The sequence below is a fragment of the Chenopodium album genome, chromosome 3, assembly GCF_948465745.1.
Source record: "Chenopodium album chromosome 3, dcCheAlbu1.1, whole genome shotgun sequence".
Taxonomy (NCBI): Eukaryota; Viridiplantae; Streptophyta; class Magnoliopsida; order Caryophyllales; family Amaranthaceae; genus Chenopodium; species Chenopodium album.
Genome location: NC_137836.1, coordinates 72659619 through 72790549, shown reverse-complemented (window position 1 = coordinate 72790549; position 130931 = coordinate 72659619). Strand labels below are relative to the sequence as shown.

The 130931-nt window shown below is 33.6% G+C and overlaps 15 protein-coding genes across 21 annotated transcripts; 7 read left to right on the top strand and 8 right to left on the bottom strand.

Annotated features, from left to right (window-relative positions):
* Positions 1 to 870: 870 nt before the first annotated feature.
* Positions 871 to 12492, bottom strand: LOC145624162 (receptor-like serine/threonine-protein kinase ALE2). Its single transcript, XM_081677132.1, has 9 exons — positions 11837 to 12492; positions 7751 to 7834; positions 6400 to 6513; positions 6189 to 6290; positions 4640 to 5008; positions 4311 to 4562; positions 3048 to 3437; positions 2638 to 2878; positions 871 to 1822 (listed from the first exon to the last, which is right to left on the bottom strand). The coding sequence occupies exons 1-9, from the start codon at positions 11898 to 11900 to the stop codon at positions 1111 to 1113; spliced, it is 2328 nt and encodes a 775-aa protein (XP_081533258.1). The 5' UTR covers positions 11901 to 12492; the 3' UTR covers positions 871 to 1110.
* A 3736-nt stretch (positions 12493 to 16228) lies between these two features.
* LOC145616373 (WD repeat-containing protein WDS homolog) lies at positions 16229 to 24658 on the top strand. Of its 3 annotated transcripts, none has more exons than XM_081671098.1 (5): positions 16229 to 16379; positions 16590 to 17563; positions 22549 to 22650; positions 22969 to 23562; positions 24182 to 24658. In XM_081671098.1, the coding sequence occupies exons 2-5, from the start codon at positions 16841 to 16843 to the stop codon at positions 24371 to 24373; spliced, it is 1611 nt and encodes a 536-aa protein (XP_081527224.1). In that variant the 5' UTR covers positions 16229 to 16379; positions 16590 to 16840; the 3' UTR covers positions 24374 to 24658. The 3 variants fall into 3 exon arrangements, with proteins under 3 accessions (XP_081527224.1, XP_081527210.1, XP_081527215.1); XM_081671084.1 differs by having other exon boundaries at positions 22927 to 23562; XM_081671089.1 differs by having other exon boundaries at positions 16345 to 16490; positions 22927 to 23562.
* A 12370-nt stretch (positions 24659 to 37028) lies between these two features.
* On the bottom strand, positions 37029 to 37597 carry LOC145625337 (uncharacterized). Its single transcript, XM_081678396.1, has 2 exons — positions 37485 to 37597; positions 37029 to 37245 (listed from the first exon to the last, which is right to left on the bottom strand). Exons 1-2 carry the CDS (start codon positions 37595 to 37597, stop codon positions 37029 to 37031), a joined length of 330 nt encoding a protein of 109 aa, XP_081534522.1.
* Positions 37598 to 39461: 1864 nt separating this feature from the next.
* On the top strand, positions 39462 to 45239 carry LOC145616362 (histone acetyltransferase type B catalytic subunit-like). The gene is made up of 10 exons (XM_081671076.1): positions 39462 to 39612; positions 39712 to 39753; positions 42498 to 42607; positions 42697 to 42765; positions 42880 to 42918; positions 42996 to 43072; positions 43182 to 43266; positions 43762 to 43843; positions 43942 to 44099; positions 44187 to 45239. The coding sequence occupies exons 1-10, from the start codon at positions 39534 to 39536 to the stop codon at positions 44835 to 44837; spliced, it is 1392 nt and encodes a 463-aa protein (XP_081527202.1). The 5' UTR covers positions 39462 to 39533; the 3' UTR covers positions 44838 to 45239.
* A 539-nt stretch (positions 45240 to 45778) lies between these two features.
* Positions 45779 to 46426, bottom strand: LOC145616354 (DNA-directed RNA polymerase II subunit 4-like). Its single transcript, XM_081671065.1, has one exon. The coding sequence runs from the start codon at positions 46363 to 46365 to the stop codon at positions 45949 to 45951; it is 417 nt and encodes a 138-aa protein (XP_081527191.1). The 5' UTR covers positions 46366 to 46426; the 3' UTR covers positions 45779 to 45948.
* Positions 46427 to 48752: 2326 nt separating this feature from the next.
* On the top strand, positions 48753 to 56022 carry LOC145616344 (uncharacterized). The gene is made up of 6 exons (XM_081671054.1): positions 48753 to 48962; positions 49096 to 49188; positions 52346 to 52595; positions 52699 to 52795; positions 55342 to 55407; positions 55522 to 56022. Exons 1-6 carry the CDS (start codon positions 48800 to 48802, stop codon positions 55717 to 55719), a joined length of 867 nt encoding a protein of 288 aa, XP_081527180.1. The 5' UTR covers positions 48753 to 48799; the 3' UTR covers positions 55720 to 56022.
* Positions 56023 to 57038: 1016 nt separating this feature from the next.
* Positions 57039 to 61770, top strand: LOC145624161 (alcohol dehydrogenase class-3-like). Its single transcript, XM_081677131.1, has 9 exons — positions 57039 to 57198; positions 57293 to 57429; positions 58285 to 58331; positions 58427 to 58752; positions 59534 to 59616; positions 59712 to 59787; positions 60901 to 61058; positions 61163 to 61324; positions 61433 to 61770. Exons 1-9 carry the CDS (start codon positions 57162 to 57164, stop codon positions 61547 to 61549), a joined length of 1143 nt encoding a protein of 380 aa, XP_081533257.1. The 5' UTR covers positions 57039 to 57161; the 3' UTR covers positions 61550 to 61770.
* Positions 61771 to 62908: 1138 nt separating this feature from the next.
* On the top strand, positions 62909 to 65604 carry LOC145624160 (cystinosin homolog). The gene is made up of 8 exons (XM_081677129.1): positions 62909 to 63162; positions 63273 to 63405; positions 64127 to 64216; positions 64303 to 64427; positions 64544 to 64586; positions 64767 to 64884; positions 65000 to 65049; positions 65182 to 65604. Exons 1-8 carry the CDS (start codon positions 63044 to 63046, stop codon positions 65290 to 65292), a joined length of 789 nt encoding a protein of 262 aa, XP_081533255.1. The 5' UTR covers positions 62909 to 63043; the 3' UTR covers positions 65293 to 65604.
* A 3386-nt stretch (positions 65605 to 68990) lies between these two features.
* LOC145624159 (ammonium transporter 1 member 1-like) lies at positions 68991 to 71513 on the bottom strand. The gene is made up of 2 exons (XM_081677128.1): positions 70585 to 71513; positions 68991 to 69633 (listed from the first exon to the last, which is right to left on the bottom strand). The coding sequence occupies exons 1-2, from the start codon at positions 71511 to 71513 to the stop codon at positions 69063 to 69065; spliced, it is 1500 nt and encodes a 499-aa protein (XP_081533254.1). The 3' UTR covers positions 68991 to 69062.
* A 2779-nt stretch (positions 71514 to 74292) lies between these two features.
* LOC145616330 (mitochondrial pyruvate carrier 1) lies at positions 74293 to 77568 on the top strand. 2 transcript variants are annotated; one of them, XM_081671042.1, is made up of 6 exons: positions 74318 to 74421; positions 75278 to 75349; positions 75493 to 75595; positions 75722 to 75776; positions 75866 to 76001; positions 77261 to 77568. In XM_081671042.1, exons 3-6 carry the CDS (start codon positions 75500 to 75502, stop codon positions 77298 to 77300), a joined length of 327 nt encoding a protein of 108 aa, XP_081527168.1. In that variant the 5' UTR covers positions 74318 to 74421; positions 75278 to 75349; positions 75493 to 75499; the 3' UTR covers positions 77301 to 77568. The 2 variants fall into 2 exon arrangements, with proteins under 2 accessions (XP_081527161.1, XP_081527168.1); XM_081671035.1 differs by lacking the exon at positions 75278 to 75349 and having other exon boundaries at positions 74293 to 74421; positions 77261 to 77554.
* A 630-nt stretch (positions 77569 to 78198) lies between these two features.
* Positions 78199 to 81968, bottom strand: LOC145616322 (uncharacterized). 2 transcript variants are annotated; one of them, XM_081671021.1, is made up of 8 exons: positions 81797 to 81966; positions 81125 to 81337; positions 80843 to 81034; positions 80564 to 80764; positions 80132 to 80212; positions 79460 to 79583; positions 78872 to 78964; positions 78199 to 78666 (listed from the first exon to the last, which is right to left on the bottom strand). In XM_081671021.1, exons 1-8 carry the CDS (start codon positions 81899 to 81901, stop codon positions 78572 to 78574), a joined length of 1104 nt encoding a protein of 367 aa, XP_081527147.1. In that variant the 5' UTR covers positions 81902 to 81966; the 3' UTR covers positions 78199 to 78571. The 2 variants fall into 2 exon arrangements, with proteins under 2 accessions (XP_081527147.1, XP_081527149.1); XM_081671023.1 differs by lacking the exon at positions 81125 to 81337 and having other exon boundaries at positions 81797 to 81968.
* Positions 81969 to 88474: 6506 nt separating this feature from the next.
* Positions 88475 to 91972, top strand: LOC145625336 (protein neprosin-like). The gene is made up of 6 exons (XM_081678395.1): positions 88475 to 88630; positions 89479 to 89571; positions 89675 to 89863; positions 90244 to 90402; positions 91342 to 91476; positions 91601 to 91972. The coding sequence occupies exons 1-6, from the start codon at positions 88475 to 88477 to the stop codon at positions 91970 to 91972; spliced, it is 1104 nt and encodes a 367-aa protein (XP_081534521.1).
* A 591-nt stretch (positions 91973 to 92563) lies between these two features.
* On the bottom strand, positions 92564 to 93729 carry LOC145625334 (putative nucleoredoxin 1). Its single transcript, XM_081678393.1, has 2 exons — positions 93034 to 93729; positions 92564 to 92905 (listed from the first exon to the last, which is right to left on the bottom strand). The coding sequence occupies exons 1-2, from the start codon at positions 93727 to 93729 to the stop codon at positions 92564 to 92566; spliced, it is 1038 nt and encodes a 345-aa protein (XP_081534519.1).
* Positions 93730 to 96554: 2825 nt separating this feature from the next.
* Positions 96555 to 98357, bottom strand: LOC145625333 (putative nucleoredoxin 1). Its single transcript, XM_081678392.1, has 3 exons — positions 98259 to 98357; positions 96838 to 98175; positions 96555 to 96782 (listed from the first exon to the last, which is right to left on the bottom strand). Exons 1-3 carry the CDS (start codon positions 98355 to 98357, stop codon positions 96555 to 96557), a joined length of 1665 nt encoding a protein of 554 aa, XP_081534518.1.
* Positions 98358 to 118023: 19666 nt separating this feature from the next.
* On the bottom strand, positions 118024 to 122360 carry LOC145624157 (uncharacterized). 3 transcript variants are annotated; one of them, XM_081677126.1, is made up of 4 exons: positions 121718 to 121963; positions 120077 to 120164; positions 119635 to 119721; positions 118024 to 119542 (listed from the first exon to the last, which is right to left on the bottom strand). In XM_081677126.1, the coding sequence occupies exons 1-4, from the start codon at positions 121831 to 121833 to the stop codon at positions 118274 to 118276; spliced, it is 1560 nt and encodes a 519-aa protein (XP_081533252.1). In that variant the 5' UTR covers positions 121834 to 121963; the 3' UTR covers positions 118024 to 118273. The 3 variants fall into 3 exon arrangements, with proteins under 3 accessions (XP_081533252.1, XP_081533253.1, XP_081533251.1); XM_081677127.1 differs by having other exon boundaries at positions 120077 to 120147; positions 121718 to 121856; XM_081677125.1 differs by lacking the exon at positions 120077 to 120164 and having other exon boundaries at positions 121718 to 122360.
* Positions 122361 to 130931: the final 8571 nt, after the last annotated feature.

Here is a 130931-nt window from a genome sequence, read left to right as displayed (position 1 = left end):
ATATTTTGATATACATAGGAGAAAAAAGTGTCAACTATACCTAGAAAAGCAATTAAGATTACGACTAATTTGATATTAACTCATTTTCAATTCATTTGCTGTTTTTTTTTTCCTTTTTTATAAATGTCCTATAAATCATGTGCGAGGACATGAAAGAAACAAGTCTCCATTATCGAATAGCATTGGAGTAGAGGAGAACCGGAGAAGGATTTATGTGTGCAACTCCTTGGCATGACACCTTGGTTCATATAGTCATCTTTAACGTATTGTGATTCATTAGTGATCGGTAGAGAACAATTGAGAGAAAAATATGCTAACAGAGGTAAACTTTCGAGTTTACAGGGGTTGGTGCTTTCTCGTGCAGGCAGTACTGGAGAAATAAGGGGACAGTATTGGAGCTTTGAGAGCAGAGAATGAAGATACTAAAAAAAGTAAGGCTGGACTCTGAAGTGAGAGATTATAGAAATTTTAATTTTTTAGTTGCTACTTCACGTTTTAAAACAAAACAACACAACTATACAAAGTCCGAAGGTAGCCGCCAGAGCGGCCAAGAGTTACAGAGTATAGCAGAAATAATAATATGAATCTATGCATGGCAAAATGATCAGATTTTGCTGCAATCACCTAATTAAGCAGGGTCCAAAACATTGTTGCATCACAGGATTGATTATTCATAATAAAGCCAAAAAATTCCTACTAAAGTTATGCCCTGTTGATGCTGGTAAATACTTGTCAAATTGCTGCAGAAATTTCTACACCTAGGCTAAACGACTCAACAATAAAGCAAATAAAACAAAGCAATTCAGACTTTCTTGCAAAAATCCAAACATACAAACAACCACCAAGCACTGATTAGGGACAACAACATCATCAAGAACTTAAGATGGAAATTTATATACTTCAAAGAGGGTCCAATCGACTTACAAATGCCAGCTCTGTATGGTAATGAATTGATTTCCAAGTTGAAAACCATGGTTTTCCTCAAAATATGGTTTACACAATAACACCAGATTCCTATCCTAGCTAAACCTGAAATACCATTTTCTGCGACAATCAGGTCCTCCAAACTGTACATTTAGGAAAAACCTTTTCTTTTGCATTATAAAACCCTCAAACCCAAAAGCCATCACTCCGGCCTCGTCTAGAGAGGAAACCTGCATGTTCACTCATACTACCTTTCAATCGGTAGAATGATGGCTTGCTTCTAATTGTTCTTAAAGGACCAGATCTATTACCATGAGTTATGGGCAAAGATACCCGTTCTCCGCCCAAACTTGAAGTTGATAATGGTCTGTTATCTATCTCATCAAGGGGACCAGAACTATAGTCCATGGTTATAAATGATGAAGCCTGTCCATAAATCAAACGTGGTGTACCACCACCTGCATTCCACCAGCCGCTGTCTGACGGTCCAATATCACTCTTGGAATCCAAATCTGGAACAGACGAATCCTTTAGACTACCACAATCTTCACAGGTCTCATCATTGTCATTGTAGATCAGTTTAAGAGCCTGTACGACTTCACCCATGAAGGGCCTGTGAGTAACTTCAGGATGGACACACATGGAAGCTATCGCTGCAACCTTGGCCATATCGTCAAAATTATAGTTTCCAGCCAAGGCAGGGTCCACCAACTGCTCCACGCCTTCTCTGCTTGTCAAAAGAGGCCGTGCCCACGTCACTAGATTCTCTTGTCCCTGAGGCTGGGACATATCCACAGGCATTCTTCCAGTAAGAAGCTCCAACAGAACAACCCCATAACTGTAAACATCACTCTTCACAAGCAAATGCCCAGTCATTGCATATTCAGGAGCAACATACCTGCAAATATACAGTCAAAATAAAATATCAAACCTCATGAGCGTCAGGAAGAAAATCAGAATATACAACAAATTCATGAAATGAGGGACCTAGCAGTATTCGATACAACACCAACAGGGCCAGGTATTAGAGTACTTTCATAATGTGTATGAGAGCATCCAAATATGAAACATAATGATTCAAGTGCAGAATTATGGCATTTCAGAATCATAGATTCACTTTATTTTGGCTTTCTGAAGCAGAAAGATAACTAAGTCACTCATGCCTATGCTTTTTATATATTGTGAAGCACGGAGTAGTAGATAGTTCATGCATACAAGATCAAGCGTTAATTGCAACAATCTTTTCTGGTAATGCAGTGGTAAAGCACCATACATCCCATTGGTTGTTATACATCATGGATTTTGGAGAAGGAATGAAACATATGCACCCAGTCTCAGTTAGCAAGGAAACGTTTACTTATGACACCAAGTTATATTGAATGCATAGACTTCTCTTTGTTGAAATATACGATGCAACTCAGATGTCAAAAAAAAAAACAATTCAGGCTGGGTGATTGATAAGAAGTCTATGCAAAATTCCAACATATGGACTCAAGTTACATGGACTAAGAATGACAGTCAGAAGTGACAATCAATTTTCACACAGAGAGATGTCAGAGTAGTGGCTTTACATAAGCGGTAAGACTACGACATCAAATCTTTCTTTTTCTTTTTTTTGGTTGAATAATCTTATCCTCAAAAATGCGGCTCAGGAATAAGGAAAGCTGATCCAGAGTTTTAGAACACTAATTACACAAGGAAAATAGTGCATACCCAAAAGTTCCCATAACACGGGTAGATACATGCTGACTTCCTTCTGTTGCTTCTCTTGCTAATCCAAAATCTGACACCTTTGGAGTGTAGTCATCTTCAAGCAGAACATTGCTAGCCTTAAAATCCCGGTGAATAACTCGAGGATTAGAATCCTCGTGCAGATATGCCAATCCTCTTGCAGCACCCAAAGCAATTTTCAACCTCGCATCCCAATCTAGAGGCCCCTTTAACTTATCAACACCTGCAAATTTTTTGTTTAAAAATAGGAATCACAACCTAAACACATATAGCTCAGGAAGCAATCCAACACAAGGGTTGGGTTGGTCATTTCCTCTATAAGAGACAGAAACCTTAACCCTTAGTAGGAAGAGATTAGACATAAACTTGAATGCTGATAAAAGAAACCGTACCATGCAAGTGAGACTCAACACTGCCATTATGAACAACCTCATACACCAAACAGCGTCTGTGTCCTTCAATGCAAATACCAATAAGTTTCACAAGATTTCTGTGATGCAATCGGCTCAGCATCTCAACTTCTGCAATAAATTCACGATCTCCATTCTGATTATCCCTAGTAAGCAACTTAACTGCAACCTCAGTGCCATCTTCTAGGATGCCATGATAGACACGTCCAAAACCTCCTTCACCCAGAATTCTCCTTGAACTAAATTTATCTGTAGCCTTCTCAAGTTCAATAAGTGAAAAAGCTTTTACAGAGAGTGCACAAGTAGGAATTGATGCAAACAGTGACATGGACGTCGAGCTTGCAATGCTGCTCGATAAAGTTGAGCCAACACCTGCATATAAACAAGCAGAGAAGCTAAAAATATTGGGAAGCAATAGCAATTAAGTTATAATGACTCCAGGTAAACAATAGCATTTGCCACAATCAGTTCTAAATTGTTGAAAAACATTCCTATATAATTTGTTCACTGTATAATGGGCATTCAAGGTGATGATTAAGCTAAAACAGATTGACCATCTACAATCTCAATATCAATTGCTAAAGCCTCACAAACTCAGTATATTGAATATGCATGTACTCCTCTGTTCGAGTCAAAAACTTCAGCTGTTAACTCCTCTCAAATATTGATAAATACTACATCTTTCTAAAAAAGTTCTTAAGTTCCACTTTTTTTTTCTCTTTTGGGAAATTTCTTACCACTTGACCCTCATCTCCCACAATATTTACACCTTTCCATCTCTCTCAATCTCTCTTTACTCTATCTGCCTTTTTTTATTATACCTACCTACCTTTATACACTCTCTTTATCCACTTTTTTTCGTACATCAAGTCACCACATCAACATTCTCTCTCCAATCACATTAATTTACGTGCAAATAGTAAATGTTAAGAGCTTTCAGAAACAGAGGAAGTAAATGTAAGAAAATAAACCCTCTGTGTGAACAATAACGATAAACCAGTACTCCAGTAGGAGAAAGAGGCTAGTCAATAAGCATGTAGCAATAAGCCCTTCATGAAAATTACACAGGTAGCAGTGATTGCCAGTGGAAATTATACTACGGTATATATTATTAGTCTCACTAGAGTAGATAGATTAATCACTTGTAAACATAAAGGTTGTAAACAGCTGTGAAACCATGAAAAGAAAAAGAATAGAGATACAAGTAGAACTATATACATTGAAAAATCATTCTACAAAAATTACCAGATTTCTTATTGATAGAAGGTGTGAATACAGGTCCAATTGCATTGGATGACTTAGCTTTTCTCCATTTGATGAACACAGCAATTGCTGCGAAGCAAGCCACCAACAGAACCAATGCAGAAAAAACAATAACAAACACAACTCTGGAACTTAAATTCCGCCTTTTCTTCATAACTTCAGCAGTAATTGGATATTGTGGAGGTCCATCCCCAAGAATTTCACTTGGACTTCCCATCGGAGGAGAAGGAATCCCTGTTAAAACAGTTTCCTCAGACACCATCACTGCTGAATATATAACACTAATATGGCTCTTAGTAAGGGAAAAGTACCTGGATAGTTCACATATACCACGTCATAGGTACCAAAAAGAGTTCTATTTATATGAACCTTCTTATGCTTAAATCTATCAGAAGTCAATACAGCGGTGGTGTTATCAAATTTTTCGCCCAATGGAACCAAGTTAATATCAACTACTGTCCTTTCCTGATTCTGTGAATCAGCAGTTGCACCTACTATAATGACTTGACAGTTATTGAGATATGTGCCAGATGCAATCTCATTTGCTAGCTCATTTACTTCCGAAAAGAGAGCATAAACAGCTACACTCAGCAAAAGCCTGACTTTCATTGGCACCACACACCCACAAGGAGTTCCAATGGGAGTAGTTGTATATGGATCAGAGCATGTTTGTCCACAATCTGCAACATAACATGTGGTAGAAACACTTAACCGGTATTCAATCCAACAACGAAGGAGAAAGCAACCACAATGACATTTAACTAGAAATAAAGTGTACGGCCTGTCATGAACCATAGTTCCATCATCATGTCCTTATTATCTAATAACGAAGTATTTCATTATAGCAAGTCCAAACAGCAACAACAGTTCGTCACTTACTAAAAGGCGGAAAAATAACTAAAAAGAATGCAGACTTGCAGAGGGACAAAATTGATGTTCAACAAACATGCAGTGACTACACAGCTTACACATTGACAAGGTAAAACAGTCAACATACTTCATTCTTTTTTACTTAACGTACTTTGACTTTTACATTATTCACATTCCCTCCTTTTAAAATCTTTTGTGTGTTTTATGCAAGGAAAAATATATTCATGTGGGATCTTATTAGAATTGTCTCAAAAAAATACTATTATAATATCTAATTTTTTAGAATTTTTACTTATCAAGATTTGAGGTTATTGAAGATTAAAGTTATGCATTGGCATACGTGATAAATGAAACGGGTCAAGTACAATGAACGGAAGAAGTATAGTACGGAGTATAAACCAAAAGAATTGAGAATTTATACGTCTCCAGTTCATGTAGCCAGTCATGAAATCACTTTTATGACACCTTGACAGTCTAGGATAGAGTCGACAAACATTTACTCTCTAAAGTCAATAAAAGTTCTTACTTTTTCTAAATTCCAAATTTTGTCAAAGAGTGACCAGAAAGTACCCACTTGCAATAGTTCAATCATTTTCCTTGGTATGGGGATCTATAGGAAAAGGGAAGCAGTTTGTGGAAACGTAGAGAGTGTAAAAATTAGAATTGTCCCAAAAAATCTAAACATATCAGCTCTTTTCCCCTGGAAGCAAACATAACCGCCATATATGGTTTCATTGTGGCTGAGATCTTTATATCTTTACTAGAACATATAAATTAAACATCTGCCTTATACATATAGCAGATGCAACATGACGATGGTGGCATGTGGCAGTTATAAGTTAAAAATCACTAATCTTCTGATCCATAGCAGCACTTTGCTAAATGCTTTTGACTGGTCATATAGGAACAAATTTATCTACTGAAGAAAACTTAAATACAGATTACTCCATTAGCTTACAGCCTTACAATACTTGATGGCTAATAAATTACCTGGTGCAGCCGCAGGGGGTGGAGAGGGGAGGTAGGGCCTAGGTTTATGATGATGCCCACGACGTCTTGGGGTGGGTCTATGATGAGGAGCGGCAAAAGGTCCTGGAAAAGGAGTAAGGGTCACAAATTCACAATAGCATAGTAATAACTCACTCCCGAGTCACTTTGATATAGCATAAGTATGTTTAAGTATAAGAATCAGTATTAAGACCTTGATATGCTGGAGATGGCGAGGGTGACGGTGAAGCTGAAGGGCCTTCAGGCGGCTTAGTCTTCCGTATTGATCTCTTCGCTCTTGGAGATGATAATATATCACCAGAATAGGCTGCAATCAATATTAGATAGCAGAAATTATTTCAAAGAAACTTCTGTACAAGAAATATTTGTATAATCAAAAGCTAAATCATCTACCACAGTCTATAGTAAATATCTATTAAAAAAAGATGTTTGAGTTTTTATGACAAAAACAAACACCCCTAACGATATCAAGTTATTGAAACATAACAAACGCAGATACCAGAAGCTAACATATTCTTCCCTTCTTATCCTCCTTAACAAATTGGAAATAACACTTTAGCCACCATGCAGCAAATTAAGTAACAGGAACAACCTCCCTCTGCTAGAAAGGTAAGGTTGTGTGTGTGTGTGTGTGTGTGTGTGTGTGTGTGTGTGTGCGTGTGCGAGTGTGAGAGCATGTGTGTTGCATATTCACTGCTTTATTTCTCCTTTATGTGTGTGTGTGTGCATGTGTGTATAGCATATTCTCTTTTTCTTACTAATTTCTCCCTAACATATTGAAAATAACACAATAACCACCAGGAAACAAATTACGGACAGGAAGAACCTCATTCCTCTCTATATTAGAAGGGTGCTTGTAAAATTTTAAAAACTTATAAAAAAAAAAAAAAAAAAAAAAAAAAACATGTTTCGATAATACATATTCAGACAAATCTAACAAGATCCCACATGACTAACTTATAAATTTTACAAATGATGATCAAAGTAGAGTTTCTTAATATAGTCAAAACAAAAAACAAAATGTTAACATTAAGAAACTAAGCTAGTATGCATTTAATAATTATAGGAAGTTTTAAGAAAGGCTTTAATCAAATAAAAAAATTACCAAACAAGACAAATTTAAAATAGCCATTTATATTATTAGTTGCGGTTTGTAATAGTGTAATTTACAGAATTTAAACACTTTCATTTAATTATTCTCAACTTGTGATTTCTAGTGGATTAGGAACTATTCTAGAAAACAAAGTATATCATATTGAAACATTTAGCTCAAAATTATTCTTCGGAAATGTGATATGAGTCAAAGCCAACCCAAATTTAACCTTAATCAACTCTGACTTGTGGCTTTTTATAGTAAGATAAATTATTTCCATAAACATAATAGAAACTAGGAAACTCATAAAAACTATCAAGGGAGGCATTAAAGAGTAGCAACAACTTCGATTGCAAAACTCGGCGGTGAATGCAGATGAAATTTTTCATAACAAATATCAAAGACAGCAATGTTTAAACATGATAATGACATATATAGCTAAAGGGATCACCTTCAGACAGTGAGACTTCTCGGTTAAATAAAAATTGGCTAGGCAGCGCAAGAGGAGATAAGTATATGTGTGCGAACTTGAATCCTGTATGAAGGCAAGAGAGAGAAAGTGACAAACAACATTAATACACTGGATATAAGTAACACAAATCTGAAAACGTTAATTTAATTAATGAGTCCAACTATCTATGGAAGTAAGACAACCAAACAAAACTCATAGTCTCATACATACAATGAAATATTTTACCGCAAGTAAGCCCCCAACTACAGGCCATAAAATTAGCTCAAATATACAAATTAATATAAATAAATATAATTTTAAGAAAAACAAATAAAACTACTTTCGTGGTGAAAACTAAGGGAACAATAGCTTAAATTTGAATAAAATAACTCATATCAGGACTGATCTTGCTTACAAGTTGCAATTAATGTATTAAGAAAAGGTATGTTAATAATTTTAGTCCAAAAGCAAAGTTAAGGTTTGCCCAACAAATGTATTATATTCAATTTAAGCCAGTTGTATGGTGGGACAAACTAATACCTCAAACTCTGTGTAAGTAGAGAATTGAAACATAAAAATTATCTAAGTTAGGTATGTGAACTTGTGAAGTTCTTTTATAACAGGATGACATTATAAACAAAACAATATTCCCTATGTTTTCCTATGATGTACCCATCTGCATTTCCAAACTTTCCAATGGGCTTTTTTAATGGTGAATATCTTTAACTCCGTATCATCAAAAAATTTAGGAAAAAATATACTTCTTGGAAACTACGAACTGATATGATTTTGAAAAGGCCCTACATGAAATATGAAGGTGATTTTTCTTGTATATTAGTGCGAATTCACGACCAGAGCTCTTTAATCGAGACTATAGTATTTGGGTACATTTCTAAGAATTTAAGAAATGGAGGGAGTGCTACTTTTTTAGAATTGATGCCTTGTTTAAAATTTGACTGTCCTAGATAATAACTTTTAGATGAAGTTAAAATTTGTAGAGCATAACAAGGATATAACTTACATGGAGATACATAACAAGTTATTATGAAAGGGTCATGTTTGGATACTAGTTTTTACTTGTTAGGTAGGGCAGATTATATAAATTGATTTGACTAGCTTTTTGTAAAGTTGATTGCCTGATTGCAATAGTGGTTACATAAAGCTTGTTTTGTAAAATTATCCAGTAGCAATTAGCAGTTGTCTTATAATAGGTACAAAATTACATAAAGCTTTTAATTTTTAGAATTTGAAATGTTGTGTTAGCAAACTCATTATCAGTCCCCTCTACCAAAATTATAGGGTAAAAAGCTTTTCCAAAATCAATGTGTTACCAAGTAGGGAAAAATAACAGCTTGGTTGGACAATCGTCAATATGCTTTGATCACTAAGAGAACAACACTTCATAGAGTTTGGACAGCCTAAGTTGCCAAACAATGTGACTTTCGTTTCTTTGATGGAATTCAAAAAATCTAGGGCTACTTGCAATCAACCAAACAAGGACAAAGTTAAGCAAAAAGTAAGAACATTAGGATAACTAATAAATATAAAGATCAAGAAAAGAAGTTGGTGTCAGATGATATAGAATTTTCTCACTATCAAACCCTTACTTCACCGCATAAACATTTCTAGTTAATTTGATGAAGAACGATGTAGATAGGTTTAACAAATCTCCTACCAAATACTAAAATGTGTATAGATAAACCACGGATAGATCATTAAAGGGGAGAAGAAAAAAAAAAAAGAAAAAAAAGGCATTATGGTAACAGATATCTAATGGAACCGTAACTAAAATAAAGATCTCATTCAGATTTCAGATATAAACATGTTACATAATTAGAGCTTCCTTTTTGGGCATTATAAGGACAATTGATAGCACAATAAGTTTAAATGACATCCTAATTCGTTATCTATCGTATACTCTCCTATATTTAGTCATTTAAATGTGGTTTCTTTTATTTTTGGTTGAGCCTTATCATGAATTAATATATAATTATTCCTCTTAAATCCCTAATTAAATTATATCATATATTCTTGCATAAACGAATCATTAATTGTGCTATTTAATCGGCACTAGTTTAGACATATTTGTTGACTTGAACCTAAGATCAATTTATAAAAGCAAACTAGACTTAGATGGTTGTAATTGATCTGTAAGGACATGAAATTCCTAATGAAAATAAGTAGAACAAATTATTAGGAATTTACAATAACGTGCTTAATGTCTATAATATACATGAATGATGAACCCATGAAAAAAGGTACAATTGCATTATTATAGAATTCATTAATTGATCGAAATCAAATCATGATATTATATAGGGCGCTTGTGCATTCTTCTTGTTTTTCTTTTTCTTATTTTTTTTTATATAATAGCATGTTTATGTGGGGTAGAGATTTATCTTGTGTTAATTCCTACTAATGGGAATACTTAACTTTAGAGTTTTAACTCTTTATTATAGATTTATTAATTTGCTCATATTTATTTGACCCAATTATTGATTAACTAAACTAATTGTAAAATTTCTGATTCAAAGAACTCCAATATATAGTCCAGCCTTTTTTTGTGAAATCAGCCCTAAACGTACCCTACTACATAATTAGGGGGGTTAGTTAAGCTCTTATTTTTGTTAGGTGTGCGACTGTCTATTAATAATCCAATCCTCAAAGATTATCATTGAAAATTAATTGGTTCACTCTAAGAAAGAGGGTAGACAACTTGAATTGAGAATAGCTGAATATAAGAAATAGTGAGGCCAAACTTTCAATGTGTTCGTAAATGATGAAACTTAAAGATCAACATATTATTAGGACAGAAAATAATTACTTTTATAACTAGAGTATATCCATGCAATGCACCGTATAACATTTAAAATCATAAGAAATATAAATACATTTTAAGAAATACTCATAAGAGAATTAAAAGTTATCAAGATTTTTTTATTTTTTATTTTTTTGGTAAGGAAAGAACAGGTCTTTTGCAATATTTAGAAAAATGTAGTTAATTATTGGCATAAAAAAGTATAATTGGGTTGGCTAGAAAGAGATTCGGTGGATTTAGGCTTTCTATTTTCGTTAACATCCATAATTCTATATTAAGATTCTAAAATAAAATGCATGCAAATAGAGTAGTTTCAGGGAAACTACATACATATGCTCCATTGGGTTTTTTTTTAGTATTTTAGAGAATGTGTGTGTTTAATGTTTCCCTGAATTGGTTTTTAACAAGGGCAGTCAAGATCTGCATAAGATCGGTGAAGAAAATTTTGTTACACTATACCTTCCCCATGTCAATTGGGTAAGAAATTAATCATTTCTCTGTTTGCTAATCGGATATAACTTCAACCTTTAACCACCTATTTCAAGTAGAGACATTACAAATGTTGAAGCTCACCCTTAAAACCAAACTCATACCAATTTACATCGCAAAAATTATGTGGTTAAATAATAAAATAAATTAAATTAAATTAAATTTAAAAAATAAAATAAAATAACCATCCTAGCCAATGATCTAGTTAATTTTGTACTTTGGTTCATTTCCCCTACTCAAATGGGCCATCTATTTGCTACAAATTGCATTCTACACACAATCCAAGATTCCTAAAATCGGAAGAACAAAAAGCCTACAACACTTTTTTACAAGAGCAATTCTCACAAAATGGAAGCTTACTACAGCAGCAAATCTACCTACTTACTTTATTGACAAGTAGTTTAGTCATCAAATAGCCCTCATAAGTGAATTAGCATTCCCTCCATAATGGAATTACAAATTACATCCTTTCGCGGGACACTCATCACAATTCCACTTCAATACTTACATACAATCGCCGTCTTTATCAAATTAACCATCAAAATCCAAAAGAAAATAATTTAGCATCACCAAATTAATAATACAAACAACCTACTATTACTTCTAATAGAGCACAATTAGTACAAAACAACAAAATTCAGCACAAATGACAAATCCTAAGATTAAGTCAACATCCATAATCCATCCAATCCAACAAACAAACAAAAGATAACACCAAATTCAAACAAATTCCAAATCAAAAGTCATAAAAGTAACTCAAAAAAATCAAAACAAATTACCTTGAGAAAAATCAGCAAGGTAGAACATCGAAACAATGAGGAACAACATCACTGAAAGTTGCATCTTCCACCACCAGAAGTAACACTCAATTCCAGTCCAAAATTCAAAACAACAGTCATCTCAAAAATTCCAGCAATGTCTGAACTAAACATCCAAAATTCCAACACCGACAACGACGAAAACTCAACAACGCCATTGAAATTAGGGTTTATCTCACCACATTTTACCCAAATCCAAATTCAAAAAAACCCTAACTTCTATTTCGGCGCAATTGAATAAAACCCAAAACCAAAACGAAAACGAAAACTCCTCCAGCAGATCCACAAAATGCGCCTGAAAATCCGCAAATGAAGAACACCAAATAGCAGCAATGGCGGAAGAGAGAGAAAGTTGAGGAGAGAGAAAGTGGAGGATCTGGTAATGGAGTAGAGTAAAAAGGAGAGAAGAAGAAGTGAAGGAGTGAGGTGAGTGAAGGTATTTATTGCTGATGGGTGGCTGCTGCAAGGTCACTCACTCTGTCAGTTAGTCTCACAGTAGTCTACTTCATTTTTTAGCCACGCGCTGTTATGGATTGTGTGTGCTTCACCGCTTTTGTTTTTATTTTAAGGGGTTTGTTTTTAAGATTTTGAATAGGGTTTTGCTTAGTTTTGTGATGGTGTTAGTATTAGATTAGATTGAGAGGTGATTGATGGATAGGTATAGGTTAGCTCATGCTTTAGTGGATTTCGATATATGTTAGGATTAGTTTTGTGGATTGCTAAACACCGCCAACAAAAATGATTATCGCCGCCAACATTTGGTGTAAATGGACAATCGTACCCTTACTAATTCACCACCCTTATCCTCTCGGCAACCCACAACCCCTTCCGATCAGCGATGACCATCGCCACCTTGATCGGCGACTCATCACACCCTCATCTATGACGACCCACCACCTCCCCTTGCTGCGCGAGAAGGTGGTGGTTTAATTTTTTTTTTATTTCAAGCAATCGTTGTGACCGAAGCACAAAACCAGTTATCATGCGCGGTAACCGAAGCCCAAAATCGTTTGGGCTCCGGTTACCGCGCACGGTTGCCCGAAAAACCCACCACCTTTCCGCCAAAAAGGGAAGGAGGTGGGTTGTCTTTGAGGGGGATGTGGTGAGTCGCCGGTCAGGGTAGTGGTGGTGGCCGTCGTCGCCGGTCAATGTGGTGGCGGTGGTGTTAGTCGTCAACTGGGGTAGTGGTGTCAAGGTATTAGTGATTGGTGGCAAGAGGGAATATAGTGGTGAAGTACTAGGGGTATGGTTGTCCATTCACACTAAATATTGGCGGTTTTGATCATTTTAGATGGCGGTATTTACCCCTCTTAGTTTTAGTTCCTTGTAAGAATATTACGACGTATTTGGATAGTGGAAAATTTTGTGTTTAGAATTGATGGATTTTGCTATATGTTAAGTTTAGTTTTGATTCCTTCTAAGAATATTACAGGCTTATGGCCCTTGTCTAATATAAATGATGCATTTGGTAATGACTCTTTAAGGAGAATTATTTCCATTTTTTTTTTTTTTTTTTCATGATTACAATTTAAGATCTTTCTTCATTCTTTGGAAATTCCTTATAAATGTGCATTTTAAGAAATTATAGCCCCTCAAAATTAAAAATCTACAAACATGGCAATTTTGTTTTACTTTCACAATTGTTTTTTTTAATTATTACCTTTTACATTGTCTAATAAAAATCCATTTTAAATTATTAAAGATTTTATTTTCTATATGGCAATAATACTTTTTAAATTATGATTTATATCGTTCTCTTTTAAAAAAACACTAAACTCTAAAAATTACTCCGTTATACTTGTAGAACTATTTGGGAGATACCAACATTCCTTTTTGGAGTTATATTCCAAATTTGTCTAACCGAAGAATATCATAATAATTTGTGAATGTCGCAAAAACACTTACTTCGACATACACATATGCAAAATTTAGCAAAGTGTCACTTTCAAAGTATGAAGATGACGCATGATTGTAGCAATTGATATAGAGATGTTTTTTTATATCTTGGAAGTTAAAGCTCATGTATGTTTTTACGATTGTTAGGAGATATCATGTAGTGAATAAAAGGTTGGGTGTTTGTCATGTTAGTCACCACATACAAGGTATACATGCTATATATATTTGTGAGAAGTAGAAAAGACATCCATCATGTTGGTTTATGGGATACTAGACCAATTATATTGTGGTTTGTCTTTTAAGCCCTATTAATTTTAATGAACATTTTGAGTAAGTTAGTGGTTGTTGTTTCATCCCTCTGATAATGGCCAAACAATCATGTTGCTAGATCGCATTTGGAAAATTTTAAGTGGTTAAACAAAAAAGGCTATCAATCATAGAGACCTGAATACTCTAGCATAGTGCGTTGGAGAAATCGCATATTGGTTTTAGATTGTTGTTCCAAACTTTCAATGTTTTTTCCGTCAATTCTATCGTAGAAATAAGAAGATACTGATATTGCATTAAATGCGAGTCATTGAGTTCTCGATAAATGTGTAATAAAACTCATCATACAAACACATCTATGACAAGGATGTCTTATTTTTTAGGTTGTTTCGGATCTTCTCGTAGTTTCATCCAATGTAAGCTTCATCCTGGTCATGGATAAATCACCCAGGTTCCCACGAGTGACAGTCAAACGATAGCTCGCGTGAATGCGTGACATCCCTAATCTAACTCAAATTGTTTGAATGACCATTGTTATTGTGACTTACGTACCAAGCTATTTGAAACATTTATTTTTTTCATACTTTCTTATGGTGCATGCTAAATATAAATCACATTCAACAACATATACAAAAGAAAGTCTTGATTATCATTAACTCATTATGCCAATCTAATGCCATGTTTAGGTCATCTTATTTCAAGACCTTAATTTTTCAAATAATGAAAAAATTTAGACCATATCACATAAGAAAAAATAAGTTTCGATCTCTGCTTTTTAACATAATTTATCATTTTATATGTTATTTTTCTCTCTAAGTATATATCATAATAATAAAATATGAAAGCTACAAATATTAATAAAATATACATTATTACGAATCAAATAAAACCATATCATTAAAGGTCAAAGTTTGATCAAATAATCAAATAATCAAATCTAGCTAATCAGAAAAATAAGTTCATATCATAGAGATAAATAAAAAAAAAAAAGGTGAACAAAACAGTTGGGTCTAAATGTGTTACATATGCATAAAATTTGAACAAGAAAAGTTGGATGCTATCTATGCAACATATTTTAATTTTTGTAATAGCTTGAATCCAAATTTTCCAATGGAAACTTATCTATTTGGTTGGTTTACCATAGCTTAGCTTGGTAATCATCATGAAACTAACTATGGATAACAATAAGCAATGGCTCACAAACTTCAAATAATAACCCATATACCAAGCCAAGACAATTAGACGAGTTCTAATCTGTATATATTACAAAGTACATTATTACAAACAAACTTCAATGTGATTCTTGCATCTTAATTATTTCCATACTTGTAATATTATACTTAAACTTTTTTTTTTCACTTGTATATCCATCAATCATTTCATAATTATTTGGCTTTTTTTTCCCTTCTTTTTTACTACACGGTATTTTAAAGGTTAAAATATGAAAGCACCTTCATTTTAACTTCTTATTAAATTTTTACAACTTCTTTCATAATCACTTCCTATTATTTTTTCCCACCAACCATTGTAACCAATTAATTAAGACCTTTAAATGTACATTGTTTACATATAGCTCATCATGCATTCCATAATCCAATATTCCAATGCACAGTTTACATTATTTTAGTATATCTTTTTTAAAAACATGTATAGTACGTAATAACAACTTACCTCGTTAACCAATTGTATTATTGATTGTTTTGTAAATGAACAATAATGCATAAGAATAGTAATTAATCTAATAATGTGCAACTAACAATTCCAATTGAATAACACAACCATCATATAACTAAAAAACAAAAAATGCATCAAATAATTTGACAAAATATGCTTGAACATAGGAGACAAACAATAATAAAATGAGATTAGTGGTACTTGAATTTTGTTTTATACTATATATTGAAAATATATTTGGCAATATTATGTAATATATCCACCAAATTATTCCAGTACAATCAAATTAGATACGCGTTGGTGAATCACGTGGGCCCCACCTTCCTATAAGTTTGACCTTCTTTCTTGACTCCTTTACACGGTAAGAAAGGTCTCTTATCTTCACGCGATTCTAGGAAAGTGAAGGTCACGCGACTTTAAAACGACGCCGTTTTAATGTCTAGATTCTACATCCACGTGGCACCCTAAAACACAGCTGTCATTTAATAATGGTCACCCACAGGTAACGATCTCATTATCTTTCTCTCTCCTGATTTCTGTGTTGTGGGCTAGAATCAGAAAAAAATGTCTTTTTCTTTCTTCTTCTTTTTTTTTTTTTTTTTTTTTTTTAATTTGAAAATCTAATTTACAAAACCTAATTTCTGTAACTGCCCAATTAACTTTCAAGGTTAGTTTTTTTTTTCGAATATGAATTACTTTAACTTTTTTGTATTAATGTAGTCTCATACAAGAATTTGCCGGGTCGAAGTTTCATCATGTAATTATGATTATGATTATGGTATATAATTGAAGTATTGAATTATTGATTATGATTATGGTATATAATTGGAGTATTGAATTAGGTTTATGTTTAATTCTGTTTTTGTTTGTGTTTCAGGATTGAAAGCTGTAATCTTTCCGGGTTGATTTTATCTGGGTATTTGAGATTTTTGGTAATTGTTATGAATTTTGTTGATTAATTGTTGGTTTGATAGTTGGGCATTCCTTGATGAGTTTTTATTGTTTGGGCATTTGGATTTGTTAATTTTATGGTAGGAGTAGCCGAGTAGTTTCTTTGATATCTAAGAGTATGAGCAATTGGGTAGAAGTGATTTTGGAGAATTAGGAAACTGATGGCCAGGTGTGGAAATGGGTATCTTTGAGTGTAGGACAAGGGAAAGTTCGCCGAAAAGACGAAAGATTTGCAAGAATTCAATGAAAACGGAAATTGATACATCTTCTAGGGTGCTTGGTTCGAAAGGTCTGATAAGGAAGCATGAGTTTGTGAGGATTATTATTCAGTGTTTGCTGTCATTGGGGTTTGCCAAGTCTGCTTCTTGTTTAGAGTCGGAATCTGGTATTTCGTGTAAATCAAAAGAGTTTGAAGTTATAGAGTCGGAGATTTTGAATTCTAAGTGGGATGAATGTATAAAGTTTCTTAATGGGATTAAGGAATTGAGTGATGAGACGCGATCTTCTGCCTTGTTTCTTGTAATTAGACAGTATATCATGGAATGTTTAAGTCATGGGGATGACTCAACAGCATTGGCTTTTCTACAAAAACGAGTTTCTGCCTTAAAATTGGGCACAGAAAAGGTTCATAACCTTGCTCTTGATATGCTTATTTATAAAGACACAAGTGTCATTGAGACGAATGGTGATGTTTATGAGTTGCGGAAAAAATTATTGGTTGAGTTGGAGAATTTGTTACCCCCTCCAATTACACTGCCTGAAAAAAGATTGGAGCATCTGGTTGAAACTACTGTTTCTTCCCAGATAGACTCTTGCTTGTACCACAATGTCTCAGGTGCAGTTTCCATCTACGAGGACCATTGCTGTGGTAGAGATCAAATACCAAACGAGACTCTCCAGGTGTGGCTCTAGCTGCTGTTTTGATTAGTTATTCTTACTTTGAAAATTTCAGATTATTTCTTAAGGTGAAAAATGAAAGATTTTTAAATTCTTTTTGTTTACTTTTCAAGCTTGAGCATAGCTGGTTGTATACTTGAAGGTATAATTTTTATTGTCGTGTGGCTATGTAATGCTTCTGAATTGGATTGGGCAATATAATGGAACTGTTATTAGGTGTATAGTGGATTAGTTTGCTCCTTGGACAATCAGTGCCTGAATGTCTCATGCGTCTGGAAGTCATTTGTGTTTGTTTATTTGATAAAGGAATTGGGCATAAACAATTTTGAAGCTTATGAGCAACCTTTCACTTGTACGTAGTGGTCACCTTCATTTATGCTCAATTGTTCTTATCAATTAGCTGGATGACGAGCTGGTCCATAATCATTAAAAAGATTTTTTGATATTACTATGTGGTTCATTTTTGTGGTCTTACTTAAGACCTCCTAAAAAATTTTGTCCAATTGTTGGGCTGTTGTCAATCAAATGTATATAAACCTTTTGATCTGATAATACAGGGACATGTATGAGGTAAGAAAAAAGTTCAAAGTTGTTGTCTTAGATAGACTTATAATCATCTCAGTTGATTCAATGCTAATATAGATGACCTTGACTAGTATGAGTGAAATTTATTTGTGTATGAGCTCTGATGAATAACAATTCTAGTCATACATCCATCTCACGCTGAGCTTGAGAAATCTCTTGAGCTCAGAGGCTTGATTTTGACCTAGCTCAAGGTTGATTATGAGATCAAGCTGCAAGCTAGGCTGAGCTAAATGATTTTGGACATGAGCAATCTAATAATCAACTATGTATACACAGTATACATCTCTTTTCTTGAATTTTAGTTTATATTCAGCTTTATGGGTAAGGTGTGGCTTACCTTTTTTTTTTTTTTTTTTTTTTTTTTTTTTTGGTTATTGAGAAATGTTAAAAGGAAACAATACAACAAATACATGAGTTTCAACCCTTGCTTTTGACATAATTTATGTATCTCAGTAGGGACAAGGAAGATGGAGGAAGAATCATGGGAGCTATAGAAGGTTCACTACTAGAATCCATTTATATGGGGTGTGAGAAATTACAGTTAATCCTTTAAATGAATGCCATAAACTTCCTTATATTTATTTATACATTTAATTTTTAATCAACTAACTTTTATATATATTTTTTTTTTACTTAATTAGCTTCCTCTTTAGTCCAAAACAACAAGAAATTGCTGCTTCGTACAAGATTTGTCAAAAGCTTCGTGATGTGGCCACATATCCTATTTTCACTGGCTGACTTTCTAGAATTTTCCTTTCCCATCTTTTGACCTCCCCCCTAGTGCCTTTGCTGCAGTAGTCGTCCCCAATCTTAATGCCATAAACATTTTTGCAATCCAATTGAATAAGACCCAAGTTCATAGCATTTCTAATCTAGATATGCAAGACTTTGACTCACTGTCTACCCCATAAGTTCTTTTTATATTTATATATTTATTTGCCTTTTTCATACAATCATACCAAAAGTTGTCTTTTTTGTAGCTTTACATGCAACTGTATCTTCAATCTCAAGTTATCATTAATCCAATTCAAATAAATGTAACTAGATCATCCTAATTATTAGGGAAAAAAAACTGAAATCATTGCAAGATTTTATCCTTTTTTTTTTCTTTCCTTTTCTCCCTTCCATCAAGTGGGTTTGTTGATTCAATTTTAATGGCTAAAGAAGTAAAAACCAAATTAAAGAACCGAGAAGAACTTGGAAAGAGGCAGATGAGGTCACTAGAGAAAGGGATAACACAAATGATGTTGTGATTTGGGAGTAGTTAGGTTAAATTGGGAGTAAAAAGAAATGGGCGTTATGGGATGATTAATTAATTGGTTAAGTGGAAGCAGTCTCTCTTATTTTAGACTATAAAGGTAGTCGTGTCTTTAATTTAGTTATCAGCACTATTAAGTGTATAAAAGGTAGTTTTCGGCGGTTTTTGGCCTATTTTATTCCAGTCTCTCTCTCTCTCTCTCTCTCTCTCTCTCTCTCTCTCTCCGTATTGATAGTTTCCAAGTAGGGGAATTTTGATAGTGCCTACTTCCCAATGGTCAAGTGGTGCATTTAATGTTGAGCTGCATATATGTTTTCATTGGAGTTGCATTTTAGCTTGGTGTATCTTGTTTGTGAGCTATATAATAGGCAATTAGTTAAAGCATTTTGTAAATTGACTATTGATTTTCTTTCTGTGTGATGTTGCTAAATTGTATTTTTGTGCAATATTACAATATATGATCAGTTACTACTTACTAGTTTTAGTTTATGCTTTTTTTTTTCTTTTAATAAAGATTTTGGTATTTCTTTAATTCTTTTGGACTAACAGTGATTCAGTGAACCTTTGTTGGAGTGTACTTAGTGAAGTAATATGGAGACTGGAGTCATTTATGAATGTCTGATTCCTCATATTGGTCGTTGATATTTTGATTGAACAAATTTTAGATGACTTTTGTATTAGATAATCTTTTTTTTTTTTTTTTTTTTTAAACCGATTAACATGTCAGATATAATATTCGTACTGTAGATACAGTGAGCATGTGGTAATATCATGATCTTGCTATTAGACGTGACATCATAAGGATAGACGTGATCTCTTTGATAATTCCATGCAGGCCCCATTTTCTTGTTAGTAAATTGGGAGGAAGAAGGGTTTTAAGTTATGACTGTCTGTCATAGCTGAAGTATACCTTTGATGGTTTGGCTCTCTCTTATGAAAAAACTTTAAATTCTACCCATGGATCCTCAAATGCTTTTCATTTATAACTATAAGTTAATTATTTTCAGTTTGAAGGTGGATGAAACCCTACCTTTCCTTTTTTAAGTTGTAAAAGAGAACATAAGAATGCTTTTATAGTCGTACATTTGAAATATGTTTTAAAACAATTCTTTTGATTGTATGCATAATCATACAGCTTCAGATTGTTTACTTTTTATCTATATTTTATGAGACCTGGTATTGGTGTTCTTACTTGAAAAACTATTGCTGATTACTTGGTTATAATTATTTAAAGTGATGCTGTTGATTGTTCTTAGTTTGGTTATTCTCTGGGAAAGGCAAAGATAAAGTTTGACCATTACATATGGACCAAATTTCCGACCAATTGACCATTGTCAATATACAAAGTGCTCTTGCTGCCTTATCTTTGTCATAAATCATCAGTCACTGGTGCTTTTTGAATTTTCATTTGTTCTGCTGTGGAAGAGATCAATTAAAATACGTTTTTTAGGAACTGATTGTGTAACTGGTAAATATTTGAGCAAATGATCTTTATATTGAACTAGTGACAGTTATTTTGACAGAGAGGTCCAATGGCTTATTATTCTAGATGGTATGTTGTTTTGAATGCTAGTGGGAATAACTTAAGCTGATGCATATAAATTGCCAATTTCTGCCCCCTAATGAGATCAAAATTTGCCTTTACCCTTTTTCTAGTATCTTTTATGACCAAGTCTTGCTCTATTTTCTCTCGTTCATTGTCTCTTTATGCAATCCTTCAGTGAGTCATTTGTCTTTGTATAATGACAGGAGCAATCCTTCAGGGGTCTTCTTTCTTTACTGTTTGATTCCCATTGTGTTACTTTTGCTTGTTTATTTTCTGAAGCTCTACTTCCTCTGTGTAGGTGGGTTATAGGAGGATATTATTTTTTATGCATGTCAATATGTGATGCTATTTCTGTGTATTGTTGACTTTGGACTTGATCATATTAATTGAGGGATGAATCCATATTCAATTTCAAGTGATAATTTTTGTTTAATGCACTTGCGCATGGTATCTAGTTTCTTTGTATATGGAAATTGATGATAACCAGTTGAACTTCCTGTTGCATTGCTGTGAAATTGTTGCCAAATGCCGATGACAACTTGGTTTGTATAAAAGACACAGCTGAATTTCTATTTACAGATTGTAGCTCTGGATTGAAATCTTGGAAACTGCTTGAATTGGATCTTTCTGGGTCATTTAATCTATTGTGAAATTACTATATAGGATAGATTTACATCTTATCTGGAAATTATATTTCTGTAAGTCTGAACTTGTCTAGATACATTTGGTGCAGATTTAAGTACTGCTTTCTTCTAATATTATTACTTTTCCACCCACCTTATAAGGATGTATTTCTCAGTCTTTTTACCTGATTTATTCCGAATTGTTTCCGCTGACCAGAGTGACTACTACGAAAGTACAAATAGCTGTAAAAAAAAGATTGTAAACTCCAAGAGGTTGTCCTTGATTAATTGATGTGTTTGCTCTGTAGGAAAGCATTTGATGCTATACTATAATTAATGGGAGTCCATGTGCTATTCTATATGACATTAAAATAATTCAATAGGATAATAGAAGTTAAAACTTTCAATTAGGCTATTCTCTTAAATTTTTTCCTTGAAGGTCTTTAGGAATTTGACCTTTCTGCTTGGAACAGGCCGAAAGGTATGGTAATTCATTTTCTTAGTTAACTTTATATAAAATCTTATTAATTTCTTGAGCCGGGTAAAAGAAAGAATTTGTATCTCTCCAAGCTTCTGAATTTTCTTAAATAGATATCTTAATGAATCTGTTTTTCATCCTTAAATAAGTGAATTGGCAATATTGGCATTCCCTTACTGTTAAGCGTAAGAGCTGTTGACTTCCTTTTTCATGTTGAATCTAACCATTAGAAGTGCATGATGGAGTTAATGCTCTTAGTGGATCATTAACATAGAGACAAAGACATTGGTGATCATTAAACCCATGCTTGGCTTCTTTCTGACAAGTGCTGCCAGTCAGCTACTAGCTTTCTAAATCTATGACACGTGCGCATTAAGTGCCTTGTGTGACCCTACAAGCCTTTTCATATATGAAAAATATGCAAGTATAATCATCTATTGTTAGTTTATTATCACATAATTACTAACAAGCAGTGAATCTTTTAAAATGATTTTGCAGATTCTTACCGCCCACGAGAATGAAGTATGGTTTGTGCAATTTTCTTATAGTGGGGAGTACTTGGCTTCATCATCAAGGGACTGTACTGCTATTATATGGAAGGTATCTTGCTTTCATTTGTAACTTCATTACATCTAATATATGGTTAGATGGTAACTTGAAGTTCCATTTATTTTGATTTCTTTTCGTGCATAGATCTGAGACTTTCCAAGTGAATCCGATGACCAATTATCAGTTGATGCTAGGGCATGCCTCTTCTAACTATAAGTGGGAGGAAGATGCAATGCTGCCTCACCTGAAATGAAAAACTTTTCTTTTCTGCTTGTAAGGGATCTTTATTTTCTAAGTAGTTTATAGATGATTATCCAACTTTTGTAGGTGGTTGATGATGGTAAATTCACAGTAAAACATGCATTGCAGAGCCACCAAAAGGCAATATCTTTTGTAGCATGGAGCCCAGATGACACTATGTTACTTACATGTGGCAATGTAGAAGTTGTTAAGCTATGGGATGTAGAAACTGGTGTGTGTAAGCGCACATTTGGCGATCATGGTTTCATAGTAAGCTCATGTGCATGGTTTCCTGACTCGAAAAAGCTTGTGTGCGGAAGTTCTGATCCTGAAAAGGGAATCTGCATGTGGGACTGTGAGGGGAATGAGTTAAGGGCATGGCGAGGAGCGAGGATGCCCAAGGTGCTAGATCTTGCAGTAACCTCAGATGGAAACCATCTCATCACTGTTTTCTCGGACAAGGATATTCGGGTACTGAATGTGGTAACAAATGCTGAGCATGTGATATCAGAAGAGCATCCAATTACATCACTTTCAGTTTCAGCAGATGGCAAGTTTTTCATTGTTAACCTTAATAGTCAAGAGATCCATTTATGGGATGTAGAAGGAAAATGGAGGAAACCATTGAAATACACAGGTCACAAGCAAAACCAGTATGTGATAAGGTCCTGTTTTGGTGGTTTCAACAGTTCATTTATTGCCAGTGGTAGTGAGAATTCCGAGGTATTGCATTCTTTTCCTGGCCCTTAAGTTCCTTTTCCGTCTTCCTTACCCTATCTTTGAAGTAGGTGATATTACCCCTATATGTTTTGTTTTTCTTGAATGGATTTTCTAGAATTTAGCAATTTATTAGGAAAATTGAACCCTTGTACTACCCAAGATTAGTAATTGTTCGAGTTATATTAGTGGATAAAGGACATTATATAGTATTTGACCTAGTGTTACTCTATATGTCAGGTAATAAATTTGAAGACTCCAACAAGTATTGTGAAAATGCAAATACTTGGGGAAATAAAAGTATAGTTGTGTTCTAAAGATAATTTAGAAAGAAAAGGTTTTTGTGTTTATAAAATATAACTATACTGAAGGGTTGAACTTACTGAGCTTTTTAAAGAGGGTTTCCTTCTGAGTTTTCAAGGTTACTGAAACCGGAAACGTGTCCTTCGTGAGAACTTCCATACATCATATATCAGTAGAACAGCACATCCAGATTTTTCCTCCTTTTACTTTGTGCGCTCAACAGAGTTTGGGTTCTACTTGCCATTTAGAATGGTCTAATCCTAATTTTCCTTTCTGTGAAAGAACCAGACATGAAATCTTAGGTTTATTTTCTGATTTGCAGGTCTACATATGGAATCGCCGGGAGCCTGAACCAATTGCAATTTTATCTGGGCATTTAATGACTGTAAACAGTGTAAGCTGGAACCCTAAAAATCCTCATATGTTGGCTTCGGCAAGTGATGATCACACCGTTCGTGTATGGGGACCTGCCAAATCTAAAACAGACAAAGTTTTGGTAAATGAAAGTTTTTGAATAAGAGATCCTGCAGCGGCATCCCTGCCCAATGTATATAACCACATGGTAGTTTTTACTTTCTTTCAATCGGATATTATTTCTATTCATTTGTGTATGTAGGAATTACCCTCAATTTTTGCTGTTACTGTTTTGTATATATATTATTACAAGTCTTCCATCAGGGTTCCTGTTACACCCTAGCAGTTTTTGAAGGGAATGACAGTTAGAGACGATTCAGATTTGCTCCGAGTCCTATTTGGTTTTCTATTGATAATATGAAGATATTGTTTAGACGTTTATGAATTTTTGAGTTTGTCTTCAATGTGTGTGCACAAGCTAATTCAAGCTGTATACCCTACTCTTGCTTCTGTACTCTTATAGTCTTATTGTTCAGTAGTTACTTTCTCAGGCTGTTTTTGTCTCCCTGACGCTTATGTTGTTCAGTGTCCATGTTCTGAATGTGAGTGTAAATAATCAAAGTTTTACATACTATTTTGATGTGAATTAGGGTATTACAAAATAGTGAACTCGAAATGAAAACAAAAGAGGGAAAGTAAAATTTTAAATCTACAGCCTAAGGGCCTGTTCACTTTAGCTCCATTTCAGTTTAGTTCAGCTCCAACCAGTTCAGTTCAGTTTAGCTCATAATTTCCTTCTCTCATAAAATATTCATTTCAGCTTCATTTAGTTTAGTAAATGTGAATAGCCTTAAATTACGGCCTAAGGGCATGTTCACTTTAGCTCCATTTCAGTTTAGTTCAGCTCCAACCAGTTCAGCTCAGTTTAGCTCATAATTTCCTTCTCTCATAAAATATTCATTATAGCTTCATTCAGTTCAGTTCAATAAATGTGAATAGCCTTAAATTACGGCCTAAGAGCCTGTTCACTTTAGCTCCATTTCAGTTTAGTTCGGCTCGAACCAGCTCAGTTCAGTTTAGCTCATAATTTCCTTCTCCATAAAATATTCATTTCAGCTTCATTCAGTTCAGTAAATGTGAATAGCCTTAAATCTTCACAATAATTCCTTTAAACAAACTTCTAAATTAAATAAATGGTTTTTTTTAGGGAAAAAAAAATCAAGGATTTATTATACTCCTAGTGTACTATAATATGTATTTTTATAAATTTTACTAATGTACTATATACTACTTCTAAAAATTGTATACAATATAAATTATTTTATACTCCATTTTTAAAAAATTATAAATACATTGGTGAAAAATAAATCTTCTAAAAATACATTGGTGAAAAATAAATCAAATGCAATGAAATTGTATTGATAATTTACAAATTAGGTGGACGATTATTAACAAATTTTTTTGCTGTGCTATTCTTCTAACAAACTTTTGTTGAATATTTTGTTGGTTGTTTGTCGGTACTACTTTGTCCTACTTTGGTTTGAGTGCTGAGAGTATAAACCAACACCCCCTCAAACTAGGAGTGGGAATAGAATTGACCATTCCTAGTTTGGTAAGAAGAGTTTGTTACTGAGAAACATGAAATAATTTGGTGAAAACATCTGCAAATGTCTATTGTAAGATGTATTTTGGCTACACAGTTATTAGAATTAAACAAATATTCAATCTTAGAAATCTACCATCTAACAATGAATGCTACTATATATGATTTCATATATACTTCCAAATTTTATATAGAGTAAAGCTTGTTTTTTTTTATCAATATCAGGAACCTTATATGGGTGAGTAGATATGGGTATATTCCACCAGCTATGTAGGTCCTTCTGACATATTTTGTGTACTATTAGAAACATACAAAGTATATAGTAGCATTGGAGTTTTAATGATACTATTATATACCGTTTTAATACATTGAAATTTACCTACTCCATAAATTCACCAAAAAAAAGATGTAAGGGTAATACACTATCTAATGGTAATTCACTTAATGATATCTTTACTATCTCATGAAAAAATCATATTATTTATAGAATTTACCACTATGTAAGGTTACATATATACAACATGAGTATGTACAACTTATTAGCGCATTTAGTCTAGAGCCTAATATATCTCATTTGTTGTGGGTGAATATTTTTGTCAACACTTTCGAATGTGTTGACCCGATGTCACGTGATGACTTATTACCCTTGTCTTTTGCACGAGTGTCCACTAACTTCCTATAAGATGCTAGTCAAGGCTAACTCCGATGATTATTTTAAGCAAATTATGCAACGAAAGCTAGGTATGAAGGTAAAAATGTATGCACAAGTGTTTAAGGTTAATAAGTGAATATTATATTACTTGAGAGGGTGTGTTTACATTTTACAAAATGCTTGGATGGTTTGCAAATGAGGGAGGTTCACTATTATAAGCCTCCCAAATACTTTCACATTTTAAAGAGTTCTTAACCTTTTCAAATGGAGGGGCCTACACCCTCTTAGAAACTTCTATACAATTCTTATGTACAAGACTCATATATATACAATATTTTGAAAAGTGCTACACAATCTAGCACTTAAGCTATGTACAAGAGTAGCCACTTGGTTTTTTGGAAAAAGATTTTCTCTCTCTAAGATTTTCTCTCTGTCAAAATCTTCGTTTAATTTCTGTCAAGATGGTGGATGTTTCTCATCCTCCAGACCCTCCTCCTCTGTTAGATCAGGAGATGTCTGAAAATGATAATAAGGTTTCTGCTGCAGTGAGCTTTCGTGAGGTAGTTGCTAATTCCTCTCAATGGTTTGAGGAGGCAAGAAAAATTGTAGCGACTTCAGTTGAATGGTCTCAAGAGGATGACATCGGGCCAGATTCAAGTTTGGCGGTTAAGTTTGATAAGATGACTTTGGATAGATTAAGGAAGCCATGGGGTTTAACCTTGATGGGGAAATGTTTAGGTGCTTCAATTAGGCCGGCTTTTATGCTTAATAGAGCAAGACTTATGTGGAAAATTAAAGGGGGTTTGGAAACAATTGATTTGGGCCATAATGTTTTCTTATTTCGCTTTACCATGGAAGATGACTACGAAAGAGCTTTGTTTGGAGGTCCATGGTTTGTTTTCGACCATTATCTAATGATGGCGAAATGGAGGCCTAATTTCAGAGCCTCTAAGGATCCTTTTGATAAGATGACGGTTTGGATTAGATTTATAGAGTTGCCAGTCGAGTATTATGATAAATCTGCCTTATTCGCTATTGCTAAGTTGGCTGGTACTCTCATCAGAGTTGATTATGCGACGGATAGGCTAACTAGAGGAAGGTACGCGCGAGTGTGCATTGAAATTGATCTCAGTAAGCCGTTGGTGACTAAGGTTTGGATTGGTGGCGCGTGGCAGTCAATTACTTATGAAAATATCACTACCTTGTGCTTTACATGTGGCAAGGTGGGCCATGTTCAAACTCAATGCGTGTTAAATAAGAAGCAGGAGGTGATGACTAAGTCTTCAGATTTAGGACAACAAGTTTCTGGGGAGGAGAAGTCGAAATTGGATACTAGCTTGTCTACAGGGACTGGACATAATCAGAATGGGTCTGATACATCCAAGCCCAATAGAGTGGTTGGGTCTTCATCCAGATCTAATCAGTTTCAAGTGATGGCTGAAAATGAGTCTCATGGGGATTTTGGCCCATGAACCTTGGTGGCTAATAAGAAAAAGCAATTCAGATTTCCTGATAATAATAACAAAAAACAAAGTATTAAGTCTTTTTCTAATAATAGGGCTGATGTTAACAATCGCAAGTTTTTTAATTCAACTGTTGTTGATAATATTAATAATAAAAAGGATTTTAATAATACTAAAAATATTTATTCTTATAAGAAGAAGGAAGCAATTAGTTTAAGTAGTGGCACTAATATTAATTTAAATAAGGAGAGTCCTATTGGAAATGCTAATTGTCCTATTAGTAAGTCTAATACTAGTAAAGGGGAAATTAGTGATGTTCAGGCTGGAAGTAAGGAGGCTGAGGTTGGATTGATTTCGGCCCAGCCCAATTGTTCTAATCATGATTCTGAATCAATGATGTTGGATGATATAGCTATTAAACCTTTGGAAATGACATTTGGCATTGATAACCAGCTGTTGGGTTCCAAAGGACACATGGAAGGAATGCAAGTAGATGATGATCCTCTACCGTTGGATTCTAGTCCTCATAGAGTCAATAGTGGGGATGCTTTAGAGTCCTCTGTTTCACCTTTAAAAATACTACATAATAATTCCTGCCTTGAGTCTCAAATAGAAAACCTTTCACCTTCTAGTCATGCAAAACCAGTCCAATCCTCCATCCTCTCATCCTCTTCCGATAATAACTTACCAGAGACGGAAATTGTCAGAGCAAGAGATGAGTTCTCAATCTCATGGGAAAGAGCCAATTCTCCAGGGAATTCTAGTCCACGAGCTTCATCAAGGGTCGGGATCGACAATGAATACTCTTCAACTGTTTCCATCATCGCCAATGATAAAAACTCTGTTGATCAAGAGAAGGTCGGGTTCCCCGACGGAATTAACAGGAGCGGTGAGATTGTTGGATGCGCTGAAAAGGAAGCAAGAAGCCTTGTCTATTCTAAGAGCGGAGGAAAGGGATCGCACCTTCCCCTTTCAAGTTCTAAGAAGAATCCCGGTGTTTCATTTGCGATTAGAAACCAGAAGACAAAACATGGCAAATCACCTTATCGCAACATTCATCTCGCAGAATGCGGTGGTGGGAATGCAATTGCAGGTTCTATATCTCAGGTTTCTGCAGGGTCCAAGGGAAATTGTGGTGCAAATGACTCCATTGTCATTGGAAGATGTGATTCCGATAGGGATGTCGGAGTTTTGGAGGGATTGGGAAATGTACTACCTTCCCTTGAATCCAAGACCAACTGACCATCCTTCAGTCACTATTCAGCGTGCTTTACCTAATTTAAAGATGAAATTCATTTTATGGAATGTAAGGGGAGCTTGTAGAGATGAGTTTATCCCTCATGCTCGTCACTTGGTTAATTTACATCATCCTGCAGTTTTTGTGTTTTTGGAAACTAAATCAGATGATCTGCGCGCTAGGCAAGTAATGCTTCAATTGGGGTTTCACGATTTCAAGGCCATTGAAGCAAATGATAAAAGGGGTGGAATATGGTTATTTTGGAAGAACACTGTGGATATTGTGGATTTTAAGGAGGATTTTTCCTTCTTTCATGCTCTTTTTCACTTTAAAAATACAAACACTGAAGCTTTGGTTACGGGTATGCATGCTCCGTCTACTCCAAAAGAGAGGCATGAAATGTGGCGTGACATGCAATCTGATTTGCCTCCTCCAAATACCCCGTGGTTATTATTTGGTGATCTTAATGAAGTCACTTCTCAAAATGAGAAGAGTGGGGGTCGAGGATTTAGGCATGCGCAGTGTAGGGATATGAATAATTTTACTAATGCAGCTGGTCTTTTTTACATGGGATACAATGGCAATCCGTTTACATGGAGTAATGCGAGGGAAGGAGCCTCTCTTATCAAGCAACGTCTCGATCGGGCTCTTGGAAATGCAGCTTGGGTAGATCAATTTCCTCACACAAAGGTTTTTCATCTCCCTTTCACTTATTCGGATCATTCTCCTATATTAATTGATAGTACTAATCCTACAATGAAAGGCCCCTTTCCATTACGGTGTAAAGGGGTTTGGCTTTCTCATCCTGATTTCAATAATTTTTTTGTTCGAAATTGGATGGAACCGTGTGTTGATTATGTCATAGGTATGAGGAAATTTCAGACTAATATTAAAAATTGGAATCATAATATTTTTGGGAACCTCAAGTATAAAAAGGATAGACTTTTAGCAAGAATAGGTGGAATTCAAACTTTCCTAGCTAATAAACATTCGGCTTTTTTAATTAATTTAGAAAAGGAGTTATTAAAGGAATTAAAGGATATTTATGCTAAGGAGCGTATAATATGGGCTCTGGAATCAATTGGCGTAAATATGGAGATTTAAATACAAAATATTTCCATATTTTAGCCAAAATAAAAAAGAGTAGGGGAAAGATTCTTTGCCTCAAGGATTCCTCTGATAATTGGATCAATGATGATTATACTCTGAAAAATATGGCAACCGAGTTTTACAGAGATATTTTTCAATCGAAAATAAGTAATAGAGGTGGCTCTGGAAGTTTTAATCCCCTTAATAAACTGTCTCATAATGATAATTGGTTGTTATCTAATTATATCCCTAATATTGAGGAGGTTAGAAGTTGTCTTTTTAACATGGAACCAATGAAATGTCCGGGTCCAGATGGTGTACAACCCAGATTTTTTCAAGTTAATTGGGATGCTTTGAGTCAAACTCTACATTCTTTGTGTTCGGATAGTTTTTCAAATTGTTCTTTTAATCCGGATATCAATAAGTCTTATATATCCTTAATTCCTAAAGTGGATAATCCAATTAAGTTGACTCGGTTTAAACCAATAGGATTATGCAATACAGTTTATAAGTTGATCACCAAGTTAATTTCTTCTAAGCTTCGACCTTTCTTAAATAAGTTGATTAGCCCCTTACAATCAAGCTTTATTCAAGGGAGGGGGATAGAAGATAATGTGATCATCATCAAGGAAATGTCTCATATTTTTCATAAGGCTAGAATAGGAAAGAACATAATGGCTCTTAAGCTTGATCTTACCAAAGCATATGATAGCTTAGAGTGGAATTTTATTGAAGAAACCCTTATTGGTTTTAATTTTCCTATGAATTTTGTTAAATTGATCATGTACTGTATTACCACTCCTAAAATATCTGTTTTATGGAATGGAGAAATTACATCTGAGTTTAGTCCCTCACGAGGTATTAGAGAAGGTGATCCCATGTCATCTTATATTTTTGTGTTGTGTTTGGAAAGATTATCTCTTATGATAGAAGAAAAAGTGAATAAAAAACTTTGGAAGCCGATTAAGGTAACCAAATTTGTTTCTTTGTCTCATATTTTTTATGCGGATGATGTTTTTCTTTTTGGCCTTGCTTCTAAGGGTAATATCCAGATTATTATGCAAGTTTTGCAAGATTTTGGTGATATTTCAGGCTTAAGGGTTAATCAAAGCAAATCAACAGTGATTTTTCCAAGAAAAATGAGTCATAATATTCGTAAAGATTTAATCACAGAATTTAATTTCACCTCTACTATCTCCTTTGGGAAATATTTGGGAGTTGAAATTCATCCTAACAAATTAAAAAAAAAAATGTGATTATTTTGGTTTGCTTGATAAAACTTTTAACCGAATTAAGGGTTGGCAATCTAAGTTATTAAATATGGCAGGAAGATGTACGTTAGTTAAATCAGTGCTCTCTTCTTTTCCTGTGTATTTAATGCAAACTAGCATCTTGCCTAATTCTGTTTGTGATGACATAGAAAGAAATTGTCGAAAGTTCTTATGGAACAAGGTTGATAAGACTAGATATTATACTAGGTTAGGATGGAATCATATCACCAAGCCTATGGAAATTGGGGGATTAGGAATTAGAAGGTTAAAGCTGTGGAATATAGCATTTATGGCAAAACTAGGCTGGAATATTCTAACTAATCCAACTAAATTATGGGTTCGGATTTTCAATGAGAAATATCTTAAGAATAAGGGTCTTTTTGATTGTCATATCAGTCCCTCCCATTCACAAATTTGGAAAGATATCTTAAAGGGAAGGGAATTATTGGCCTCGGGGTTAAGAATTGGTATAGGCAATGGAGTTCTTACTTCTTTATGGCATCATCATTGGATTGGAACTTCTCCTTTAAAGGATATAGTGATTTGTCCTATTCCATCCTTAATGACTCATTGGAAGGTTTCTAATATAATTAGAGATAGGAAATGGTATCTTAATGACATTGAACATCTCCTTCCTACTCATGTTATAAATATGATTAAGGCCACTCCTTTGTCAAAATGGACTGATTTGAAGGATTTTATTACTTGGGATTTAAGCAAGGATGGTATTTTTAATATCAAATCAGCTTATCATTATCTCTTGAAAGGGAAGTGCTTAATCTCTGACAATATCAGGTCTTGGAAAAATCTATGGAAAATACAAGTTCCTTTCAAATATAGGATGTTCTTTTGGAACTGTGTTCACACTATTTTGCCAGTGGCCGAAATGTTGGCTACTTATATGCCTTTAATATCTCCAATTTGTTCTAGATGTAATCTTTATCCGGAATTGCATCTTCATATCTTTAGGGATTGCTTCTCATCTTCAATATTGTGGAATGATATATTTGCAAAAATTTATCTTCCTAACAATTTCGATTTTTCTATTTTTAAAAATTCGTCTTGGAAGGATTGGATAAACTATAACATTGGTTTGGATAAGAAGTGGAGAATGATATTTGTTATTGCTCTGTGGCATTTATGGTTACATAGAAATAACACAATCTTTGATAATAAACAGATCAATTCAATTTCTCTCTTTACCAAATTTCGTTTGGATTATCAATCTTCTAATTCTGTTGTACAGGATACTAGAAAAATCAAGGGTAAAGAAAAAGCCTCCTCGAGTTCTGGTTGGGAAGCTCCTAAAGAGGGGTACTACAAAGTTAATACAGATGGAGCTTGGATGAACTCTGCAATGTCTTCAGGAGGAGGAGTTATCAGAAGGTCTGATGGCTCTTGGTATGTTGGTTTTTCTTGCAAATATGATGTTGTTTCTCCCTTCCTAGCTGAACTTTATGCTATGAATGATGGGTTGTCAATTGCAAGTGACTTGGATGTCAAGAAGGTTATAGTAGAAACTGATGCAAAGCTGCTTCGAGATATGCTCCTTACAACAGGACCTAATCCTCACCATGAGTTAGCAGCAGCTATTTGTGATGTTGCGGCTGTTCTGTCCAAGTTCGAGGTGGCTGTTGTTACTCACATTCCCAGGGAAAAAAATGAATTGGCTCATAGATTGGCTATCTTTGGCAGAAATATGGTTGTGGGTTACAAAACACATTACCTTGTTCCAGATTGTGTTTCTGATTTATATGAAGAGGAGAAGGCACGAGTTGCAGCTACTGCTACTTAATAGTGTTGCTATCACAGGTTTCTCAGTCATGGATGAAGTCATATTTTGGGGTTTTAATGATTGTAAATGTTGTATATATTAATCTCCTTAGAAGATCTCTAACGGCTATTATTGTTTCCTTGTACTTAGGCTTCTTTTGTATATGCATCGATTTTCAGTGTACAAATTATAGGATGTATCATGTAAATACTAAGGCTTTAGCCTATTAATATAATATATCTTACCTTTGTGTTAAAAAAATAGGCTATGTACAAGAGTTTCCTAGAAAGCCTAGAACTTTAAGGACATTTCCTGATCTTTGATGTACAATTTGGACATTTTTGGGCCCCTTATTGGAAATTCGAATTCACCCTATTGTTCATAGAACGAAAACAGTGGACCTCAAGCTTGGACTTCATTTGGGCCCAAACAACCCATCTATTATTATGTTATTGTCAATGGAGTGTTCACTATATACTAAATAAAGTTTTATAGGGGGGAAGAACTCCACTGGCATCTCCCTAGCCACAAATGTGACTTTGCCCAGTCGACCACATGACGCAAAACCCGGACACCTGGATATTAGGTAGGGTAGCCCGACGATAATAGGAACGGGGCCAAGCTTAAAGGACCCTTAATGGAGATAGCCTTTAATGGAGAAGACCTGGGTAGGGTTGATATAAGGCCAAAGTTTTTATCCAATTTAATACATAAAGGAAATAGAAAATATATATGAAAAAAAAAAACTACATAGATATTTTCGTATTCATATAGCTTTAACAATGGTTTTGTCCAATATATATATTAACTAGTTTAGGTCCTGTGTGATATGTGCACGGTTATTTTTAAAGCTATTTTAATTAGTATTATCATTTTGTGATTATTATTAGAGGAAGGTGTCAACTAAAAAAAAAGGAAAATTTTATTCTAATAATCCAACCTTTCACCGGTCTTATTCTATTAATCCCACCTTTTGATTATACATGATTACTCTCACCTTTACACCCCATTCTATTTCATTAGGCCAAATCGGCCTCCAATAGTAAGTTACCTTGCCACATGTCATGCTATGATTCGTCCAAATATTAAATTTTAATTTTTTTTCAAATTATTTTTAATTAATAACTTTTTTTTTTTTATTTTTTAGTTTTCCCCTTCCTTCCACTTCATCAATGGCTGCCCGCCTTCTTCCCTCTTCCCCACCCCCGTCCCCAACTTTTTTCGATCACCCTTAGATCGATTTTCGACCACCCCTCCCCCTTGTTATCCCTCTCCAGCCACCTTCCATTTTCTTGAATCCACAACCTAAAAACCACATAATCCCATAAACCCCAACCCGAAAACCCCAATTAACCCAAAAACCCCAACTCGAAAATCCCAATCAATCTGAAAACCCCAATTAACCCGAAATCCCAACCCATAAGCCAGAGAAACCCCCAAACCGATCCCAAACCAAGAATCCCTCACCCCCTCTCGAAGAAAACCAAGAAAATAGGAGTGTAGGTGTGAAAGTAGATGCTACCATAGAAGGGGGAAGGGCGCAGGAAGAAGAAGGAGTGGTCGGAAACTGAATAGGGACGGAGAAGGACGGCAGAGGGCGAGGGTGGTCGAGGAAGGGGGTGGCACTGTAGCAGGGGATGTTTTTATTTATTTATTTATTTTTAATCCATTATATTTGTTAAAAATTGTTAAAGAAAAAAAAAAAAAAAAACCTCGAAGAAAAGGTTACTTGTCACGTTGGCCTAATGAAATAGTATGGGGTGTAAAGGTGGGAGGTAATCATATATAATCAAAAGGTGGGATTAATAGAATAAGGGTCTGTTCACATTTACTTAATTTCAGTTCAATTCGGCTTCAATCAGTTCAGTTCAGTTCAATTCCAATCAGTTAGTTCAGTTCAGTTCAATTCTGCTCCTAATTTCCCTCTCTCATAAAATATTCATTTCAGCTTAGTTCAGTTCAGATTCAATCAGTTCAGTTCAGTTCAGCTCCAATCAGTTCAGTTTAGTTCAGCTCAGTTTAGTAAATATGAACAGACCCTTATCAGTGAAAGGTTGAATTATTAGAATCAAATTTTCCAAAAAAAATAAATAAAATGTGCACGGTTATTTTTAAAGTTAATAATAGAAAGATGTCAACTAAAAAAATAGAGGAAGTATTAAAAAGATTGAAATCTATTTACCGGTTTAGTTTAAAGCCACTAATTGAAATAATACTTTTACTTTGGACCAAATTGCTAGTTTGCTAGCTCATCACTTGGTGGTTTGTCCAAGATAAAACGGACAATTGAGGGCTTGTTTGACATAATAATAATAAAAAAAGAAAAAAAAGAAAAAAAGAAAAGAAAGTAGTTTTTCCACTTTTTTATATCAATTTTCAAAATTATCATGATTTAATACAGTGTGAGTTTGTAAAAAAAAAAAAAACTACGAGTAAAAACAAGAAACCACAGTGATGTTAAACGAACCCTAAGGGTTCGTTTGGCACCACTGTGGTTTTCTGTTTTTTAGTTTTTTGTGTTTTAAAACCATATAAAATATGTCACTAACGAGTCAAAAATTATTCAAATTTATTAAAATCATGATAATTTTGAAAACTGGCAACAGAAAAGTGGAAATACCTTTTTCTTGTTTTCTGAAACGATGCCAAATAAGCCCTTAGTTAGTAATTTTGTCCAAGATAAAACCAACCATTCAACCAAAAATTGGCATTGGACTTTTTACTAACCCGCTACTTAAAATTAGCAGTTACCTTAATTAGAACCGCTAGACGTGATAATATATCTAGATGACGTGATATGTTAATTTATTTTAATGACGTGTACAATAAATCAAGAATTATATCAATATCAATCAATATATATATATATATATATATATATATATATATATATATATATATATATATATATATATATATATATATATATATATATATATATTAAAACTCATGGCAAGACATGATGTTTTGCCATGTGTCAACAATTTTGCCATTTGGCAAATGATGTGTCGTCGCCAAATCATACCATAACATTAATACTCTATGCATTAACTTTCATGTATTAATGTTAAGTTTAATTGATAAACTCTTCCTATGCATGACAATTTCCCTTGTACTGTAACTTCTTAACAATTACATAATAATAAAGTTAGTAAGAAATTAAACATTTACTCCATTTTTATTTTGTGCATTAACATAACTCATAAAATTGTAATCATAGTGTAAAAGATTTTTGTGCATTATGGAGAAGTATATATTTTGACATTAAATTTATAAAGATTTGATTTATAATATTTTTATGATTTTAATGTAAAAAAATGATTCTTATAATCAAACCAACTCATACAAGCAACAAACTACTTAAGCTATCATATTAAATAAATTAATAAATAAAACCACCACTTAAGCTCTCAATGAAAAACAAGCCAAAATATATATAGTTCGATTAAAGTAATAAATTTATAATGACCCGGGGCATTGCCCGGGCCAATAACTAGTTAATAGTCTAAAAGGGGTATAATTATTGAAATTTGAGAGAGCAAGCATTAAAATCAAACATTTTAACCATAATATTAATAATAGATTAATAGACAATTTAAGGAAATCAAGTATGACTTGACAATGGATTCTCATTATCAGCACGTTTATGTGCTTATATATATAACAATTGGTCTAACCTTTACAGGATACAATATAACTAATTCTAAGAACAAATTAAATGACTAATTAAGAAGAATCAAATTTGTAATATTTATCGACAGAAAGAAGTACATCCCAAGTGCAACTAAGTCCTTTAGGAATAGTAACAAGATCTCCTGCTCCAAATTCAACATAATCTTCTGTTGTTGACCCTTTTTTGTATACTCTAACTTTGCCTTTCACCACATAACATGTCTCTTCTGCATCAAATTTCAGCTGATACTTCCCCGGTGAACATGCCCATCTTGTATAAACAATGAACAAAAATAATTAGATATGCCGAAAGTTAGGACAATTTTCTCTCGAGACTGAAACCTAACTTAGGTAAATAAATAAAATAAACAATATCTATCTTAGTGCGTTTAAATGTAGTGACTGGTAACTACATGCAGAATGACGCGTGATTTTGTCATGAGAATATATACAAGTACAAAACTTATTTAAAAGAGATGAGATCAAAGGATTAAAGAGACATCAACTTACTTGGGCCAAGATTTAATGCCTAACTCAGATAATTTTGATTCTGAGGGATTTTTTTCAACAATAATTCCAAAGTTTTCTAGGGAATCATCTGATTTGGACTGATTAGCAGCCATAATAAATCCAACTTAGATTAAAGTTTTGATTTTTGTTTGAGAAGAAAGCTTATTTGGTTGAGATAAGATTGAAGAAGAAAGAAGAGGAGTGATGGTGTAAGTGGGTGTAAAAGAGGTGTAATAGTCACACCATTAATATATGCTTGACTTGGTAGTTGTTACATCCTACTTTTGTCCTTTTTCACATGGAGGATTATTAATCTTTGACCATGAATAATAATTTGCACCTAGTTTTTGAACATTGATGAATGATATAGACACGTAAATGAAATTCTAGAATATATTATTGCCCATTTTATAAATATCTATGCCATTTATATTTGGTCAAATGTTGACTATTTAGTGTGTTATTATATAAAAATTAAAAAATTATATAGGAAAAAGGTTTATTATTTCTTTGAATATCAAATCAAATTAGATATCACATGATTCTGACCCCATAATTAAGGGTGACATTATTTCACAATTATGTAATTAATGATAAAGCGTTATAATATTTTCTTTGACCATTCTTATAGTGGAATTGATACTCTACCAAATTTACAAAATGGAATAATTTAAAGGTAATATTTTATGCAGTCTTAAGAGTTGCATATAAGCATTTTTTTTTTTTTTTTTTTTTGTATTAAGCTGAGAATTTATAGATAATTCACTAGTAAATCAGGCGAGTAAATAAGTGTAATAAATTTTTATTTATTGGCAATTATTTCCATTTTTAGTTTTTTATATACAGCTCTAAGAGTTGCATATATATTTTTCCATAATTTAATCATGATAAACAATTTCTAGGCCATGAATCCATTTTAAAAAATTGTATTTTAGCTTTAAAGACATGAAGGACAAATAATGTAAACGAGATTCAATCTTATGTCTTGAAGACCAACACCTTAAGCAAATAAGTTTGATGATATCCATATATGCCCTCAATAACAATTATATATGCATGGCATTTATGAAAAATTTGGCATTTACTACCATTAAAAAACATCACTTTAATTTTGCTACCTATCTAAAATTTATTTTATTTTACTACCACCAAGGCACAAAAAAAAAGGGAAAAAAAAGAAAGAAAAGATTTTGCTATCACTTAACGGATTCAGTTAGGGTTTTGTTAGTGACTTAGGCATGTTCTGATTAACTAAACTGAGCTGAACTGAACTATTAATAAGAGAAGGAAATTAAGAACTGAATTGAAATTAAATTGAAGAGAACATGCCCTTAGTGGTCATCCAATAATTTTTTTTTACCTCGATTTGTGTGTCGAAATTAATTTGTTAAGGTTTTAGGAGGTCGTTTTAGCCCTAAGTTTTCAAATTGAGCTTAGCTAGAATTGACAAAAAAATAACATAAGTGTCTCGTTTTGTGTATAAAAAAAATGTATCGATTTACGTACAACTATTTTTTTGCCATGAGATTTGCTCAGGTAAGGTTTTATGAGTCATTTTAATTATTATGAGTCTAAATTGAGATTGGAATTGAAACAAATAAAGCCAATGTCTCATTTTGCGTGTCCATTTAGGTCAGTTTTGAAATTCAACAATGTTGATCTAAACATTCATAACGAGGTATTTACATTGAATATTTTTATTATTATTATTTAAACACGCAAATGCCTCGTTGCTTTAATCAACTAAAGCTAGTGATTGACACATAGTTATCAATTTTATTTCTCAAAGTAATATACGTAGTAGGTTGCTTTTATAAAACACACTTAATTCAACAACTAAAAATTTTCTACCATTATTGGATTTTTTGTTAAAAAAAAAAATTTGGAATTTAGAAGGAAAAATAAAAAAAATGTATTTGAAGTCACGTGCAACGCACACACAATATAAGTAAGCTGATCCCAGTGTCTGCTCTATAATTTCCCGCCTACCTAAAGATTATCACTTCCATTTTTCCCGCTATTCCCCAAAAACCTCAGAAACCCTAAAAAATGGGGCAAAAACACCAACAATCCACCGATTCAACTTCCGATTCCAAGAAGAAACGCCGAGTTGCAATCGCTCCAATCGGTAAGCTTAATCGCATTTCTGTCTCCTTAATTTCCCCTCTTTTTTCCGATACCATTTTTTGTAATTTTCACTAATTTTTTCTCTATTTTTTTATTCAAGATACTGGCGTTGAAGCAAATGAGTGCATTCAAATCTTCATGGGTATGTTTAATTTGTCTCCTTTTTGATAAATTTAGCTCCTTTTTAATTTGTATGAACTGGGTTTTTCAGTCAATTTTATGGAAATAAATTGTGCGAGGAGTTGAGTGGAACTGTAATACGGCTGCTACAGTGGCTTGAAATTGAGTTATTTTGACGAATTTTAAGGAATTAGTTGTGTTATTTTGGCCCTAAGTGGTTTTTTCATTCAAATCTTGGAATTGTGTTTTTGCTTATGAGTAATTTTAGGCTTTGAAGGTTTTTTTAGGGTTTTAGAGAACAGTGTCTGTTAGTTACGGGTAATCTTCCTGATATCTTTACGCCATTGTGATGTGTTAGTCACTTTTAAGGAGTGTTGGAGTGAAATGAGAAGTTATCGTCTAATTTGTGGGCGTACCCCTTAGGTCGGAACTTTTGACTGAGAAAGAGGGTTGGATATGCACTCTGATCTTCATTGTTGGGCTTTCGTATCTACAGTTGATGATAAGGGAGACTCTATGATGTGTGCTCTACAATTGCCTATTATTTGGGACTAGTTGGTGGACCTAAGCCTCGTGGTTATAGCCTCGAGAAACTTGAACTATTTACTTTGCTTTTAGGCTAGGTATTTTAAATCTCCATCTCCGTATATGTACTTGGTTTCATATTAGAGATAAGTCTTGGTTAAAACACTTATTGAGCCCGAGGACACAATTTTTACCAATAGTGGGAGTGAAATCAGCACTTTTATGGCCTATGGCTATTGTACCAAAATAATTGTATTGACAATTGCGTGATCATGCTACTAATAAGAACTTATTTAAATAACTCAAAAGGATATTTCAGCCTCGAGAAACCAAAAGCACATTTGATTGTGTAGGTTGCTACCAAAATGACATGAGGCTAAAAAAAAGAATGCCAACTCTATTTAAGTATTTAGAAGAATGTTGAGTGTTTTTAGGTTTGAATTAGCTTGTATTGTATTTGTATGGTTATCTCAGTTTTTTTTTTTCTTCTTCTTTGTATTTGTATGGGCTGAAATGTTGTCTGGAGAATGCGTATTTTAAAACTTCTTGAATGGATTTTGGCTCATATGCGTACTTATTAAAGAAGTCAAAAGGTTGACCAAATCTTTCTTTCTAATTTTTACAAACTATTCTGTCACTCTAAGTGTTAATGATATGAACAGATTGATCGTGTCTTCTTGTTCCATTATGCCCTTTGCTCAAGATTCCCTATTTTTGCTCTCAAGATTACAAAATTTAAAAATGTCAGACATGGGTGCTGGTTTCCTATGCCTTTCACCTAGATGGGTAAATTGTAATTGTCTTTCTCCTTTTTTTGAGTAGGGAACATCCACATATCTTAAATCTAACTAGATCCAAACTCCTTTAGTAAGAAGAGCGTGCCATATCTCTTTATTTATGCTAATTAACTTATTTAAAAATTAGATTTGGAAGGCATGACTTTTAGAAGATGCTATTTTTGATTTATAGTGATTTTCCTCTTCTCTTGTATATGCCCTTAATCTATTGAAGTTTTTATCTGCAAATAAAGTACATTGGAATCAATCTGTAGACTGCTTTTACCCTGATGAAAAGTGTTTGGAAAAGGAGTTCATCCTTCTTCCTTTCCCCCTTCTACTTAGGCTCTCTGTGCCTCATTTGTCCTTTTTAAATGAATGATATTTTCACCAACTGTTTACTAGTATGCTTTAATAACTGTTGTATAATTGGTTGACCTTTCTTATGCTTCTTCATTTAGGTGCCCGTGCCAATCTCTCTTATGCCCTTTAGTTAGCTTCACATACTATGTCTTCCTAAGTGAATTAGATTCTTTTGATACTTTTGTCTTACATATAGGCATATAGCACAACTAGGTGTAAAGTAGTCAACTTGAGGCCTCTTTTCTGGTTTTGCAGAAAGGGTCACATGTAATTTAGTTGTAGAGTGAAAGAGGAGTGTAGAAAGAATGATTGGAAGACTTTTGTTAATGATATTCACTGGAATTTTGTACAGAGTTTAACTTGATCTCTTTCTTTCTGTGATAAAGAAGAATCTATTGATAAATTTCAGAAGCACTTTAGCTTATTTTTTATTTGGAAGAATGCCTTAGTTACATTACATGTTCAACCCTAAATTTAAAACCAGATTCACTGGATATGTATGTACTGACTATTATCTTTTAAAGATTGGAGATTTGGAGCATGATAGGTCATTATTCAAAAAGCAAATCATATACCCTTTATATTTTTTACTATAGCTGTATCTTAGTTTTGATTAGGAAATGGAAGCAATTAGAGAACAAACTTCTGGAATGTTAGGCCAGAAATAAGTCTGCAAATGACGAATCCTCAGACGTAAAAATTGCCAAGTATTTCAATTGTCTAACTAAAAAAATATTGTCAACAACCGTCTTTGCCTGCAGTTTCTTTGGAAAACTTTGATGAAATCACAGCTGTGATTACTTACATTTATTGCATCTTCATTATCACTCACTGAAAGAATGAGATTTTGAAAAACTAATGAGAAGCTGGGCTACTGTAATTTAACAAAGCTTTGGAACTTTTCATCATATTTAACTGGATATTTTGATGTACTATGTTGGACTATAAAAAGTTTAAAACACCAATTAGTTATTAATGGTGAGATTGGTGACATTTTTAGAATTTGGGACTTTTTATTATGAATACGTACTCTTATTCAGGATTGTGAGTCTATGACATGCTTTGATTGAACTGGCTGTTTCCTTTGTTTTGTGAAATCTAGTTGGCAGCAAAGACGAGGCAGAAGCTGGGACTGGCTATCAGATTGATCCGCTTGATCTGAATCACTTTTTTGATGATGATGGGAAAATTTATGGCTACCAAGGTTTAAAGGTGAGAACTTTTAACCTTCACTTGGTTTAGCATTATTTGCAATGTTTTGCATTTTTTCTGATAGATTTTTGTACAACCTTTTATTGCAGATTACAATTTGGGTTAGCAGTGTGTCATTTCATGTGTATACAGATATCACTTTTGAGAGCTCATCTGATGTAAGTCCTGTAAAATCTTTTTAGTTAAACTAGGCTTTGAAACTCTTTTGTTGTAGCACATGTGAAATTTTATACTCTCTTATGTATCTTGGTCTGCTGTTTCTTTGCTCATAGAGAGGGAAAGGCATCACAGACCTAAAAGCTGCTCTTCAGGTATTATTCACTGTATTTATTGAGAAGCAATGGCACTTTGTAACTATTTGGTTTAATAAGTTGATTTTTTTTCACAGGATATGTTTGCTGAAAATATTGTTGAGAAAAAGGATTACTTTTTTCAAACTTTCACAACAGAAAAGCATTACATCAGGTATCTATTAAGCAGCACTATTCATTTCATGTCCAAGACTGTTTTCTATTATTTGATTGGCAAATACAGTCCTATAATGGTCTATCATCTCATGTTGTTATGATCTCAGTTCAGTTGTCACCAAGGGAGAAGTACTGGTTCAAAATACCGCTGATGGCAATGGTCATTCCCATGCAGATACTACTGATACACAGGTTCTTGATCAAATTTCCCTATGTTTGCATAAAGGATTGGTTTGGTATACTTTTTGCATTTAGCGATTCTCAGCAGAATGTTTTGAACATATAACCATAAATAAGGGCTAGAGTAGTCTCAATGCTGTAATGTGACTTTTTTTCTTTTTTTTTCTTTTTTTTTTTTTCGAAAGGCAATGTATGTGACTAATAAATGGTAAAAGCACAGGGGAGTTGGTAATGTATACTGAGTTTTCAAACCAGGCCTTGGTAGGTAGGACTTAATTTTTACAATGTAACTAGGGTAATTTATCTTAGTATCTTCTTAAAGTTTTTTGGTTTTTTCGTGTAGCTCTCTGTCAATCCCATGTTTTTTTAACACCTATTGGATTCCCCCACTTGTCTCCAGTCAGATCCTATGTCTCATTGTAGTTGACGTGCATTTCCTTTATCCTGCACTAACAGGCTAACAGCCTTCTCAATGTTATATTAATATAATAATTTACCTTCTCTTAGGTTGTTCGCTTTGTCATGGGTGACATGTCTGCTGGGCTTCTTTATAGCCGATTAGTGCCTCTTGTTCTTCTACTTGTCGATGGTAATTTCATCTTTCGTCTTGTTTTGCTGTCTTTGTGAATTTTATTGATTCGTTTTCTTTTGTTGGAGTATAATCTGTTATGTTTGTATGGGCAACAGGTAGCAATCCTATTGATGTTACGGATTCATGTTGGGAGATGTATGTCATTGTTCAGAAGATAGCTGACCCAGAGGGAGACCAGAGTAGATTGCTAGGTTTTGCAGCTGCTTATCGTTTTTACCATTATCCTGATACTTTACGGCTTCGACTTAGTCAGGTTTCCCTTTAATTTTGTACATCATTAACTGGCTAGACTAACTCAAATCTGCCAATACTGACTCAACGTGTTATATTATTGTCCCAGATACTTGTATTGCCTCCTTATCAACAGAAAGGGTATGGACGTCGCCTCTTGGAGATACTCAACAATGCTGCTATGTCTGAGAGTGTCTATGACTTGACAGTTGAAGAACCAGTGGATTCTTTACAACGTATTCGGTACTACATCGATGTACCACGCCTGCTCACTTGCAGTGCTGTGCAGTCTGCAGTTGATACTGCTGCTACACATCTTAAAGAAGCCAATTTGTCAAAGAGAACAGAGTCTTCTCAGCTCTTTCCACCATTAACAGCTGTTAATGAAGTGAGGAAGAGCTTAAAAATCAATAAGAAGCAATTTTTGAAATGCTGGGAGATTCTTCTGTATATTGCCCTTAATCCAGTTGACAAATACATGGAGAACTACAGGATCTTCATCACAGATCAAGTGAAAGCTAGTGTGATTGGTAAGGATACAGGGACTAAAGGGAAGCAGGTAATCGATACCCCAAATGACTTTGGAGAAGATGCATTTGTTATGTACAAGCCTCAAGATTGTGAAGATGGTCATGTTGACGTTGATGTCCTTGATGAGGATCAAAAGAAACAGCAAGAGCAGCAGCTGCTTCAAATAGTTGATGAGAGGGTAAAAGAGATCCAATTGGTTGCTCAAAAGGTATCAACTACTCAAGCATGAAGGTCTTATGTTCCTAGGTACTAAGTGAGTTTAAGGTGTTTGCTTTCCTCTGATTTAGCGAGACTGGCAGAGACATTTCTTCTTTTGTTCTCTCCTTTCAGTTAGCTGTATGATTGTACTAGATAGTCATTTTCAGTGATGTAGGATAATCGAGTTGTTTTACTTATTTATACTAACATGAGAAGGGAGCATTTGTCTTCCTGCTGAGTCCATTGAGGGGAATTCAGACTTTTAGTGCATGAAAATTACATATAAAGTTGAGTATTTTAAAAATTGAGAAAAATTTTGGGCTCACACTTTGTTCACTTCATTTAACTGGTTCAAATGTTATGCTCTATACACTTTGAGGGGGTTATTTGCCCATCAGTGAGATAAGTTTTGGGAAGTAGCATACATCTTGCAGCCCTTGTTATTATTACAGGTAGACCAACTCGTGTAGTAGTTAAGATAATTGTAAATATGATCATCTATGGGTAGTTCAATAGTCCAATTTGATACAGGGATGCAAAATAATGCCGTGCTTGTAGAAGACATCGGTACATTACTCGCTAGATGTCAGCTAGAGTTTCCAGACGGATTCAAGCAAAGGCAGAAAACTAACTCAATTAACCGGAGTAGTAATAAATTGAGGGATTTATACCATCAAGTAAAAATTTGCTCCATAGATCTTTTACAAATTCAGAAGTGAATTTTTTGAGGCACATTCAGAAGTGAATTTTCCCATCCAAAATAATGATAATCGAAGTATGAAAACAGATTAATAGATGTTGAGCGATGATTCAGATATTTAAGTTTGCAAGAAAATGGAAGCCTCGTAGCAAAAGTATATGGATTAGTGATGGATTCTAACACCATTCTTTCAAATATAACCATTCTTTCCAATAATTTCAGTTCAATATCATAAAAAGACTATCATCAAACACTTGATATGCACATAACAAAACATTCCAATTACCAATTTACTACCATCAAATTCTCATCAAATTGAACCATACATAGCATTAGAATTCTCAATTAACAATCCTAACAACACCAAATTCTAAAAACTGATGACAAATTCGCGGTACCCAGAAACCCTAACCCTAAAATCCAAACAACCCAGAAACCAAAATCACTCAAACTTCTTAACCATAGCAAGATCAGTAAGCATCTTCTCAATAGCTTCATCATCAAGATCCCTTCCTTTATCTTTAAGCGAAGGTACCATAGCAATGGCTTCTTCAACAGTTTCTGGGCAAAGATTACCAAGAACAGCGAGCTCGAATTCGGCTAATTGATGACGACTAAGAATCTCTCTAACCTGTCGAACAGCATCTGGGTTTTTGTATCGACTGAATCGCTTAACATATTGTAGAGATTTCTCGAAAACTTGAGGCATCTGATTCAAGGGATCATCTGAAACTTGCTGTAATTGTTCTAATCTGTGTTCTAGAATCATGGCTACTTCTCCATTCATCAAACACTTTGCTTTGACGAAATCTTCGCCCAGTTTTAGCTCTGATGCATTCTCTTCTTCTTCTCCTGACATTGTAGATTTGTGGAAAAAGAGGGAGATTTTCTGGGGTTTGAGAGAGGGAAGAAGATGTTAGATGGGTTTTGCACTTTCTTAATCTCAACCTTTGTATTTATAAGGGTAGTGGAGCGCTAATTCCAAGTTGCTCTACAAGAGAAACAACTAATGTTTCTCTATGGGCTTATGAGTCATTTTCGACATTAAGTATGGGGTACATTGGTAATTTTGAAACGCTTACTAAGTTAGACCGTGTTATGAGGTGGAATGGGTAATTGTACATTAAGGTGAGGAAACTGCCAGGTGGATCAGCCAAACTTTAACGCCGTTATATCCATTCATAGTAAAAATAAATTATAATTTTAATATAATAAAAACAAAAAATAAAATAATTTTAATCTTTATCAACAACAACAGAATTAACATAATTTTAATCTTTATCAACAACAACGGTATTAACATAATTTAAAGACAAACAAAAAATATTTTATTTTCTATCAACAACAAAAGAAATCCGTGGAAATTTACCAGCAACACATGATGAAAAATTAACAACAGCTATTTTGTAAGGCAAATCGGTAACTTAACAAATACAATATGCAGTTATTTCATGGAAATTAATTACAATAAAAAAGATACACAACATTAACAACAACAATAATTAACTCATGGAAAAAAATAATTACAATAAAAAATAGACACAAAATAAAAAACAACATCAATTAACTCAAGGAAAAAAATCACAATAACAAGAATAGAAAACATACCATCCATGAATCGAAGCTAACACGAACTGAAACGGATGAGAAATGCTTTCGAAAAATGCTACCTGTTTCCTGCTGGTGGGTGACTTACACAGAAAGCTTCGATATGATCGAGGTTAAGTTGTTGATATATTAAAGCGAAAAAGAAACTCTACCCACAGTAACACGGTAACTCAAACGGACAGATTTTTCCAATGTTAACGTCAATAACGGCTACCAATCCAAGTCACCAAGTACAGTCACCTAAATAGCCAACTAAGCAGAACCTACTCAGCAAATGCACATGTAAGTCAGCTTAATTACTGCCCATGATTCAACAATTATTCACCAAAATGCCATTAGAGAAACGGCTGATGTTTCTCTTGTAGAGCAACTGGGAAGCGCTTGTAGTGGAGGCTTTTTCTTTTTTATTTTATTTTATTTTTATTTACAGTATTTTTTGGTAATTTTTTTTTGTAGTATTACCTAATTGATAGTTTTTTTTTATTGTATTTTATTTTTATTTTTAGGGGCCCAATTGGTAATTTGGTTTTAAGATATTCTTAAGTTTTCGAACAAAAAAAAAAAAAAAAAAAAAAAAAAATAGAATTTGAGATGAAAAGTTAGTATATTCTTTCCGTGTATTTTTTAAGTGTTCCACTTTAATTTTTGCACTATTTACGTATTATATTTCACATGTTTGGATAATATACAAAGTCAGATATTTTGGTTGTATCAATAAAACGATTCTACTCCTTAAATCCTTATTATGCAGTTTAGAGAGTGTATAAGTTGGGGTTTTATCATGGGAATGACACGCCGTTAACTCCTTATCATTTGTATTGGAGGGCGTAAATCATTTTAAGATGAGTGGAAGGTTATATGTGACTCACCCACCTAAGTTTCCAAATTATTTTTCCAATTTATTTCCAACAAACCCTTCCTCTTGGGTTTCACCATGCTCCTATTTTGTCATTTTTTTTAATATGTTTATTAATAGAGGAGGAAAGTAAAAGTGTAAAACCCTTGAAAACAAAAACAATAGAACACAAATAACTAAAGGCGTGTTTGACATCGTTTTTTGTTTTATGTTTTTTTGAAAACTAAAAACTAAAAACAGGAAACAAGAAAAAGGTGTTTTCATTTTTCTGTTGTCAGTTTTCAAAATTATCATGATTTTAATAAGTTTGACTAATTTTTAATTCATTATATGACATATATAATATGATTTTAAAAATCAAAAAACCAAAAAACAGAAAACCACAGTGATGCCAAACGAACCCTAAACAATATTGACAAAGCTATCATATGATAAACAAATCTTGTTTATCAAAAAGATTAATCAAGGCTTTCCATAACTCCCCCCAAAAAAAAACAAGGCAGCCCTTGGAGGCTTTGAGACTCGAGTTTTGACTAATTGGATACCAATTTAGGGCAAGACAACCCTAAATTTATCATCTACTCATATGTGTGATGTGTCTATGTGAATAATGTGATCAACGTAATATGTGTGTCAAATGACATTATGACAAGCCACAATGGAGTATCAAACTATCAACACAATTTTGATGATCTACAAATTACAAATTTACCCCAATTCATAGAATAAAAAGACAAATATAACCTCTCCTTAAACATCAACGGTTTTGGGAGAAAGAAAGGTCATTTCACTATTTCACTGAGAAGAACTGAAAACTGGCAAACCAACCATGGATGCTCTTTTAGCATCTTACGGCGATTCAGACTCAGACTCGGACTCGTCAACACCAGTCTCAATTCCGCCTCAGAATCCGCCGCCGTCGCAATCTCCGTCGCCGTCGCCGCTTCCTCCGCCTCCACTATCTCTCCTCACCCCACCAAATTCTCTCCTTGGTAAGCAAAACCCCTCTTTTCTCCCACTCTCTAAACCATTCTATTCTTTCATGTATGCTGCTAATTCAAATTGGGTCGAAAATAAAAGTATGCCCACCAACTGTTTGATGTTTTGTTTGCTGTTCTTTTTAAGGTACAATTGATAACTTGCAAACGGGTCAACCCGCAAGGGTTCGGAGCTTTCCCCATGTAGAAGGCAACTATGCTGTACATGTTTACATCCCAGGTACACTCGGTACCTTGCGTATGATTCACATTTGTTAATTTTGTGTGTTATATGTATTGATTGATTGGTTGTGAAGTGGGATGTTAAATATTTGATACTACATTGAAACTACTGCTTGAGATTACATGTTTTTATAATTGTGTTGTTGTTGTTGTTGTTTTTTTTTTTATTTATTTTTTATTTTTTTATAATTTTATTTATTTATTTATTTATTTTTATGTGGGGTTGAAATTTGCTGCATAATTGCTGCAGAAGAATGCAAATGTATCCCATAGAATGGTTACCCTGGTTAGGTAATCCAGACCATTTTGGGGGATAAACTTTTACTTTTTATTTTTTATTTTTAATCATGATAATTATTTCTGAGGGGTTGTAAGGGAGTGGATATGATCATTCTTGATTATATTGGGTAAATATTTACAAGTTATTCACTTATTCCTAATTGTGAAGTGGTTGGAGTCTTGGAGATATGATTTATTCTTCGCGGAATATTTGAATAATTGTGTGATGAAGTATGCTGGTTGATTTGATATGTATGTTCGAATTATAAAACAGATGATGAGTATCTTGGACCATGTAAGGCTAACTTTTTATAGCCACGAAATGCAAAAGAGACTTGAGAGCTATGCTGAACATCTGTGTAATAAACTTGGTCACAAAGACATGAAAAGGAAACAATGGAAGGTTCTCCTAGCCCGCTCATTTGCCACCTTACCTAGGCATGATGTATTGCTTATCAAGTATGAGGATATCTTAAATGATGATGGAATTTAGAGCATAATAAAACTTTGTAATGAAGGAAAGGGGTAAGGAGCTATCCCTAAACTTAAGGTTGACCTTCTCTATATCAAAAGAGGATTTATGATTATTATACTAAAAGAGAGGAATTTGAGGTGTTACATATCATTATATCAATATCATATATTCATATGTATGCTATCTTACCTTTGCTATTTTTGAAAGATCTTTTTAGTCTTAACCTTGTCAGCCTTGCGTATGATTCACATTTGTTAATTTTGTGTATTATATGTATTGATTGTTTGGTTGTGAAGTGGGATGTTAAATATTTGATACTACATTGAAACTACTGCTTGAGATTACATGTTTTTAATAATTGTGTTGTTTTTTTTAGGTTAATTTTTAAATTACCACCAAAAAATGTACCCATTTTCGAACTAACCACCCGTTTAATTTTTTATTTTAAATTCCACCCCTTAAATTAAATAAATGCTCAGATTACCACCCATTTACAAAATCCGGTGGATTTTCTGTCTGTAGGCCCCACCTAACACTAAGTTTGACCCTTTTGCCTGATTTTCCCCCGATTTTTCACTTTAAAAATGCTCTCTAAACTTTAATTCACATTTCCTTCACCAAATTCTAACAAATTTCAAAGAGGAAAATGTGAATTGAAGTTAAGAGAGCGTTTTTAAAGAGAAAAATCGGGGAAAAAAACCAGTCAAAAGGGTCAAATAAACGTTAGATCGGGTCCACAGACAGAAAATCCACCGGATTTTTGAAATGGGTGGTAATTTGAGCATTTATTTAATTTAAGGGGTGGTAATTTAAAATAAAAAATTAAACGGGTGGTTAGTTCGAAAATGGTTACATTTTTGGGTGGTAATTTAAAAATTTTCCTTTTTTTTATGTGGGGTTGAAATTTGCTGCATAATCGCCGCAGAAGAATGCAAATTTATCCAATAGAATGGTTACCCTGCTTAGGTAATCCAGACCATATTGGGGGATACCCTTTTTTTTTAATCATGATAATTGGTTCTGAGGGGGGTTGTAAGGGAGTGGATATGATCATTCTTGATTATATTGGGTAAATATTTACAAATTATGTGATAGTTATTCACTTATTCCTAATTGTAAAGTGGTTGGAGTCTTGGAGATATGATTTATTCTTCGTGGAATATTTGAATAATTGTGTGATAAAGTATGCTTGTTGATTTGATATGTATGCTAGAATTATAAAACAGATGATGAGTATCTTGGACCATGTAAGGCTAACTTATTATGGCCACGAAATGCAAAAGGGACTTGAGAGCTATGCTGAACATCTGTGTAATAAACTTGGTCACAAATACAAGAAAAGGAAACAATGGAAGGTTCTCCTAGCCCGCTCATTTGCCACCTTACCTAGGCATGATGTATTGCTTATCAAGTATGAGGATATCTTAAATGATAATGGTATTTAGAGCATAATAAAGCTTCGTAATGAAGGAAAGTGGTTAGGAACTATCACCAAACTTATGGTTGGCCTTCTCTATATCAAAAGAGGAATTTGAGGTGTTACATATCATATATATGCTACCTTACCTTTGTTATTTTTGAAAGATCTTTTTAGTCTTAAGTCTTAACCTTGTCAGCCTACAATTGCAAAGAGGTGATTTATTTTAGATCTTGAAATTAGTATAACTCTAAGTGGTTACCATATTTACTGCAAAATTCTCATCGCCTTGTTATACTTTTAATGGACATATATGCAACATCTTCAATCGGATAGTTACATGTAGTTGGTTACTGATATGACCATGAAAAGAAAAGCAACCTAATCATGAAGTGTAAACAAATCCAAGTGTCCAACACTTCTGAATTCTGATTAGTTGGAAACTAAGTTTTTGAAATTAATTGAACTCAATTAGAAAATACTCAGTACGTAATGCGAACTTTATGGTTGCTTAAACGAACAAAAAAGGTTTGTGTTGTTATTGTTTTGTTTGTATTAAAAATAACCTTCAAAGTAATGTCTTGGTTTTGTACTTATCTGTTTGTCTTTGTAGTGTGCTAAACTTTCATTCTCTTCTTCCCTTTCTCTTTAGGTCATTAACTCATGTTTTCTCAGACTCAGAATCATCTGGACAGTTGACTACTTGACTTCATGTAGGTTGAACTAGTGTTTACATTGCTCCCTGTGTTTCCACCATAGGCATATGTGGATGATTCTTTACCGGGTGTGTAAAATGGAAAGTATGCTTATGTTACCTGCTTAGACAGTGGTAGATTTAGTAAATTAGTAATTAGGCATAAAATGAGTTATTGCTGTCTGAGGTCCTACATGTGAGTCGTCTCATTGTTTTTTTTTTAATTCTGTATCTACTTTTCTTTTTTGATAGTAATTACTGACACTCAATATAGAATAATTTCCTTGTAGTTTTTATACCACAACCAGCAAGGAAAGAGGCTTCCCAGTTCATAAAAAAAGTTTCATCAAATGTTCCTGGTCTACATGTCATTGATGCTGACATCCCACTCGAAAATATTCTAAATGATGATCAGAAGCTTGAACACATTGCCTTAGGGAGAGAATTTCATATTAGTTTAGGAAGAACTGTCCCTATCAGGGTGCATCAAATAGATTCAATGGTCACCATGCTTCGACAAAAGTTGCAAATTCAGAAACGGTTAGCCTTTTATTTCTTGTTTAGTGTTTTTTCATGCACAATGAGCATACATTATTGTAATTGTCCTCTTGACTATTTGCATCTGATTTTTTTTTTGGGTCAGGTATTGGATTGATTTCAATAAATGGGAGGTATTTGTCAATGACGATCATACGCGGGCCTTTCTTTCTTTAGAAGTCACTACAGGAGGTTTGCCAGAGGTAATTTTTAACTTCTGTTTTATACTACCTCCGTTACATATTATTTGCAACGATTATACATTTTTCTTCTCTACTTTATGTCAAATCGTTGCAAATAATATGTAACGGAGGTAGTATATTTTTTTAAATGAATGCTTATATCCTGTAACCCAAATACCCAATTCCTCCCTAAAGAATAATGTATGCACAAAATTAGAGAAAGACAGCCAAAAAAAGAAAAAAAAAAGAAAAAAAGAAAAAAAGAAAACAGCAGTTAAAAGTTACCTCTGGCATAACTTTTGTATTCTATTCAGTAATTTGATATTATTCTTGGACAGAGGGCTGAAAGGAAACAAAGAGTGCTCTTTTAGGTACTCTTCCTAGTCTGTGGATTGTTTACTTTCCGTCCTATCTTCCTTTTCTTGTGGAGCAGTAGACTATATTTTCATGGAAAATTCATTTTAGAAAGAATCTTCTTGACTGAAGCTCAGGACAGGAAGACTTGTCAATTGATACTTTGGTTGCTTCCACTGTCATTCTATCTGTTACCACGCTTAGAAGCTCTTAAATTGCAGCATTTCTCATTTTTTTCTTTTGGTTGGATGGTCTAGGTAACGCATGAAAGTATTTATGTGAGTTGTGACTATCTAGTTTTGTTCAATACCTGTGACAAGTTGTAGGTTCAGAGATCCTACTAGGTTTTGTCTCGTCAGTTGTGTATTTAGTGGTGAAGAATTTCTTTTGTATTTGCGTTTTAATATTAGGAGTTACCTTTGGCTGACTTCTTAGTGTTATTTATTGCACTTTATCATTTGCTGCTTTATTGAATGAGTGTTGGACTTTTGGTGTCTAGTTTGGGGAAGCTCAATGCTTGTGAGATATACGGGTCTAGAGGCTTTGCCAGGCGTTTTCTCATGTGTACCTTTTTTTTTTTTATTAATTTTATTTTTGTTTGTGGTGAAATCAATTGGTTTTGTGTGGTGTTGTGATGACTTATCTATGGAAGAGACTTATGCATTTGTTGGGATAATTGGGCAGGTCCACCTATTGTTTAGCTGATTTGCAGGGTCATTAATGTGAGTTTTGGGAGGTGTGTAGGGCTAGAATTTTGAGGCAGTATGCTTTCTTTGCTGTTTTATGGGTGGTTTGGTTGGAAAGGAATGGAAAGGTGTTCTAAAATTGTTTGTCCAGTCTAGCAGCTTTGTGTTGTTTGTCCAGTCTAGCTGCTTTGTGGGATAGGTATTTATTTTCTTAGCTTCATTTTGGTTCTTGTTCATGGAGTTGTCCGTAATCTAACATGTTATTTAAAGGCTGTTTTGTTCTTTTTGCATGATTTCAGTGGCCTTCTGGCTCCCCTCTTTAGATCCATTTTCATCTATCACTTTAAATTTTCTTACCTAAAACAAATAATGGTTCAAGGACAATTTTAATGGATATTGGAAAAGCCAGAATACTGTAGCTGATGATATGAATGAGGATTTTTTCATCTAGTTCAAGTGATGGATTTTAGGATTTGGAAAAGTGCCTATTATGAACTATGCAGAGTATGTAGCTTTTAGCTTTAATAATCAATTGCTATAAAAGCCTGGTCTGAGATGCTATATGCCAATCTTCTTCTCTTGACTGATAAATAGGATGCCAGGAAAATTATGAGTTGTGGTTAGAAGTTTGGTGGAGATAAGTATGATGCTTTGGATGTGTGGCCATAAAAGAAAGGATCGGCTGAGGAATGAGATTAGAAAGAAAAGGGTGAAATCTATTAAAAACAAGATGAGGAGAATCGCCCAGGTGCTTTGGCTATATAAGATGGAGATCAAGTGAGGCTTTGGTAAGGAAGCTTGAAGAGTGGCAAATTGATGGGATCATAAGGGGTAGCAGAAGACCTAAGAAAACATGAAGGAGGGTGATCGGAAGTGATATGAGCCTTTTGGAGATTGAGAAAATATTGTTGTTGGACAGAGTAGCGTGAAGGGTGGAAATCTATGCGGAGGACATGTCATGATTATAGATATATATGGAGTACATTTTCTTTTACCTAACTTGTGTTTTGCAAACTATACTTACTTTCCTTTGTTCAAGTTTTCTCTAATTTTTTCCCCTGTTTTTACTGTCATTATATCTCCCCTTAACCCTGTTTTATAAAACTTTCTCAACTTTTATTTTTATGTCCTTTATATTGCCCTCGTTTTTCACCCACTATGGTTTTTCTTGTTTTTATTTTCTTTATGTTGCTGTTCCTGTTTTTCACGTGCTATCCGCTCCTTTGGAAGATGCTCTAAGTTTGTTAAGGATAATAACTAGACCCTTATCTATATGTCTATATACTTGTGATTGAAAGTCAAGTTCTTCTGTGCATTGTTTGAGCTGTAAGAAACAAATATGGTGGCTTCAAGTTCTTTCATTCTTGGTTTGCAATCAATGAATTAATTGTCACAACATTGTTGGTTGTTGAAACTAAAATATATTGATGTAATTCAATCGAGGAATTGATCTGTAAACTATTTTCCATTAGCTAGTTGCCTTTTCACTTGATAGAGTCAGCGTTGACCTTGTCTTCATTGTTACAGATAACAAAGCAGATTCAAGCTGTTAATGAAGCCTACAGGCTCCACAATCTTCCTGAATTTTACAAGGTTTGACTCAGACAATGTTCATTTTAAGTTTACAAGGCCTGATATGTGCAGTCTGAGGCTATTTCTTAATTCATTTTCTTTTGATAAGCTACTGAGGCCGGATACGTATTGCAGGATCCTCGACCTCATATATCATTAACATGGGCGTCTGGTGATACAAGTGATTTACTGCGAAGAGTAGTAGAAGAGGCAAAGAAACATCCTGAAGGCAGGAATTCATTACAGAAACGGGTTTTCACTGCTAAATTCAGTGGTATAGAGTGCAAAATAGGCAGTAAAACCTATAAAATCTGTAAATTGCCAGATGATTGAGAATTTTCGGTCAATTGGATGATCATGGGGCTCACCATAGAGAGTGAATGTTCATAATTTAAAGTTTATATTGAAACCCATGATGTAGGGCCTGTTTAGAAGTGCAGTTTGTTCAACCCCTTCGTTATTATTGCATAGGTACTCAGATACAAGGAATGAAGGAAATGTGGTCTGTCTTCTTGTAAGTTGGATTATTCTTAAACTCTTTTTATTACTCAATCTTAGTAAATTACGTAGTAATGTAGTTTAGGAGAATTTGACACAAACTATTGCTGTACTAAGTAAGAAATAAGATTTTTGCTACCTTTGTTTTCTTTTATTTGCAACAAAAAGGTATTTTATGTGAGACATTAAAAATACTCATATTCCACATACAATTATTGTTTAATTTGTTTCTTTTTTTTTTTTTTGTTTTTTTGAAAAGTTGTTTAATTTGTTTCTTGGCAAAAAGAGAACTTGGTATCAAATTGAGAGATTTGATTGCCAATTTTTAAGATTAGAATATTTGATAAAATAATTATCTGTAAAAATGAATAGGAAATGCCAACTATTGGATGTTAAGTTTGTCGTTGAATTATTGAATACATATTATCACTCCTCTTATATAAAGAAAGAGATGGTTTAGATCCTAATAATGTAATAGATACTTTTTGAAACCTAATAAAGAGATTTTAAAATGCACGACAAGTTTAATGAGGGATAATTAAGTTCATTATGCAGGAAATATGACAGATGATTAAGAAATTTCTAAATACATGATGAGGTTGATGGCGCAGGATTCTTGCAGATATATATGGACTGTTATCACTTGTTGAGATGGTATGCAACCTCTAATTTGCATTTATGACTTAGAATGTCCTATTAGGTGGGTAGTTTTATCAAATTACGCCTATTTAATAAAGTGTTACTTGTAATTAGCTGGCCATACGTAATGTGTGTAATAATACATCATCAAAACTTATTTATTAAAAATGTTCAAATATATGCAAAACATTTTGTAAGTTGGTGAAAGATCAAGAATTGTGAAAGGAGAACCAAGCATCATGTGTGGTTAAACCTAGCTTGTTATAAACAATAAAGTATCATTTATGCTTCTAATTGATCAAAACTTCAATTTCTACCCAAATAAAATATAAACATCCATAGTAATAGTATTTGGATAATGATATGTAGACTTTGTAACCGGATTACCGATAAACATTTTTTTTATAGTAATGGTAAAAATATACAACAAATCACGCATAAATCGAGTATGTATAGACGTATAGTCACGATTTAAAGAAGATCCATTTAAAAATGACCGTAAACCATAAAAATACAGCTTTATAGTGCTCACTACTCACTAGTCACTACTCCCACATTATTTATATACTCCACATTTCTCACGACTCTCAATTTTATTTTCACCACAAAAAACTCCAAGCTCAATCAACTCTTCATCAATGGCGGATACTCAAGGCAAAGTCATCACATGCAAAGGTATTATCTCTCTCTTCTCCTCCTTGTATTTCTACACAATTCATGCATTTCAATGGCTGAAAATGGTGTTGATCTCTGTAAATCAATTCTTCAGCGGCGGTGGCCTGGGAACCCAACAAGCCTCTCTCAATCGAAGATGTCGAGGTTGCGCCACCGCAAGCCGGCGAAGTTCGAATCAAAATTCTCTTCACTGCTCTTTGTCACACCGATGCTTACACTTGGAGTGGCAAGGTCTATTTTCTCTCTTTTTTGTTAATTTTGATCCATCAATTTAGGGTTTTTGTTGTTGATTTATTGTAATTAGGAGTTTATTGATTGTGCTGACGGATTTGGATTTTTCTCCAATTGAATATTGCATGGTTGGTGATTAATTTTTTAGGGTATATTTTAATTAATTCAAAATTGGCGATGTTGGTTTGAAAAGTCTTGGCTTTTGATTTGAATATTCGAAACTTTTGTCCAATATGCTGCCTTCCCTGAATTGTAATGTATCGCGATTCACGATGTATATTTTGACCTCTGTAAACCTTGTTGTTGTGGTTGCCAATTTTGCTTTAAAGGGTAAAAGTAGATCAAATTATAATAGGAACTATGTTACTCACACTAGAGATCAAAAATTAATTGTAAGGTGGATTAATAGAATAACTCATGGCTGCTTTAATGGAGTTTTCCCCTCTTTTTCTACCCCCTTTGTCCTAATACTTCTCACTGGAATGTACTTGAAACCCAAGTTGTAGGGGATATCATTTGGTGTTTTGCATGCAATTATATGTCAAGGTATTTTGGAATCTACTTGTAAGAAAACTTGGATTATGTTCATGGAATTGGTGGTTCAATGCAACCAAATGTTTTGAAACTATAAGGTATATGGGCATCAATTTGTTGACATTTCACGATTTAGGACATTTGGTAAATTATGAGGGTCGTATATTGAATGTCTGATAGTTAAAATACATTTATGGATTTTTGAGGGTTGGACTCTAGTAATTTGGGCTGGATAGTTAAGGTTCTCACTATTGAAGAGTCATGTGTTGTAATAACATGGTCTTTGGTAATTATTGTCTAAATAAATTTATGGTGTCACAGGACCCTGAAGGTCTCTTCCCATGTATCCTTGGTCATGAAGCTGCAGGGTATGTGCTTTTACAAATTCGTGGATTTTTAATTTTTCTATCAATCTTTCTAAAGTGGATGTAACCCAATTTTGGCTGAATTTTTATCAATGCAGGATTGTGGAGAGTGTTGGTGAAGGTGTAACAGAAGTGAAGCCTGGAGATCATGTTATTCCATGCTATCAAGCTGAGTGCAGAGAGTGTAAATTCTGCAAGTCAGGGAAGACAAACCTCTGTGGAAAAATTCGGACAGCTACTGGAGCTGGAGTTATGATGAATGACCACCAGAGTCGTTTTTCTGTCAAGGGGAAACCTATTTACCACTTCATGGGAACCTCGACATTTTCTCAATACACTGTTGTACATGATGTTAGTGTTGCAAAAATTGATCCACAAGCTCCTTTGGACAAAGTCTGCCTTCTTGGTTGTGGTGTATCTACTGGTAAGATGCTTTTATTATCTGCTAGTTACTATTCACTAGCATTACATGCTCTTTCTTGTTACATCTCTAATTTGATCTGTTGGTTAATGAGAGTTAGTCTTTTTTGTATCCCTTGACTTCTTATTATATATATCTCTGTCACTATACAAATAACATGTTAACTTACCGTTTCATATTAGGTCAGAATTTAGAAGACAATTCTTGTTTATTGTAATGGTGATTATGATCTATACGTATTCCATAATCTCCTGACTGAATTTTGAAGACATAACAAGAAAGTCCGAGTTTCACTTGGTAGGAATTTAACAAAATTGTTTAGATATAAAAGTTGCCAACAATAGCAATTAGCAAGTCTAGCCAAATCCTAGCCTTCATTTGACTGAACATCATTAGATAAAATTTAATCTTAAGGGGTTCTGTTATTTGTTATGAATTTATGATTTAGGCTAGCTTTATCATTTGACTATTTAATCCATTAGTTTTTCTATTCACTAGGGGTTGTTGCATTTAGGAACAAGGCTGCTTTTGATCCTTATCTTTATGGATTTTTCAGGACTTTATGCTGAAAATAATTGGTTATACGGCTTATACCTTGTTTTTTGCCCCTCTATCTTCTTGTGATGCTTGTTGCTATCTTTGTAATTGATGCATCGAATCTCTCTCTCTCTCTCTCCCCCCCCCCCCCCCCCCCCCCCCCCCCCCCCCCCCCTTCTCCTCTTCCCTAGACTAGGTTCCATTTAGAGGGAAAACATCATTGTTAATATTATTGACATTTCTGCAGGTCTTGGAGCTGTCTGGAACACTGCCAAGGTAGAGCCAGGGTCCAATGTTGCTATTTTTGGTCTTGGAACTGTAGGCCTTGCTGTAAGTTTCCAGTGAACCTCTTTATGTTTATTCAAATAAGTTGTGATCTTGTCTTACTGATGAAGTGATGATCTAACTGGATACTGCATCGACAGGTTGCAGAGGGTGCGAAGGCTGCAGGTGCTTCACGGATCATTGGTATTGATATTGATCCCAAGAAGTTTGATGTAGGTATTGTCTTCATTCTCTAGTCCAGAAGATTGTCAATATCTCATCCATTTTATTTGCTTGGCATTATCAACTCTTGTTGCATATCTAGTGGTACATTGACTCAGTGAGATTCCTTTCTGGCATAGGGGTAAATGATTACATTCTTAAATGAAATGATCTAAAATCAATTGATTGCTGCCATTGTGTCGTGACATTCCTATGTTTTCTTCTACACAAATTCGATGGATGTGTCATTCCTCTCATTATGGCCTTCTTTATTCTATTCCATAGAAGAAGGTCTAATGATATATAATTCCATTCCAATAGCTTCAATCTTTCAATAATTTTTTGATGCGATTGCATGTCACTGAAAACAACTCATTTGAGTTCTATCTATCTGTCTATCGGCTGGTAGCCTGGTACTTTATGTCTGAATCATGAAGGTAGCCTGGTACTTTATGTCTGAATCATGAAGAAATATCCTAAATCTTTCAGAAAATTTTGTTGGTTCTGTCTTTGTAAGACCTCTTCTCTACTACACTTGAAGCAAAGCTAGGTACGGCAATTAAATTTTTGGATGATGTAAATAGCTAATGTACAAAATAATTTTGCTTCTCTCCTGGAATTTGTTGTTCTGATGCTGATTTGGCGTTCTATTGTTTGGTCAAGAGTGTGGGCTTTAGACTTAGGTCTTAAGGTATACTTAGCTGTTGTCCAGCCTATTTTCTACTTCTAAGTTAAAGGAAAATTTGGAAGAGAGTACACGAGGTTGAATTGATTTTTGTATGGAGTGTATGCATTTCTCCCAGTATTTTGCTTTCTTTCTAATTTTTGTCTGTTAATGAAACTGTGCTAATTTATATTTCCAGAAAGATTTATAGCAGTATCTGCGATCTTCTTAGACTTCTAATTTTCCTTGTGATGGATAGCATTTTGCACATTCGTTTTCTGTATATTGACCTTTTTATACAACCCGTGGTACCTAACTTAAATTTTTTTACTTGGCATTTTAAAATTACCTTGTGTAGATTTATATTGCAACCTTTGTACAGTGTTAAGAATTATTGAGCTCATCTTTTAGATAACGCTAATTCAAAATCTTCATCTTTTTTTCCCCCAAATTCAATGTTGCAGCTAAGAATTTTGGAGTTACAGAGTTTGTGAATCCAAAGGATTATGACAAACCCATACAACAAGTGATTGTGGATCAAACTGATGGAGGAGTTGACTACAGCTTTGAATGCATCGGAAATGTTTCAGTGATGAGGGCTGCCTTGGAGTGTTGTCATAAAGTAAGTTTGCAGCTTGATTGCGTCTTATCTTTCCATGCCATCAACTCACAGGTAAATATATAGATTGAAGATCTCTCTAATTTGCTTGGGAAAAATTTGTGCAGGGTTGGGGTACATCTGTTATTGTGGGTGTTGCAGCCTCTGGTCAGGAGATTTCTACTCGTCCTTTCCAACTGGTCACTGGTCGTGTTTGGAAGGGAACAGCTTTTGGTGGTTTTAAGAGCCGATCTCAAGTTCCTTGGCTTGTAGAGAAGTACCTAAAGAAGGTGAGTAAATAAATTTAACCAAGTACTTTATATTTTCACAAACCTATCAAAAGACAGAGCTTCATTATTCCAATGTCTCAATATCTGTTCACATTTGCATATTTGCAGGAGATCAAGGTTGATGAGTACATAACTCATAGCTTGACCCTCACAGACATCAACAAGGCTTTTGATCTCATGCATGAAGGTGGTTGTCTCCGATGTGTGTTGGCAGCTCATGAATAAATCAACCGTTGAATCTCTATATATGTGGCATGGCCATGATTTTCTATGATTTCTACCCTAGCCGTCGTATGTTTTTCTGGATGATGTAAGAGACAAAACAGGGGAAAAACGATACATGTTGAACCCTTTTGAGGTATCTTTGCATCCTTTTTAAACCGAATCTTCAGCACCTGATTATCAAAGCCTAAATATAAAGCAAGTTTGCAATTTTCAGGGCAATATATGCCAGTTTATGCAATTGAATGTTTTGAGCTTTTGACAGCATCTGTAACATATTTTGCCCTTGATTCATGTGTTGATACCCTCGATCTAGAATTAGTTGTCACACCGTTCTATCTCCGTAATATGATTTTATGAATTATTACAAAAGATTATGGACCCAATGTTTTGCTAGCTGAACAATCGAACATGCTGATGTCCTGTAACTTGTACTGTGTAATACGCATTATGTGATTGACTTCGTTGACTTGACTAATCAAACAAGTTAAAGTGCATCTGCCAAAATTTGTTAAAAGTTTGAACAAGTTTTTCCACTTGTTTATCTGTTTATGACCAACTTTTTCTAAAATATGGCCAATCACATACCGGGTAGGCCAGTTTAGTACCGATACGGGCATCAAATGATGGCAAAGTTTGATCCTATCCAAATTGGCTTTAGTAGTATAAGAAATTGATGGGTAATTGACATCAAACTTTACTTAAATTTAATTATGTAAAAATTCAATTTATAATTAAACGCATCTTGATAGGTTTATAAAAATGTTATTCTACAAAAAATCCATACGATATACTCTGTATTATGTAAAAATTATACCACATAACGCCATAGCGGGTAGCAAAACTTTTCTCTTCATGATGTTTAATTAACAAATTAATTTTAATTTTAATTTAATTAATTTATTTATTTATTTTGGGGTTGTATGTAATTGCACATTTGCGATAAGTTAATACAGAATATATTGACATAATCTTCCATAGATTGAACTTTTATGATCAAATAATATTCCTACAATATGAAATTTTAAAGAAATTTTACAGAATCTACAAACTAGCTTAATGACTCGTGTGAATAACTAACTTTGTGAGATCAACCAATTGTGAAAGTGTCCTTTATGTGATTAGTTATTAATCCTAGAGTTTCTCCTAATTCGAATTGGAGTCGAATCGGGTTAGTTCAAATCTTGTCCAAAAAAAAAAAAAAAACACTTAAAAAACTTAACTTATGACGGTTGCATATGCCCATATTACCGTCTGAGTGCATTACATATTTCTGTTATAATCACGGATCATAATCTTAACAAACAGCATCTATCTTTATTTAAATAAACTTTGCCCTCATTGAAACCTTTTTTCCAGCACCCCCTATTTCTTGTTTTTTTATGACCTCGCATTTATTGTCACCTCAATTTTTTTACATATAAATATAAATTCAATTCTATTCTATTCAACATAATAATAACCAAAGAACCTTACCTTCTTTGAAAAGAAGAAAAGATGGGAGAGTGGCACTCTTTGCAACTTAAAGTTTTGTATGAAGTTCTAGGATGGGTTGCATTTGTTGCTTGGTCTATTAGTTTTTATCCTCAAGTTATCTTGAATTTTCGACGAAAAAGGTTTGTTTTTTATTTTCAAGATCTTTATTTATATGTTACATTCGAGCTTTAACTAACGATATAACTCTCTCTCGTCTCTAAAAGTTCTTGTATGAATGTTAATTTGGCAGTGTGGTGGGGCTAAATTTCGACTTTGTGCTATTGAATTTGACAAAACACTCATCGTATCTGATATACAATGCGGTGCTCTTCTTTAGCACGGCTGTTCAGTCTCAATATCGTCACAAGTATGGGTCTAACGAGGTTTGTATTCGTGTTCCTTCTTTTTATTCCTTTCTCCTGTAATTTTTTTATTGTTCGCGGGGTTTATTGTATGATCCTGAACCAATACTCATAACACTAGCTACACAATAAACATAAAGACTCCTAGATCTATGTAGTTATGTCGTGTTAATACAACTTATTGTAAATAAATTTATCTGACTTTAAAATAATATCATATTATTACATATATTGTAAATATAAATTCAAAATAGCCATAGTTCTACAAAAAATTAGTCAGTCCGTTTTTTTGTCGTCACTATCTTTAATTTTCACTGTCTTCCAAGTCATCTTAGGCCACTCACTTTAGCCCTGTTTTAGAATTCTTCTTACAAGTGGAGAGTAAATTTAGTCATAGACTTGTAATTTTAGATATGCCATTTTTATAGGTTCTAGGTAGTTGCATTCTTGTGTAAGACGGGTGTACAAGTGACATTCTGTAAGTTGTAATGAATTACTACATCCGTTACATATTATTTGCAACGATTTGACATAAAGTAGAGAGGAATAATGTCTAATCGTTGTAAAAAATATGTAACGGAGGTAGTATATCAACATGGATTATTGATGACCTTGACGAGTTGGGTCATGACACTCATGAGGGGACCTAATGTGGAATTGATAAGAGTTGACTTTTGTCGCGGTCTTATTGTATACACCCATCTTATGTAATAATGTTAACCTTTGTTAATATTGTATACAGATGATACCAGTTGCTGCAAATGATGTTGCATTCTCTTCACATGCAGTCCTCTTGACTGCATTTACCCTCTTTCAGATTTTCATCTATGAGGTAAATGACCGAAAAATTAACTGTAATATTTGATTTTTACCCCTTAAATCAAATTACTGATGGTATAACATTTGGTTTACATGCAGAGGAAAAATCAGAGATTTTCTAAAATTGCAATTGGGATTGTCTGCATCATATGGTTTTCTGCCGCGGTTTGTGTATTTGTAGGCATTCACAGACATTCATGGCTTTGGTTGATCAATGTTTTCAAGTAAGATGACAAGCTACTATGTTCTTATTTGTTTATAACTTTATTTTTTCAACATGTACATTTGTTTATTTTCCTTTAATGGTGTTATAACATGTACACATTCTATTATTTTGCAGCACTATTCAGGTTACTATGACAGTCATCAAATATGTGCCACAGGTCAGTATTTACATACTTCTTTCGCAATAAATCTTGATGTCGCGTTAATCCTTTGTTGATTTATCAACTTACTAATGACTTGTGATATTGTTAAACTCTGTCTTGTACAATATCAATATAATTGTATTCAAATTTCAGTTTTTCTGAAGTTTAATGTAAATTCTAATCAATTATGTGCAGGCTGTCATGAACTTTCGACTTAAAAGCACTGATGGTTTCAGCATCGGAAATATTTTACTTGATTTGCTGGGAGGTGTGACAAATTATGGTCAAATGGCTATGCAATCTATTGATCAGAGTAAGTCATTGAGTGTTTTGGTTTCGCGCCATGTACTACTGTCATTACTCATTAGTCCTGATTGTTAAAATCTCTGTGGATTCGTATTAACGTTTAGTATGATCTTTTCTTGCAGAATCATGGGTCAATTTCTATGGAAATATAGGAAAAACTCTACTATCTTTGGTATGATCACTTCTTTTATTTTACTTCTCAATTTCACTACACCCTGATTTACATCCCACATAAGTATTCTGTTAGAATTTGTGTGCATTTTATCTTCTACTCTTTGTACCTAACTGATTTGTGACTGCACAGGTTTCGATCTTCTTCGACATTCTATTCATCATTCAACATTATGTACTCTACCCAGCAAGTAAAAAGAAGGAGAAGCTCCCTATTCAAGCCCCAAGTTCAGAAACAAGCTAAGCTTATTGTCATTATTTATCAAGTATACTTTAGCATTCGAACAAACTAAAGCAGACCTTTCTTTTAAGGGATTAGAGAAACAGTGCAGCTTTTGTATATATATATATCTCAAATTCTCAATATATACTGTGAAATTTGCATAATTAGATGAATGATTTATTCGTGATTAGCGATATAAATTCAAGTGTTATGAGTGCTAAGACAAACACATTAGCTGCTGGATCGGAGGTCTAATTGTAATCCATATAAGCGGTTGTAATTGAATAAATGATGAGATTGTATGTTGTGATATAAATAATGAGATTCATCCTATACACATGTTATTAACAATTTTAAAACCCTAGCTATCAAAAAAAAAAAAAAAAAAAAAAAACAACAACAATATAACACCAACTAAAATCACAAATCACAAATATTAAAAAAAAACCAATAATATGCTTCAATCAAGCCCCTAAACTAAAGATCGACGGGCATCGTGCCGTCACGGGCCATGCCTGGGTGGGGCTCGTGCCGAGCCGTGGCGTGCCGGATTCCCGACAAGCCATGCTGTGCCAAGTTTTGGCACACCCCGACACACGGCACGACACGTTCCACGTGAAAATTTTACACTACACCCCGGTGTAGCTTCTGCTACCTACACCCCCCTCTCCAAGTGACGTCATTTTGCACATATAATATTTCAAAACTGAACATATTTTATTAATAGTTGTAAATGAACATACAATTATTTATAATTGAACATTTAATTAAGGAACATTATTATAAATGAAAAATGTATAAAATTTATAATTTTGTACTTGTTATTGAAATTTTTTGAAGGTAGCACTCACTCCTTATTGTAATTGTAAGAATCATTTCCATGAAAACTACAACATAGCACACACTCTTATTGAAATTCCTTATTAAATTTGTTAAAATAACTAATTCATGATATGATTGGGTGCTTTAATTAGTAGTATAAAAATGAACTTTTAAGTATATGCACATATTCATTTTAAAATTAATGCATTTACTTGTTGATCATGAATAAGAACGAAAATGAACATTTATCAATACGTAAATTAACATTTATATATATTGAAAATGAACATTTATCAATACGTAAATAAACATTTATCATCTATTAAAATGTGAATGACGTTATACTAACATATAAATGAACATTTAACAAAATGAAAATGAACATTAATAAAAATAAAAAAAAAAGAAATAATAATAATAATAAAAATAACTGCGAACTATAATCTTTGTTTCTCTTCTCTAAAACGGTTTCCTTCGCTCTGCAACAAAACTGAAGAATGTACAGATATAATTTATTAGTTCTTCAATAAAAATTGCTAAGATTATAGTATAATACTTACATTGATTTACATTACTATATATGTAAATGAACATTATGAATTTCATATATGATCAAAAGATTTCATAGTATGCATAAGTCAGTTTCTCAACTCACATGAATGAATATTTATGCATTTCATAAATGTGCATGATGTATCATAAAAATGAACATTTTTTATTTTGGCATATAAAGTCAAATATAAACTCAAATAGATTCAAATATACAAATGAACATTTATAATTCAGTATATGTTCATATATTACCTCGGAATTGTAGAAATGTTAACATCTATACCATAAGTTTTAATATCTTTTAAAAGTTCTTGATCTACAATAGGAGATTTTTACAATGACTATGTAGTAATATATAAATAAATATTTGTATTAATCATTTATTAACATGTGAATGATTGTATACTAATATATAAATGAACATTTATCAAAATGAAAATAAACATTTATAAATTTTTTTTTTTAAAAAAAAAAAAACCCTACGAACTAATTTAATTAATGCTTACTTTTCTCCAGATTTTTTTTATGTTCTTCTCCGAAGCTATTTCCTTCATACTGCAATAAAAAAAATGAAATACTTCATACTCAAAATTCAAAATGTACTTGTTCAAATTACTAGTTTTAAAACTAAAAATAGTAAATGTTCCTGTAACATAATTGCAACAATAAATTATAAAAATTAGGGTTTATACTCTTTTTCGAATTAAATATGAACAAAATCACTTACTCCTTTGAATTTCGACCTTGATTTGTTGAAGTATGTAGCAGTTGAACAACTTTTTTGGATAATTTGTCGCAAAGTTTGTTGAAAATTTTGGATTAGAAAATGCTGAAAATGGGTGTAGAGAGAGAAAATGCAGAAAATGGGTGAGGAGAGAGAAAGTGAAAAAAGATAAATGGTGGTTTGATTTTTACTGTACAATTGCAGAAAGTGGGTATATGAGGGAGATTGTTAAACGCATCGTTTAGAGGGGGGGTGTAGGGTGTGGTACCTACACTAGGGTCTAGTGTATACCAATTACGTCCCACGTGCTTGGCGGGCCGTGCTGTGCCGGGCTAGGCTATGGGCCAACCCGATTTTTTTTTTTTAAAAAAAAACTATATATGTATATTAAAAAAAAATCGATATATAATTTTTTTTTGAACTATTTAAGTTTATATAAATAATTTTATTAATTTATGTTTATGTATATATATATATATATATATATATATATATATATATATATATATATATATATATATATATATATATATATATATATATATTAATAACCTTAATTGAATTAAGTTTATATAAATAATTTATGTTTAAGTTTATATAAATAATTTTATTAATTTAGCAAAAAACAACAGCAACAACAATAATAACAATAACAGCAATAATAACAACAACAACAAGCAACAGCAGCAGCAGCAGCAACAACAACAACAACAACAACAACAACAACAACAACAACAACAACAACAACAACAACAACAACAACAACAACAACAACAACAACAAATACGTGTCTGGTGGGCCGCCTGCCGTGCCGACCCACGGGTGCCGTGATCGTGCCAAATTTCTAGAATTTTGTTCATGGCACGGCCCACAAGTGGGCCGCCGGGCCGTGTCGGGCCAACTCTCCTTAGCACCTACACCGAATTTCGACCCCTTTTTTACCTACCGAATTTCGAATACTCCTAATTTCTAAAACCCTAGCTTATTAGCCACCACCAAATTTCGACCTCCTCCCTAGCCACCACGTGATTCCGACCCCCTCCCTAGCCACCACCAAATTCCCACCCCTCTATAGCCCCACACGAAATTCCAACCAAACGAGGTGGGGTTGATTTCGTTCCCGGTTGATTGGCATGGAAGATCGGGGGAGATGATGAAGAGGAAATGTAAAAAAGGTGGGCCCTACTAACAGATTCATAGGCGGAATCCGTTAGTTGGTGGTAAAACCCAATTTTGGAAATTTGATGGTGGTAAAATACAAATTTTTATTTATTTATTTTTTTTTTTTTTAATGAAGTAGTAAAAGTCAATAAATGATTTTTTCATGGTGGTAAAAGTCAAAATTTCCTACAACAAATCATATTGTAATATATATATATATATATATATATATATATATATATATATATATATATATATATATAAATGATTGCAATTATAATGAATTGAAGATAGTATGTTGTACTATAAAAAATGAACTTCATCCTATACATGTCATTTAACGTACACAAACTAAAATCAAATACTAATAAATCCATTGTAATATGCTTCAATCCAACCCCTAATTAAATAAATTTTTCATGATCACCCAACAAATTTTTTTTTTTTAAGATCACCCAACAAAATTAAAACTATAAAAACATTGTACATGATAAATCAAATCAAAGTATTTCTTCCAAGATCATATAATTCATCAAGCTTGGAATTGTACACCAGGAGGATCATCTCCACCCATATAAGAAGACCATTTTTTGGTCTTCTCATCAAAATCTTCATTATAAGCAAATCCACCATGACTTGTAAGATCCATTCCATTCATCTCATCTTCCGACGTAATCCTCAACAATCTCAACTTATGCAACACAAAAAACAGACTTCCCATTGTTACACTAACCCATGCACATATGGTCAAGATTTGTACAACATGGGCCGCCAAGAGCCGCCCCCCACCTCCCATTAGGAGGCCGTAGGAGGTGGCAGGGCGCGCCGGATACACTTCTTGGAGGTACTCTTTCTTGGCAAAAAAGGCTGTGAAGATTATGCCCCATGTACCACACCCTCCGTGGAGTTGTAGGGCTTCTAAGGGATCGTCGTAGTTGAATTTTTCTGCTAGAATGTTGCATGTTATTAGGACTATGGCTGCAACCACCCCACATATGCAGGCTGCCCATGGGTCTACCACTGCACAACCACCTGTTATGGCGGCGAATCCTCCGAGTAGGCCGTTGCATACGTCGGTTACGTTCCAATGTCCTACTAGTATCCTGTGTAATGTGTATAAATTGTACAAGATAATAATAAGTCAAAAATTAGGCATTGCGGAGGCTTGTACTTACTACAAGTACATACTAACATATACTCTGTATTAATGATTAAAATAGTGTATTGAAAATGTATATAAAGCAACCGAATAGTAATTAGGAATTTGGCGGAGAAAACACTAATTTATATGAAGAGATATAGTCCCAAAACAAAGTCACTACTTGTATTTGTTACAAATTTATACCGTATTACACATGTGTTGAAATGTCTTAAATAATTCCCTTTTTGTCCATCCCTTTTATAATTCTCTTAACATAGAATTTTTATTCTATTTTTGACAAACTCCTATCGTACTCTTCTAAACAGCTAAACTCACAATATTAATCTCACTACCTTCTCTTACTTTATAGTATATCAGTATTTTTTTTTCTTATATTCACCCACTTTTTTTAATCAATTTTCTTTCTTACTTGGACTTTATAAAATAGAAGTACAATGTTATAACTTATAAATGTTTGATAACTAAACCATATTTTTTTCATATACTTTGTACAATTGTACATTATAAACAATTTAGACAATTCCCTCAAATTGTGAATATTAGTTATAACATTTTTTTTTTTTTTTTTGAAGGGGTATTAGTTATAACATTTAAACCTATACAAGTTAGTTGTCCAGCCTAATAATTGAAATATTCCAGCCAAAATGCATCAATATCATGCCTCAAATTAGGATATAATGATATATAAGTGCAATACCGTAATACGCATGATATGTTTACCTTATATAGGTTGATTGCCTAATCATTATTGAATATTCGGTATGATAATTCAAAATATGCTCATATCATAATAATTTGGCATGAAATTCCCTTATTCTTGTAAATTTTATTTATACACGAAACACAAGTCCAAAATAAAAACACCTCAAAATTTCAGAAAATTGAAAATTACCTTTTTCCAAACAAAGTAGTGAGGGCAGCCGTTGCACCCGCAAGAGTAGTAGTAACAGCAGTCCTTCCCACGGCGCTCCACTGCCCATACACCGCCCCGCTTTTGCCATACGCCTTGGCAATGGTAAAAAACGAACCCGGGTTAAACCCGTACCACCCGAACCACAACAAAAAAGTCCCTAACACAACCAATGAAGCATTATGTCCTTTAAGGGGCACCCCTTTACCTTTATGATCAAACCTCCCAATCCTCGGACCTTCAATAAACGCCCCCCAAAACCCGGCCACGGCTCCCACCAAGTGCACTACTCCTGACCCGGCAAAGTCGATAACCCCCGTCCCAAACAAGAGCTTCTCCGACGTTACGAAGGCGCTCCCCCACCCGTCACTAGACCAAAACCAATGCACCACAACGGGGTACACGAACCCCGTTAGTAGGCTCGAGTAGGCCAAGTAGGATACGAACTGAGTACGCTCCGCTATCGAGCCGGAAGTAATCCCGGCTGCAGCGATAGCGAAGCAGTACTGAAAAAGAAAGTAGTTGTAATCATAGGATTGGTGAAAATCTGGCATTGACTTTAGCGCAAAGAAGCGGCTTCCTATGAAAGGGTTAGATGGGGAGCCGAAAGCGAAGGCGAAACCGAAGAGGTAGAAGAAAAGAGCACCGGTAGCGGCGTCGAGGACGTTGGTGAGGAGGATGTTCATGGTGTTTTTAGCACGGACTGAGCCAGCGCAAAGCATGGCGAAGCCGAGTTGCATGGAGAAGACTAGGTAGGCTGAGAAAAGTAGGTAAACGGCGTTGATTGCGGTGGTTGCATCGGTTGTTAAGGCGGTGTTGGTGGTGAGTTGTTGGCAGATGTAGTCTGCTGCGGCGGAGGAGTTGAGGAGTGGGGTTAGGATGGTGGTGGAGCACCCGAGTGGCGTCGCCATTGCGAAAGCCGAGGTGGAGGAGGAGGAGGAGGAAGAGGAGGCGCAAGGATCTGGGAGTTGTTGGAGGGACTATAAATAGGTGAGATTGGTGGAATCATATATGAAGTAAATGTGTGGATTCTTGCCAACTCAAGATCAAGTGTTTTGGTTCATAAATCTTTATTAGGAGTATATATTACTATTTTTAGATGTTACGGAGTATATGACTTGAACGCGAGTGTTGATTTATTGGTATATGGTGCAACCGTAGTGCAACTTGTATATTTGAATACTCTTATCGTTGAAGTATGAATGTTAATGTATGATAGACTAATCAGTATAGGTCACATTAATCTATCAATTATATGATTTTGGGTCTAAAAAAGATATCATGGTTAATTGATATAAGGGTAATTTGATCTTATATCTGTTGTGAATATTGATTTTTAAACATTATAAATAAAATGATTAATGACAATTAATCAAAAAGAAAAATAAAATCATAAGTTAACTTTGGCTAATATAGTTCCTTACATTGAAAATTATGTTAGAATTTTATTAAAAATTATAATTATATATCTTACACCATATAAAAATTGAAACTCAACCAACCAAGACAAGGAATAAAGTAATCGAGTTCAATGTAATATTTCTATTCTAATTAACTTAAGCAACATTATACATCTACCACAACTTTAATGTCCGCTTTTTTTTTTTTTTTTTTTTTTTTTTTTTTTTTTTTTTCTCTTAATTTGGTTCATAGAAATTTTATATAATTGCTTATTTAAATGTCTCAAATTCATATTATGAATGATTTAAAAGTTGGGTGATAGACATAGTTACCGAAATTTGATTGTTAACAAAAATTGAAATAGACCGGGAGGCAAGGATGGCTTGTGTGATTCAATTGTATTCCTCTGTTAAATGTTATTTGCAACAACTACTCTATTTGGATGCTAAGAATTCATTAAAAAAAATCCTTAGTTAATAAGTTTTTTATATCAAAATAACCCACATACCCTCACTTAAAAATAATTAACACATTATTAATACACTACACATAATTACAAATCATTATAATCCTAATCTAATAATAAATTCATTATTATTTTGATAATTGACGACTAAAAGGTGAAAACGCCTTTTTTTTGTTTCCTGGCTTTGGGTTTCTGAAAACAAAAAACAATGTCAAACAAGCCGTAAATAGTGTATTTGAAAAGAAAATAAAATGCTATTTTAATAAGCGATTTTACTAGTAATTTTACAACGAACATTGCCCCATAAAAATAAAATGTATCATACGTTTATCAAAAAGATATGACCATGTTTGATAATTAGAGTTTTGACCATAAATAAGCTTATTTGACAAAATTAAAGGTTTGACTACATAGATCATCTAATTTGGTTATTTGGTAAAAGATTTTTTTCTTAAATGAGCTGATTAAGGCGAATAAGCTAATTAATAAAAGTTAAGATAATTCTATCTTAAAATGTTACACTAATTCACATTCTTGCCTACCCACTTTCTTACCCTATTAAGGGTCTATTATGATTTACTTAGCTGAGCTGAATTGAACTGAACTGTTTATGAGATAAGGAAATTAAAAACTAAATAGAACTGAACTGAAATTAGGGTGAAGAAAACAAGCCCTAAGTAAAAATAAATTGCCAGTGTCCTAAATTGTCATTTTATGTGTTTAGCTAACAAATAGTTACAATTAATATGCTAATTTTATCAAACAACTCTATATAATAAACTCTTACCAATAAATTAGTCAAATCAACTAATCAGTTGATTAAAATAGTTGATACAATCAACTCTTACAATTAGCTAATCGCTAATTACTAAACAAGGTCATACATAGTGTAGCTCCCTTTAATGTTTGCAAAGTTTTTTCTTTAAGGGTTACTAGTTTTAAATCCCGTGCAATGCACGATTGTTATTAACTTTTATAAAAGGTTATTGTATATTTTTATAAAATAAATTACACTCATAATATTAATTCAAAAATAAATATAACTTTAACTTTTATACCTAACTATATCAATGTCTTAGATTAGCTAGTGACACTTAGAAAAAAGAGGCTTTATTTATTTATGTATTTATTTATTTATTTTAAAAAAATCTAAGGTTATATAGTACCTGCACGTTCTGCGTTATTATTAATACAACTTTTAAGAGTAGAAAATAAAGTGTGTATATATGTCTTAACAAAATGATTTTATTTTTAATTGAATTAAACATTATTGCAAAAGTAAAACATTGGATGAAAAAAAATTAATAGTATTATAGAAAACTAAAATAATGTATAGAAATATTGCTTAATAATACTCACCTCATTTTTTTTTATATAAAAATAATACATAATATAAAAGATTACGTATATGTAAAAATATATCAGTTAGGTTTATATGGAGAATTATTATTGTTAAGAATTTTAATTGGAAGAAAGATATTTTAAATTATTATAAAATGATTTCCTTCAATATATAATCTGCATAAAAATAGAAAGTAAAATTGGGCGGGAAAATTTTGAATGACATTATGACAAATGTCATTATAGATTCGCTTTTAGTATAGGTTAATTGATTGATGTTATATGTAACCCTAAGGGCTATATATAAGCATTAAATATAAACTTGAAAATTACTACCTCCGTGTTATGTGCAACGATTTGACATAAAACAGAGAGGGAAAATATCTAATCGTTGCACATAACTTGTAACATAACTTGTAATGGAGGTAGTATATAAAATTAGGATTTCAAGACTTTTCAAGTGTAAATTTAATGCTATATAATTTTCCTTTTTTTAAAACAGTAGAAAGTAAATTTCCAGAGAAAAAGAGGAAGACCATTTCCCAGATTCTCTCTCCTCATTTCTTCTCCTGGCATTGCTGCTCCTCCGTCAATCTTTCATCAACTCTTCGGTATGTCTTTCTCTCAATTCTTCTCTACTTTTTTCTCATCAATCCCTTTCATCTGCGCCGTCTTTTTCTTGAATTTTGTTGATTTACCTACCCTTTTCTAAAATGTATTAATTTTTTTTATTGATACTTAAATTTGTGTTTGATCATAAATTGCTGTTATATTTTGATACTTGATGCACATATTTATCATTTTTTGTGGGAATTTGAGTTATATTCTTGAATTTTAACCATTTCTTGCTTCTTTGCTGTTTCTATCTCACTATAAAGTGGTGAAATTATTCTAAATTTTATTATTTTATTGTTTGAAAATCCATTGATTTCAATGGAAATTGTTGGTATGTATGAATTAGCATACTCTGATTATTGAACCTGATTAATATTATTTCTGTACAAACAAAATTGTGGGGTATTTTTAACTATTATATTGTTTGATAATTTTCATTCTCTAAATATTTCCGTTTTGATGGAGATATGATTCTATTGGAGTTAGATGGTTTTTGGATCCATATAGTACAAGAAGCTGAAATTTGGGGTGTAATTAGGCTATTATTAAGCTGTAAAATCTCCAATTTAGTACAAGAAGCTGACATTTTGGGTGTAATTAGGCTAGTATTAAGTTATGAAATCACTGAGTTTGATTAATTGAGTATGTGTTGAACTCAGAATTGGAGCGTTTGACAGCCGGACTAAAACTTTGTGTAGTCTGTGTACCTTATTGCCAGTATCCGAGTTTATGATTATAGGAAGGTGTGATGTAATCAAATTAATACACAGAACTGTTGATTTTTCCGATTGGATTTTTGTTTTACCGGGTTTTTGGTCAATGCTGGATATGTTATTTGAAATCTGTTTGTAGCTTGAAGGAAGTGGAAAGGAATACTTGATGTAGGAAAAGCATTAAAGAGGGCGTCTGATGGATAATTTGTAGGTAGTGAAACTAGATTCTCCTACATGTTTTCGATCTTGTGGGCAATGATTCTTGATTAAGTGTGGCACTTTAGACTTGCTTATTAAGAGAAGTAACTCTTTGATGTAAACGCATCTTACTAATTCTGGGAGTACTTGGTACAGGTGACTCATGGCTTCTACATTCCGCGCATTTTTGAACAGCCCTGTTGGGCCTAAAACAACTCATTTCTGGGGTCCTGTTGCAAATTGGGGATTTGTTGTCGCTGTATGCTTCTAAACTTTTGTTTTGGACTTGTTCACATTTTTTCTTCAGATGTAAGGATAATATTATACACATTTCTTATCTGAAGTTTACCAATGAGATTATTTGTATGATTGCTGGAGTATATAGGGGCTTGTGGACATGAATAAACCCCCTGAAAAGATATCGGGCAACATGACTTCAGGTTGACATCTGGCTTTGTTGCATTGTTGATTCTAAGTTTTAAGCGCATTTCTTTTAATTTGATTTTTATTGTCATTTTCCGGTCTGCAGCAATGTGTGTTTACTCTGCATTATTCATGAGGTTTGCATGGATGGTACAGCCTCGCAACTATCTACTCCTGGCATGCCATGCTTCAAATGAAACTGTGCAGCTATACCAACTTTCCAGATGGGCAAGGGCTAATGGGTAACGTTTCTGAATTTCCACAGCTTCTAAAATTCCATGTATACTCTATTCTGCCCTTCATTGTCAAATAATTTTAGGTCATTCTTTGTTTATTGATTTCACGTTAACTCTTATACGGGGTAGAGAGAGGGTGAGATTATTTAACTTACGTCCACACACTTATTTTTATTGGATCTTTAATTTCTTATTGTGAAGTAAATGCTACCTTGTGCCGAATTTGAATTTATTTCTAGTTTGCTTGCAATTTCGTGAAACTTGATCCAAGGACCAGAGACCTCCCCTCCCCTGGATCTCTGTTGTCACATGTTCAATGGTTCTGTGTATTCACTATTTTGAGATTTTTTACCTTGTGCACTATGAGATCAGTTAGTGGTTGCCTGGTTGGAGGGGGGGGGGGGGGGGGGGGGGTGGTGTTATGCATATCTTTTGTAAACTTGAGTTTCAGTTACTAAGAATTTACAGAAAATCTCATGTTCAACCATTAATGCCACTGTCTAAACTCTAAAAGGCTTTTAGCCTATCCACTTCATCTGGATTCTGGGGCTAGCCAGGTCTCGGAATATTTTGGGGTCAAGATGCAAGTAGAACACAATTACCAACCGTTACCTGGCTCTACTTGTTGAATTGATCAGTCCGGACAAATGACCCTTACCTTTGTAAAGCTTAGTGATGTAACTTGATGTTCACCAACTAGTAGGTACTGTTGCTTGATCTATCCTGTACTTCCTGCTTGCCTATGTGAAGAGTTAGTCTGTATGTGTCTAATCTTATACATATAAGAGGGGAACAGTGGATTGCTTGTGTGAATTGACTAACACATATTTGTCTTTCTCCCATTTCTTCAATGAACGAGTCTTCTCTCTGTGTCATGATGTTCATATATACAATCTGGGATTAAAAAAGTTATGACAATATCATCTATATTTTTTTGTCATCATGCTTAAGCTTAGAACTTTTAGAAGAATTTTCAAGGTCACAACTTTTTGTCATCTGTATATTCAGCTTTGTACAAGCTTTAGTAATGCCACAAAAGTACTCAATTTTTTTCCTTTGTTATTAGCTTCCAATATGTCTCTGGCAGTTACTCGACATTGGCAGATTTTTACTAGGTATGAAGATGAATTGTTAGTTGATTTATACATCTTTATAGTTTGGGCACTGGGATAACTGCTGATTCATCTCTTCTTTTGTGTTTTATGCTGAAGTAAAGACCAGGAAACAACTTCAATCTAACAATTTCCATTCATTTCTTATGATAGGTACTTGTCATCAAAAAAAGAGGAAAGCACTGAACTGTGATTTCGCCTTTTCACTAGGGAGCTGATCTTCATATTTCTTTAATGGCATCTTGTTTGAGCGATGTAAACATTTGATTGTATACTACTGAAACACAAATTGTAGGTGATTTCTCCAGAAATGTATCAATTTGTCCAAAATTATTATGGTACATCTTTCACATGGTTTGCTACTCTTTCTAGATGGAAACATGATGTTACAATTTATCTCTTGCAACAATACTATCAGTCTATCACCTTTAATAAAAAGGTCATGAACTAGTTTATTACTCCGTATGTTATAAGATTACAGATACGGGTAACACAAATTTATCTCTTCATGGATTTTGCTTAACAATGTTACGATGGTTTGCTACAGCTTTAAACCAAGAAATTCTGATGAATTTTGAGGAACACACCATCCAAATTAATAGTTTTTGTATAATGTCACTAATAAAATAGCTCAACTATCATTGTCTTTCAGTCATTTCATGAAATCATACAAAGTTTTTATACAAGTAGCTAAATTGCGAGGGGTTGGGACAATGTGTCTAATTCCGGATAGAGGGATTAGGTTTGAAAATACAATATTATGAATGGAGGGATTAGGATTGATATTTATAGATATAAGTCCATTTATGCTTTAGATAATGATTATTACTGATGCAATTTCCAACTAATATACTCCGAAATTTGTAGATATTATAGCACATTGATGCTCTGAAGAATGTCAAGTTATAGATCATAAATACTATCAGCAGATTTACTCAGTTAGCCAGTTATTTTTCTCACTAAATTCCATTCATATATATGTACACAAACATACATGCAGGTATTCTGCGTTTAATCGGGTATTGCATCTCATTCATTCCTTAGTACATGTAGAGAAGCCTTCATGGAGACTGGAGAGGGTTTTACACAACTTCCAAAACTTAACAACAAACTACCATATGCAGTCACTTAATGAAAGAAAATAAGGCTAGAACCTGAACCTCTAACATGCCAAGGCATTGAGTACCTATACTGACAAAATCAAAAATTGATAACATATCTCTAAAATTTAAAAAGAAAATTGTGTTTTCATGTTACATACAATGATCCATGGCACCGCCAAAGTAATAACTAGTTAAGAATCATAACTCCATTTGCACTGGTGCATGGTTGGCCTTTTGCCGTCTTCATACAGGATTCCTTGAGCATTGCTAATTAAATAGTTAGATGTAATGATCCATTTAAAAGAAACGCAGCCACTGTCTCCTCAGACCTCAAGTACATTGACTGGAAAAATAGTCTAATTCAGGCAGTATCTTCACCTGGCACCTGAGGGAGTGCCCATTTACCAGATTTAAATTTGTTGTAGAAGGCGGAGCTTTTGGACACTATGTAAAAAACTGCATGCACCAACAATAAATTAGCCAAGGTAAGGAAGAGAAAATGCAAAGTTTTGATTTTTAAGACAACTAGCATGCTAGCAGCAACCCTGCCTTCTCACCCTCTTTGCCATTCAAATACAGATTTTTACGCACTGTCACCCGACCCTTTTTACTCACATGTTTGAAATATATTTAGAAAGTAGAAGAATGGTAAGGAATGTACCTGGTATGCCAGGAATAACAAGATTTGGCTCCTTCAGAACATCATGAAGTGTCCTTTTTTCGTTGACTTTTACCCATCTGGACAGGCCTTTACCTGGCAAGTAATCACATCATTGAAGATGGCTGACATAAGCTTTATGTATCTTACAAAACCCCAACAATTACAAAAGCTAAATGGACAGCATTTCTAAAATGACTACAAAGACTGTTGAGGAAGTGTGACATTAGAACATTAGATCTATCAGATAGAAACACAAATTGAATGTTTAAAGGAAAAGAAAGCACTCAGCTGAAGTGACATTCTGAAGCCTCCAAAAAAACTGAATCACCATTTTAAAAAGGAAATGCATGAAGTTCAAAGAAAGTAACTCAAAACAGTCAACCTACATCTCCATTGCACAATCGTAGAGGCAATTTCAATCCCTAGTTAGCAAAGTACCAATGCTAAACTACGCACAAATGTCGAGGATTTAGATGATGTATTCCAGCACTAATTGAATACGCAAAACACGGACATATTTGCTGATCTAGAGTGTAAAATTTTATTTTATTCAGATAATTAAATGATAAGCTGTAAGTTATACAATACCTATAGGGCTCCCATAATTTGAAGAATCTTTTTCTTCATCAATGCTCACTGCACCAGCACCTGGAGTACCTTCCAAAAGATAATGCAAAATGCGTGTCTTTGACAAGCACACTGATGAGCCAACCTAAGGTTTACAGCATCAGTCATTGGTATCCATAATTCACCATTGGAAAATGCACAGACCAAAGAACCATAAGACAGACAGTAAGATGCTACTATACTAGGACACGTATGCAAGACCAACCATTTTAGATCTATGTAAAGTTAGTCCACTGGTTGCCACATTGCTAGGTAGCAGTCCTGCATAGGTTCAATTCTTTTACAAACATTCTGTAGAGCATCTTAAGTACAGGGTGCCAAATCAAAAACCTTAGCTAGAAAATACCCACAGAGTACCAACTACCAAATGCAGTGACATTCTGCTAGGTCCAGAAAGATACTTTAGAGTACCATATTGGAAAATAAAAAAATTTCTAGAAAAATTGTACGATGCGGTGCATATTAACTACGTCAAAACATTTCAATAAGTATTGTGAAGTTCACTGAGTAACCAGAGCCCAGAGATACAGTTCATATTTTCCATAAACAGCCAAAACAAAAGACACCAATAATTAGATGAGCAACTATTGTAATGTCCTTCGGAAAGCAATAAGGGAAAGGAAGATAGATTACCTCATAGTATAATTCAATATTTTCACGAGTGTACACATTTTCCTTGTCCCAAGGCAGTGGAGGACAATCTTCTGAAAACATGTTTCTATGCTAAGGAAATTACAAACACATAAAAAGAAGAAAAAGATTCGCAAATTTTTTTAAAAAAAATAAAAATAAAAATAAAAATAAATTTGATGGCAGCATCTGTAGAAATATCAGGTATATTACTGGAGTGATCCCCAATTAGACATCAAGGAAAGAGACCATGGTATCCATAAATGATCCTATCCTCCAAAACCTCCGTTATGAATTTGAATGTGATGAACTTACCATGAAAATATCAAGCAAATTGACAAAGTCACAATATCATAAATCTATATTATGCATTCCATACGTGCAAAAGAAAGCTAGAAACAAAACAAACATATATAAGAAAGCAACAAAGGATATTATATCTAGGTGGGATGAAAACATGTCTGTCTCACAAAAGTCTTCAATTATGTCACTGGACATAACCTCTGGATAGAGAAGAACCACTGGCCAGTGAAGAATCTTGCTCTTGTCTAGAACTGGTTTCTTTAGTCCAGTAAGTTCACGAAACATTGGTTTGCCAATTTTCAATCCTCTATCTTCAAAGGCAGAAAGAAGGTCCTGCACATTCGATATTAAGAATCTGCCAATTCAGAAAAACACCCCTTCATTAAAAAAACAACAGGTATAATTGTATACCTTAGCACCTCTCAAAGCTTTGGCAACTTCAGCCTCATGCTTCTCACGTTCTGCCAATTTCCCACTAGCTAGCTTCACAAGTTTTTTCAGGTCTTCGTTATCAGGGGACAGTTCAAGTCCTTGTTCACAATATGTTATAGCCTCTTTCAACATATCTAAAGCAAACGAAGCTTTAGCAGCACGATATATTGCCTATAATACAATACATTAAACAAAATGTCATCAGCCTCAGCAAGCAAATCCCATTTTTCAAACATTTCTACAAACAAGGGGGTGGCAAACCTTGACATTCGTCGGAGAAAGCTTAACAGCTTGCTCAGCATCCTCGAGGGCACGCCTGTTATTTCCTAATAAAAGATTTACATGGGCTCTATTCGCAAATAAAACCGATGTCTCTGATTCACCTAAACCCTTCTGATTTATAGCTCTAGTGTAACAATCAATAGCATCCTTGTAATGCTTCTTCCCCTTCTTAACATACTCATTGCCCTCATCCTAAAAAACACCCAACAGAAAATATAGCATAAAAATAATGATTCTTCCAAATTTTATTAATCGTTTTAGGCCAATTTTTCACATTTTTAGTACAACAAAAATAAAAACAAGCACAAATGAATGAGTTTAGTTTTCCCATCTCAACATTTATGGTAATCTGAATGAGTTTATTATTTTTTAATTTTATTTTATTTTTGAGACAATTACCAGAACAAAGGAAGTGGCAATTATAATTAGAAATCTAAGGTTCCAAACAAACAAATAAAATTAATTAGAGAAATAGTTGAAAATGAATTAATAGTAACTGGGTATTTAATTTCAGAATATAAATCAACAAAACATATAAATATATACAGCATCAATCATTGAAGCATAATAACAATCTGCAACAAAAAAGATTGAAATTACAAGAATTAATAGTAAAGAAGAAAAGGGTAGAAAGAGGGAAAGAGAAAGAACCTTAAGTTCAAGAGCAGTAGAAACTTTGAGGGCAGCAATGGCGGCTAAATCAGCCTTTTCATTCTCTGTTTGGGGTTCAGAATTTGAGTCTAACCACAACGCCATTGTTGAGCAAAAAGTTGCTTAACAAAATGTTAGAGGTTTTTTGTTTTTTTTTTTTTTTTTTTTTTTTTTTGATAAAACAAAATGTTAGAAGTTCAACAAACATATCGATACATTTGGTTAAGCCCTTGGAGACTCGGACTAGTTTGGGAGTTTGGCAATTTGGCATTCACTTGCCGGCCTAGTCCGCTGGCTAGACCCGACCCAATCTGTTTATTTGGGCTTAAATTTCGAGTTTGGTATAATTTTTTTTTTGGAAAATTTGTAAATTACCATCCAAAAAGGGGTCCTAATTTGAAATTACCACCCAGTAAAACTTTTATTTTAAATATCCACCCATTAAATTAAAACAATTTTCAGATTACCACCTTTTATGTTTTCCGGTGGAATTTCCGATTGTGGGCCCCACCTTATTAACTTCCCTCCTTTTTTTTTTCATCTTTTCTTCGACCTAACATTCTGGCTGTTACATTAAACTCTAAAAACTTCATCTCTCCTCAATTCCTTCACTTAATTCTTCCAAAATCATCAATTTTTTCCCTCTTTCTTCCTTTTATTCTCTGTCAAATTCTCTACTACCCATTTAAGATTGAATCAAAACCCTAACTCTACTTTTTTTCTGCAAATTGAATGCTTTGGTTGTACTTGCATGTACTGTTGATTGCGCCATCTCGAAGTGTTCTCTGGGACCAGAAGCATATAGTTGAAGCTCCTGTTAATTGCTAATGTCAATGGCAACTCCCTCCATTTCTGCAAAACAAAATCCAAAACAAAAAAAGAAAAAGAACAAGCTTACAACTTCATGCAACTATGAATCATTCAATTCTTTCAATCGCAAAACACAACACATAAGATACAATTATTCAACATAGTAAACAATTATTCAACAAATTTGGATAACATCAACTCCAATTAGCAGAATTCTAACAAAATCGCACAATTAATTGCAAACAGATAGCCTAATTGCAAAAAACCCCCAATTTAATTGACTCATGAACCCTAATTCCTAAATTGGCGAAAAAACCCTAAATTATGAAGTAGTGGAATCATACCTTTGATGCAAATTGAGTGTACAATCTTCAGTAGATAACTTCTTCTCACAGTAGCAGTTGAAATTTGAGGAATTTTGAATGAAATTTGGGGCAAAATTTGTGACTTGAAGTTGTACAATTTTTAAACAACAGAAATCGGGGAGAGAGAGAGAGTCAAAAAAGTGAAATTAGCCGTTTATAGCCGTTATGTGGGGCCCTCAAACGGAATTTCCACCGGAAATCCAAAAAAGGTGGTAATCTGAAAATTGTTCAAATTTAATGGGTGGTAATTTAAAATAAATTTTTTAGTGGGTGGTAATATCAAAACAAGACCTCTTTTTGAGTGGTAATTTACAAATTTTCCTTTTTTTTTTGAAAATTTGTAACAAAAAAAAAAAAAAAAAAAAAAAAAAAAAAACCCATTTTAAAAGCATCATTTGCGAAAAAAAACCTTTTAAAAGTTTTTTTTGTTAAAAAAAACCACCACGTTTATTTTTATTGTGAGAGGAAACATATTTCTCTAATTACTTTCTAATTAACTTAATAAAATACTAATTTCTTTTTTTTTTTTTTTTTTTTGAAAAGTCCTAAAGGACATTAAATTTCATTAAATAAAGTCATACGACATCTACAATTGACAATTAACAATAATGAAAACGAATTTAACAAAATTAAACAAGAATAAATCGGGGAAGGGCTAAGAATCCAAATACATAAATATAACAATTCGGCACATTCTCGATTCGTTGTCTCATACAACTTTTTGAGTGGATCCGTCGTCGCTTCGCAATTTTGTGATAAAGTTAATTCTTTTGATGATTCCGTAACCCGAAATCGAGCCATAATCAATCGTAGCCCCGCACAACCGGAGACCAAATTAAACACAAATAAAACCTTGTCTTTCGAAGGAGTCCGAAAAACCTTATCTTTCGAAGAGATCGAAAAAACCTTGTTTTTCGAAGGAGATAGACACTTTCTTTCAAGGGAGACATTATTATTGTAACCTAAGAAACAAAAAGCTTAAAAGAAAATAAAGATTGGGGCTTTCCACCGGTAAAATCCGATGGAAGCCCCTTCAAAATCGATAATATAGGCTAGAGTTTAGGAGAGCGAAGAGAGAGAGAGGAGGCTAGGGATTTTACAGCTCAGTACAAATTCTTAAACAAATTGATTAAATACTAATTTCTTCTAATTAACCTCTAACCCATCAAATTATTAAATAATTAGATTTAATATATATATATATATATATATATATATATATATATATATATATATATATATATATATATATATATATATATATATATATATATATATATATATATATATATATATATACACACACACAAATTCTTAAAAAAAAAAAAAAAAAAAAAAAAACACCACCCCCTCCCCTTCCTCCTCCCATGGAATCAACCCCCTCCCACACCACTGTCCGAATCCCCCCCATGTCCGGCAACCTCCTCCACTGCCAGACAATCATTTAATTAATTACTAAGGTATTACATATATATAAATGTATCAGTTTAACCGCCACATTGGTTAAGATGTAACTTTGACCATTAATATCTTTAATCATCTATCAATAAAAAAATTGTAACAAAATTATGTAAGTAGACATTGTGATGAATCTAATGATATACAATATTATATAATTATATTTATTAGTTTTATCATAGGAAAAAAAATTAAGTCAAACATGGTTTATTAATAGTACAAAAGTCAAACTGATGCATTTTAAAAAAAAAACGGATGGAGTAATAATTTGTAGACTAGTCAACATCAACTTGACATTTCTATCCTTGCAACAAACTTCAGCCCTTTTCATACGAATTGTTAGCCCTTTTCATACGAATTGTTAGCTATCTGTTCAAAAATAACTATCATGTAGTTTTTTGAAATAATAACATGTAATATGTAATACTTTAGTAATTAATAATTAAGTTTTTGAACTTGAACTTGTGGGTTGCTACATATTTAGAAAATCATTTGCAACCTTACCAAAAAAAAAAAAAAAAAAAAAATGCTCAAAACACAAAGAATTTGACTTAATTACTTAATTAAATCTCTCTCAATTCCTCACTTAATAGAAGGAAAATAGAATATATTTTTTTTCCTTCAAATATGGTTTCTTGTTTTGTATATGTTTTAAGGATAAATTGCTGGAAAAGTACCCTATTTACCTAACAGCTAATGGACTTATTACAACAATAAGTGTCGACTTTAGATTTTTCTATCTAGCTTTATGCAACCGTCTTAAGAATTAGAATTTATACTCCAACATTCAGTAGGGGAGCTAGCTTTTCAGTAATTAGATCTTAATTAATTTAATCTAATTGATTTTATTCTTAATCAATTGTAAATAAATTTATTAATCTTAATTATTAAAAAAAAAAAAAACATCAATGTACACTTTCACAATGACTTAAATATATAGAAACTAATCCATATTATTATATTGCGCATATATCGTACATGTATTGCATGTATATATTTTAATAACATATTTTCCGCATATAAGTTTGTATACTTAAATTAATATATACTAGATGAAGCCCGTGCGATGCACGGTTTGTTTGAATATATATATATGTGTGTGTGTGCGCGCGCACGCGCGCGCTAAATTTTGTTATATATTTAGATAAAATTCCTGATTTCAAAAGATAATATTTTACATTTAATTAATTTAAGCTGGGAAATCTCATTCGCCAATATTACTTACGTGTAATTTAAATTATTTAATTCTAAATGACTCGTATTTAATTAGCTATCACTAAAATTTATTATCCTACGTGACGCGTTGAAAAAATTAAATCCTACGTGACTCTCTAAAAACTCGGGAGCAAACTTCTCTTTATATATATATATATATTTATATATTTATATAAAGCTAAACTTTTAGCCAGACGATGAGGCAACGACACTTGGCGTTCTAACTTTTCGCCAAGTGTCGTGCCACGTAGGATAGAGTTATATATAATTCAATTTGTATAATAAAAAAAAAGTTAGTTTAGAATTTTATTTTCAATCAAATTTGGATGGAATTTTAGGATAAAATAGTTAATTTAGAGTTTTATTTTTTGATAAAGTACCAATATTTCATATGTACAAATTGAATTATAATTTTATTCAAAAAATAATTAAATTATAACTCTCATAAATTATCATATAAATTTATTTTTTGTATCATAATATTTTTTTGGAGCGAAGGAATTAGTTCAAAATGTACCACATCCATTGTTTATAATATACTCTAATAAATTAAAAATATACTTCACAATCTAATACAATTTTATTATTGTGTAGACCTGTTAATCAGGTCAGGTCATGAGTCGTTTCAGACAGGGTCATTATTTCAAGTTACGGGTCAAGAAATGTTTTTCACCAATAGTATTATTATTAGTCATTACATGCGTACAAGTTTAAATCGTCACAAAAACACATCAATTCCTATGTAATTATGTATCAACAATATATATGTTTTAAAATTTGACATATAGATTAAAAATATATCTTAAAATCCATTAAACAACCTGGGCATTGCACGGGCACAAAACTAGTATATATATATATATATATATATATGTTAGATTTTTTTAAAAAAAATCATTTTAATGTGTTTAAAAAGTTGTTTAAACTTAGCTCCACCAGTTGCAACATTACTAGTCAGTAAGATTTTAGATTAAAAATAAATTTTGTTTTAATTACTTTGAATATGTGGTAGGGAAAAAAATACAATTGTTTTCTTGCATTCGTATTTACCCCACTTCATTCTCGAAAAAACTCTTCACTTGGAAATGTACGACGTACATAATTTTCTACAAGTAATGAAACAAAATATATATAGATTTACATATTACTTTTAGTCAAACGAATAATTTATAAGTTTCTCATTATCTCATTATATAAATTATGTATATATTTACAAATTACGATAATGTAATTGGAGCTGTTATATTAATAGTTAAAGTTTACTTATAATATTAGGTAAAATGATATGAATAGAATATGAAGAATTCGAGAAACGATCAACCCAACCCATTGTGATATTCTCTTTAGATCATCCTGCTCCACTTGACTTGCTTGGCTGCTATTTGGACCATTCTATTATTAGATGTCGATCTGTTATGTATTTCAGTTATTACCTTCATTATGTAGTACAATTGGGTTTAGCTTAGATCAGAGTTTATGCATGTGTTAACTATCTTGACTCTTTTAGCTTACATCGAATTTATGTATCAATAGGGACGTAAGTTGTATGTTAAGTTTGAATCAGTAATATATATAATTGGTTTAATTTGTGTTTTTAAAAAAAATTACAAAAAGATTAATTGAAATTCTCTCTCAAATCTTCTTCATCTACATTTTAACTTAATTTATTGTTCATCATTTGTTCTTAACTTTTTGTAGTATGCCAAATAATTATACTCCAAAAATTTATAATGTTATAAGCATCATATTAATTTATACATCAAAGTCAATAAACAATTTACATTAATTAATTCTAATTTAAGTATTTGACATCCAATAACTCTATACAAAACCCTCCAAATTTAAACTTCACTTTAGCAACTTTAATAAAACATTTATTTATTTATTTATTTATTTATTTATTTTAACAAAACATTTAGCATTGTTGATGTTACATTGGAATGGTGGTTACATCTTCATTTTCATTTTAAAGGTCACATGTTTGAAACCTTGCATCAAATCTTTTAAATTTAGAGGCCAACATGAATTTTATTTACTTTCAAACTAATTCATCCATCAAAGAAACACAACATATAAAATTTAATTGAATTATTATTATCTATCATTATTGGTATCATTATTGTTATTGATATGATTGTAGCATTAACTACCTCCAAATTTGGTAAAATATCAAGATTTTTTTTGGATTTTGATATATATTGATTATTTCCACTTTAATATTTTTACACTTTGATATGCTACCAAAATAAGAATATTTAGAGAGATACTCCCATCCCTCTATTTCAAAATAATAAGAGTATAATACAAAATAGAAATTTATCACACTTGTCAATGCACTATTTTGACCATTAATATAAATATTTAAATATTAGTAATACTCCGTAAAAAATATTGATGCCATAAAAATTTATATTAATACCTACATTAACATTTTACATTTTTTTTTGTGATACATCAATAAGTAATTTTTTTTTTTAAAAAAAAAAACTTATTTAAAAGTCAATTAAATTATGTTAATAATTCAGAAACAAATTATATATATATATATATATATATATATATATATATATATATATATATATATATATATATATATATATATATATATATATATATATATATATATATATATATATATATAGTCTTGAAGGCCTTGTCAATGAGCCTCAAGCCCTAAACTAAAACCTTCTAAACAAAAAATTATTTAGAATTATTTTGTGAGAGTGTTGGATTATAATTATTTTAGGTACTTATGAATCAATACCATCTTCAAGTAGCAAATTAAAATGCAGCCTTTCATTACTCATTTTAATAAAATTGCTTTACATCAATGCAGGTTTGCAAGTTATATACCATGGTTCAAGCACAAAAGATGTTGGTGTATGCATTTCTCTCATTATTCCTTGTATCATTTTTTCCTACTAATGGTCGGTGTAGAGGGCTTCTCGAAAAAGATAGACCGGATCATGTTGCCAAGACCATTGAGGTACTTTTCAAGGTCTTTAACAAATTTGAAACTATTTTGAAATATACAAATAAAAAATACCACCTTCTATATACATCTGGATGCACATAGAAATAAGTGCACGTAAGAGTGGGTTTTTGCTCATTTCATATATTCGTAGTATCTGGTTTTTGCTCATTTCATATATTCAGATCATAGTATTTGGTTTTCGCTCATTTGATATAAATTTTTTTGCTGAATTTAAAATAATCAAAATATTATATGAGTAAAAAAAAAAACTTTGGTGTATTTTACACCCGAGTTTATATAAAATTTACAGAAAAAATATTTTTTTTTTCTTGAAGGATTTACAGAAAAAGTATTCATACTTCTTAAATAATAAAATTGATTATGGTTTTCTCTCTCAAAAAAAAAAAAAAAAAAAAAAGCATTCTCTTATGCGTGAAGTAATTAAAATTGATCAAATAATTATAATTTATCTTTTACAAGTAAAAAAAATTAAATGTCTTACATAGATAAATAAATCTTAACTCTATATATTCACTGCGTCCCCAAAAAAATTGACACGTTTGAGTTCTTTTCACTAATCATATACTACGCATTATTTTTGACTATAATTTTTAAATTAATGTAATAAAAACATATTTTATAATGAAATACATCTATCGTTAGACAGGTATTAATATAAAGTTTGATAATATAACTTTTTTTTTATTATTGTAATTAATATTTTTTTTTTGACAAAATTGTAATTAATATTTAATTAGATAAAATAAGATCAAATTAGTGCATTTATTGACATGGGTGCAAAGTTTGATCTGCCAATTATTTTGCTTATTATTTACAAAGTGCAAATATATATTTTTCAGACAGAATATGGAGATATATATGATTGCATAGACTTTTACAAGCAACCAGCATTTAATCATCCTCTCTTAAAAAATCACAGTTTTCATCTAGAGGTACGCTATGCTAACTTTTAATCCTTAATAAGTACTTTCTTCATTCGTTCCTGTTTATTTGTCCCATTTACCTTTTTGACGTATATAATAATAATTTGAGTAGACAAGATCGAGTTCTACTCCTAAGGTGGTTGACAACAATACTAACTCTTGGAGCAAGAATGAAATGTCACTACTAGATATGTTCCGTTTTAAGGATGGAGGGTGCCCTTCAGGAACTGTTCCTATAAGAAGAGTCAGTAATTACCACACTAATTGGAAATACCCAGAGCAAGACGTTTCAGGAATTGTTGTAAGTTTTTCTTTTCTTTTTTTTTTTTTTTTGAAAGAAAGTTTTTCCTCTTAATTTTAGTTGGTCTTTATTTTTTTTAATTTTTTTGAGGAAAATTTAGCAAAGTAATAGTGATACTTTGTATTTATTTTAATTTTTAAATTTATTTTTGAAGTAGTATGTACTTATATTTTCATTTAATTAATCTACTCCCTTTGTCCCTAAATGCGTAATACATGTCAATTGATTAAGTTATTAAGAAATTAAGAAATTTAAATATTATTATATACTTCGTATTATTTATTTTTGGTTATTCTTAATTCATGTTCATTATGGTAATCTCTTTTAAAATATGTGATGAGTAATAAATTATACATTGCATGATTTTGTTTCATGTGTAGTTTGCGTTGGGTCAAACCAATAACGATCCTTCAAAGAAATATTATGGAGCTCGAGGAGAAATCAGCGTTTGGAATCCACAACTACTTAAACCAAACCAGTATACTTCTGCTGAAATCATACTTAGAGGTGGTAATGACGCTATTATCGCTGGTTGGACAGTAAGTTTCTTTTTAATTTACTAATTTAGTTTCAAATTTGATTATTCTTGAATTAAAATCATCATTTCTAGGTATTAATTTGTTCATATATATCTTTAATTTTTTTTTCCAATGCAAGGTTAATCCAATGAAATACGGCGACAATCAAACAAGGTTATTCATTTACGCAAATGTAAGATATATAGCAACATGTTACTTCGCATTATTTAACTTAGGAATAGTTTGTTATCAAATTAAATTTATTTATTTATTTTCTTATGGAAAATTTGTGAAGAAGGTCCTTTTAAGTAGACCCCTTTTTTTTATAACAAATTACCATTTTATAAAAAAGGTGGCACAAAAGGTCCTTATTGTTTGGGTTGTGAGGAGGGTCCTTTGACCATTTTCCGACGTTGACTTTTTTATTTTCCGGCTAAAAAAAGCCACGTGTAAAGCACGTGACTTATTAAGTTCCCTTTTTTCCTTATTTTCTCTCATTGTGGGGAGGATTAGCCTTGAATTACTTTGAATAGCTAGCCTTCAATTTTAATTTATGGGAATACAATTGAAGTTTAAGTGTTAATTGTTTTCAGAAATTAGGGTTTAATAGGGGAAAAAAAATGGAAAAACGGGAGATAAGAGGAGGGAGAAAAAAAGGGAACTTAGATGTGACTTTTTTTGGCCGGAAAATAAAAAAGTCAACGCCAAAAAATGGTCAAAAGAACCCTCCTCACAACCTAAATATGATATAAGGACCTTTTGTGCCACCTTTTTTATAAAAGGGTACGTCTTTGTCACAAAAAGGTCTACGGTCTACTTAAAAGGACCTTCCTCACAAATTTACTTTTTTTATTTTTATTTATAACTTCCTTGGTTCATTTGTTACCAATATTTGTCAATATAAAGTCCAAATTACTCAGTAATTAACTAATCAATAAGTTTATCATGATCAATTTACAGGCAGGCGATCAACATTGTTTCGATTCAGAATGTGGATTTGTAGTAACAAGACCAGATATTCCCCTCAACTTAGTAATGTCTCCATTATCCAAAATTCCAGGACCAATTTACGCAAACTCTTTCTTTGTCTATCAGGTAACGTGTATATATATTCTTCATACGGAGTACAACACATACACATACACATACACATACGACATACTTTATCTGTTTCACTAAAATGGTTACACATTAATTACTTTATTTTTACGTGCATTAGGATGAGAAGAACGGGAATTATTATCTCCAAGGAGGGAAGGACAACATTGAACTCGGGTTTTGGCCGAAGGATATATTCGTAGGGCTAGCAAATGGTGCAACATATGCAGGATGTGGAGGAGAAGTATATACTGAAGGCACGGTAAAACCTATAGATGCACCAGTTATGGGAGCAGGAACATATCCTGATGAACTTCCAGAAAAGACGAATTTCGCCTATTGCAAATTTCAAGTGGTAGATGATGCTCATAATATTGTGACAACTCCTTATCTTGAGGAGTTTACAAATAATAAAGAGTATAATGCTGTTGTTACAAATCAGGAAAATGCTAAATTTATTTACTTTGGTGGACCTTTTCCTGTTAATGTTTAGTTTGATGCAATGTACTTTGGATGAAAACTAATAAAATTTTATTTAGCTTTGGATAATCATCATGATGTGCCTTGCATTAGGAGCAATATTTTTTTTGAGGATTTTTTATGAGCAATATAATATGCTTGGATAAGTCTCCAATCATTTATCTGTTTTTGTAGACACTTTGTTTATAACCGAAATAGCAGCACAAAACTCTGTTTATCAAACAGATGCTTAACAGTGGGTATTAGAAGCTTAGGAAAAATCTTAAACGACAAACATACACCAAAATATGCAGCAACTTTGAGCGTGTTAGGACAATATTAAGGTAAGCTTGTGCAAGTGCAGATTTATAATAAGGTCAGTAAGACAAGACTTTTTTTTTTTTTATCAGTAATGTATTTTCTAATCAAAAAATAGATGAATAACTTAAAAGCAATTATAACAAAGGATAGGCTCATTAAAAGGACTACACATCTTGTGGAACAAAATTATAAAAAAAAAACACTGAAACTATTAAAAATAAATGTTCATATCATCATAACAAGAAGCAGGGGAAGATTATTACATCCTCAAGAACATGGAACCAAAGAGAAGAAGACTAACTAGCTACATCATATCGATAAATGTGTGGATACAACTCTGAAGCTCACAAATGACATCCTGGCGTAGATTATCACCAAAAGGAAAATCATCAGGTCCTTGATTTCTCAGAAGGTCTTGAACTTGAGTTGAGCAAATCCTCCCATCTTCTCCAAACTGAATGAGGGTACCGCGAGTATGTTCTTTAAAGAATATTTTCTTCGCCAGGGAAGCTGAATGATCAGGGTCAAAGGGGCATATTAACCAAGGCATTACTGCAGATAGTTCAGATTCATCTTCCACTTCAATTGTACTAGTGTGCATACTCTGAAGCCGAACAAAGACCACATCGAATGTAGGATGATTTGCCTTAATCTCATTATACCAAATCAATAATTCATGATAAAGTGTAAAGCTATCCACAAGGTAATAATCAAGGTACAGAAGTATGTGTCTGCCTTTGAGTTCAGACACAGCAATTTTATTATTTCATAAACCAACAAAGAGTCCAAGGTGAGTTCCCTAAGCCTCATCAATCCACTTTCGACAATGCCTTCTCTAGTGAACGGAAATCCATCTATCCCGAACTGGTCTATGATCTCCGCGCCATACAGTTCCACATATCTATCATGTGGTCCTACTATGATTAGCTGATTTTTGTACCGTGGTCCATTGGTGAGCCTCTTGAGCCTGCGGCTTGCTGAGTTATTGAAGGGCAATCTCCACCAAGATATGTTCTGCTTTTGCAACACACTATCCACTTTCGCGTTGTATATATCAGGATCAAGACAGTCATCAAAGGGCATGTAAACAAGCACAATCTCAAATGCCAGATTCTGATCCCTGCAATGCTCATAGACCTTGTGCAGAGTCGGAATGAATGAATCAAAAACGGTCAAGTATAAGGCCATCACCTTCTCAGTAAGTTCCGAGATAGTTACCTGCTCACAAACACCTGCTGAATTATTCTTATAAACAAAATCAGAAGGACTGCAACCTAGTAGCCCCTCGAGTGTGGATGTAGAGGGAGTTTCCCATATTGGCCAGTCATTCGCTCTAAGCTCTTGCAGCTTCTCAAAAGTATAAGGAAAGGCATCGGCTCCATGATCCCACAAGAAGATAGGATATCCACACATTAAGTTTCTCCTAAAATCTACTTCATCCTTATCCAAAATGAGACATTGAATAGTCATACAAACATCCGGGCCAAGGCAAGGTCAGGGCCGTCTATGCCAATGCCAAGGTACTTACATATAAAGTCACGACGCTTTGAGTCCTTGAACAGTACTACAAGGCACGAAGAGGGAAAACCCGACAAAAAGTGATTGAAAACAAACTCATTGTTCATCTTCAAAACCACTACCATCTCAAAATCGTTTCTTGTGGAATACAAATCGTAACACGTAGTTGCTAGACTTTGTATGTACATTGAACCCTCGTCTTCACGAAAGGCAGGCACATAAAAACAACAAACCATAACGTATTTTCCACTAAACACCTTCCCTTCAACCTCAACTCGCTCACCATCATTTCGTACAAGGTAATTCAAATCACCCACATCAACCAACAACGATACAACATTAATAAACTTTACGAACTCAATAGGACATAAATTTCGTAATTCTAAAACCATCTGATTAATTTCATCAGGAAATTCCGGTACCTCAACTTCTAATTTCCTTGCTATAGGACATACATTCCTCACACGGGGTACATTCTGCTCTTCCCTTGTCTCAGGCCACATCGATTTTACAAAACTTCCATAACCCCGTGGCAAATCAAACGAACTCTCTCGATACAGTTCCTCAAGATACTCAATAAAATCCGGCATGGAATCATACAGTCCTTGACACACAATCTGTTTCTCATCATTCACTAGGACACATTTTAAATCATGATCAAAACAAAGGTCTCACATCCGAAGCTAATGAATACTCGATCAAATAATTAAAAACCTTAAGAAAAAAAATGGCGGCTTTTGGTGTCGTTTTCCCCATAATCGAGCCCAAACTTGCTCGTATTCTTCGACAATGACGCAGCAGAATTTCCAGAAAAGGAAAGAATAAAGGGAGCAAAAAGGGGTAATAAAGAATAAGAAAGGGAAAAAAATTAAGGGTGACCCACGAATTTTTTTAATCGGGTGGGGCCCACTTTCTCTTAACTAAGGTACTGAATTGTTTAACCAAATGTACTGAATTCTTAGGCTGATTTATTTTTTTTTGGCCGGAATTCTTAACTCAGTACCCAAAATCAAAGTAAAAAAAATTAAGTACCTAAACGGTGAAAAAAGGAAGAATTGAGTACCTGAATTTGTGCTTAACTCTAATTAAGGTATGGCGTGCTAATTCAGAAGCATTATATTAGAACCTAAATACCAGAGCACATTTTGCCTAGTTAATCAGTCAGATTTTATCAGTAGATTCGCGCGCCTAGTTAATCAAGCAGGATATTCTGAATTTGCATACATTGCCTCTAGTAAACTGTACTGGTTGAGCATTGTTTCAATATTGAACTGTCTCTTTATTGATAACCATCATTAGAAACATTTCTTGTAACAAAAAATTAACAAAATAGTCTGATTTTAATGAGTTATTTATGTTCTGAGTTGTACATATGATCATCTCTCTTCGAGATAAGTTAAAATGCAGTCCCTAAACTATGGCATTAGTTGCATATTTGGTCCCTCATCTTTCAAATGAGGTAAATTGGTCCCTCTACCACCCTTGCCTCACCATTTCTGGTGGAGGAACTTATGAATCGACAAAGTTTGGGGATGTGTACTGCCAACTAAGCAAAAGTCTAGGGACTTATCCTAGTTAGCATTTGTTTAGGGATTACAAATCATTATTTTTTTTTTTGTCAGCTACTAATTAATATTTATTTTTTATTATGTACAAACTTTGATTAAAATGAAAGAAAACATACCTAATTTTTTTGCTTTTTTAAAAAATTAAATGACTTTTTTACAAAAATATGACTTAAAGAATTAAAGAAGAAAATTAAATATGACTTAAAAAATTAAATACTTTGACTTTCTTTCAAAAAAATAAATTAAACACTTCAAATTACAGAAATAGGAAAAGAAAAAATAAAGAACTTTTTTTAAAAAAAAAAGGGTAAGCCCTCTCTTCTTCTCTTTCGATTTGGCTGCTCTAATGGGGGAAACAATCCCCTATTTTGCGCCTCATTAACAATCATCAGCAATCACCATCTTTTAATTCCAGCCTTTGATTTATTTTGTGATTTAATCTTGGCCTCCTGATTTAATTAATTCTGTGGCAGGTTGTTGGTGATGTGGGGTGAGAAAAGGTGGAAAATCCTTTTTTATTTTTTTTTATTGGAAATTCTATAGTTTTATTAATGCAAATCATAACCAAAATATTAATTTTGACGGAAAAAAAAATTAATGTCAATTAAAAGATTCCCTTTAAAAAAAAAAAAAAAACTGACAAAAAAAAAAAAAAAGATTAATTAATCATGGTCCCTAAATTTTTGCTGAATAGGATAGGTCCCTAAACTTTTTTTTAAATATTAATTTTTTTTTTTTGCCACGTGAGCACTTTGGTCCTTAAACTTTGGTGACTCATCTTTTTATCACCCGAAAAGTAAGTTATGGGTGATTGAGGGACCAATTTGCTTTGTTTGAAAGATGAGGGATCAAAATGCTATAAATACTAAAGTTAAGGGACCGTATTTTAGCTTAACTTTCTCTCTTTTATAACTGATTCTGAATTTTTTTTTTTTTATGTCCATTTGATGATTGGAAGCATTCTTCAAGATGGGATCGAGTTAAAGTTCTTATAATAATGCTTAGATACAGGAACTAGTGATCATATGGCAATTGATAATGCTTTACATTTAACCCCACAAAAACACAGCTCTTTTATCAGTAGGAAGGTATACAAATTGTACTGAAACTATTACAGTAAAATAAAATTCTACAAAGCTACAAGAAGCTCAAGATTATTATATATGTTCTCAGGAAAACAGAAGTAAAGAGACCAAGAATTGTAACTAGCTACACCATAAGATGCATATTGTCGTCGGAATACTCGTAATTATTATTTAGTTTATCAATGACTTCCTTGCGTAGATTATCACCAAAAGGAAAATCACCAGGTCCTTGCTCTCTTAGAAGGTGTTGAGCTTCAGTTGACAAAATCCGGCTTTCTTCTCCAAACTGAATAAGGGTATCCATATTGTATGTATCTTCGACGGTGAATATATATTTTCTTTGCCACAAATGCTGAATGATCAGGGTCAAATGGGCATATCAACCAAGGCATTATTGCAGATAGTACAGATTCATCTTCCATTTCAATACTACTGATAATACTACTCTCAACAGAGTCAAGACGAACAAAGACCACTTCAAAACTAGGATGTTTTGCCTTAATCTCTTCATACCAATTTAATAATTCATCGTAAAGTCTAAGGTCTTCCCCAAGGTGATGAAGGTACAGAATTATGTTCTTGCCTTGGAGTTCAGACACAGCAATCCTATCATCTCCTCGAATTACGTAATCTCGTGAACCATACACCAACAATGACTCTAAGGTGAGTTCCTTAATCTTCTTCATTCTACTTTGAACAAAGCCTTCTCTAGTGAATGGATATCCATCCATCCGAAACCTGTACATGATCTCCCTTCCATACGGATCCACATATTCATCATGGGGTACTACAATGATGAGCTGTGCAGTGTTAAATCTATTATAGGTGAATTTTTGAAGCCTCCGGCTTACTGAATTATTTAAGGGCAATCGCCGCCAATCAGATATGCCCTGCTTCTGCAACATACTATCTACATTCACCTTGTAGGCCTCAGGGTCAAGACAATCATCAAAGGGCATGTAAACGAGCACAATCTCAAATGCCAGATTTTGAGTAAATTCTTCCCAATCATTGAATATGTATAAGCCAACTACCTTCTCCCTGAGTTCCGAGACAGTAATCTCCTGCTCACGGACACCTGCTGAATTAATCTTATACACAACATCAGAGGGACTGCACCCTAAGAGCCCTTCAAGTGTTGACATTGAGGGAGTTTCCCATCTTGGCAAATCGTTTGACCAAATGTCCTGCAGTTTCTTATCAGTAAACGGAAAGGCATCGGCTCCATAATAATTGCACCAGTCTTGAAGAAATCCACACAGTATAATGTTTCTCTTAATATTTACATCATTATCCGAAATGAGACATGGACCTCTCATAGAAAAACAACTGTGAGAGTCAAAATCAAGGCCAAGGCCAAGGTACTTACATATAAACTCACGACGCTTTGAGTCTTTGAACGAAACTACAAGACAAGAAGAGGGAAAACCCGTCAAAAAGTGATTGAAAACCAACTCATGATTCGCCAATTTTTTCATCTTCACAACCACTACCATCTCAACAACAGTTCTTGTGGAATACAACTCGTAACACACATTTGCTAGACTTTGTGAATTCAGTGAAGCTTCTTCTTCATGAAAGACAGGCACATAAACACAACAAACCATAACGTATTTTCCACTAAACACATTCCCTTCAACTTCAACTCGCTCACCATCATTTCGAACAAGGTAATTCAAATCACCCTCACCAGACAACAACGTTACAACATCAATAGACTTACCAATCTCAATAGCACATGACTTCTGTGATTCCAACACCATGTTATTAATTTCATAGCAATAGGACATACGTTCCTCTCACGAGGTCTTTTATGCTCTTTGCTTACCATAGGCCACATGGACTTCACAAGCCTTCCATAACACCGCGGCAAATCAAAAGAACATTCTTGATACAGTTCCTGTAGATACTCAATCAAATTCGGCATGGACTCATATTGTCCTTAATTGGCATACAATTTTTTTCTCAACATCCAACAAGACACATTTTAAACCAGGATCATCTATATCCACATTAAGGCACTCACATATAAAGTCGCGACTCTTTTGAGTCCTTAAATGGTACTATAAGACTCAAAGCGGGTAGATGCCCCGAGAAATCACTAAAATAAAAATTATCTCGGTGATAGTCTTGTTCATTTGGTTTGATCATGACTACCATCTCGAAATCTTCTGGTATGAAGAACAAATCAATACATACGGTTAACAGATCTTGTGGACATAATGTAACAAAGTCGTCATCAGTTACGTGGGGGTCGTGGGTGTGAGTAGCAGGCAAGTGAAAATAACAGAAAAGTATGTAATTGCCAGTAAGAGTATTCTCATCCATCAATATGATTTCATTGTCGTCATGGAGTTGGTAATCTTGGTACATTCGTCGAAGGCAATTCGACTCACCAATGTAAGACAACAAAGGACATAACATCCAAATCCTCCATATCTTCAAACCCTGATTTTTAAATATTTAATTAACATATTATGATCAAGTCAAAATTAGAAAGTAAAAATAAAAAATAACCAAAAGATAGTAATATACTATTAGCAAATTAATTAAAAAAAAAATACACGGATGAAATTAAAAATGAAATAAAAACTCTAAACTTTAATTTGCTCCAAAGCTATGATCAGAGGAATAGAGGATTATTCAGCCAAGACCTCCAAAGCTCTGATTTTTGTTATAGAACAGAAACTGAGAAAGGAAGAAAGAGTCAATTTTTTTTTAATTTTTTTTGGGTTTTTATAAAAGAAAAAATAAATAAAAATAAAATGTTTCAAACCTCTCACAAGTGAAGGTAGAAAAATAGAATTGGGAAAAATTCTGGGCTCCAAACAGCTGTTGTGGTGGTCGGTGCTATGGAGTATGGTGTTCGCTACTTTGGTTTTGGGTGATCATCAATTGCTGCCCTTTCCTTCCTTTCTTTTATTTTACAAAAAAGAATAATATTATATTAGAGTGAGTGTGTGACATAATTTATTTATTAACACCGCTAATGCAATCCTAACCCGATCCGATTGACCCGACCCGAATGACCCGACTCGTAACCTGAAGTTGACCCGAAATCATTGACCCGAAAATGACCCGAACTCGAACTAACCCGACCCGACCTGAACCCGACCCGAAATGAAGTTGACCCGAACATGACCCGATGACCCAAAGTGACCCGACTCGAATGACCTAACCCGAAATTGACCCGACCCAATTTTAACTCGAATTGATTGACTCGAATCAACCCGACCCGAATTGACCCAAATAATAAGAGAATAGGATGAAATGGTGAACTACTTGTTTTAAGGCTTCTTTATTTTCTAAGTAATAGGTACTCACGATTTTATTTTATTTTTTAACGATTTTACTTTATTTTTCCAACTATTTTTTTTTAAGTGATTTTATTTTGGTGACCCAACACAAACTTGACCCGAATAGACCCGACCCGAGTTGACTCGACCCGAAATTGACCCGAAAATTGAGCTTAAATATTGACCCGACCCGAAAAGACTCGACCGGAACTTAACCCGACCCGAACTTGACCTGACCCGAACTTGACCCGAAGTGCTGACCTGAATTTGACCCGAAACCTGAGTCGACCCGACTCGACCCGAACATTTGCTGACCTGAACTTGACCCGACCTGAACCCGACCCGAATGACCTGTTTGCCAGGTGAGTAATGCCATTTACGATTCTTGTCTAGAAACCGCTAATAACATTCGTAGAACCGCTACTGCTAGACCAGAATTTTTAAAAAAAAAAAAAAAAAAAAAAAAAACAAAAAGACAAACCTCGTACCAATCTCACGTGGACAGTATCGTTAAAATAAGCTTTTAAATCGACATAACTAGAGAACTAATTTATATTAAGCAAATTTTACGGAAATTGTTCCTGAAATATCTTCACTCGAATCTAAATTAACCCAAAAGGTGAATAACGTTTTATTTTAAAAAAAAAAAAAAAAAAAAAAAAAAAAAAAAAAAAAAAACTTTAAAAAGGTCCTGGCTCAATTTGATGTAAACAGATCTGGACTAGGGATGTCAGTGGGGCGGGTCAAGTAGGAGACCCGCCTCATCCCCGCTCCAATGGGGCGGGGATGGGTCTCGGTTTGGCAGGTGGTGGGGCGGGGGTGGATTTTAAGTTGTACCCGCCCCATCCCCGCCCCGCCCCGCTTCGTACCCGCCCCATCCCCACCTCATACCCACATCTATATATCTTTTAAAGCAAAATTACATACTTTTATTCTGTTTATAAAATAATTACATGAAATACAATATTAATTATAATATTTTGTACGACACTTATATTATAACACAAAAATGTGTATAGAATGTTTTATTTTATAATTCGTATTAATTATGTAAGATTGTGTATTTGAGATGCGGATATTAGGTGCATCTTGGGTGGGGATTAGGCGGGTCTTTGGTGGGGATTAGGTGGGGATGGATATCCAAGTGGGGGTTGGGGCGGGGATGGTTTTGGGGTTGTACCCGGTGGGGTGGGGTTGGGGATGAAAATTGGACCCGCCGCAGGGATGGGGATGGGGATGGGGATGAAAATATTAGGTGGGGATGGGGATGGGAATGCCAACATCCGCCCCGCCCCGCCCCATTGACATCCCTAATCTGGACTTAAAATTCCAGCTTAGAACTTTGGTCCAATCACTTGGCCCAAAATGGGTCATTTCTTTGCAATAAGTCTACTGTGCACCCTGGTCCATCAAAGATAGCTGGACCACAGGCGATTGTTCAGATTTTATTACCAAATATTCAAAAGTATGAACGTGGTGCAGTGTTCGGATTTTTTTACAAAATGTTCAAAATTTGCAATTGTTCAGATTTTTTACGAAATGTTTAAAAGTACAGGCATATATTGAGATTGTTTAGATATTTTTACTAAATGTTCAAAATTTGCAATTGTTCAGATCTTTTTACTGAATGTTCAAAAGTATAGGCGTGGTACATTGAGATTGTTCAGATATTTTCACTAAATGTTCAAAAATTTTAATGTTTAGATTTTTTTTTTTTTTTTGTAAAAAAAAGTTCAAAATTTGTAATTGTTCATATTTTGTTTACTAAATGTTCAAAAGTATCAGGTAATCGATCATAATAGATACGAATTGATCGATCGAATTAACTTCAACAAATTCAATTGATATTAGAACAATGGTTTCATCTACAAATTCATCTCAAAATAAAAAAAAATACATACAAATTAATGAGAACAGTAAAAATAATCAGGTAATCGATTACGAATTGAAATTAATCAAATTAGCTTTCACAAATTCAATTGATATTAAAACAATTATTTCATCCACAAATTATCTCAAAATAAAAAAAAAAAAAAAATTAATATTGATCACAATGAGTTCATAATAACAAACCTGGATTGATATCTTTGGTAATTTAAAATTGTTCCATCACGTTAAATGCAGAAATTTAAAGGAAAAAACGAAAAATCAAAGAACAAAGGAGAGAGAAAATAGGAATTTGAAAAAAAAAAAAAGATATGAAGTAAATTCAATAAAGAAATAAAAAGAGATTATATTAAAGAGAGAGAGAGTGTTTTTGTAAAAAAAAAAAAAAAAAAAAAAAAAAAAAAAAGGAAATAAAATTTTGTAAAGATGGTGGGAAGAAGAAGAAGAGAATGAAGTTGTGTTTCATTATATAAGGTTGTGTTTCAATAGAGGTCTAGCTATTTTAGATGGAATAGAGTCCATAGAAGAATTTGTAATTTCTTTGGGCAAAACCTGAGAACAACCCGACCATTAAACTTAATATTAAAAAAATAATAATAAATTTTTTTTAAAAAAAAAAAAAACAAAAAAACAAAAAAACAAAAAAAAAAAAAAAAAAAAAAAAAAACCTAATATTAGTGACTGAGCCTCCTTGGTGCTTCCTTAAGACCTTAAACATGATAGTCAAACAAAGTCTTCCTTAAAACCTTGAACTTTCAACGTTTTCAAATTATTAACGAGATTTTTTTAACATATAAGAATCCTTCCTTATATAAGAACCAATCTTATATAAGAACCAATCTCAACCATAGGATTAGATTGACTTGAATGAATCGGATTAAAGGAAAGAAAGTAATGACACTTTTGTAAATATTAACCGCAACCTCTATTACTTAATCTAAAAATAAGAACATTCTCTGTCCTACCCATTTGCTTCACTTTCTCTCTCCTAAAACCATAAACACACTCTACAAAACCTTCATTAACAGACCAAATTCAAGCTTCTTTAAAAGATTTCTCTCAAATTTTCTGTCCTAATCAATGATCAATACTCATAAATTTGCACTAAACAGTATGATTTAGCAATTTCAGTTTTTGCCAAGCCCTAGATTGACTCAATTCTTAGATTCGGGTATGATTGAGCAACTTCAGTTTTTCGATTTTTGGGATTTTTTCTATTTTAGGTATTTTCTATTTGTTTCTTCGATTTTTTTCCGATGCTCTTTCGATTTTTAGAATTTTATCGATTTTAGGTATTTTATATATGTTCTTTCGTTTATTTCTACTGTCATTGATTTTATTTTTTCGAATTTAGTTTCAAGGTTTTAGCGTTTTGGTGCTGTGAATTTTTTCTTTTATTATTTGGCTTATGTTCTAAATTAGGTCTATGTTTTAAATTATTTATACAATATAGTTAATTGATTAAATGTAATTTGCAACATTAGTATACTTAGCTTAATTGATTAGCATTATTATACGGAGTACTTCGTATCAATATTCTAAACTATATTTTCGATTAAGTTCATGACCATGTTCTAAATTTAAGTGTCGTATGTTCTAAATTTAGGTGTAGCATGTTCTAAAGATGTTCTAGGCTGGGTGCGGTAATGCGGTATGCAGAGGAAGTTCAGGGGAGATCTTTGGTGTGCTGTGTTTTAGAGCTCACAAAATTGACTTGAAATGATATTATATATACAAGTAATAATTCAGAATGTCTGATTTATGGTTTAGATTATGTGAATGAAACATTCGATTTAAACTTTAAAATATATGGATAACACTTTAGAACATAAAAATGTTCTCAAATGTTCTTACATAGAGAAGGTGGTCTCACTAGATCTTTCCCTAGGGATTCGGTAAGAACATAGAGAAGGTGTTCTCGAACTTTTTTGCTTATGTTCAAAATTTTTTTGCTTATGTTCTAAACTTTTTCTTCTTATAATCTAAACTTTTTTTGCTTATATTCTAAACTAGTTTTATCCCCGTGCAAATGCACGGATTTATAATAATAAGACTTGAAAATAAAAATAAATAAATTAATTAATAAAATTCAATTAAAATGGAGTTAGTTTAAATGAAATGGCTTATATGTAACATTTTTTATTTTAGAATTTGAATTCATATCATGTCTATCCTTAAAATTCTCATGTTAGATATATTATTTAAAATATTTTATAAATTATTGTAAGTTTTTTTTCATTAAATTTTTTTTATCATGTTATTTTTTAAGGGAAAAAAAGAAATTTTAAAAAAAAAAGCTAAAAAATATTTGGGCGGGAAAATTTTTGTTGTGAATGTGACATGTGTACTTAAGGGATAACTCTGGTGATTACTTTAGTATATAGTATAAATTTTGTTTCTATGTTCTAAATTTTTTTTCCTTATGTTCTAAATTATTATTTTTTTCTATGTTCTAATTTCTTTTTTTTTGCTTATATTTTAAACTTTTTTGCTTTATGTTCTAAATTATTATTTTTTCTATATTCTAAACTTTTTTTTTTCTTATGTTCTAAACTTTTTTTTTCCTTATGTTCTAAACTTTTTTTTGCTTATGTTCTAAACTTTTTTTTTCCCCTTATGTTCTAAACTTTTTTTTTGCTTATGTTCTAAACTTTTTTTTTTTGCTTATGTTCTAAACATTTTTTTCCCTTATGTTCTAAACTTATTTTTTCTTATGTTCTAAACTTTTTTTTGCTTGTTCTAAACTTTTTCTCCTCATGTTCTAAATTTTTTTTTTATGTTCTAAATTTTTTTGCATTTTTTTCTATGTTCTAAACTTTTTTTTTTTGCTTATGTTTGAAACTTTTTTTTTCTATGTTCTAAACTTTATTGCTTATGTTCTAAATTTTTCCTATTTATGTTCAAAAAAAAAATTTTATGTTTTACTTTTCCTGTTAATATTCAAAGCTACCCTAATCACTATTTTACCAAACATTCACATTTTATTGTTCACTAAAAGGGGATCTTATTTGCTTCTATGAGATCTTGAATGAGATTTTGAATGAGATTTTGAAACCTGTAGCATTCATCGGTGGTATGACCGTTTCCTCGATGGTACTTGCAATAGGAATTTGGATTCCATCTCGAAGATCGATTTTCTGGTGTTGGATCCTCGGTAGGGCCAATAGGTTTGATTAATCCTTGATCATAGAGACGATCGAAAGCAGCATCGTAGGTCATTCCAATGGATGTGAACTCTCGCCTGGGTTTCCTTTTAGATCCTTGATTGTCCACGGCTAAGACATCATTATGGTCAAAGGTACTAACATTATTACTAGAGTGGGCGCTTTCGGAAGAAGAAGGATTGTCGCTCTTCTTTCCTTTCCAGCCACCGTGGTTGCTATTGTTAGTAGCTTTTTGCTTTGCGAGGTCATCTTCGATCTCGATACCTATGTCATAGACGGCCTTGAAAGTATTCAAGTTGTGTTGATATTTTAAGTGCTTTGAATACTTTTCTTGGAGATTCTTGATAAACATCCTCACGGATTCTTTTTCGGTGGGGACCTCAATCATCTTGGAGGAAGTTTCTCTCCATTTATTAAAGAAAGAAGTAAAGCCTTCATTCTCTTTTTGTCTTAGCATCTCAAGTTGTCTATGATCGGTTTCAACTTCTTCTTGAGTTGCCATTATCTTCTTAGCCTTCCTCTTTTGACGAATCGGTTTATCAAAAAGCGAGACCTGAATAAAGAAGTTGTCCTTGATTAATCGCCCTTCTCTCCTCGACCAAGTACTGTGGGAAAGGAATTTGGGGATAATTATCATTAATTATTTAACTCAAACTTTATTCAACATGCAATGGATGGAGGAATGAAGGAAAATTGGAATAAAATGTGAAAGAAGATTTAGATGGAGGGATATGAAGAATTAGGAATAGAATGTACCCCCTAACTCAAATGACGGAAAAGACTGACTCATGCATGAACCTAAGACATGGCCATGGTGATGTGTACTCAAAGTGTGTGCTAAGACTAGTGAGTGTAGGTGACATGTTAAGACTCGTGTCATGACCATGTAGCTAGACTATGTGACCAAGACTCGATTAATGACTTGACGAGGTGTTATTGATAGCAAAAATTAACCGAATTAATTAGCAAACTGGTTAATTAAACCCTAGGTGATGACTCGACAAATAATCCGAACTGTCGGCCAAGCGACAGGACTGGCGTCACAATAGGGTGATTGGCGCCAGACTTTTTAGTAAATGTCTGGCGCTACACACCATACAGTGGCGCTACAGTTCAAATTTTGGCACCAATTTTGGAGCTTCAATCCGGGACTGTTTCCGGTATTATTAGCCAAATGGGGTATGCCTAAAGTCGTACTAGGTCAATTCCGATTAAAAGAAGAGAAAAAAGACTTTATTAACTCGAATTAATTAATTAATTAGGCAAAGTTCTTTAAGTCATTAATTATAATCTCAACACAAATCAACAAACGGTTAAGAGGAGCATAGGATATATATATGCACAACAAATAATGCACAATTAGTCAAGTAGGCACAATATGATGCAATGAGTTCGCAACCTAACCGTGGCTCTAGTTCTCTAAAGTTCGGGATATGGTTTAGTCAAATAGGGTCCATGGTTAATTGTCCAGATGCACCGCGTAGAAGCCTAACCGTGAAGGGTTAACGCGCGTGGATAGAACACCGCGAGTTTTTAGAAAAAACTCACTTCCATGGTTTGGTGAATTCAACATCTCAGATGTGCCCTTTGTTGCCAGGAGAGTTCAATCGGGTAGATAGAGCATGAATTCCCAGAGGGTTATGTCCATATGTAGAACACATATGGGTTTCAGAAAAGTGAGAAAAAATTCAATCAGGAAGCAGGATCGAGCAAACAACGCGAAAAACCGGTCGAAATTAGAACGCATATTTCTGGCTCGGTATTGGGGGAAATTGGCGCCAGCAAACAGAGACTGGCGCCAACTTTTAACTGTAGCGCCTGGCGCCAATACTGGCGTCTGGCGCTACGGCTAAAAGTTTGGCGCCAAGCTCTGGCTCCTGACGCTACTTCCCACATGCTTCAGCAGCTTTCTGTGCTCAATAAAATCATCCAGTTTCGCGCGGTGTTATTTCAGTCCTAGTTGTGAAAGACATTTCTCAAATTTCCTACGTGTAAAATCCTATGTTTTTGACTCATTACGGATGGTCTTTCCAATGAGAACCTTTTTATGCATATGACACAATGTTAATCAAAATTACGCACATGAAATACTTCGAACTTTTCGAGTCTCATCCACTCATTCTAAATCATTGCCGAAACAAATTCAGGAATTAAAATAGAAATCCTCCCCAGTGGAGTCGCCAAAAACTATAGGGAATAGTTTCAAGCTTTAAAAATCCCATTAGCTTGAACCCCACTGTGATCATACACTAAAGTACGGTGGCGTCCAAAAGGGAAGAAGATAGAGCAAAAGAGTCGCCAACAAGTTTTTAAGGAACTTGTAAACCGTTCACGAGGTGAAGGTTACACCCCTTAACGATCCAAGAGATCGTCAACTCCATAAGGTCATGAACCAAATAAGGGTTCAGGGATGATGGTACAAATCCAACCTAAAAGAGATTGAACCTGCCCTAATAATAGGCCTCTACTTTATTCTGCTCGTATTCATGTGCGTTTTCTGACTAACATGCAATCAATAGGATTAACCCTAAACCTGTTTAATCTATGTTGGTTGAATTTAATGCACAAATAAATCTATTATTGGCGATCACTTGAATTATAATCACAATCAACCCTAACAAGATTATTAATTATCTTATTAAACGTGATTGCAAGTACAAATTCCCTTTAACATACAATAAAGGTGATCAAGCAATAAAGAATAAAATAATACATATCAAGCAACATAAATAAATAATCAATATCATGAATAAAATAATCATCATTAAAATAATCACAATCACCATGATAACCATAAATTATAATTATAATCATGTTAAAGCATAATAAACATAGCAAGATCCTAGGCATGATACTAACAAGATTAATAACAAACCCTAGCATGTCACTAAGCAATAAAAATCAAATCTTTAGCCCTAACATGATACTAACATGAATTAATATTAGGAAGAACATAGGAAGCATCGTACTTTTAATCATACTTAATATTAAAGTTACCCTAGACATGATACTAGGAATCAAAATAACAATCTAAGCATGATTTCTACATCATAATATCAATTAATCAATTAAAGTACTTACTTGGATGCCTCGTACCTCTTTCTAATTACAAAATACACACGTTAGTAACTTCAAGGAAAAATAATAATCAAAACAATTAAATTAAATAATTGAAAGAGAGATTTGGGACCAAACCCTCAGAAATTAAATCTTTCACGTCTAGGGCGAAGGCAACTTCGAATATGGCTAGGTGTATCAAGATCTAATGAATGCGGAATTTTGTATTTGAAAAAAGGTTAGTTTAGAAAAAGAGAGAGAGAGTAATAAAGAAAATCTTGATGAGAGTTGGTGAATGGTGAGAATTGATGATTCGTTGTTGTTGAATCAAAACGGAGTTTTGGATACGATATTTATAGAGAAAATCATCCAAAAAAGATAATTTATCAAAATAGAGTCTGAAGACCACAAATCCACCTTGGCGCCAGGACCAGTGGCTAGCGCCAGGCGCCAATGCTGGCATCTGGCGCTAATCCTGTTTCCAGGCGCCAAGGCCTGGGGTTGGACGTCAAACCGGATTTTAACGCGTTTTCGAAAATCTGATAATTTTACCGTACTGGAAGATAAAATAATATAATTTCAATCGAAAATGCTATTTGATCTGATTAAAACTCTGAAGAGTCCTAATTAAATTAAGAATGATAAGACCTTCTAGAATGTTCTAGAAGACTAAAACCATTCCTAATTACATTAGGAATGATAAATTATATTAGGCCCTCCCCTAGATCATTGGGCCGTACTTAAAACTCAAACTGGGCCCAGTTTAGTAAATTGGCCATAAATTCCTCAATATTCATCGGAATTGGGCTTATAATATATCGTTGGAAAGGTCTTTGCAAGCCCCATCCGACTACACCATTATTGGACCCATATTATGGACCAACCAAATTGTATTGGCTATTTTCTTAAAAATAAAGTTTTCAAAAACAGAGAGAAGAGAAAATAAAAACTTTCCGCAACACTAGACCTTTCCACACTTTCGTTTCATTCGATTATGATTCGACGTGAAAGGCACTCATCACTGGGTTTGGTTTTGGGGAGACACAAATGGGTGTCTACAGTATCCTTGCTCATTTATGAAATGAACAAGTAAATCCTTGCTCATTTGTCAAATGAGCAAACATTTCTTTGCTCATTTGATAAATGAGCAAGTAATTTCTTGCTCAAATGAGCAAGGATTTACTTGTTCATTTCATAAATGAGCAAGTAATTTCTTGCTCATTTAGCAAATAATCAAAAAGTTAATTGCTCATTTCTTAAATGAGCAAAGAATTAGTTGCTCATTTGTGAAATGAGCAAACATTTCTTTGTTCATTTATGAAATGAACAAGTAAATCCTTGCTCATTTGTCAAATGAGCAAACATTTCTTTGCTCATTTGATAAATGAGCAAGTAATTTCTTGCTCATTTAGCAAATAATCAAAAAGTTAATTGCTCATTTCTCAAATGAGCAAAGAATTTACATTATTTTTCTTCAAACCAGGATCCCACTTTGCACAACCCATGTATGTTTCCATGAGTCTCATCACTGCAACTCCCCAATGCAAATGATTTTTATCCGAAGACTTCCATGAACCATTAATCACATAAATTTCCATCCGCTTGATATTATTTGCCAAAATAGAACTCTGTACATTTCCTTCACATTGAATAAAGTTTGAAAAAGCAGTTCTCTAAAAATAAAAACATCAAATAAGCAAACATAATAAAATCTAATCATTCAAGTAAAAGAAACAAACATAATGTGAATAGAGATTAACTTTTAAGTCATACTAAATGTTTTAAAAGCTGTTTATGATCTCCAGCATCTTCGTTATAATCAAAAAGCTCGATATTACCATTCAGTGTGGTAGTGTTAAAACATACCAAATAGTAATGATCTTCTTCATAAACTGGGAAGAAAAAAAGCTGAATATCCTTGTGTGGTACAACTGATTTCATGTACAAATTCCCAGCAACCTCAAAAAACATCTTATTCCGATGGGCAACAGAATCTATCTCATAGTGAATAAGACAGTCCTACATGTTAAAGAAAAAAAATTAATTACAACAAAAAAACAAAATAATTCAATAAAACAAAATAAATGAAAGAATTTGAACTTACGGTAGCACTAAGGTCAAAAAAGAAACGAGCAGGAGAATTTGGATCTCTAAACTGCTCATTATAATTCAGAATGCTACACCAAGCATTAATGATCTCTGTATCAACTTTATATTTATTATAAAGATTCTCAAGATGTACTCACAAAATTTCAAGACCATTCTCTCCATTAAATACTGGTTCACTGCATAAAAAGAATAAAGAAAGTTAGTATGACTAAAACAAATGGAAGTTAATGTACAAGATAATAAATTCTATAGATAAAAAAAATACTTACAAACGATTTTTATCATCAGCAAACATTGCTCTCAAGACGCTCATCTAAACTGGTGATAATGTATTGTAAATTATCATAATGCGGGACTTAAAAGGTGATCTAAGAAGCACTGATGGCTGAGGTTTGCGTTTCTTTGGAATAGAACTCTTCTTTTCAGTATCACCTTTTCTCTTATGCACAATTAAAGCTTCTTGAGCATCAGAAATGAGATCTTGAGGATTAGCAATCAGAGCATCACCAACAGCTTGAGAAGCATCACCAACAGAAGCACCAACTTGTGCACTGACATAAGCAACTACAGGTTCAGTAGGCGCATTGCTAGGGGGAGAATCAGTTTCTTGAGAAAAGACTCCTAAACTGAATGTAGGAGTTCCAGATCCTTTGGCAAGTGAATGTCCTGAAGCAGATTTGAAACTTGAATCTCCAATTTTTTTGAACACATTTTTAGCAGCCCTATCTGAACATCCAACATCAGGGATACAACTTGCTATCTGAACACTTTCAGAAGCAATCTTAGTAACATCAATGGGTTCCGATTCATTTGGATGAACAACCATTGCATTGATTGAAGATTCAGCATGCTTTTTGTTGCTTGAAATCTGAGAAAACCTATCCCAAGCTTCAATTACTGCTGGATCTTTCCAATACTCTTCATCTTGGCTAAATGAAAGAGTATTATCTTCAGTCAAAGTTTTGGAGCTCATCTTATGCTCATCACAAATGCCCATGGCATCTTCCTTCAACTTTTGTATCTTCTCGTTGTTTGGAAAATACTTGATGGCAGTTTCATGTTTTTGACTGAAATACATGTATGCCAAGACCAGGTTTGTAGATGCTGTTGCAAGCTCCATAAGGCATTTCTGTAAAAAAAAAAAATAAAAAATAAATAAATAAATACATAAATAAGATAAATATAAATGAGAAGAGTAAATATGAAATGAGCAAAGTGGATATGGAATGAGCAAAGTCATATAAAAATGAGCAAATTGAACTTTATATGAGCATTGAAGTTTTTGCTCATTTGACAAATGAGCAAAAAATTAATTGCTCATTTGACAAATGAGCAAAAAATTAAGAACTATAATGCTCCTGCTCACAAGAAATATCCACATATTTATCATATATGAGTTTCCCAAGATTGCAGTAACCAAAGACCAACATTTACATAAAATACTTTTTCTATATTCATGACATGCATATGAGTAATGCAAAAGCACACATATGGCCACTTGCCTCTATGCATCATACTAAGAAGAACTCTAAAAATAAACAAAAAATTAATATTGGTTTCCAGAAAACTCATATAAATACCTTCTTTGGATCTTGTTCACTTTCTTCATTTTTTGTACGAATTGGATCAGATTGTTCCTAAAGACAAACAAAAACAAAACAAAAAAAAAAGAAAAAGAAAGTTAGAACAAGTTGAAAGCAAATATCCTAACAAATATAAACCAAGCTTACTTATAACACATAACCAATTGCATAATTTGCTCATCTGTCAAATGAGTAAAAAAAATTATTTGCTCATTTCAAATATGAGCAAGTAATTGCTTACTCATTAGACAAATGAGCAAAAATTAGTTGGTCATTTCCAAAAAGAACAAAGAATATTACAGTATATATGGTTACCTTATTGGCAACTACTTGAGTTTCCACTTCAGAAGGAATGAATTTTTCCTAAATAAAAAACAAAAAAGTTAAAAAAAGTAGGATAAAAAGGAAAAAAATAAAACAGAAAATTATAGTTAAACACCATTTTAGGCTATGTCATGCTAGAAGAACCAACATCAAGCTTTTTAGCACGAATATTTCCAAGCCTCCCTTTAAAGAGTTTCAATTTCTCACGTGTTGACAGCATAGCTGTTGTCCACCCTTTCAAGATTGGAATTTCACGTGCAGCTCGAACTTCCTCAAGTACAAATTGATCAACATATAATAACTACAAACAAGTAAGAAAATAAAAATTAGTAAATTAAAAATCAACAAATAAGTAAGAAATACTACATTAAAAATATACAAAAATTATAGTAATACCATAAGAAACAATAAAGACCCAGGAAAAGAACGAGTTGGACGTTCTTCCCATAAAAGCTTGCCCTTCACGAGAGAATCAAGGATATACTTTGACCAATTCAAGTCCTTGATTTTATCAACATCAGAAAGAAATGTAAGAATATCAGAATTAATATTCATGTTTTGTTTCCCTGACAAAAAAATGAGCAAAACAAAAGAGAAATGAGCAAATAGAAATTTAAGTGAGCAAAATAAAATAGAAATGAGCAAACTAAATTGAAAATGAGCAAATTGAAAGTAAAATGAGCATAATAAAAATAAGAAGACTACCATCCATCAGTGTAGACACACAAAGAACTACAAAGTTCCGTTTGAACATAGCACCAGCTGACTTATGCTCCTTCAAAAACTCTTTAAGCTCCCCTATTTTGATAGAGAGTGAGTTGCTTTGGAATTGCTTTTTCCATTGCTGAATGACTTTTTTATTTCTGGAAAAATTATTTTTATCAATCTCTATGCCCCCTATTGGCAACCCAAGAACTTCATGCACATGGTCTTCAGTAATACGGAAAGGATCAGAATATTTAATGAGCACGTCTTAGCATCAAAGTGTTGCACCAACCATAAACCCAACCGCAAAGGCAGTTGGGTCACCTTCAAAAACTCCATCGACCCAAATCCTATATCTCTAACTGCTTTCAACTGATTTTGTGAAAGTAAAACTGATTCCATAACTAGAACAATGGATGAGGGTGACATCCGACTATGCAATGTCCCATGAATGTGAGACTTCAAACCTTCCACTTCATTGCCTGACTTCAAACCTTGCAATTCATTGCTGGATTTCATCTCCACTACCTTAATCATCTGTTTTTCTTTCTTTAATGTGTCCTTTAAAACCATTTTTCCTTTGTCATTAGAAGATCCTGTCTTGAAACTCATTCCTTTATATTGTGGCTGTGTAGAACGACCAACAACTCCTAATTGTGCTGGCCATGCCGCATCTTCGTCACCACCAACAACTCCTAACTGTGATGCCCCTGCTGCATCTTGGTCACCACCAATTCTTAACTGTGCTGCCCCTGTTGCATCTTGGTCACCATCAATAACTCTTAACTGTCCCGCCCCTGCTGCATCTTGCTCACCAACATTAACAGCAGAATTTGTCTCAACAGATGTCCTGCTCAACAAAATAGGTATCCTTGATGTCAAATGAGCAAATACTTAGCTACTAATTTAACAAAATGAACAAAAACTTAAATGCTCATTTCTCAAATGAGCAAATAGTTAAATGCTCATTTCTCAAATGAGCAAATAGTTAAATGCTCATTTGTCAAATGAGCAAATACTTAGTGCTAAAATGAAAAACAAAACATAAAATGAACAAGTTATCAACTACTTTCAAAGCTGTGAAGAAGTTAGAGAACTTGTTTTTAAACTCAAATTCTTTCTCACTGATATCTACTTTAAGACCTGATGTGCAACATAATGAATTAACTTCTAGGCTTCTGATGTGAAAAGCCAAACAGTAAAACGCCTTCAAACTATCAGTTTCTTGGCTTCTAATGTGAAAAGCCGAACTAAGTACACGACGAAGTTGGTAGCTTTGTGGTGACGATAGTAATAACATTGCACAGGGAATTTTATTTGATTGTGATAATTTCTAAGACAAACAAAAGAGATGAGAGCCCTATACTCCCATCTTAAACTGTTTTTTTTTCCTATTTGCTTTCACATACAAGTATTAACCTGTGGCAGTTTTAGATGTATTGAAAATTACTTCCCAACATAATCTACAACTTTTTATTGCTTGTAACTGTCAATTAAAAATCTAATATTTCATAAATGAACAACAAAACATAAAATGAACAAGTTATCAACTAATCTACAAGAACTCCCATACAAGTAATACAACTAATCAACTAATCTACAACAACAACAAAAATAATAATAACTCAAATAATAAAAATAAAATGAGCAGAAACACATACATTGTATTTTCTTGAGGAACATTTGCAGAATCCATAGCAATTACTTCTAGGTTTCCAAAAAAACAAAGAAAATGTAAGATAATTACTCATGTGAAGCAAAATTAAAACTAAAATCAACTAATAATTACTCACATAAAGCTATAATCAAACAAAAAATAAGATAAAACCAGAAAATAAAACATAATTGAGAACTAAAGTAAACCGAAAATCAAATTAAAATACACAAAATAATCAAAATACCTAAAATCAAGCTAAAATCAACATAATAGCACAAATCAGTGAATTGTAGGTTTCCAAAAAAACGAAAAAACTGGACAATAACGAAAATAAGCAAAATCAACTTGATAACTACTCAAAAAAACGAAAATAAAACTAAAATCAATGAAAAAAACAAAGTAAAACATTATCGACACATATTGATAAACAATGTGAGCTGAAATCAGCGAAAATCAAACGAAAATCAAAATGAAAATCAACAAATGTAACTGAATGTGACCTAAAATTAATTGAAGAACACGAAAATATAAACAATAGACTCACCTTGAAAAAGAATTGATGAAGATTGAAGGAGTAGTGATGAAAAATCAGAGAGAAAGAGAGTAGAAAATAGAGAAATTGTGAGGAGAGAGAAAATAGTGCGTGAAAGAGGAAGGAGAAGAGAGAAAAAACACAGGAGTTTTGTTTGACCGGGATTTAATTGTGGCTGTTGGACGTAATTGATCCAACGGTTATAATTAGTTCTCACATATAATAGGGTTCTCACATAAGGGATGTGGTCTCATATGATCCCATTTCTATATATATATATATATATATATATATATATATATATATATATATATATATATATTTATAGCTTCTGGGCCAAAGAAACATCAGTTGCAGAAATAGTTGGTATATCATGCATTCAATAATTCATGTTGCTGGCCTTAAGCACGCAAGATCATGTTATTAGTTCAGCTTTAGTGTCTAGTTTGGTACAAACTCTTAAATAGACCTGGTTCACACTAATTTATTAGGGACCATGTACACGCAATTTTTTCCCTAACTTGATTGTTGATTATTTTGCCGGAGTAGAACCCGACAATGAAGAACAGAAGAAGAGAGATGCTACCTAAGAGAGGTAAATTTAAGGGCATTTCAACCACGTTAAAAAAATAATAAAAAATAAATAAATAAATAAATAATAATAATAATAATTAAACTTAATATTTTAAAATAATACTCCGTAATAATAATAAAAAATAAATAAATAATAATAAAAAATAAAAAAAAAAAAAAAAAAAAAAAAACCTAATATTAGTGACTGAACCTCCTTGGTCCTTCCTTAAGACCTTAAACAGTAAAACATGATAGTCAAACGAAGTCTTCCTTGAACTTTCAACGTTTTCAAATTATTAACGAGATTTTTTTAAAAAAAAATATATATATATATTATACTATGGCCCTGTTTGGTAGTAAGGTTATTGGGAGTATATTAGCTTATTTGACTAATTTTAGCTGATTGACTAGTCAAACAAGCTAATAATATAAGTGTTTGGTAGTAACCTTATTGAAAGATCTTATTCCACTAAATAAGCTCTTTTAGAAAAAGCTCATTTTAAAAGCTTTTTCAATTAGCTTATTCATTAATTATTGTGAAATGACACTTATAACCTCATTTAATTTAAAATCCTATCTAAACTACCTACCCCACAATTAGCTTATTGGTCATTTCACATACTCATCACCTTTAAGCTATCAGCTATTTACCAAACACTTTTATATAATCAGTTAATACAATAAGTTAATCAAATCAGTTAATAAAATCAGCTAGTCAAAATCAGCTAACTCAATCAGCTTCAGCTTTCTCCCAAACAGAGCCTATAGCTTCTGGACCAAAGAAACATCAGTTGCAGAAATAGTTGGTATATCATGCATTCGATAATTCATGCTGCTGGAGTGCTGGCCTTAAGCACGCAAGATCAGGTTATTAGTTCAGCTTCAGTGTCTAGTTTGGTACAAACTCTTAAATAGACCTGGTTCACACTAATTTATCAAAAATACGAAAATATTTCAGATAATGAGACGTGAATTTACCATGCTATTTTAATCAATACGAATAGTATCAATACATATACCATATTGAACTATTTCTTGAAAAAAAAAAAACGCTATCTTGATCCTAACTTGTATGAAAAAAAAAAAAAAAACAACTTGGTAATAAAACTTAAGATGTAAATAGAATTAGAATTAAGAAATACTCCCTCCGTTCCTAAATATTTTTTACGTTTCCATATAGGGTGTTCCTTTTTATTCTTTACATTTAGTATATTTCCTATTTTAGTCATAAATTTTGGACAAAATTACCCTTGTTTTACAATTTTTTACTCAAAAGTCCTTACTTTTCCATGTGATATTGGACTTTTTGTACTATTTTAATACTCCCTCCGTCCCAAAAAGAACGACCCATTTGGCCAAAACTTTGTCCCAAAAAGAATGACCCATTTGCATTAAAACACCACCAATTTGCAACAATATTTGTGCAAAATTAGCTTCCCCATATAAAAATTTCATTTTCCACGTTATTTTATTACTTTCTCTCTCTATTTTTTTACAAACCCCATGTAAATTTATCTTTCCAATATACTTTTAGTTCCTTTTACTTAACTTCCTTAATACCCGCGTAATCAACCCAAATGGGTCGTTCTTTTTGGGACGGAGGGAGTAGTTTTTCAACACTTATTATTACTTTCTCTCTCCTCTCTCCTCTAATTTCTTCACCCCACATGATCAACATTGTATTTATCAATAAAATTGTACTTTCAATCATTGAAATATTCCAATATACCTCAACTTTACACAATTTATTGATAACCGCGCATAATCCCAAACGTAAAAAATATTAGGGAACGGAGGGGGTATAATATTGCCTCTGAGTTATGCGCTTCAACCGCATGAACCTTCTGGTTGTGTATATGAAGTTATGAATGACTCTAAATTGACTTTCTCAGGCTTGTTCTCCTTTGGACAAGGCCCTCTCTCTAGTGAACATATGCATCAATTCCGTAATTGCATATGACCTATACTCCATGAGGCTTAACATATGCCGCATAGGCTCCCAAATAATACTCCCTCCGTCTTTGATTGATAGTCACTTTTGAAGAAAAATCACGAGAATTAAGAAGAATCAAATAAAGTAAATTGAAAAAGTAAATTTACATTGGGTATGTAAAGAAGTAGAGAAAGAAAGTAATTAAAGTACATAGGAAAGTTAAATTTACACAAATATTTTTGCAAATGTTAAAGAATTTTGCTAAAAAAAAAATAATATTAATGGTACTTGAAAAAAGCAAATGTGACTAACATTTTGAGTCACCAAAAATGACAAAAGTGACTATCAATCGGGGACGGGGGGAGTATCATAAATGGGTCGAATAAGCCTGCGGCTTACAGAGAAGATAACATGCCACCAAGAAACTAATAATAGTTCTCATACAAGCCTTGGATCAAGAAAGACAATAACGGGTAAGTAGACAATCAATTTGTAATCTGCTGCACAAACGACCAATAGGCAAATTTTAGCCTTGATGTTCTTAGAAAGAGCTTTTATGCACATATCTTGATGAAATGATGACCAAACACCAAGGTAGCCTCAAAACATTACAAAAGAGATCACTCGTTCCGTGATCAACACAAAATTACTACGGATCATGTAACCACAACGGTTTCTTCAATTGTTTTCTACTTATATAACATTTTAATTGGGTGACATTGAACAATGGCCACTTGGCCAGACCCTTGAACCTCTTACAATAGCTCATGAACTCGGCCTTCAAAAGATAGTTATCAAGATAAAAGCAGAGGTAACAATTAACACAAACATATGGCAGGTTAATCCAGCATTTTAAACTTCTGTACAGTGGTTTAAAAGGCTTCAGGAGACGAGTTCATCACCTCTGTGTTCAACTATACAAAAACAGCTGCAGTTGACTTCTAATAATCCCTAGATACAAACTAGGTATATTTTTTCAGCTCTACTTATATAAAGTAATGTAGCGGACATGGAAGCTTACAGTCATGAACGAGCCAACCCATTCCATGATGTCTCAAAATCAATATAGAGCATACCTGCATCAACTGGAGCAGGCACTGAAGCTTGGTTGTTCATATCCAATAAGAAAGAGTCCTGTGAACCAAGAATGTCACTTCCATCATGGTCCCAGTTCTCAAAATCAAATTCTGGAAATTCTGTATTATCCAATACATTCCGCTCTATTGTTGGTAAATATTCATGCACAGGCACTCCACCTTGAACTACGAAATTCTCTGTTGCAGGCAGTTGGCAGCTCTTTGAAACAGTGTTCAATGCATTAGAAGCGCTACATGATAACATTGCGCCAGAATAACTTTGTTCTGCAGAAGGATGGCTCCTCTGAGTTATACTGCTTAAAACATCAGGGGTACTGCAGGACAAGTTTGGGCCAGAAATAGTCTGAGTAACTGCTGATTGTATTTTACTGCATAGTGTAATGTTGCTTTGTGCATCAGTATTACAAGGAAGAACCAGACCAGAAACATTTTGTGTTTGGTTCATGGATGTATAAGCATAGGGGCTGTTACTTGCAATAGCAGCAGAATGACCTCCATGGAAATGTGAAGTCGGTGTATGAGGACTAGGCTGACTATATCCTTGCAATTGCAAAGGTGATGTACCAGGAGATATACTGCTTGGCAGACAAAAACTTGGATTTACATCCAACTGAAGTGATGACACCGTTGAGTTAGTGGAATTGTTTTCAGCAAGGTTTTCAGTTAACTGCTGATTTGGTAGATGCTGTAGGTACGCTACACTAACATTTTTTGGTGCACGATAAGTAGGCCGATTAGTAACCACAGGTCTACTTGGGAATCCAGACCTCTTGAACATAGCACGGGAAGCAACCACTCTATTGCCCTGGACTTGGGTACTACTGGTACAGTTCCGTAGAAGTGCCCCAGAAATCAGATGTGGCTGGAATCTTGTTGATGCTACAGCGATACTAGATCGCTGACTCCTAATAATATTAGGGAGGCCAAATGTTGAAGGCACCCCACAGGCAGATGTCGGATTCACAAGTGAATTAGTTCCTGACGGAATTTGTTGCAATTGCGGAAGCTGGTTCAAAGAACCAAAACCAGGCTTGGTAATTGGAATGGGAGGTGAAGGGTTCTTCAACTGCCTGAATTTCTTCCTTGCAAGCTTCCAGAATTCTTCCTTATCAGTAGCATGACAATGATCACTACTTGAAGCTCCAGAGCCCCAAAGGGAACATGGAGCAAGTGAGTCGCAAACATAGCAATGGCACTGCATTCCATCAAGGCGAAATCACACTCCGCAAAATTACAATGAAGAGCAAACAAATGTAAAAGAAAAACAAAGCATAAGGGTAATCTAACCATTTCGCAGCGGCTTTCATGTGAAGAAGAACTGAAAGGAAATTTGGCACAAAGATGTCGTGGATGAGGATAATCTCTGCATGCAACCTGCAATAGAGTGCAAGCATGAGAATTTTATTCATTGGGAATGAGAACGGAAGACGCTTATGCTTCATGGAGAACGCCACAAAAAGATTGTCATTCATTTAGATCCTTCCCTACAACCACACTTTTGTATCTATTCACTACAATACATTTCATGGCCCAGCTTCAATAAAAGCAATGTTTTGTAAATGATTTGTTATAAGTTTACAACACCAAAGAACATACTACAGAGAATAATAGTTGCCAAACATCATAAGCATTGGGAGCTGCGAGTGTAAAAGCAATAACAATACTGCCAATTAAACCCCACAAAAGACAATGCTTTACATATAATCAGATGGAACTGTGCAAGGCATACCAATGCACTATTATGTGGTACCCAAATGCAACAACTCTCCGAAAAGAACTGCATGAGCCTGAAAACTGGATCTGCAAGAGCCAGCACACTATAAAGCATTGGTAGTCAGGCAAAAATTTACGACTAGCAACTGGACTGAGAAATTCTGTCAGCAATATAAGCAGAAAACACAATCAAAGGGAGGGAGAGACGGAGCGGCAGGCTATCTCCAAAAAAGCACAAAATTTACGACATGAACTATAAAAAAAAAAACAAAAACACCAACAAACAAATAGAGTACAACCCCATAGAATTCATGAATGTTTAGAGATTCATGATTCTCACACAAAAGGACCAACCAAATTCTCGAAAATGACAGCAAAGGCTGGTGTTGGTTAGTTGGTAACTAGTCTATGAAATTCTTCATCTACAGTCAGACAAAAGCTGAGGAAGATATGGGCCACTATGCATATGAAAACAGCATAACATGGTCATACTTACATAACACCCAAATACAGCACAGAAAAACCATGACATTTGTCAATTGAGACATAGCTACAAAAAACAAATTCCCAAGAACCCAGTTTCATAACACCCTGCACCTAACATTACAATAACATCAGCAATTTGACCAAATAATTCAGAAAACCACTAAATTCACATAGGGAAAACAATTTATCAACAAAAGATAAGCAAGCTGATTACACTTCACAAACACCGTCAGAACAGTTATAAAATAATCTTTCCAAAATCTTAAAAAATCATATCAAAGATACCTTAGCTTATAAAAAAGGATACAACTAATAGAAACCACCAAAAAAATACACAATTCCCTCAAATTACACTATAAAACTATCTCTAATAAAAGAATTTAGACTAAGTGAAGGACACCAAAATTCAACCAGAGTAATTCTTGTCAGTAATTAAAGCAAAAAATATCAACATGAGACAGAGGCAGGCTGAATCCAGAAAATGCACACCATTAACAGTATCAAGGACTATCAACCGCTGAAATATCTACTAGTTTACAGACCAACAAATTCCATCAACTAAACCTCCAAAAAAATGTATTGCTCTATCATTATATTCACAAGTCCAGTGCCAAAAGAATGCATAATTCTAACTTAAACCCAACGAACTCTGAAGAAAACGCCAATTAAATGAAAGCGGACGCTAGTGTCAAAGACCTCTATGTTTAATCCACGAAAAATCGTCAAAATGATATAAACCCAACTACGCCTATGCAAGTAATGCAGCAATCATGACATGTTCAGACAATCATAAGATTCATAACAGCACCGAAATAAAGCGTTCTTGGATAGCAAATGGGTAACATGAAACTTGAAACTCAGTCAAGTAGCACCCACTACCAAAAGTTTGATATCCTCGATCAGCTAATTTGCCTGAATGTTCATAACATTCGAAATCAACAACCGAGATACAATTATTTAATACAAACGTCAGATAAACAAACTGATTATAACCTACAAGACCATATTAATTAGTCATCAAATTCCTTTTACAAAATCCAAAAGGCTGAATTCCCACCAAAAACACAATTCCCTCGCATAAATCCCATGAAACTACCTCTAATTCAATAATTCAACGCCAACATCAAAATTCAACCAACAAAAAGGTTAAAAAATCATAAAACTCATATACCTGACCCGTTTCGCCAACGATAAGCAAATCATCCGAGTCTTCTTCGGATTCCTTAACCTCGTCTTTCGGTTTATCGGGATCACCTTCCAACACCACACAATCATCATCATCATCATCAATTCTAGGCATCAAAGTTTTAGCCTTTTTAGGCTTCTGTACTATAACTTCACCAACCACAACAACATCATCATCGTCATCAACAACAACCTTATCACCACCACCACATCCGCCGCCGTCGCCGTCGCCGTCGATGCCGTCACCTAAGTTGAAAATACCACCAACAGAAACAGGATCATCATCTTCAAGAAGCTTCGTAATCCAATCAAAATTGTCGGCGGTGGATGAATTGTCAAACCCCACTTCTTCATCGGAACTCAATTCAAGAATTAGGTTTCGGTCCATTGAAAATTTAATCGAAAGAGGGGGAATTTGGGGGAGAAATTTCGTGGGATTTTGTGGGATTTAAGAGAATTGAAAAACCCATGAAGAAATTAGGTGAAGGAGAAAGAGAGAGTGAGAATTAAGGGGTTCAATTGTGAAGAAACCCTAGAAAACTGAAAGTATACCAAAAATGGCATTTGGGAGGAGAGAGAAATCACGAGGTTTTTTTCAGTGTTGACTCGGTACAACCCGGTGAAATCGAACGCATGAATGAAAAAAAATATGACGAAAATTTGACAAACAAACAAAGTTAGCGTGATCAGCACGTGATCTAAAGTTTTTTTTTTTTTTTTTTTTTTTTTTTTTAAGAAAAATCTAAAGTATTTTTGGGCTAAGTTTTTATGATGTTTGTTTGATTGATTGGGCTTTTTAAAAATGTTAGTTACTAGTATCATTTTATGTTGTATCATTGTATGCATAGCTTCATGGACTGGATTCAATGGTATTATACTATTATTAGTATGTGTTTATGTGACTATGTGGTTTGGACTGGATTCAATGGTATTATTAGTATGTGTTTATGTGACTATGTGGTTTGGTGGTTGATCGGTTTTTTTTTTTTTTAGGGGTAAAAGGTGGGCCCCACCTTATTTCCTATCACAGGAATATCAAGGGGGTATTACCCACAGGGGAGGGGGGATATGAGCCTCGAACACGGGTCACTACCACGGGAATTGAAACTTAGCTCCACTGATCGGTTGATCCAAGTAAAAATGATGTTCTACAATATCTAAGGTTAGCATAATTTAGGACTTTAGATTTGTACAATTCATTCTAATATGGATTCTACCTTATGAATAAGAGTATGCATGCAAAATTGAATTGATTGTTGAATGATCTAACACAAACTTGAATCTTATCAGAAGCTAGATGACTAAACTAAAAGCATATATATATATATATATATATATATATATATATATATATATATATTGTTGATATGTACAGGTTTTGATGATGAGGAACTTGAGCTACAGCAAACTCGACTCATAAAGATATTTCAAGTATTTGTGCAGCTTAGGTGAAATTGATCTTGGAGATGGAAGAAGTAACTAAAGCTAAGAAGACTTGAAGGAGTTCTTTATCAAGAAAGTTATCCAATATAAAAGAAGAGTTCCCTAACAGGAACTGAGTTCCCTCACAGGAACGTTCCTTTACAGGAACTTGAAGATTGTTATCTAAGGTCTTTGGAGGAACTTAGTAAACGTGGAGCCCAAGTAATCCTACCAGAACAAGAGTGCAGCGCAACAATATTTTAGTTAAGATTTTATCTTCTAGATTCATTGTTAAATATGTTAAGTAGGATATGCATGAAATCTATTAAAAGCGTGACAATTAGCTTGGCAAATAAATTAAAATCGAAAAATATAAAAGATAGAAATAGGAAAAGATTTTCTTTAGATATTTATCTTTTCTAAATAGTTTGTTAAAAAGATATTATACTTATTAGCTGAATATTTCTATCTTATTTTCTGAAAAGATTTTCTTCAAAAAGATTTATTTAAAAACCGTGTTTTTAAGATAAGGTAAGTTTACTTATTTATCTTTAACAAAACCTACTTTCTATACAAGTAGTACTTGTATAAATAGTAGAGAAAAATAGGAGTTTAGGTTTTTTGTGAGTTTTATGCGTGAAGAATTTACAGAGCTACAATAGTGTAAGTTTGCCAAGCTTTTCACATTGTCATATTAGTTTCGGGTTTCATGCATAGCTTGCCTATCATATACTAGGTGTTTGTATTTGTACTTGGTTGGGGTTATTTGGGTGAGTGAGTATTTTTATTATTGCATACAGTGAGAGAGCTTCTAGTGTGAAGGGAGAAGATTTGTACTTTGGGAGTGCGAGTGATTTTGAGTGTGGGACTCAAACTGGGTAGAACAAGGTGTTGTTCTGTAGCAAGTTCATTCTGGAACTTGTGAGTAGAAGCTTAATTATAATAGGTTGTAACTTGGTGTTTGCCCTATTATAGTGGAGATATTTGTGGTTGAAATCCCTAAGGTAGGGTCGAGGTTTTACTTCTAGTTGGGCACTAGAAGGTTTCCTTGTAAAATCCTGTGTGCTTTGCAAGTTCCTATTTTGTTATGTTTTATATTTGCAAAATTAGTATTTAGGAACTTAACTACAATTCACCCCCCTCTTGTAGTGTTCATCTCAATTAACAATTGGTATCAGAGCACGGTTCTCACGTGCAAGCAGATAATTTTGCTGAGAAAGTTCCTGGAGAGATGAATTACAAGGAGAAACTTGAAGAAGGGTACTCTACCCAACGTCCACCTATGTTCAACGGTAAGTTTCATGCCTACTGGAAGAACAGGATGGAGATATTCATTAAGGCCGAAAATTACCAGGTTTGGCGTGTAATTGAAACTGGTGATTTTGAAATAACTCAAACCAATGACAAGCATGAGGTAGTTCCTAAACCTATTTCTGATTATGATAAAGAAGATTATCAGAAACTTGAAATGAATGTTTTATCTATAAAGTATCTACACTGTGGACTTGGACCCCATGAACATAATCGTATCATGGGATGTAAGTCTGCTAAACAGATTTGGGATTTACTACAGGTAACTCATGAAGGTACAAACGAGGTAAAACGTTCTAAAATAGATTTATTGATGTCTAGATATGAAAGGTTTGAAATGCAGTCTAAAGAAACCATAGAAGAGATGTTTACTAGATTCAATGATATTATTAATGAACTGAACTCCCTTGGCAGGCAAATTCCTATTGATGAACAGGCAAGGAAGATCCTTAGAAGCCTACCACAAGATGAACGCTGGAGATCCAAGGTTACTGCCATGCAGGAAGCTAAGGACTTTACTAAGTTCAATATGGAACAGCTAGCTGGATCATTGATGACTCATGAACTTCATCTGAGTTCCAACACTGAAAGTTCCAGAAATAAAGGTTTGGCACTCAAAGCTGAAGACTCAGAAGGATCAGAAGTTGATGAGGAAGAGATGGCTATGCTAGTGAGGAAATTTAAGAAGATGATGAACAATAGGAAGTTTGACAGGAACAAGAAGTATACAAGTTCCAGAAATACAACGTGTTTCAAGTGCGGATCAAAGGATCACTTTATCAAAGATTGTCCTGTTCAGGATGGAGAAAAAGGAAAGACTAAAGGCAAGGAGCAATCCAAAGAGTCAAGAGTCTATAAGCCTTACTTCACCAAGGACAATGTTAAGAAAGCCATGCTGGCTGCTTGGGGAGATACAGATTCAGAAGAAGAAGAGGAGGACCAACCTTCAGAAGAAACCGCTCATTTATGCCTAATGGCAAAAACTGATGAAGCTGCCAAACTGAAGGAACTTGAGGCTGAGGTATGGTTCTCTTACAACCAATTAAAACATCTGTCTAAAGAGAATCTAATAAATACTGTTTTGGAAATTCAAGAAGATTTAAAGGAATTGCATAGATCCAAACAGCAAAGTGATAAAGCTTTGGTAACTTTCAAAAAGAACAGTGAATGGGTTGATAACATGAAGTTTGATATTCAATATAGGTTCTTTAGTCTGTTTGATGATAATAAAATTTTAAAAGAGACCATTGAGAACTTAAAACAAGATAACATACTCTTGAATGTGGAATTGTCTTTGTTAAAACTTAGTGTTGATACTCCTAACTCTGAAGTTCCTCCACCGACTGATTATCCGAATTTTTAAAAATTGAAACATGATTTGGAAGAGTTAAAAATGGATAAGGCACGTCTTGAGGGGGAACTTGAGAGGGCTAGGAAAGGTAAACAACCAATAGAGTATAGAGTTCCTGATTGGATCACTAAGGCTCAAACTAAGAATACTGAAGGTTTAGGTTTTAAAAAGAAGTTCTAGAAAGAAAAGAAGTATGTCAACTTGCCCAGTAGCATTATTTGTTATTTCTGTGGCAATACAGGGCATAAGCAAGCCAAGTGTCCTAAGAAAGAACAAAGCACTCAGAAGAATATCAAACATGTAAAACAAATCTGGGTAAAGAAAAATGAATCAACCCATGTTACACAGGAACCCAAGGAAACCTGGGTTCCTGACTCTAACGCTTAATTCTTCTTGCAGGTTCCAGTGAGGGGGAACAACACTTGGTACCTCGACAGTGGTTGTTCTAAGCACATGACTGGAGATAAAACTAGATTTCTCTCATTGGATGCCTACTATGGTGGGACTGTGACCTTTGGTGATAATATGAAAGGCGATATAATTGCTATTGGCAAGATAGGAAGGTCACGTTCCCATGCTATTGATAATGTATTCTTGGTCGAGGGCCTCAAGCACAATTTGTTAAGTATTTCACAGTTCTGTGACAAAGGTAACTCTGTTAGCTTTACTTCAAACAAGTGTAGAATCATCCACAATGACACTGGGAACATAATTTTAGAAGGAACTCGTAAAGGGAACACATATGTTGTGGATCTTAACGAGGTTCCTAATAGTAGTTTAACATGTCTTAGTGTTATTAAGGATGATCCTTTGTTGTGGCACAAAAGATTTGGCCATGCAAGCTTTTCTTTACTAGATAAACTAAGATCTAAGAACTTAGTGGAAGGACTTCCTTGCATTAAGTTCCTGCATGATAAAGTATGTGAAGCTTGTGCTAAAGGTAAACAGACCCGAATTTCTTTCAAGTCCAAAAAGATGGTAAGTACCAAAAGACCTTTGGAACTCATTCATATGGATCTTTGTGGTCCAATGAGAATCCAAAGCAGAAGTGATAAGAAATATGTAATGGTTATTGTTGATGATTTTTCAAGGTTCACTTGGGTTTTCTTTCTTGTAAGCAAGGATGAAACGTTTGATGAGTTTGTTGCTTTTGTTAAGAAAGAACAGAGAAGAACAGGTAATCAATTGATACATCTTAGATCTGACCATGTAACAGAATTTGAGAATTCAAAATTTGATGAATTTTGTGCTGAGTATGGTATGGATCACAACTTCTCTGCCCCAAGAACTCCACAACAAAATGGAGTAGTGGAACGCAAGAATAGGAGTCTTGAAGACATGGCAAGGACAATGCTGATATCAAGCAGGCTGCCTAGGAACTTCTGGGCTGAGGCAGTGAACACAGCATGTTATATACTCAACAGAGTATCTGTTAGGGCCATCACTAACAAAACTCCTTATGAACTTATGAAAGGGAGAAAACCTAATATTTCTTACTTTAGATCTTTTGGTTGCAAATGTTTTGTTCACAATAATGGTAAAAGGAACTTGGGAAAGTTTGATGAACGTAGTGATGAGGCAGTTTTCCTAGGATATGCCTCAAATAGTAAAGCTTATAGAGTTTATAATAAAAGAACAATGTGTGTTAAGGAATTTGTACATATTATATTTGATGAGACTGAAAATTTGGTTGATGTACAGGATTGTGATGATGATTTCGAAATTGGACTTGTGCGTAAGCAAAATCCAGATGAGGAACTAGCATCACTGCAGAAGCAGCATGGTGAAATTGCAGAAGTAACGAATAATGAAACTAATGCTAAGCCAGAGTTGGAGAATGCACCAGGAACTCCACTTCAAGAATAGACTGAAAATCTTAATGAAGGCCAAAATGTGGAAACTCCTGAAGAAGTTCAATCAGAGATCCAGAATCAAGTTCCTATTGAAGAACCAGTCAACAATAATGAAGAGAGATTGTATCCAATCAAAGATTTCACCCCAAGGCCTTGGAAACACCAGAAATCTCATCCAGTGGATGCAATCATGAGTGATATAACAAAAGGAACTCAAACCAGATTTCAGCTTAGGAACTTCTGTGCATTCAAATGCTTTTCTTTCTTCTATGGAACCTAAAAACTATGTTGAGGCTTTGACTGACGCTGACTGGATTAATGCTATGCAAGCTGAACTAAATGAATTTGAAAGAAACAAAGTTTGGCATCTGGAACCTAGACCTAAAGACAAGAAGTCCATTGGACTAAAATGGGTATTCAGAAATAAACTAGATGAACATGGTATTATTGTCAGGAACAAAGCAAGATTAGTGGTACAAGGTTTCAACCAACAAGAAGGAATAGACTATGAAGAAACATTTGCACCAGTAGCCAGGTTAGAAGCTATTCGTTTACTTATTGCTTTTGCTGCTTATATGGGTTTTAGGCTGTACCAGATGGATGTCAAATGTGCATTCTTAAATGGATACTTAAATGAGGAAGTCTATGTGGAACAGCCTCCTGGATTCGAAAATCCAGAGTTCCCAAACCATGTCTATAAGCTTGACAAGGCTCTTTATGGGTTAAAGCAAGCTCCTAGAGCATGGTATGAAAGATTATCTAAGTTCCTTTTGGCTAATGGTTTTAAACGTGGTAAAATTGATAAAACATTGTTTTTAAAGTCAAATGGAACTGATATCTTAGTTGTACAAATTTATGTTGATGATATTTTATTTGGTGCAACTAACGAATCTCTATGCAAGTATTTTACTAACCTTATGAGTGGAGAATTTGAAATGAGCATGACTGGAGAATTAAATTTCTTTCTTGGTTTGCAAATTAAGCAAACTGAAGAGGGAATTATGATTCATCAGCAAAAATATATTAAGGAACTGATCAAGAAATACAAGATGGAAAATGCCAAAACCAACAATACTCCCATGGGAATTGCTACTAGATTGGATGAAGATCCATCTGGAACTTGCATTGATCAATCTATGTATCGAGGTATGATAGGCTCACTACTTTATCTAACAGCTAGTAGACCTGACATATCTTTTAGTGTGGGTTTGTGTGCCAGGTTCCAAGCAAATCCAAAGGAGTCTCACTTGACAGCAGTAAAAAGAATCCTTAGATACCTGAAAGGAACTGATGATTTGAGTCTCTTCTATCCTAGAAGCGATTCTTTTGATTTGAATAGTTTTACAGATGCTGACTATGCAGGTGACTTGGTAAACAGGAAAAGCACTTCAGGTATGGTACAGTTTTTAGGACCTTGTTTAGTTTCTTGGGGTTCCAAGAAGCAAAACACAGTTGCTTTATCTACAGCAGAAGCTGAGTATGTGGCTGCAGCAGCATGTTGCTCACAAGTCTTATGGATAAAACAACAGGTCAGAGATTTTGGTATTATTTTTGAATGTGTGCCTATTTATTGCGATAATACAAGTGCTATTTGTATCTCTAAAGATCCAGTTCAACACTTAAAGGTAAAACATATCCACATTAGGCATCACTTTCTTAAAGATAATGTGGAGCAAGGGAATATTAAGTTAGAATTTTGTCAAACTGAAAATCAAATTGCAGATATTCTAACCAAGCCTTTGAACAGAGAAAGATTTGAGAAATTGAGACTGGAACTTGGAATGATCAAGCTGAAATGCTAGCCTCTGAAGTTCCAAGATATGGCAAAGTCAAAAATATTGTATATAGAGCTAAAAGGAACTTCTACCACAAATTTGGTGTGATAAACATAGCTAAAGTGTCACCGTTGTTAACTACCAAAGGTAAGTTCATTAAATTGCTCAACGGCTTAAGTTATTAAATTTGTACATTATATACAAGTTGAAAGCGTGTTCCAATTGTGTTTTATAGAAACTTCATTCAAGATTAACTGAATTTGAAAATTTAAAATTTTTTGAAAGATTCATCCAGTGTTTAAAATTTGAAAAATTAATTGAATTTGTTCAATAAATGACTAAACAGTGAAAACTTCCTAAATTCCTTCACACCGCTTCATTTATTATAAAAGCCAACTTTCACCCACTTCTTTCACCTCACTGTCACATCGAATTTACTCCCTCTCAGTAAAACTTTGAAAACCCCTTTAAAACCCTTTCTTAAGTTTCAATGGTGATCATTGCTGAGTTCGTTTCCTCTGAAGAATCCCAAAGCCCAAAAAACTCAATTCAGGAAGAATCATCTCCTTTAGCCATGGTAAACTACAAAGCATCTTCTACCTCTCAAACACCCTCTGAAAAACCTAAGAAATCTCCTCCAAAACCAAAAGAAGTAGAGAGTAAAATCGATCAAGGGGATTCCTCTGTCTCGAATGTGCTTCAAAAATTAAAGGAGTAGAAGGAAAGAAAGCAAAGTGTAAAGTCTCTGGAAGAGCAAATTGAGGAAGTAGATGAGTTTGAGAAAGAGAAAAACCCAGAAGAGACAACAGAGGAGAACAAAGAAGAAGAAGAGATAAGCGAGGAAGAAGAAGAAGATAAAGAAGAGGGAAATGAATCAGAAAGGGAAGAATCTGAAAAGGAAGAGGAAGAAGAGGAGGTGACTGATCAAGCGAAACTTGAATCACTGGCTGGAAGGTATGTTGTTGGTCATCGCATTGATGTTGTTTGGTGTAGAAAAGCAAGATTTCTGGAATTTCTTGATTTGATTAAGTTTCAGGGTTGGGAGTTTATGTTGTCTAGAGTATCAGCAAACCTTATGTATCCTGGTGCTATGGCTGAATTCTGCCAAAATTTTCAAGCAAAATTAGGAACAATTACAAGTTCGGTTAATGGGGTTAAAATCGAATTGAATGTTGAAACCCTAGGTAAAATTTTAAAAACTCCTACTCAAGGGTTTGATTCTTACATTAAGGGAAAGGGAAATGTGAATGTAGGTAGTTATCTGACTGGTGATATTGTTGAAGCCCTTGGTGGCCAGAGAGGGAAGAAGGTCATGAGTCACAATAACCTTAGTCCCTTAAATAAGCTTTTGTTCAACTTGGTCAAGAAGACAATTCTGCCCAGAACTGCTAAAAAGGGGGAAGCATGTCTGTTGGATATGGCAGTGATTTTCTGTATATCTAAGAAAATTAAAGTCAATTTTCCATCCTTAATGTACCAGCATTTAGC

Bases quoted from the DNA above. Each gene is read 5' to 3' on its own strand.
- LOC145624162 (XM_081677132.1), bottom strand. From the start codon at position 11,900: ATGCAACTTTCAGTGATGTTGTTCCTCATTGTTTCGATGTTCTACCTT. The intron at 6,514-7,750 runs GTGATCCCTTTA...TATTGATTGCAG, and splicing joins AGAAGTCTCACTGTCTGAAG to CCTATTCTGGTGATATATTA. The intron at 1,823-2,637 runs GTATGCACTATT...GTATATTTGCAG, and splicing joins CGTGTTATGGGAACTTTTGG to GTATGTTGCTCCTGAATATG.
- LOC145616373 (XM_081671084.1), top strand. From the start codon at position 16,841: ATGGGTATCTTTGAGTGTAGGACAAGGGAAAGTTCGCCGAAAAGACGA. The intron at 22,651-22,926 runs GTATCTTGCTTT...CAACTTTTGTAG, and splicing joins GTACTGCTATTATATGGAAG to GTGGTTGATGATGGTAAATT. The intron at 23,563-24,181 runs GTATTGCATTCT...TCTGATTTGCAG, and splicing joins GTGGTAGTGAGAATTCCGAG to GTCTACATATGGAATCGCCG.
- LOC145625337 (XM_081678396.1), bottom strand. From the start codon at position 37,597: ATGGCTGCTAATCAGTCCAAATCAGATGATTCCCTAGAAAACTTTGGA. The intron at 37,246-37,484 runs GTAAGTTGATGT...TGTTTATACAAG, and splicing joins GGCATTAAATCTTGGCCCAA to ATGGGCATGTTCACCGGGGA.
- LOC145616362 (XM_081671076.1), top strand. From the start codon at position 39,534: ATGGGGCAAAAACACCAACAATCCACCGATTCAACTTCCGATTCCAAG. The intron at 43,073-43,181 runs GTATCTATTAAG...TTATGATCTCAG, and splicing joins ACAGAAAAGCATTACATCAG to TTCAGTTGTCACCAAGGGAG. The intron at 44,100-44,186 runs GTTTCCCTTTAA...TTATTGTCCCAG, and splicing joins TACGGCTTCGACTTAGTCAG to ATACTTGTATTGCCTCCTTA.
- LOC145616354 (XM_081671065.1), bottom strand. From the start codon at position 46,365: ATGTCAGGAGAAGAAGAAGAGAATGCATCAGAGCTAAAACTGGGCGAA.
- LOC145616344 (XM_081671054.1), top strand. From the start codon at position 48,800: ATGGATGCTCTTTTAGCATCTTACGGCGATTCAGACTCAGACTCGGAC. The intron at 48,963-49,095 runs GTAAGCAAAACC...GTTCTTTTTAAG, and splicing joins CCCACCAAATTCTCTCCTTG to GTACAATTGATAACTTGCAA. The intron at 55,408-55,521 runs GTTTGACTCAGA...TACGTATTGCAG, and splicing joins ATCTTCCTGAATTTTACAAG to GATCCTCGACCTCATATATC.
- LOC145624161 (XM_081677131.1), top strand. From the start codon at position 57,162: ATGGCGGATACTCAAGGCAAAGTCATCACATGCAAAG. The intron at 58,332-58,426 runs GTATGTGCTTTT...TTATCAATGCAG, and splicing joins CTTGGTCATGAAGCTGCAGG to GATTGTGGAGAGTGTTGGTG. The intron at 61,059-61,162 runs GTAAGTTTGCAG...AAATTTGTGCAG, and splicing joins CCTTGGAGTGTTGTCATAAA to GGTTGGGGTACATCTGTTAT.
- LOC145624160 (XM_081677129.1), top strand. From the start codon at position 63,044: ATGGGAGAGTGGCACTCTTTGCAACTTAAAGTTTTGTATGAAGTTCTA. The intron at 63,163-63,272 runs GTTTGTTTTTTA...TTAATTTGGCAG, and splicing joins TTGAATTTTCGACGAAAAAG to TGTGGTGGGGCTAAATTTCG. The intron at 65,050-65,181 runs GTATGATCACTT...GTGACTGCACAG, and splicing joins GAAAAACTCTACTATCTTTG to GTTTCGATCTTCTTCGACAT.
- LOC145624159 (XM_081677128.1), bottom strand. From the start codon at position 71,513: ATGGCGACGCCACTCGGGTGCTCCACCACCATCCTAACCCCACTCCTC. The intron at 69,634-70,584 runs GTAATTTTCAAT...CACATTACACAG, and splicing joins ACTACTTTGTTTGGAAAAAG to GATACTAGTAGGACATTGGA.
- LOC145616330 (XM_081671042.1), top strand. From the start codon at position 75,500: ATGGCTTCTACATTCCGCGCATTTTTGAACAGCCCTGTTGGGCCTAAA. The intron at 75,596-75,721 runs GTATGCTTCTAA...TGGAGTATATAG, and splicing joins ATTGGGGATTTGTTGTCGCT to GGGCTTGTGGACATGAATAA. The intron at 75,777-75,865 runs GTTGACATCTGG...TCCGGTCTGCAG, and splicing joins ATCGGGCAACATGACTTCAG to CAATGTGTGTTTACTCTGCA.
- LOC145616322 (XM_081671021.1), bottom strand. From the start codon at position 81,901: ATGGCGTTGTGGTTAGACTCAAATTCTGAACCCCAAACAGAGAATGAA. The intron at 81,338-81,796 runs GTTCTTTCTCTT...GGTGTTTTTTAG, and splicing joins CTACTGCTCTTGAACTTAAG to GATGAGGGCAATGAGTATGT. The intron at 81,035-81,124 runs GTTTGCCACCCC...ATTGTATTATAG, and splicing joins TTTCTCCGACGAATGTCAAG to GCAATATATCGTGCTGCTAA.
- LOC145625336 (XM_081678395.1), top strand. From the start codon at position 88,475: ATGCAGGTTTGCAAGTTATATACCATGGTTCAAGCACAAAAGATGTTG. The intron at 89,572-89,674 runs GTACGCTATGCT...TAATTTGAGTAG, and splicing joins ATCACAGTTTTCATCTAGAG to ACAAGATCGAGTTCTACTCC. The intron at 89,864-90,243 runs GTAAGTTTTTCT...TTTCATGTGTAG, and splicing joins AAGACGTTTCAGGAATTGTT to TTTGCGTTGGGTCAAACCAA.
- LOC145625334 (XM_081678393.1), bottom strand. From the start codon at position 93,729: ATGACTATTCAATGTCTCATTTTGGATAAGGATGAAGTAGATTTTAGG. The intron at 92,906-93,033 runs GTTTATGAAATA...AATGAGATTAAG, and splicing joins TCACCTTGGACTCTTTGTTG to GCAAATCATCCTACATTCGA.
- LOC145625333 (XM_081678392.1), bottom strand. From the start codon at position 98,357: ATGCCGAATTTGATTGAGTATCTACAGGAACTGTATCAAGAATGTTCT. The intron at 98,176-98,258 runs GTAAGCAAAGAG...TTGGAATCACAG, and splicing joins TGAAGTCCATGTGGCCTATG to AAGTCATGTGCTATTGAGAT. The intron at 96,783-96,837 runs GTACTATCTGCA...CTGATCATTCAG, and splicing joins TTGAAATGGAAGATGAATCT to CATTTGTGGCAAAGAAAATA.
- LOC145624157 (XM_081677125.1), bottom strand. From the start codon at position 122,119: ATGGACCGAAACCTAATTCTTGAATTGAGTTCCGATGAAGAAGTGGGG. The intron at 119,722-121,717 runs GTATATGAGTTT...ACTCTATTGCAG, and splicing joins TCGTTGGCGAAACGGGTCAG to GTTGCATGCAGAGATTATCC. The intron at 119,543-119,634 runs GTTAGATTACCC...GATGGAATGCAG, and splicing joins ATGAAAGCCGCTGCGAAATG to TGCCATTGCTATGTTTGCGA.